The sequence below is a fragment of the Equus asinus genome, chromosome 21, assembly GCF_041296235.1.
Source record: "Equus asinus isolate D_3611 breed Donkey chromosome 21, EquAss-T2T_v2, whole genome shotgun sequence".
In the NCBI taxonomy this organism is placed as follows: Eukaryota; Metazoa; Chordata; class Mammalia; order Perissodactyla; family Equidae; genus Equus; species Equus asinus.
In genome coordinates, this window is record NC_091810.1 from 47,131,980 (window position 1) to 47,259,504 (window position 127,525).

The window sequence follows — 127,525 nt, forward strand, 5'->3', positions numbered from 1 at the left end:
GAGTCTGAGCAGCCTGAGCCCTGCAGGGTCCAGAGGAAAGGCATCCATTCCTTGTGCGGGTGGAGGGTGAGGCATTTGACCCAAGGTTAGAGGGCAGGATTTCCCCCAAAGGGCCTGGACACGGGGCCTCCTAGGCAGAGGGAACAGCACAGAACAGGCACAAGGGTAGGAATGTCTGGCCCAGGAAGCGGGCAGGGTGCAAGGCGAGGCTGGAGAGGGAGGAGGGGCAGAGTGGATGGGCCCTGAGGAATCTAGCCTTATTGGATGGGAATGAGGGAGCACAGGGCAAGCCCCAGGAACTACTGACAAGCGTAATCACTCCACATCTACACCACACCCCTTTCGCCCTCCTCCAGGACCAGAAGACAATTCCCAGTCCCTCTGGAATTCAGTCTCTCCACTGCACAGGGTGGCTGCTCTGGCCCTGAGCATGTAAGTGATCTATAGGGGTTGAACCTACCTAGGACTCAAGGGTGACTCACCACAGGAGGCCTCTGTCACCAGATGAACTTCTCAGCTCCTGGCAGCTGGGCTCGGAGGGGCCAGTCCCCAAGGGGGCAGGGGAGCAGAGGGTGGGCAGGAGGCAGTGGAGGAGAGTCCATGCCAGGCAGGCCTGTCACTGCCCAGCTCAGACTGGAGAAGCTGTGTGTCTCCTCCATTCCACACCTTTCCCTGCTGGGGCCTGGGGTGCCATGTCACTGTGGAAGACCTGCTTACCCTTCAAACCCCTCCACATGCCTCCTCCTGGAAGCCCTCCATCCTGCCAACAGAGGGACACCCTCAGTGCTGGGCGGCACCACTCAGGGGATACTCACTGGGCTCAGCCTGCTTGGTGGCCCTTTCTCTCTGGCTCCCCTGGAGCACAGGCTCTAGTGTTTATCACTGCTTCCCCAACTGAGCCGGGCACAGGGGCTGCTATACTGTGCATAATGACTGACGATCCCAGAGCAGGGTGGGGCACACAGCTGGCATTCCGTAGATGCTTGTGGAATTGAATTGCCTGCTCCCAATTCCATAGAAAGTTCCTCCTTGAGTCTTAGCATCACTGCGGACCTTGGGAGGGATTTCCTGGTGTTACTCAGGCCCAGTGATTCCAGGGATTGAATTGTCAGATAAGTTCGGGTGACCTTTCCCTGTGACCAGCAGCGTGTGGTCACTGCTCTCAAGGAATTCGCAGTCCAGAGGGAGATGGTGAGAAGGCAACAGCAACATAAGCAGTGAGTAGGAGGGAGGCGTAAGAGGGTGGAGATGCCTGGGGTGGGGCTAGAAGAGGTGTCTCTGAGGAGGTGATGTTCAGGCTGAGGCCTGAAAGACTGTGAGTGAGCAGAGTGATGATCTGGGAGACGAGCAGGTCAGACAGAGGGAACAGCCAGTGCAAAGGCCCCCAGGAGGGTCTGAGCTTGGCACGTGGGAGGCCAGTGTGGCATTATGAGGAAGGGGAGACAAAAGAGGCCTGACTAGGCTTGCCTTCAGCCACTTCCTCCAGGAAGTCCGCCTGACCATATCCACCCATTGAGATTAGAAGTGCCCTAGAGGTTATCTATGGATGTTCTTGTTGTACTGACAGGGAAAATGAGGCCTGAGTTGGGATCACAGAGCAAGTTGGGGTCAGAGCTGGGACTTGTTTGGTTTTGAGTCCTAGCCAGGGCATCATAGCTGGCATCATCCTTGAAGGGAGGGTGGGGCTGTCCAGGCCCTCTTTGCCCAGGGATTTTTGGTGAGGTCCCAGGACCACCACATCTGGATCACCAGGGAGCTTATTACAAATGTGGGCTCTCAGCCTCACCCAGACCCATGGAGTCAGACTCTATGACTGGCCTGGGAATTAGCATTTAACCAGCTGCACCCTGGATTCTGGAAACCTTGTGCCTTAGACGTCCTGTGGGGTGGCCTTGGCAGGCTCGCCCCATTTGATGACCAGCAGAGTGACCCTTCTGTGGCCCTGCTTCTCAAACTGATGGATGGCGGAGTGGGGACATGAAACCACAGGATAAACTGGGGCATCTTCCAGAATACCAGCGTGACTTGGAGTTAACTGGTCCATCATTAAAACATTAATTTGATACTAAAAAGCGGAGTAGATGCTAAACTTACTTGACAGTTTAAGATAAAACTCGAGACAACAAAGGACTTTCTAGTATGGAGTTGGCCACTTTGGGACAGTTTTGGCCTCTACCTCTGCTGTTGGGGGTGAAAGTCTTGAGGCTCTCTTAAGTTCTACTGGGGCCTGAACTATTTAAGGTTCTTAGTTATTCTTCTTTCGTGTGTTAGGATTAAGGATTCAGGCTGTGCAGACAGACAGACTTGGGTTCTTCATCTTCTTTCTTTCTTTCTTTTTTTTTTGCTGAGGAAGATTGGCCCTGAGCTAATATCTGTGCCAATTTTCCTCTATTTTATATGTAGGTTACCACCACAGCATGGCTGATGAGTGGTGTAGGTCTGTGCCTGGGATCTGAACCCAAGAATCCAGGCTGCCAAAGTGGAGTGTGCCGAACTTAACCACTAGGCCGTGGGGCCAGCCCCAGACTTGGGTTCTAATCCTGGCTCCCCACTTACTAACTCTGTGCCTCAGTTTCTCCATCAGTAAAATGGGCATAATACTGCACTGCTCCTGGGGTTGTGGCTAAGACTTCCCATGGCATTTGGTGTAGAGTGACTCTGCAGTAAATGAAAGTTGTCAGTTATTTTTTTTGCTAGCACTATTTCACGCCGGTTCACTGCACCACAATTCAAGGTTCCTTGGAGGAGGGAAAACTGATTATCCTCTGGCCTCTTGGGCACCTAACCCTATCTTCCCACCCCAAACACTCTGGGGGCAGTCAGCAAAGTCCTGCTGTGGGGCCCAGGGAGCTGTGGTCTGCATCCTTCTATCTTGCCCCAGGTCCCTGGGGTTGGGCTGGTGTCTCCAAACCCCCCTCAGCTGGGCAGTGGGATGTAGGGACAAAGTAGCCATGGCTACTGTGGACTGGACATTATGCTCCCCATGGCCTCACTATGAGACTGAAGAGGCTCAGTGACTTGCACAAGGCCACAGAGCCAGTCCATAGTCTAGGATGGGGCTGTCCAATATAGTAGCCACTAGTCACTTACGGCTGTTTACATGTAAATTAAAATTAAATAAAATTTAAAATTCAGTTGCTTAGGCACAGTAGCCACATTTCAAATGTTTGATAGTCACATGCGACCATATCATATTGGACAGTGTAGATACAGAACATTTCCATCATCACAGAAAGTTCCCTTGGTCACATGGATCTAGAGCAGTGGTTCTCAGCCTTGGCTGCCCAATGGACTCACCTGGGGATCCTTTAAGAAACACGGGTGCCTGATCCCATCTGCAGAGGTTCTGCAAGGCAGCCAGGGCTGAGAACCGCTGCTCTGAAGCTCTGCCTGCATTATCTACCAGGGAATGTTATCAGCTTTGAGTTCAGACCTTTGGTGCACGTCTGCACCCCGCCTCCAGCCCACATGGGCAGAGCCAGGGGGCGAGGGGCCCGCAGCTGTGTGGGATTTGCTCTCTTATCACAGCTGGGTTGCGCTGGTCCCTTCCCCTCTCCCTGGACAATGTGAAATGGAGGCCCAGCATCTCTCATGGGTTGCTTGGGGCTATGGGAGGGAGGGCATGGGTCATGCTCATGGCACGTGAGTAGGACTCAGCACATAGAAGCTTCCCCATCTGATCTGAGTGGACGTTGTGGAGTGTGGCTACTACCAGCTCTGTGTCTTTACACCTCCTGGGAACTGGTTCCAGGGATCCCTGAGTCCATTGACATCACTGTCCCAGGTATTGCCATGGCAGCTCTAGTCATGCCACCTACTGTTTGCAACATGGAAGTACAGGCTCAAACTGGACACTTACCCGAAGGGACACCCCAGTGTCTCCACCAGTGTGGGTTTCTTACAAGAGTGGCCACTGTTGAATGGAAGAGCAGGGCTAGGTGAGACTGAAGGCCTGTGGTCCCATCGAACCTCTCCCTGCTTTGAGGTGTGACCTGCCTTTAGACAAGGCTGACCTGCAGGGGCATGCCAGTTCCACAGTGGGTACCACTGAGGCTCAGAATTGCAAGGGGACTTCCTGGGGAGGGTCACCCTGCAGGGGTCACTCCCACAACAGGCAGTCCTGGTACCATAGCCCCATCTAGGAGGGGTCTCTTTTGGCTTACCTCAGCCCCCAGGAGGGGACATGTGGCCCCCTAACCCTTTGAGACCAATCCCCATGAGTCTTGTCCACATTTGTGGCCTTACAATCTGGTCTTACTCCTGAGCCCATCTGCTTTGTCCCCGCTCCCCAGACATTCCATGTTCAGTCCTGTTACAAGACCTTTGCCTAGGCTGTTGCCTGCACCGGAACTGTCCTTCCTTTTCTCTCCTGTCTACCTACGCCCAACTTGTGCTGCCAAGGTCAGATATCCTTGCTCCCTCAGAGAAGCTTTTCCCAATTACCCTAACCCCTCCCCATTCTCTCCAGCTGAGAACAAGTCCTGCTTGTCACAGACCCCATTACAGTCTATGAGGAAGCTGTCATGATTCATTTACGTATTGGGCACACATTCACTGTGCCCACACTCTGTCCAGACTCTGTGCTGGGTGCAGGAGTGCAGTCACGTCTGTTCCCCAGAGCTCATGTTCTCAGGGTGTCAGTTGGTCATATTCCTGGAGGGAAATAAAGCAGGGAAAGGGGAGGATGGGTTGGCATTTTAAGTAGGGTGGTCAATGAAGGCTACACGGAGGTGACGTTTGAAAAAATCCTGATGGAAGTGATGGGTTGAGCCAGGTGGACACAGGGACAATAGCCAGTGCAGAAGTCCTGAAATAGGAGCGTGCCTGGCACACTCCTGTTCAAGGAACAGCAAGAAGGCCAATGTGGTTGGAACAGAGAGAGCCAGGGGAGAGAGGTGGGAGCAGAGGCAGAGAGGTGGTAGCTAGATCACTGGAGCAGAGGAGGCACATGACGAGACTGAGGTCGTGGTAAGAAGTCACAAGTGTTCTTATTGTATTAAGTGGCAGCTCAACATCAAGCTCTGACATGAATTAATAGCTCATGGAATCCTCCCTCTCCCCTTGTGGCAGGTATGTTATGATTATTTTACAGTTGATGATATGGAGGCTGGGAGAGGTGGCGTGACTCCTGCTAGATCACCCAGCTTGGAGATGGCAGGGCCTGCACTCACCCCTGGATCTGCCGGCCCCTAGGACAAGCCCTGAGCTGCCCTGCTCAGAGTTTTAGACCCAGGCCACCAGCAGTTGCAGGGCTGACTGATGGCTTTGATGCGGCTTTCCAGGCACAGGTTGCGCTGGGCTATGTGGGTGAGATCCTTGCCTTTCCTCCTCCTTTCTCTGCCCCACCCTGGGGTATCCTTGGCCCTTGGGCAGGGGGCCTGGAAGTGATGACAGAGTGAGAGGCTCTTGCAGAGGGCCTACCTGTGGGCTTTGTATGAGGACAAGAGACAGCCCTGCCACAGAGGTGCTTGAAAAAGAAGCTCTCTTCTAGCCCCCTCAACGTAGAGGTCCCCCCAACATTGAGACTCCTCCAACATTGAGGGTCCCCCCACCAATATGGAGGTCCTACTCAGAAATGGAGTCTAATCTGATGGAGGTGGCTTGGGTTAGGGGCTGCTCCGTCAGAAAGTAGAGGCACCAATCTTGATTTATGCAGGTTGTGCCAGAGGGGGATCCTGAGTTGTCTATGTAGCGTTGGCAGAGTCAACCTTTCTGCATTTTTTGGAGAATAAATGAGCAAGAGGGTGTGGGGTATCCCCAGCTCCTCCTCCCTGATGGGTAAGGATAGAAGACAGTAGGATCTGGAAAGACTAGGGATGAGTAAGATCTTCCAGTGCCTCTCACTTTAAGCAAAGCTGACATTTGAAAACCATTTTATAGAGGGTTTCTCTAAATTCAGTTTAGTAGATTATGAGCTCTTGAAACAGGCAGAGTTAACCATTGATGATTAAGTAGCTAGGAACTAGTTTTGTTTCCTTTTTGCAATTACTGATTATAGCTTTTAGCGGCTTAACCTACCCATCGATAACTGTGCTGCTTAGGCAATATGCTATCTGATTCCCACTAGGCTCCTATAGATAACATCTCCCTGGAGCCTGGGTCACCATGGTAATGTGTGTGTGAGCTGTTTTTCAGGAATTAGAACTCCTTGTCCACTTCAGGCTGGTTGAGACCACCAACTCATCAACTGGGCCTGTGCAGATGTTTGATAGGTGACCTTTTGACGTCAAGAGGCTAAAAACTCCACTCTCAGATCATGCTAATGCCACCATTTTGTGAACAGGGGTCCTATGAAGAGGCATGAAGTCCGACTATTCTTGCGCATATCATCAATGACCTCACCTCTCCTCACCTCCAGTCACCTACCTCCACATTTCAGACCACCTTGCCCCCATCCCATAAATATCCCTGAGTCCCTGTTTTCAGGGAGGCAAATCTGAGACTCATGCTCTCGCTTCCTCGCATGGCTGCCTTGTGAGTAAACTCTCTCTCTGCTGCAATCTTGTCATCTCAGTATTTGGCTTTCTGGGCGGCAGGCAAAAACGAACCTGGTTCGGTAACACTCCTGTAGACCAGGGCTATTCCATAGCTAAAACTGACCAAACACAACAACAAGACAAAAGCAAAAAACACCACTCAACAACAGCAATAAAAGAACCCTAAGTTTAACAGATAGATTTTTCTGTATTTAATTTTTTTTCTTAACTTTTTCACCTTAAGTGTTCAGCCAGCAGGCAAGAGAACAGCTCATTAAGATGCAAATGTTGGTGGGAAGGCTTGAAAACCATCCTTTGAACAGTGTTGATCAATTTTGGGGTGTGTGTGAGTGATACTAGTCGTTTTAAGGAGAATTTCAGTGTCTAAGCTAAATGAACCTGAACATTTCTAATGTGAAGGAACAAATTCTAGGCGAAATCACAGTGAAGATGGGATTAAGTGTATCTCTGCTTCTCGTGTCTGGCCCCTGACTTTCCAAGTCCAAAGGAGAGACCCACTCCACATGCCAGGTACCCACATGTGCCAGTTTCTGAGTTTACTGAACTGGGCTCTGGTTTGCAGGTCCCAGTATACACCATCTTAAGTCTCAGGACATAGTGAGAAACGTCAGAACCTGGCCAGAGCCTAATCAGTGTTGGATTCTGGCCAAACTGGCCCGCATAGGGGAGGTGCTGGAAGGTTCCTGAATCTTGCAAAACATCCGGTGCGGGTCAGTTCCAGGTTGGGAAGACGCCAGGAGTGAGGCAGCGTAGAAGGGTCTAGGCACAGCCTGGGCCTTCTGACAGCAAAAGGTGACGGCCTCTGGTGGCCAGGCCCCTGGATTGTTTCCTTCTCTTTTAAACATGTAATTTGTAACGGCTTCTCAGGCTTCATCACACTCCCTCATATTACAAATAGGGAAACTGACGCCCACAGAGCACAGGTATTTTTCCCCTAAGGTCACACAGGGAAGCAGGGCAAGAACTGAGAATGGAACCTACGTTTCTCCACTCCGCAGGTGATTCTGAGTGACGCGGATGATCACTGAGTGAGTGTTCTTTTAAATCGACGCTCGTTTTAAGCGCGTTCGGAGGAGCGAATCATTTGAAGAATTCCCAAGGAGCGAATAATGGGCTCTTAAGAGGGTACTGAGCGAAAACCTGGCCTCGCGGGCGCTTTAAGAGGAAACATATCAAATGACACATGAGTCCTCCATTTCCGGGATCCTTCACGCCTTCCCTTTGGGTGGTTAATCCCGGCCTCGCCCTCAGGGCATCTTGGGAAATGTAGTTTCACCTTCCTCCTAACACAAGGTGGCGGCCGTCTTGGAACTGCATTTCCCAGAAGGCTGTGCTCGCCATCTCCTCACCCAGGCTACGGGCCGGTGGGGCGACCCCCCTCATCCTGGGCTTTTTCATTTCTCAATGGAAATGAGTGACAGTGGACAAAGGCCTTTGGTGGCGCCGTCCGCAGGCTGCCGAGCCTGGCGGAGGTGGGCGCGGAGACCGTGGAGCCGGCCCTACAGCTCTGCTTCTGGTCTGGGGGCAAAAAGCAGAGGCCCCGCGTCTCCTTTAATGGCAGTGGGCGGGGCGCGGCGACGCGACCCGCGTTGCTATTGGCGGCGGTTGGGGGCGCGGAAACTGAACGGGCCGCAACGGCAGCCGCTACCTCCTCGGGTTCCTCCGGCGCCTGCGGCGCCCTGGGCCCCGCCATGGCCGCGCCTTGCCCGGTAAGTTCCTGCTGGCGGTGGTCGTCCGGGCCTTAGTTTCCCCTCGGGGACAATGGGCGCCTGGCCGGGGCGATGGCTGCGAGGGGGCGGGTGGGGCGCCGGGTTCCGAGCCGGTCCTCTGCGGCCTCAGTTTACCGTCTGTGCAGGTGTCGCTGGAACGGGGAGCTAGTGAGCGCCTCCTGTATGCCAGGCCCTGTGCGGGTTACGGGGACGAACAAACCAGTCCCTGCCCCCAGGATTTGCATCCTAGCGGGGAAGACACTAGTACGGCCCAACTGGAGATGTGACTTGCAGGTGTGGCCAGCGCCGGGCTTCTCTGGCCTCAGTCTGGCCATCCTGAACAGTGGGTGGCTGAATGGGGGCTTGTTGAAGGTACACCCTGCTCCGACGGGCGAGAGAAGCACTCCAAAGCCCCTCTTTTGGAGAAGTTGTTTCGAACCTGCCTGGCCTTCTGGCTAGGTTAACAGTCGGGGATGCTGAGGCTGGCCTATTGGCCCCCTTAGCCGTCTAGGGGTTTGAGCAGAGGGCCCAGACTAGGATCGAGACCTTTTGACCCCTGATCTAATGCCCTTCCCAAAAGGTTCCCAGTCCCCCTCGTAAGCCACCTTTGGGGGAGACCAGGAAGCACAGATCCTGTGGGATGGGGGAGAGGATGTTGGGAGATTTCAGGGCCCTCTGGTCAGAGATGGACCTGAACTTGCTTCTGTCCACTGAACCTAGAGATGGGACTAACTTCCCTTGTTTGTCCAAGAGGCTCAAGTAGTTTCTGCTCTGTTGGGGCCCTCCCTCAGCTGCCACTTTTTCTCTTGTTGAAAGGGGGCCTTAGGCAGATGTGTTGGGAGCGGAGCTGGGCACAGGGCCATGGGGGCCTTTGTTCTTGTTACAGCTCTGTGGGGTGGCACTGGCCTTGCCCTGCTCCAAGCACATCTTTTTTCCCAAGAGTAGGCTTTGCTGGGCTCTCTGGTGCACCCAAAGTGCTTCTTTGAGGTTTCTGATGTTTGGGGTAGGGAGAGATGTTTGCATGGCTAAGATATAACCCTTCAAGTGCTAAGACACTAGCTGCTTTTGGGTGGAGAGAGTCTCTGGAATATTATCTCCATGTCTTCCTAAGCAGTGTCCTGAACTGCCGCTTCTCTGATGTTGGGTGGAGTGGGGATGGTGGTGATGCCACCCAGGGGCCTGTCCAGGCTGACTTTTGAGTTCACTGGCCAGTCTGCAGTGGGATTGAGGGTACAGGATCTGATTCCTGAGATTAGGGGTGCTGAAAAGCCCCCATTTTCTCTCCTTGAGTCCTTAAAGAAAATAACTATTGGGATATTATTCACATATTCTAAAATTCACCATTTTAAAGTGCAAAATTCAGTGGTTTTGAGTACATTGGCAGTGTTGTGCAATCATCATCACTAATTCCAGAACATTTTTGTCACTCTCAAAGAGAAACCCATACCCATTGAGTGGTCACTCCCCTTCCTCCCCATTTCCTCATCTCCCCCCAGCCCCCGGCAACCAGTAATCTATTTTCTGTTTCTATAGCTTTGCCTATTCTGGACATTTCATATAAATGGAATCAGACAAAACATGGCCTTTTGTGTCTGGCTTTCACTGAGCATAATGTTTTCAAGGTTCATCTATGTTGTAGCATGTGTCAGTGCTCCATTCCCTTCTATTGCTGAATAATATTCCATTGTATAGATATACCACCTTTCATTTATCTGTTAATGGACATTTCAGCTTGTCCACTTTTTGGCTAATATGAATAATGCTGCTATGAACACTTGTGTGCAAGTTTTTGTGTGAACATCCTTTCAATTCTCTTGGGTATTTACCTAAAATTGCTGGGTCATTTGATAACTCTGTGTTTAACTTTGTGAGGAACTGCTGAACTATTTTCTACAGTGGCTGTTTTTTTCATGTTTTTAAAAAGATAGTTTGGTTTATTCTAGCTCTCTCACATTTTCATATGAATTTTGGGATTAACTTGCCAATTTCTGTAAAAAAAAAAAAGGCCCCTGAGATTTTGATAGGGACTATGTTGAATCTGTAGATTAATTTGGGGAATATTGCATCTTAACAAAGTACTGTTTTCCAAACTATGAACATGGATGTCTTTCCATTTATCTAGGTCTTTTAAAATTTCTTTCAGTGATGTTCTGTGGTTTTTACTGTGTAAGTCTTGCACTTCTTTTATTAAACTCTTCCTAAGTGTTTATTTTTTATGTATCATAAACGGATTTGTCTTTTTTCAGATTGTTCATTGCTGGTATACAGAAATACAGTCAATTTTTGTATATTGATTTTGTATTCTGCAACCTTACTGAACTCATCTATTCTAATAATTTTTGAGTCAATTCCTTAGGATTTTCTATATGCAAGATCATGCCTTGAGCATTTTTAAACCCTCCTGGCTGTTATAGGAAGAGTCTTGGCCCCGGGGAAGCCCCTGCCTCATCCAGGCTTCACACATTTGACCTTGGCTCTCCCCCAGGAGGACCCCTCATTGGAGAGGCATTTTAAGGGCCACCGAGATGCAGTTACCTGTGTGGACTTCAGTTTCAACACGAAGCAGCTGGGTAAGAGGAGGTGTCCTGTCCTAGGCACTAAGTTATGAGCTGAGTAGGTCAGGTTTCCCATGGGAGGTGTGGTGTGGGGGGAGCAGGGCACAGTGAGGACCCAGATGCTCTGTCTAGACCTGCATCTTGCTTCAGCTGGCCAGTTCTCTGTGCACTGGGCTTCATGAGCTCCATTCTACATGCAGAGTGTGAGACTCAGAGAGGTTGAGGGCCTTGCCAAGGTCACATAGCCTTTGAGGGTGGGACCGGGTTCTGGGCTTTTCCCACTGCTCCTCAGCCACCTCTTGAGTCTAGCCTGAGGAATGGGCCCTAAACAATGGCTCTTTTTCCTTGGGTCTTCATCAGTTCTGTTGTCCACAGTAATGTGGGCACAGCTTCTTGTTGAAGACGCCTAGCAGTGAGAAGGATGTGGAGCAGAGCTGGGTACTCCCCTCTGCCCTCTGCCCTTGTGCTGCAGCTGAGAACCCCTGCTTCTTGGCCACTTAGGGGTTTGTATACAGCTGTCATGGCTATGGCTTCCTTGTTTCTATGGATGAGACTCCCCTTTCATCCTGTGGTCAAGGTCCCCTGCCAGAGGCTGCTGGCCTTGTGCCCACTGTAGATTAAGAGGAAACTGGGGGTCTGCTGCATGGCGGAGTGGTTAAGTTTGTGCTCTCTGCTTTGGTGGCCCAGGGTTTCCCTCATTCAGATCCTGGGCACATACATGGCACTGCTCATCAGGCCATGCTAAGGCGGTGTCCCACATAGCACAACCAGAAGCACCTACAACTAGAATATACAACTATGTACTGGGGGGTTTTGGGGAGGAGAAGAAAAAAAAAAGAAGATTGGCAACAGATGTTAGCTCAGGAGCCAATCTTAAAAAAAAAAAAGAAAGAAACTGAAGTCATTTTTGGTCCAGTTTTGGGACCTCTTATAGGCTTCTGATTGAGTTGAGCCCTCTCAGTGGTAAAAGGCCCATTGGGTTGGGCTGGCTCCGCAGTTTCGGGAGGACGTGCTCTTTAGTGTCCTCCTACGGAGAGATATAGGACCCCATGGGTGACAAGTTTTCCCAGAGGCCCCTTGGGTTGCAGCCCAGGGCTGGTATGTGAAGGGCATCTCTTGGTCTGGTTCCTGTGCAGACCTGCTGCTTGGAGAGCTGACAAGCTGTAGCTCTCCAAACTCCTGGTCTACAGCCACCGGAAGTATGGCCTCTCCCCAGGGGGCCGGTGGAGCTAGGCTGTCAGGCTGCATTTGCCTGCCGTTCCCCAATGTCCTGGTGGAGGTTCAAGGCCCACTAGAGCTGAGGGTCGTAGCATCTCCTCTCTCCTCAGCCAGTGGCTCCATGGACTCATGCCTCATGGTCTGGCACATGAAGCCCCAGTCACGTGCCTACCGCTTTGTGGGCCACAAGGATGCTGTCACCTGTGTGAACTTCTCCCCTTCGGGACACCTGCTTGCCTCCGGCTCCCGTGACAAGACTGTCCGCATCTGGGTACCCAATGTGTGAGTTATAGACTTTGAGGGGCTTGTGTGAGTCTGGGGCCCTGGTGCCAGAGTTGTCCCCACCCAGACCCCCATCCTGGCTCTGGACTGGTCACAGTGGGACATCTACCCCTCTTCCAAGGAGGTGCCATCAGAAGCTGGGGCTTCAGTTGGGGCCTTCCCTTGAGGTGGGGAGAGGGATTCTGGGCTGACCCCGGCCATTCTGGAAGGGATTCCACCTGCTGGTGCTTGCACGTAGGTAGGGAGAGAGGAGGCAGTGCTCTGCTCTCGAGGGGAGGCTCTGGCCTTTCTTATTGGGGACTGAGGCACTCAGGCCTGGATTGACTTTGAGAGGGGCCTCTGAGGGATGGGGAGAGCTGTAGTGTGCCCTTGTGTCGCTGTTATGAGTGTCCTGACTCTGGATGCCTGTCCCCACAGCAAAGGTGAGTCAACTGTGTTTCGTGCACATACGGCCACAGTGAGGAGTGTCCACTTCTGTAGCGATGGCCAGTCCCTCGTGACAGCCTCTGATGACAAAACAGTCAAGGTGTGGTCGACTCATCGCCAGAAATTCCTCTTCTCCCTGAGCCAGCACATCAACTGGGTCCGCTGTGCCAAGTGAGTATCATCCTGCCTGGAGATCCTTGGAGGGACCTGGAGGTTGAGAGGCATAGAGGGGCTGCCAGGTGCCAGCATCTTGACCTTGGGCAAGTTACTTTGCCACTCTTGAGTCTTCCTGAGCCTCAGCTTCCTTGTCTGGGAAATAGGAACAGTGATAGTTTCTATCTTATAAGTTGTTGAGAACCTTCACTGAGCTGACGTGAGACAAGTCAGTTAGTTCATTGCCAGCCACGATGACTCCCTGATGTCTGTGCTGTCGCAGCCCAAGGCAAGTCAGCAGGGGCAACTTATTAGCAATAGCAACACTAACAGTAAGATGATGTCAGTCCTACCACTATACATTTTCTTGTATTCCTCGTAGTAGTCCTGCAAGCTAGGTGATATCACTCCCATTTTATAGATGAGGAAGCTGAGGTTCAGAACAGTGCAGTATCTTGCCCCAGGGCACATGGCAGGTAAAGTGGCAGAGCTGGGATTTGAACCCGAGTCTCTGGTGCTAAGGCTCGCCTACTTTCCTCTGGGGTGTTCTGCTTCTTAGAGGTTGATTTTTCTCCAGAGCTGCCTTATGGGGGCCTGAGCTTCTGAGGGGGGTCGGTCTGGAGACTGGCCCTCTCTTTGGTCTAGGGGGGAATGCTGTGGGGATGGGAGCCAAGAGACCCAGAGCACCTTTCAGGGTCCAAGAATTGCAGACACAGATGTGCCTACTTCCAGCTTATTCTGTTCCTTTCAACATAAATTTCTTGTGTCAAATCTCAATGCTCCAGAGGAAAAGGTTTGGGGGTGTCTGGGGACACTGGGAAACCACGGAGTCAGAGGTTGGGGACTGTTACCATGTTCTGCTGGGGACCCCATTCAAGTTACTTGTTCCCCAGAGCATTCATTCCTTTGTCCTTGGAAGCCCTTGATTGCGCTGAGAGGCCTCACCATCAGACTCCTGAGAACAGGAGGGACCAGGCCAGCAGACAAGTGTTGAGCCCACAGTGGGCCTTTGATGGTGGGTCCCCAGGACCTCCACATCTTTTTGTTGGCAGGCGATGTTTTGCTGACCCATTCTCAGAGTCACATGTAGACTCAGGGGACCTGGGAACAGGATAATGATGTTGATGGTGGGCTTTGGGCTGCCTTAATGCTAACAGCACCAGCAGTCAGCACTCACATTGCCATACACCATGTGCAGTGCCAGGGGCCTCCTGTGCATGGCGCTACTGCCTGCTGACCACGAGGTGGGCACTATTCTTACCCATCTCACAGAGGGGAAACCCTGGCCCAGGATCACTCAGGGTCAGAGCATGGCATATAGCCCCGGCTGGTTCCTGGGGTCGGGTAGAGGGAAAAGCAGGAAGGGTGGCTGTGGAGGACCGTGTGCAGTACCCATGACGATGGTGTGACTCGTGCCCTGCCTGGTTCAGGTTCTCCCCTGATGGGCGGCTCATCGTGTCTGCCAGTGATGACAAGACTGTCAAGCTGTGGGACAAGACCAGCCGGGAGTGTGTCCACTCATACTGTGAGCATGACAGGTGAGTCCCCAGAGCCTGTCCTCCACCTACAGGTGCTCAAGAAAAGCACAGACCTGAGCATGAGAAGGCCCCAGTAGCCTTCTGTGGGCGCCAGCAGCCTCGTCTCTGGTGCTCCCTGCCTTCATGTCTTTTCTTGTTTGAGTGGAATGTTCAGCCTCATCCCCATCCCCACAAATAATGGGAGCACCTAATCTCAAGGCGTGTAATTCTTGGGGCCTCTCTTTTCCCTTCACTTTCTAGTTCTCAGAATTGACATGTCTGTCTGAAAACAGTTGAACCCAGACCCCCCAAAAGCATGTTAGCATGGAACCAGCCCTGGGGGTCTAGCGATTAAGATTCAGTGGTCTCACCTCTGTGGCCCAGGTTCATTTCCTGGTTGTGGAACCACACCACCTGTCTGTTAGTTGTCATACAGTGGTGATGGCTCACATAAAGGACTAAAAACTAACAACTAGGATACACAACCTTGCACTGAAGCTTTAAAGGAAAAAAAAAAAGCATGTTAGTATGTTATCTGTGGTGGTGGCTTTATAAATGAAAGGCTCGTCAGGTTCTTGTAGTGGGTGGCGGCCGTTGTATTGTGCCACATCATCGAGAGAGGGAGGAGCCTGCATTTGTGCAGGGACTCACCTGTTCTGGGTTCCTAAATGAACCCTGGCCCTTCCCCATCAGCAGGGAGCCCCAGGTAAGGGCTCCTCTTGAGAGCTGGCCATGATACCAGCCTGGCTGTCACGTATGGGTTTATTGAGGGCCCTTGGCCTGTCTCCTGGAGATAGGTGAGCCAGTGGCTCTGGGGCCCTGCTGGCTCTTCGTGTGTGGACCTCAGCTAGCAGGGCCTTCCCTGCCTCCAGCTCTGGTGAGGGCACAAGCTCTAACTCTGAGAACCCCCAGCTGCTGCTGACCTTTGGTCTGAAGACCACTTTCTCCACTTGTATTTAGAAGTTGATGCTGGGACTTGCTCCCTGGTAAGTCCACTTCATGTCACTGCTAGCCACTGTTCCCACTCTCTCCTTCTTGCTCTCCCTCAGCCACCTGGTAAAGAAACGGGTCAGAAGGGAGGTATTCTGGTCTGAGGGAACAGCATGAACAGATTTACAGGGATGGGAAAGTGCTGGATGGTTTTGGGTCTGTTCTGAGTCAGGGCAGACCTCCTATAGCACGTGGTGGCCCCTGTCTTTCCAGCTTTGTCACTTATGTGGACTTCCACCCCAGTGGCACATGCATTGCCGCCGCCAGCATGGACAACACGGTGAAGGTGTGGGATGTGCGGACTCACCGACTCTTGCAGCATTATCAGTGTGAGTGTCCATGAGCAGCAACGGTGGGACTGTGTGTTGCCAGGCATCTGGCTCGTTGCTGCGGTGCTTAACTGGGCCTGATGATAGCACTGGCCGGTGGGAAGGAGTCTCGGGTCTGTTGAAATCTCCAGGGGCAGGTAGTCTGTGGCATGGCTGTCCTGGCTTGGAACCTTAGCCAGGAGATGGAGTACGGTGCTACGTGACAACTACCAAGCATTTTGGTGCCCACTTGTGGGATGGCAGAGTCTCATGCACACTGCAGGTCTAGATGGGGAGCCCTTGATGGGACTCTGGCCAGGGCTTCTCTCAAGGGGCACTTCTCAGTGGCTTCTCATGCCACTCGCCTCCCCCTATAATGGAAGCTCTGCCCTTCAGGGCCAAGGTGACAATCCTTGGCCTTGTGGTGAAGGGGGCGTTTCTGTCAAAAGAGGTCAGTGTTGGTGGGACCTTGGCTGCATGAGCCCTGGGGAATCCTAGTCTTTCCATGATGGCCTCCTCCGATGAGGAGCCATAAGCCGTGAGGGTCAATTTAGCTAGGGGCCAGGCTTAAGGGCCAGCCCCAGGGCTGTGTCCCCTGATTTAATTGTAGTCTTTGAAAGGCAGGACAGTGGGCAGTTGACATGGGCTGGTTTCAGGCTCCAGGTGGGAGGTGAAGGTGGGGCAGACTCGGGTTAGGAGGAGATAGCTGAAGGTTTTGGGGTATGGAGCTGGCCTGAGAGCAGGTGTGACTGGGCAGAGCTGTGAGTCACCACAGTTGTGGGGATGGAGCCCAGGAAGGGAGCTGGTGAGGGGCCACGAGAGGAACTGGGAGTTGTGCAGGAGGCAAAACAGGCGGGCAGGGCTGTGGGCTCAGGGCTGAGACCGGGGAGGGACAGAGCTGGAGTTGTTTGAAGAACAGTGGTCATTGACTTGGGACTAAGTTTAAAGTCTGTGGGCTCACTTCCAAAAGTCACACCTGAAAATGGGAAGGACATATCTGGACAAAGGCGTGGGGCTTGGGGTTCGGAGCTCTCCCCCTTATACCTCCCATAAGCCTTGCCTAGCCGATTCTTAGACTTTTGAGGACAACACTTTCTTGGGCTAACCGGGGTGACTGACCTTCCAAGAAGAGGGATCCTGGTCTTGAAAAGCACATGGTGGAGGGTGGGCTCTGCAGCCAGCTTCGGCATTCATAGCTGTGTGACATTGGGCAGGTCACTTTACTCCTCTGGGCCCCACGGGACAATGATATGGCCTGTTTCACAGTGGTGTTGGGAGGGTAAGGAGTTGATCCATGTCAAGAACTTAGAGAGTGCCTGGCACAAAACAGGAGCCAGGTACAGTATTATTGACAATGACAATGGTGCTGATGAGGCTGAGTCTCTGTCCTGGAGTCAGGAATCTGGTCTCTGGGTCTGGCCAGCTCAGGTAGTCAAGACCTGCAGTACCCTACACCACCACCAGGTGGCAGGGAGCAGCCACAAAGCTGGTTCTTTCCTCAACAGGGAGCCCTGGGGTTTTGTCATTGATGCTGTCTGTTTCAGACAGAGACTTCCAGAACAGAACAGCAGTGGGGTCTGCCCTCTATTGGAGACCACACCTTTCCCTCCCTTCCTTCAGACTTAGAGGCCTTTCTTCTGCTCTGGGCCAGGACTGAGTTGGAGATTGGGCACATCAGCCCACTTGACTGGGGGCCTGTGGGAGGGTGGGGTCAGGAGGGAGGTCTTGGACAGGGAGAGATGGGAAGGGAAGGTGACGAGTCAGTGCAGTGGTTAGGAGTAAAGGCTATTTCCTGTCTGTGAAGGGAATGGTAACAGTGCCCTCCTTAGGAAGTTTATGAGGATCTGATGGGAGAATCCACGTGAGTGGTGTAATACAGTGCTGGTGACGTGGTTTGTACCACGTAAGTCTTGACACTGGAGGAGAGGATCTCTGGGTGACCCTGGGAGAGTCCAGGCCCACCTCTGAGGAATAGGGATCCTGGGCTTGGTGGTTGTGGTGTGCAGTAGCAGGTACCCATTGGGGAGGGCCTTGAATGTCATGCTCTGGTTCAGGATCTCATAGATGCAGCCTGGCTAGAAGTGCTGTCACTCGAAGAGTGATGGGATGAGGGGCATCTGAGAGGACAGCAGTGCTGAGAGCCCACTTGGGTAGGAAGCTTGTGTGCCTGCGTAACTGGTAGGTGGGCTGTCTGTGCCCAATGTCTGAGTGAGGGCTGGGCATTAGAGTGGGGCAGAAGTCAGGCCCGGGGGATAGGTTTTGGAGACTGAGAGACAGAAGCTAATGAGAAGGGTGGAGGGGCCAGCTTGGCCCAGGGATCTGGGACATGAGAATGGCTGAGGCCACATCCTGGGTCCCTGTGACTGAGGGGCCATAAAAAAAAAAGATCCATAAAGCAGCCAGAGTGAGGGGTGGGAGCATGGGAGGGCTGAAGACGGCAGAGCCAGGGAATGAAGGAAACTGGGGTCTTGTGAGGAGGGTGGTCAGGAGGTGGAGTAATGCAGAGCAGTCAGGGAGAGTGCAGGGTGCTGGGAAGAGGTCCCTGGGGTTCTTGAGGGAGCAGGTTTGGCAGTGTGTGGGGGTGGCAGGTCAATGACTGGCAGGGTTGGGGAGGTGATGGGTGGACTCAGATGGCATCGGGGCTGAGTCCTGAGGGGACCTGGGGTGCATGAGGCTGGCAGGCTCCACAGAGAGATTTCAGTCTGTTTTTGCTGCTGTCTTTTCCTGTTGTGACAGAGCCACTCAATGAGCCTGCAGTGTCTTATTCCTAAGCCACCCTTAATATAGATCAGAGGTTTCGGGGAGCTTGGAGTACCCCATAAACACCTGGGTTCCCTCTGAGCTCCCTGCCCAGTGCATGGCACACGGTGGGTATTCACAGGGCAGCAAACTTATCTCATCACCTCTAGGCTGACCCTCTGGAGCTCAGAGAGAACCGGGTTGATCATTGGTTGGGGAGGACACACCCCTCACTCTCTTTGCTGCTAGAGGGACCTGGCCATGTCTACTCGGGTCTAGCGGGTCCCCTAGCGAGCTCTGTGGCTGAACCTTCCACCTGAGAGGCTCGCTGTGGCCCCTTAGTGGCAGCTGCTTCCTCACCCCCAGAGGTGCAGGGGGATCTGTTTGGAAGCTGAATCTCTAGGAAGGACCCCGAGCCCTCTGGCAGCAGACTCCTGAGCTGTTTTCTGTCCTTCATCCCTAGGAAATCAGGGGAAAGTTTTTAAGGACACAGTGATGTCCATTGTCTCCCCGGTGACTCTAGATGAGCACCAGCCACTCCTGAGTGGGCTTTGGACGCATGTGGCTGTTGGGCTCTTTTGAGAGAATTTGGTTTATGATACTGCAGCGTGTGGCCAGTGAACCCAGCCTGCCTGTAGCCAGCCGCCCCAGGGCTCTGCTCCATGGAGGGCACTTCCTGTCCTGTGGTGGGTTGCTGGAGTCACTTTGGGCTACAGCAGGCAGCTGGTGCCATTTGTCTCAGGCAAGGAGTTTCTTGGCTCTGGCCTATCACTGCAGGAGCAGTTCTGATTTCCCAATTCAGCACAGAGTTGGTGGGGCTGCTGGAGCCCTGGGAGTGCCAGTCCCCATGGAGGCGGGTCAGGCTCCATATGCTGTGAGCCCACAGAAGGCTGTTCAGACATCTGAGCAGCAGCCCCCGTCCTGGAACCCATAATACGCTTTGCGGTTTATAGGCACGTGCAGGTCCTTTATCTAGTGACAGGCCTGGGTGGTCAGCAGGGCAGGCTACTCCCTATTTCAGGGCTGGGGAGCTTGAGGCTTGCCCACAGTCAGGCAGCTGCGAAGCTGTGAATCTGAGTCTCCAGCTCAGGGCCTCCGAGTCTGGTGTTCTGTCCACCATTCCACACTGGGTTCCTCATACTGTGTTGATTCTAGCCCTTTACTTGCCTGAGGCACCTGAGAGGGCTTGGCTTGGCCCTCTCCAGAAACTCCAGTTAGAGCTCAGAGTCCCAGGTTCTCTGTCCCTGGTCCTTAGCACACCCCTGGACCTCTGCCTTACCCCAGCTGTGTTCATGGAGGGTTTTAAAACAGCTGTGCAGCCAGCAGGGCAGGTCTGCATCCTTTGCTTGGCATTTTGAAACTGAAAGGGTTGAGTAGGAGACAGTGCACTGTCCCACCTGATCTGGCCAACTCACTGGCTCTTTCCTGCCATCCTTAAGTGGGCATTTATGTGACCTTCGCAAACAGGAGTGTTTAGAGTGTGCTTTGCTGCTGGTATTAGAGCACCTTCATTGTGCAAATCCATAGTCCTTTGTAGACCCAAAGCTACCACGTCTCTGGTAATGCTGGTTGTGCATCATGAGAAGCCACCCTCGGTGAAGTGAGCCAAGCTCTTTGTGGTGGGGTGTTGGGGGTGGGGCTTGGCCCTGGCATGGCCTGCTCCAGAAAGGTATCTCCTACTTGGGCACCTTGGCTTTCTCTGGGCTCCGCAGTGAGCCAGGTTTGCTGAGGGCCTCAACATGCAGAGCTGTGGGGCAGAGTGGATTGTCGGTACCCAGGTCTCTCCTTAGGCCACCTGCTGCCCACAAGCTGCGGCCAGTTCCTGATGGTTGGGGGCAGGGTCTGCAGCAGCCTCAGTCCCACCCTCCCTGGGCTTTTGGTGACCTGTAGAATCTTGACATTGGTTTATCTGTGATCCTGAGTTGGAGTCCCTTCTTTGGGTTAGAGGTGGGGTTGGGGGGATAATAGCTAGGAACTCACAGTTGTGCCCAAATGGCACTCTGCCATCAATTATCACTGATGTCTGCCATGGAGCCAAGAAGAGGGCCTGCAGCTTTGGGCCGGATGAAAAGTGGATTGCTTGTGGACATCACTGCTCAGGGCTTTGTGACTGGAGGCTCCCCACCTTGTGGGGCAGCTGAACCTCTGTGGGAGACTGTCATGCAGGGGTGATTCTTATGATGAGGCCCCCCTGGTATGGCTCCGCCACCTCTAGAGAGCCAGAGAGGCTGCCACAGGCTGGCGGGACTGGTGAGCAAGGCAGGAGAGTGAGTGGGGAAAGGCGAGTAGGTGTCTGATACATTCCCCAAATCCTGGAATGCCAGGCTGAGCCCTCTTCTAGTAAATGGTTCTAGATGTTTCCACCCCAGCCAGGAGCCCTTTGATATTCCTGCCATTTATAGTGGAGCAGGGCTTCTGGTGCCTTTCTTCTAGGGGAGATTCTCTCCCTTGGGTGGGCTTGACCATGTGGGAAGCGCTGGTGTGGTATCCACACCCTGACCTGCCACTCTCAGGGTGCTGGGGAAGCCCTGAGCTCACCCTCCCTGCTCCAGCTGCTCGTCTTGTGAGCTTCATCTCAGGTGGGGTGGGGGTGGCGGTTATCCCAGAGCAGGCTGCCAAGGGCTGCAGGAACAAGAATAATGCGCCCTTCTCCAGAGCTCAGGGAGGCAGATGTGCCAGGAGCAGCATATCAAGAGGCCCAAGGGGAGACTGGGGAGTGCTGAGGTAGATGCAGGAGGGCTGCCTCCCAGGGCTGTCCTGTGGGCCTGTGGGGTCAAGGGTGGGCAGGACTCCCCTGGGGCGCTCTCACAGTGCTTCTGCCCCCCTCTGACCCCACTTATCTGCCAGCATGAACCAGTATGCAGATGAGCATAGCCGGCCCCTCCGGAGCGCAGGGCACTGGCTCTCAACCTACAGACACAACCTGAAGTGCCTGCAGGACTGCCGAGCTAGACCTGATCTCCTGCCTCCCTGAACATGACATACTCTTCTGGGGGGAGGGAAGGATTCACTTTTTATTTCACTCAGTTGTGTAATCATAGTGACCGTATTCTGATGGCTAAAAATTTCTGTAAGTACACAGAGTAAATTAGAACCCCCCTATTCCTGTCCTCCCCAGAGATAACCTCTGCTTTCTATCTGGAGCTTCTGTCCACAGCCCTGCTCTGGGTCTGCACATGCGGGTAGTGATGGTCACACTCTGTGCATTACTAATGTTCTTTCTACTACTCCTTGTGGCTGGCACCTGTTCAATTCCTGCTGGAGTTGGCTATGGCTTTATTCCTCTGCTCTCTGTGCCCCCAATTTTGGTAAACACTGAGAGAGCTGGTCCCCCTCCCCCATGGCCTCGAGTGTGGGGAGTGTCGGGCTGTAGGGGCTCCGTACTGTGCCTCTAGGAGCTGGCTGTGCAGACCTCGTGAGCCTCTCTCCAGGCCATCTCTTGGGGTTCTTGGTGCTTAGACAGTGTTCAGACATAAGCATCGTGTTACATAAAGCCCTGGCTGTCTCCCCTAAGTGTGCTTGGGAACATGTATCCACACTCCCCAGCCACGTCAACACATCAGCTGGGCTGGTGTCCTAGGGGCTTCGTGCACCCCCATAGGCTCTACTGAGGACCATTTTGTAGTGAATGTGTTTACTGGTCCAGGAACGGTTCCTGCAGCTTCACAGGGCTGGGCTGAGGGGTTGTTTTTAGAATTTGCCTTTAGGTCTGTGGGAATTCTGACTTGGGAGGATCATGGTTGTCTTAGCCCCACTGGTTTCCCTCACCAGGCCTGTATGATGAGTACGAAGGCACCAAGATCCTCCTTGGCAGCTACTCTAAGAAGCTGTGATGTAGCTGGTCCACACATTGCCATCCCCATGTGGCCTGCCTGGGTCCAACTCACCCACTTACTTACCAGCTACTTTCTGAGTCCCGCTCAGTGTCAGGCTCTGAGTAGGGAGCCAAGGACCTAGCACGGCCCTTGCCTGATGGAGCACATGGTCTCATGGGAGACCCAGCCATGAATCAAATAGCTGCACCAAAATATAAAGCCCCTGCTGTGAAGAGTGCACTGACCAGAGACTCATGGCGCTTCAGGAGGACAAATCAAGGGGGTGGCCCTGATGGGCAGGTCTGGGGAGGCTTTCCTGAGGAGGTGACTCTGAACAGTGAGCTTCAAGGCCAGGGGAGGAGGTGGGCAAGAGACTCCTGGGCCCACAGGGAACAAGGGTGGAAAGTTCCCACTGCTGGGGAGCCAACAGGTGGCTGGATCTTGAGGAGTGACAGACACCAAGATGGATGGTGGGGCTTGGGCTGGGGCAGTGGGGAAAAGAGTCATGCATGGGGTTGAGCTGTTGAGTGTGTAAAATGGCAGGACCTGGAGTTGCATGGGCCACGAGGGGCAGCAGAGAGGGACATCTGAGGGCTCACTCTGTACAGAGGCCTCATAGGCTTAACCTGGTAGCATCCCCACAAGTGCCCCTAACACGTGGGTGCTGTGATGCAGCAGGATAAACAGGCTCAGTGTGTCAGGGTGCTTGCTCAAGGTCACCAGGTGGGCTAGTAGGGAGGCTGGGATCGGAACCCAGGCCCAACTGGCTCCTGAGAGTGTGTCTTAGCTGTCTGCTCGCCTGCCCTCACACACCCCTTCTCCTGTAGAGTTGGGGCATCGTATTGGCATTTCAAGGGTTTGATTTTCCACTTGGTTTTCCTAACGTAGCAGTATGTAAGACAGATTGAGCATTACATTTGAGCCCTCTGCTCTGCTCCAGCTTGACTGCTCAGTGTGGTGGGAGAGGTGGAGGAATTGCTTGATCCCTCTCACCTTGCCATGTGGCTCCTGCCTGCCCTCTGTCTCCTGCCGCTAGCCCTTAGCTCTGGATGAGTCTCCTGTCCATTGATCATGCTGCTCTCCTGGGAAATCCTTGAGGGGTTCCTCTTAGCCCCTCTGAGTGATAGCCACCCCAGGCAGCCCTGTGCCAAGCCTCGGTTGGCCCCAATTGCTCATCTTCAGGCTTCAGCTGTGCTCCCTGGGCCTCCCAGCCAGCGCCTGACTGATATCCTTCCCTCAGTGCACAGCGCGGCAGTGAATGCCCTCTCCTTCCACCCGTCGGGAAACTACCTGGTCACAGCCTCCAGCGACTCGACTCTGAAGATCCTGGACCTCATGGAGGGCCGGCTGCTCTACACGCTCCACGGGCATCAGGTGAGGGCATCGGCCTGGCATGGAGTGGGTGGGAGGCACGGCCTTGAGGCCTGTGCAAGGCTGGGTTCATCTGAGGTGGCCCTTCCCTTGGAGCCCACGGGGGAGTGGTTTCTGTGGTGCCCTCATAGCCTAGGCAATGGAGTGAGATGCAAAAACAGGTTTGCCACCCACAAGACCTGTGACCTCTGGCAGAAGTGCTGGGCCTGGCACTACAGCTGAGAAGGGAGTAGAGGAGTTAAATTGAGTGAGGGGTGGGTGGGTAGGCATCTAAACGCGGTTAGCAGGCTTCCTCTAAGTGGCTGAATGGAATCTGTCCCCTGATGACCTCAGGCGTTCCTTGGTCCAGCAGTTGAGTAGAGCCCAAGAACCCATGCCCTGAGTTGCTACTGGGGTCTCCTTGGGTTCTGCAGACTTTAAAGCCCTTTGGAGACAGAAACAACAGGTGTCTCACAGAGGCAGGTGCAAAGGAGAGAAATCTTGCTGCGTGTTTGTTTGGGAATTCCTGGAATTGAATCAAGTGAGCAGAGGCCTTCTCTCTGAGTGGCTTTCACCAACGCATCTGGTGCTCTGGACTCCCTGGGTGGGCAGTGGCCAGGCACGGGCCCCTGTCTGGGGGCTGTGGTGAGGTGGGCTACTTGGGCATTCTCTAGCAGCTGGCTGGGTGTGGGCCTCTCACCTCCCACCAGGAAGTCATGGTTGAGCTGTTTCCTGCTGAGCAGAGTGGTCATCAGAATGTCTCCTCTTGGGACATAGTTGCCACACCCAAGTCGGGCAGGGGCGGCAGAGACCAGAGCTTTACAGTTCATCCCCTTCTCCACCTGTGAGCAGGATGCAGGCAGGATGTAGAGTAGGGAAGGGCCCTCAGGGCTGAAGGAGGCCTTGGGGTGCTCATATATCTTGGATCAGAAGCCAGGTGGGAGGTGTCTAGCCCAGAGCTCTCTGGATCCCACTGTCATCTGAGTCGGGGCACGTGGGGCCGTTAGCCATGGCTTAAGGGCATGGGCCCTTTCTTCTGCTTTCTTGGGACCTGCAGGCCACTTGCTGCCCTCAGCTCGTGGTGACCCCTTGTCCTCTCTGTCAGAGACACATCTCATGTGAGGACAGCAGGCCTGTTGCCCGGAGCCGGCACATCTAGATGTAATGTACGGCACTGGGCTGGGGTGACAGCTGCTCCTGTTGTAAGCTTGTTGGGGAGCCACCTTTGTTAGCTCTTTGGCAAGTCAATTATTTAGATTAATGTGTAACCAGTTTTGGATCTTACAACCAGGAGAGCATTTAAAAACCATGTGAATGCCACTGCCTCTCCTGCTTCCCATAAAAAGAAAGAAAAGGCAGTACATAGAAACACCATGCAAACAGATGTATACTGAGTGATCACCCAGGGCTTTTTCTTTTTTTCTGAGGGTTCTTTAAACACCCAATTCACTTCTTAGGCTGAGAATCCTTGAATGTGGTATCTGAAATGCCATCCCCATGTGTGGGTGCAGCTTCAAGCACAGAAAGGATCCCTGTTGATGTTGTTCTCCTGGAGAAGTGAAACAGGCCAAGTGGAACTGCATGTTTGCTTGTCTGCTGTTGAACCTAGACATGTTTGGGAACCAGGCTGAGGGACAGCTGGCAGTTTGAGGGTATAGAGAATGGGAATTGGCTCCATGGAATCATTTCTTCTTCAGGGCACCAAGCTTACAGTGTCCAGAGGAAAGGAGAAGAAGGAGAAGTGAGCTCTGTTCATTTTGCCATCTGTTTGTTTGTCATCTGCTCCCCAGCTCATTGAGCTGGGCATCAGGGGTACAAAATGGATGTCATGGCCTGGGAAGCAGGGGCCTCCCTGGGGAGGTCCACAGAGCTGAGATGGCATGAGATGAGTTAGGAAACCAGGAGAGGCAGACTGAGTCTTATGTGGTACTTGGAGGGTTGGGTGAAGGAGGGTTGGGTGAAGGTAGGTTGGTTTCTCCCCAGGGTGCAGCTCAGATGAAAGTGGGAATCGGAGTGTGAGGCTCAAATTTGTTTCTGTTCCCAACCTCTCAAAGTCCATATCAAATACAGAAACTTAGGATTGGTGTGCCATTAGCTCTTCCCATGACACCAGCCCCATGGTGGGCTGCCACGGGCTGGGAGCCCCGGGGCCTGGCTTGCTCAGGGTTCTGCAGACCGAATCGGGGTGGAAGGAGCTAGCCAGGATTGCCCTGACTCTGCTCCATCCCTGCACTTGCTTTAGCCCCTCCTCTTCCTAGAGAGCTGATTCTCTCCTGCCCACCATCTCTTCCTCAATATCCGTGGTGAGACCACTGTGCTCCCCCGATGGTGATGGCAGCTTGCTGCCAGGTTCTGCAGCTGGCCACATGGGCAGACCAGACCCGCTTCCTTGAGAAGACTTTTGGGCTGCTTCCTAATGACGTGGATGATTGAAGAGTCTGGTCTCAGGGCTGATGTGGGCGTGCAAGTGCAAAGTACGTAGTACGTGTGGGGCAGGGCTGCCCAAGGAGAGCCTGTTTGCCCTAAGCAAAGCCCTCCTTGCCCTCCAGGCCCCAGGGTCTGCCAGGGTTTGCTGTGGCTCCTTGTTGGGCCTGGCTCTGCCCCTGGGTTTGGGGCAATTCAAAGTCAGCTAATGGTACTTTCCTAAGGGAGGATAATGTGGCTGAGCAGCCTTAATTTGGGCAGTTGTTTAAAAACAGCCCACCAGCTAGACTGTATACCTAGTATATGTGGAGATCTGTGGCCAGGAGTGGGGGCTGCTTTGCTCAGCCCCAAGGGGAGAAATCCATGGAGGCTGGGCCTGTGTTGTCACCTGGGAGCCAGTGTGCTTCGAGGACGTTCCTGACTTGTGAGGGTTTGTGAGATGCTATCAGGTCAGAGTGGCTCAGCTCCAGGAAGTTCTTTGACACCCTGGTTGACGCCTTTGGGACATGTATTACCTGCACTGATTCCCAGGGAGAGGGCCTGGTAGGGGGGCTGCATCACAAGGCTGCTGAGGAGTGGGCTGAAGCAGTCCTCTTAGGCTTCCCACTCGTTAAGTCCATTCCCTGTCCCGTCCTTCCAGGAAGATGTGCACCTGGGCTCCTGGGTGACTTGAGCTTCCACATTCTGTCCCGGGAGGTGGCTGAGTGCCTTGTAAAGCGCAGCTGCCACCAGCCACTTCCTGAAGGCCCTAGGGCTTCTGAGTGGGTCCCATATGCCCAGGGATTCTGTCCCACAGGTGAGGATGGCAGATATGAAAGCACTTTTGAGTCCAGGTGGGGAAACTGAGGCCCAGAGAGTGGTCTGGACTTGTAGGGACCTCAGGCAGCTTAGGATGGCAGAGCTGGGACAAGTATCCACGTCTCCGCAGTCTCCACCACACTCATCTACGCCCTTTAGAAGTTGAGTTGTGATTGCACACTTGTTTTTAGGTCACTGGTCTGTGTAGGAGGCCCGCAAGCCTTGTGGCTGCTTGTGTCCTGGCCTTGCTGCATATGACCCCATTTCACCAGGATGGAACCCCATGAAACTTTGGTTTGGATTTGGAGGACCTCCTGTGACAGTCCCCAGGCATAGCCCTGAGAGAGCCGTGAGAGGGAGGGCTATTGAGTTTTTCTGCCAAATAGAGCAGGAACTCCCTTGTGCTTCCAGTTTCACACCTGTGAGAAGGGACAGTGCAGGCTGGGGGTCAGAGGCCAGCTGAGAGAAGCCAGCCACAGGGAGCTGATGCTGGGGTGAGACAAACCTTGACCAGGAGTGGGGGCTGTGTGTGTGCCAGCGAAGTGTCCCCATGTCCTGTGTGAGGGCAGGGCCTGAGTGAGCCTCTCTGGGGAAATAGGGAGGGAGGGTCAGGTGAGGCAGTGCCATTGGGCTGGTGCTCTCTTGTCTAGCTTGAGGCCAGAAGTCTCCTGATATGCCATTCAGTGTCTCGTAATGTCACAGGGGTACCAGGATGGAGGTACTTGCTGACTGCCGAGCTAAGATCAGGGTCACCCACTGCAGCCTGGGTCTCCTGGGTGGGACCCACGTGATGGCATTGAGGGCAGCTCATCAGCCCAGGAGTCTGACCATGCTGGCCATTTGGTGGTTCTCTGGTGCATAATTGGCACACTTCCCATTAGCCCATGTGAGGCCGGCTCATTTTGTGGGACTGGGGTAGATGTCAGTTACAAGTTTATGGTGAGCCTGAAGGATTTGGCTTCTCTCCTAAAGTCCTAGCTTTGGAACTCTGAGCTACAAGGGGTCATTCAGGGAGTGTGGCTGGGGACTGAGAGAGGCTCCTGCCCCATGGGAGCTCGACGCTGCCCATGCTGTACTGCAGGAACAGCTCATCAGCTGCAGCTGGGGCCCGTGTGGCTCTTCAGAGGCTTCCACGGAGTGAGTGTCATTGAGTGACTTGGCTGGCGGGCCAGAGAGCGAGGTAGGCCCTTTCCTGGCTCCAACTTGCATGGACTCTAGCCCTTAAACAGCCCTGCTGCTCCAGCTGCACAGAGCCTCAGTGATAAGGCAGCAGTGGCGGCAGGTTTCCAAATGCAACCCGAGCAGACACTGACACCTTTGCCAGGATGGGGGGGTTGGGACAGGCTGGGGTCTGTTGGGGCTGAGAGGTAGGGTACCCTCTTTACCCCCCTACCTCCAGCTGAATTTGCCCACCCTGGGTGGCAAGTAGACAGAGAAGCGAGGTGCTGCCAACCTGGATATGGCACATTGCCTTCCTTCCTCCACCTTTTCAACCCTGGGGACATGGACAGTTTCTCTCTCAGGGCTTGGGCTGGTAAAGAACCTGCACCAGTCACCTTTGCCAGCTTCTTTGAGTGAGGTCAAGTGCCAGGATGCATTTGGTTGGGAAGGGTTCACACAGCCTTGTCTGGTGGGTGTTGATGCCCAGCTTTCTAAGGAAGCACCCCTAATATTTCTAGGAACAAACAGCTTGTACCCACCTGTTTCTAGTTTGGCAAAACGATGGGCACTCTTCCACCTTGTTCGGCTGAAAAAGCCTGAGCTTTGAGAGGCTGCAGGTGGGAGGAAATGGCTTGGGCATTGGGGTCAGACCATTCCAGCCTTGCCTCTTACTCTGTGACATTGGGCAAGACCTTGACTTTGCTGAGCCTTTTCTCATCTGCAATGACTCCCCTGTCTGCCTCGTAATAGGAGAGGATGTGTCTGCATTGCCCAGCACCAGACAGAGTAGGTCCTCACAGATGTCAGTTCATTCCACTTCCGCTCTCAGAAAGTGATCCCATGCTATAGTAGGTGAGAGCTCTTTAAAAGGCCATTTAAGTTTCTGTTATGGGCATGGTCCTGGCACCATGGGTGGGCAGGCAGTGTTTGTTAGGAAAATGAGTCAGTGGTGGGGGTGTCTGATGACTTGGCCCCCATTGATGGGCACAGGGCCTTAGCTGTCAGTCCCTCCCCCTCTGGGGTGGATATTGCTGTTTCCCCTCCTCTCACTCACCCACGGAGTCTCTCCAGGGTTTATCTGGCTTGTCATTTTGTTTAGGGTGGTTCTCATCTCCTCCAGAACATCCCCTTGCTTTGGCTTCTCTTTTGTCACAAAACTCCTGAAAGCCATCCCCTGACGGGTGGGCTGTGGTGGCTCCCCTGACCTAAATGCACTTGTCTCCACCAGCTGCCCTGCGTGGGTTTGCCCTGCCGGCGCCTTGGTCTGCATGTCTCTTTGCCGTGCCCTTTATTAGTCCCATCCATTGAGTCATGTTTTCCAGGCCTGACTCCCAGAGGACAGGCCGGGTGTCTGATGGCACTAGGCTGGCGGGGATGCCAGTGCCCTCTGAGGTTCTGGAAAGTCTTGCTGTGGGATCTGCCATGGCCACGACAGTTAAGCAGGAGGAAGGGGAGTCCCTGCTTCTTGCTGGATCCAGTAGAGACTTAGCAGTGTCAGGGCTGCACAGGAGCCTCCTCGTCCCATCTCGCCCGTCCCTTTGTGGCAGGGAAAACTGGCAGGAGAGGGAAGGGCTTTCCCACCAACTACAGCTATTACTTGAAGCCTTGTACCCCGAGTGAGGCCCTCGTAGCTCTGTGTGGCAACTGTGGGGGCAATGTGCTAGAAATACAGATTTATTTTTCTGTATTTTCTGAAACATAATCTTGAGCCATGCTCATTTGGTTTAAGTCCCCAGAGCTATTTGGGAGAAGATGGTGGGCGGGACGTGGGTGGGGAGTTAAATCTGGTGTTTGTGGCTGTGCAGTTGGTGTTCGTGTCGCTGTGGAGTGACTGAATTGTATGGGGACTGATGGGCTCATGGTTTCATATGCCCCAACCAGCCCGTGGTGCCAGTAAGCAGCCATGGCCAAGGGCCCAGAGCCCTGAAACAGGGCTGGGTGAGGGGCTTTGCTCAGAGGCTTGGTTGTTGTGAAATCACGGACTCAGAGTATAGGATCCCCCAATGTTACTGGGAGCTTGTACCATTCCAGAGCCTAGGCTGGGAAGTGGCAACAAGGGGGACTCACTCTTGAGAAGAGGCAGCAGTGTGACAGAGTGGCCTGGGGCACAAGCTGCCCCTCGTGCTGCTCCAGGTGGAAGGAAGCTCTCCGAATGTACCTCTCCTCTCTGTCTTCCAGCACTCTGCAACTCTTGTGTAGTCATTTCATTTTGGAGAATTACTTCCATGGTTGGGAGGCTCATACCTGGCTTGGATGGTTGGGCACCTTCTGGGAGAAGTGAGGGGACATCAAGAGGGAGGCCAGCTTATTTATTCCACCGTAAGTAACCAAGAAGTCAGCCTGGCCCTCTGTCTCCTGCCAGCAGCCCAGGGTTGAAGACTGGGAGCGGGTGTCCTCGGCCGAGGTCAAGAGAGAGTATGGTGTTCATGAGCAGCAGTTCCTCCCCAGATGCTGCTCCTTGTCCATGGGACCACCACTCGAACACAAGAGCCAGCCTATGGCAGATGCTGGTGGGCGAGGGCGGGTGTCTTCTTGCTGGGGTTTGTGGAGGAAGCAGCACGGAAGGCTAGGTTGCAGTCACCCTACATGAGCTGGTGGTCCAAGACCGCCACCCACACCAGAGGTCTCTCGGGCCTCTGTGGCCTCTGTGTCTCTGTTTGATGGCAACTCTTCTTTTACTTCTGTCTTGGGGCATATGGTGTGACAATCCTTTTTGTCCACTGGCCATCACAAAAAACATTTCAAAACCCTTGTGAGGTGGTGGTGGTTGGGGGTACCTGGCTGGACTTTGCCAGCATAGCTGTCGTGGGCACAGGGGTCAAAGTTTAGGTGTTCAGGCTCCTCAGTGAGTCAGGTGGGGAGGCAGTGAGGAGAGTAGGGAGGTTGGACAGGCTGCAGGGGGCTGCAGAGTGAGTCACCAGGAGCTGTGGGATCTAAACACCATGGGCTCCTTTGTTGTGCTTTTTTTTTTTTTTTCCACTTTCTTCATTGATGCTTTGTGCTTTGAAAGTAAAGAAACCAGGGACTATGGGTCCCTTGGGTCTAGAAGTTGGCAGGGGAGAGGCGGCGTGTGGTGAAATGACTGGGTGTAGGTCCGGCCCAGCTCAAGGGCCAAGTGTGGCTGGGTCAGGAGGGAGAGTCGGGTGGGAGGCTAGGCTGTGTCCAGTGCTCTTGATGATCAGGCAGGATCATCTCACAAAAGATTCTGAGCAGATCCAGAGAGGGAGGAAGGACCTGGTTGAGCCCATGGGACATCCCTGCCAGTGGATCTGGCCTGGAGGCAGATTGAACAAGGGCCTCAGGTGGGTGGGCATCTCCATTGACCAAGGGCAGGTCGGACTCCACACCACTGAAGGCCCAGACAAGAGCTATTGCTCAGAGTCACACTCGGGAGTCACTGCAGAGGCCCTAGGCATTGCCTGTGGGAAGAAACAATTTGGCAACATCCCTGCCCTGAGCCAGTGAACAAATGGATTGAGTGACTAATTAAGTAAAAGGAGTAACCCAGAGCGAAGGCAGAACAGTCTCAAAGAACATGCATCACAGCTGATCACTGTCAGCGATAGAGACTCCCTGCAAGGCCTCAGGGTGGGGAAACTTTAGAATGTACTCCTTAATAACTGCTGGGCTGAAGAGAATCACAGTGGAAACTAGCTGTTTCCAAGTGAATGATGGTGAAAATATTACATATTGGAAACTTTTCGGATCTATCTAAGGTGGTAATCAGAGGCAAATTTGTAGCCTTAAATGAATTTCTTTAAAACCAAGAAAGATTGTAAATAACTGGATGAAGAGCTCAGTGCAGGAGGCTACAGAAAGAACATGGAGGAGGAGAAGACCTTCTCATTCTCAGTGTTTGAGGAGTGTGAGCAGTCTAGTGGGGCTGGAGCACTCCTGAGGGCGGAAGTGGGGCTGGGTTGTCTGGGGCCCCAAAGGCTGACCGAGGGATTAGGGACGATGATTGGCAGCAGTGGAGAGCCCATCTGGGTTCCAGTCCATGGTGGCTTTGGCCCGTAGTGGAGCCCGGGCCAGCCATTCTTGGGCTGTGCTCTGAGTGCCCTGGGCTGCTTGCATGGACCCTGGATAGAAGGGCAGGAGCCTTTGTGGCAGGCCACCCTTTCCAAGAAGACTGAGGTACCTGGTGCGGGAGCCAAGCAGTGCTGTTGGTACACGGGCACTGTTAGGAGGACTGTGGGCCTCACCCCCTTGAGATTCCCCTCCCACCGTACTTGTTGTTCCCGCCATCCCTGGAGTTTGCTGGGACTTGGACTCTGGGGAAAGCTCTTGCAATTTTTGTCAGGAGGGCTCCCAGTACCTACTGTCTGGCTCTGATCCCCCTGCTGAGCCATGGGCTGCTTGGCCTCCAGCATCTTGTCCCCAGCTTAGCATCTGGTGGTTGAGTGACAACAGGAAAGGAGACTGACCCACAAATATTTGTTTGGTTCCTTAGTTGCTGTGACTTCTTGGAAACCTGCCATTCCTCAACGAGCCAGATCTGGGCAGGCAAAGAGCCCGGCTTTTTTGACACACCATGTACTGGTTTTCTTCCCTTTTCTCTCTTCCCTCTTTGTTTTTCCTCAAAATGAACATAGTTTTGTTTTGTTTATATAGTAATGTAGCAATGCCATATACTCATTGTTAAAAAATTCAAAATATGGGAAATTATAAAAATTTCCAAGAATCAAGTAAAAGTACCTGAAATTGCACCCCACCCCCACCCCCGCCATCATAAGTCCTATAAACCTTGTTAACCCTTGGTGACTATCTGCCTGGAAGAGATCTGAGTGACACCCCACCTGCCCTGGTCCTACACTCAGGCACTGCGCACGCAGCCCATAGTGCCTTGCACCTGGGATTTCATACTCACTGATGTAATTGGGCATTGTTCCCCGTCAGTAAGAATGGATCTCCTTTGTCCTGTTGGATGGCTGTGCAGGACTCCCTGTGATTCCCATCCTCTTGGGGCCCCACCTGCGAGAGAAGGCATTGAGGGGCACAGACTGGAGGCTTTGTCTCTGGTCTCTCAGGCTGTGTTCTCCCCCTTGGACATGTTACCCTTAGGAAAGGTAAATGTACAAACTACTCTGTGAGGACTAAGTGGGTCAGTGCAGGCGAAGTGCTCCCAGCCAGCCTGAGGGCTCAGCGTTAGCTGGCCTCGTACTTACTTTCTTCTTCATCACCCCTAGTATGGGCACCTCAGAGAGGAGGAACTGTGGATAGATTCCAGAAGCATGGACAGACATGTTCCCTCCCTCCAGGGTGCTTAGGCCCAGGGGGCAGCTCTCAACCTGCCTATCTCTTCTGGGCGGGAAGAAGCTGGTCTTGCTCCACGACCACGGGTCCCTTTTCCAGCCCACAACTTGTCTGGTCTTTTCTGGCATCTAGTGGAAGGTGCTTCCCAGTGTTCTTCTTGTCCGTGGTTCTGCCGCTTAGATCAGCCCCGGAGATACCTCGTATGGGCAGTTGGGGTTTTTGCTGCTCCTTGTGTTGGTCTGGAGGAACTGAGGTGGCCTTTGTGACAGTGGCCACACTATTGTCATATAGTAGAGAGCCTCTTTTATCTGATTTTGCTTGGGAAGTGTCAAATACTGCCACACTAAAGGTTTGGCTCAGAAGAAGAGATGGTTTGTGGTGTTGTGCTGAACAGATTCTTGCTCTGTGCATCTTTCTGCAGTGGATTTCAGGCATGTGGGGGAAGAGCCCTCCCTCTACTAGGAGATCATGGCCCCCTTCCCCAGGCCTGGACATGCTCACTGGCCTTCAGTGTGCTGGCTGGCACAGGCCTGGCATCACCCTTTGGACAGTCGTGCAGACCTTCAGCACCTGGGAAGCCAGAGTGGGCACATCTCCTCCTAAGGTCCAAACATAAAGAAAGTGACATGCACATTAGAGAGACACATCCTGTTGCTTCTCTGCCCAGGCACCTTCCATAACCCCCTCCCCAGCCTCCTTCTTGCCCTGGTTCTGGCCTCTTGTGTCGCCTGGGCTCCCTGACTGTGCCCTTCCTCTGCTCATTGGCTCCTCCTTGAGGCTCCATACTTCTCTGGTCCATTGCAGGGTGATATAGGGGAGGAGATGGCTTGGGTCAGGAGGACCAAGTTTTGACCCCGTTGCTGGGATAAGTCAGTGCACCTCTCTGACCTCTGGCTCCTCCTTGGGAAGTGGAGACAGTGATGCCAGCCCAGCAGGGCTGCCAGCAGGTACTGTCCTGTTCATTCCTCTTTGCCCACCTGTGGCCCCATGTGGCCTGGCCTTTGACCTGTGAGTGGTGTTTGGGAACAGAGGTCTCAGCAGTGGTGCTCATACCTGGGTACCACAGGTTCCTTGGCCAAAGGCTGAGGAGGAGCATGGGCTGAATGAGGCCCCCAGCCCTTTGCCCTCCGGCTGCCGCTCTCATTCAGGAGCTTCTGGTTTTCTTCCTGTGTGTTTAGAGTCTGGAGTGACCTTTGGTGTTTCTTCTTTTCTGTTTGCTCCCGTAGGGTCCAGCCACCACTGTTGCCTTTTCAAGAACAGGGGAGTATTTTGCTTCTGGAGGTTCTGATGAACAAGTAAGTAAAGCATGGTCTGAGGAATCTCCGCTGATACTGATCAGAACAGAAGAGGGGGCCAGGGCATCTTAGGGGTGGGCTGGGTTTCACCAGCTTCCTTGGTGGCTTTCAGCGACCTTGAAGGCTGGATCTTGGGGTGAGGCACTCAGACCCTTGCCTCCCTAGCGCAGTCTCCTGCAGGAGCTGACCCTGTGGCAGCATCTCAAAACCCCCACTGCTCAAACCAGCATGGATTGGAAGGAGTCTGTACAGTCATTGCCGTGAAAAAGTTAAAACAAAGCTTTTTAGTAACTTCTCTTTCCTGATTATAAATGAGTAATTAGGTAGCAATTATTGGATCCTTGCTGTGGCCTGGTAATGTGGGCAACGTGGCAAGAGCTTCATAACTCCTTTAATCCTCATGGCAACCCTGTGGGCCAGCCCTCTCATCACTTCGTTCTGTAGACAGGGACACTGCGTCTCAGCAGATGCAGAGCTAGTGGCTTCCCCAGAGCCTCCGCTTTGACATTTGTCACCCTTTGCTCCCTGACCTGCTTTGTTATGCTCTTTGAAGTGTCATTTTCAAATTCCATGGCTTCAGGGAGAGGACTTGAGTGAGGAGGTCCTGTCCCACCTTGTCACCGTTTGTGCTGAGGCTTTCCGCCTGTTAGCCTGGCGCACCCTGCCTAGTCTGCTAAGCACCGATGACCTGTCTCCTGGTGGGCACCTTGCCCCCGGGCTCTGCCCCAGAGCCTGGCACCTGGAGCTTCAGGGGCATTGAAGAGTCCACCCGTCGGAAATCTTTCTCCAGGTTCCCCATGCAGTACTGCTTGTCCAGAGAGCTGCACTCCCCTCAGGCAGAGAGGAAAGGGTGGCTGCTCTGAGCTGCTGTTGACCTGGAGTGTTGTCCAGAATGTTCAGACTCTTGATGCCAGCCTCACAGCTCTGACTGCTCAGCCCAGGAAAGCCCTATTGGCCTCTCAGGCAGCCCCAGCCCCAGCCAAATGGAGTGATTTTGGTTGAGTCTCTGTCAGTAAAGCAGAGGGTGGTTAGAGTCTCTTTTAGCACAGTCTGGGGAGGAGGTGGCTGGCATCTTCCCACACCAGCGCCAGTTCCTGTGCTAACCGGCCAAGGAAGGAGCACAGCCAAGGGGACGCCTGAGCCGTCCCTCGGCATGGAGGCCTGGCTCATTGCTTAGAAGACTAGGGAAACTACTACAGGAAATTCACATTGTAAATAAAGTCACAGTAAAAGAAATTCTCACAGTATGAGAGGCAACCTGTAGAAAGTAGGGCTTCTGCCCACTCTAGCCTCTCCTTAGGCAGCCACTGCTGTCAGCTCCCTAGCTGCCTCCTTTTTTTTTTTAAGATTTTTTTCTTTCTTTTTTCTTTTGAGGAAGATTAACCCTGAGTGAACATCTGATGCTAGTCCTCCTCTTTTCGCTGAGGAAGATTGGCCCTGAGCTAACTTCTGTGCCCATCTTCCTCTACTTTATATGCAGGACGTCTGCCACAGCGTGGCTTAATAAGCGGTGTGTAGGTCCATGCCCAGGATAGGAACTGGTGAACCCTGGGCCACCAAAGTGGAGCGTACAAAGTTAACTGCTATGCCATCAGGCCTGCCTCCCTGGCTGCCCTTAAGAAAGTCTTCTCTGACAGCCTTTTTGGAGTGACATTTGACATCATCTCTTCACATTCATGATAGCCATGCCACTCCTAGGAATTTATTCAGCAGTTAGACTTGTAGTTACACAAAGACCCTACAAACAAGGGTGTAAGTGGGTCAGTGTTCTGTTTGTAAAGAGGACTAATGAGCCGTAGGTGCCACCAGTTGGGGGCAGTCATTAGTGGTGCTGCTCTGGGAGTGACAAGGAGCCTCCTAAAGAACCAGGCTCGTGGCTGTGTCCTGACGGGGAAAGCGTCCAGGGCATGCTGAATTTTTGTCTAAGGTGGATATGGTGGTTTTTCTGTGGTCTCAGTTGACCACTAGCCATGCTCCACAATTCCTCCCCTTCTGGAAGTGGCCCTGGAAGAGCACAGCCCCACAGGTTGACACCCTCCAGCAGGGAGCGCTCTCGCTCCCCAGCAGGGCCACTCCTTCAGCCTTTAGGAGGAGCCTAGGACATGAAGATCTGAGTGGGACAGGAGATAATGTCAGTGTCTGTGCAGAGCTGGCTCCTGTGAGCCTTACCAGAGCCCTTTTCACAGAGAAGGAACCTGAGCCGCAGAGAGATTGTATACTTGCCTAGAGCCATACTCTGAGGGTGGAGCCAGGATCTTAACCCCAGTGGTCTGACCTGGTGTCTGTATCTTAACCACTTTGTAACAGGCCAGGCTGCCACCCTCAGGAGCTTCTGTTTCAGTGGGGAAACAGATATGATAAACTAGGAAAAAGGACAAAGAGATTTAAAAAACTACTGACTCTGATGCTATGAAGGAAAGAAATAGAAGACTCTGATAAAAGTACATAGGAGGCCAGGGAAGCCCTCTCTGAGAAGGTGGTATAGAAGGGGACTCTTCAGTCTGAGGAAACAGCTACACCGAGCTTGGGCCTGGGACAGCCCAGACAGAGGGACCAGCAAGTGCAAAGGGCTGGTGGTGGCACACAGTGATTCTTCATCCTGATGGTACGTCCAGGTCATCTTGAGGCCTGTCCAAAAACCCTGCTCTTTGGGAGGTGGAGCAGGTCCCAGAGTTGAACTGGGGTATCAGGAGGGGACTGCTATCCCACCACTGGCCCAGACCTTTGGGGGTGGCTTCCGGGCGCATTTTCTCCATGAAGAAGGACTGGCAAGGGGTTTTTCTCCCCTGATTCTGTGTGCTTCTTGATCTTGGCAGGTGATGGTTTGGAAGAGTAACTTTGATGTTGTCGATTATGGAGAAATCATAAAAGTGCAGAGGCCCCCAACTATGCTAGCCAGCTCCTCTGGGAATCTGGTAAGTGGCTCGGCAGGCACGTCAGAGCCCTGTAACTCTGGTGGACTGTGTCATGGTGAATAACATTGGACTCGGAGACCATCAGGGGCTGGAGGCTTGGGCCAGTCATGGGGAAGGTACCCTAGTAAGATCTTGTCATTTGCCAAATAATACTTTGGCATTTGTGGTGCTTTGTTTCAAATGAAGAATGACCAAACAAGATGTGAAGAGGCTGGTAGAGTAGACCGCTGGGTGCCTAGGTCTCGCACCATTTGGTGTGGGGGTGTTTCCATGGCGTGTGCTGCTGGTTGGTTGGGGCCTGAGGAAAGGAAGGACCTGTCCCATGCCAAGCCCCAGGCCATAGGACCCCATGTAGGGTTCCTCGAGGGTGTGGGGCCTGAAGCCACAGCTGGGACAGATGGGAAAGGCCCCAGCCCTGTTGCTCTCACTTCCTTTTTTTTTAACCATGGAAAGGAAGTTCCTTGGCCACAAACCATTTTTAGTACCTTTGTTGGTAAAGGGGCATTCAGTGTTCCTGAATTAAAATAGTTAACAATACTTTTTGATAAATATTTGTGGAAAGAAATTGATAACTGATATGGTCTCTTTGAATGAGGTCACATTCAGCTTTGGCTGAAATACAGATTATAGCCAAGGATGTGGAGCCCCAACGGTTTTAAACTCTGGTGGCTGCAGGCTGTTTAAATCTCTCCCTCCTGGACCTTAGAGGCAGCATGGCCTCTCCCCACACGGAAACTGGCCTGAACAACAGGAAGCGGCTTGCCCAAGGGCCCCAGTGAGTCAAGGTTGGCCCAGAATAGAACCAGGAAGCCTCTGAGTCTATCTCAGGGCTTTCTTTGGCTCCAGCAGAGGGACACACACACACACACACACACACACACACACACACACACACACACGTCCTGTCCTGTGTGTTGGGGCTACCTCTAGGAATGAGCGAGGTCGAGATTTAAAGCTTTTCTTCTAAGAGTTGCTCTTGGCTGAGAGGTTTTCTCCCTCCGCATTTGCTAATGAGTGGCTGGTTCTCAGCTTTTGGGTTTGTTGGGGCATGACTGGGTTGCACGGTGGTCTGCTTGCTCCCATTTTATCTTCCACCTAGAAGGGCATTTTCCAGGGGCTGGCCTGGTGGCGCAGCGGTTAAGTTTGCATGTTCCGCTTCAGCAGCCCAGGGTTCGCCAGTTCAGATCCTGGGTGCAGACCTACGCACAACTTGTCAAACCATGCTGTGGCAGGCGTCCCACATATAAAGTAGAGGAAGATGGGCACAGATGTTAGCTCAGGGCCAGTCTTCCTCAGCAAAAAGAGGAGGATTGGCATCAGATGTTAGCTCAGGGCTAATCTTCCTCAAAAAAAAAAAAAAAAAAGGCATTTTCCAAACTGCAAGGTTGGGATCCTCTGGGGTCCATGCTCTCTCCCCTACAGCTCCCCGTCTGTTGGGCATTGATGGTGAGCCAGGCCCAGCCAAGATCTTTGGATGTGCTGCCCTGTTTATTCCTTCCCTCATCAAATGAGTGGGTAAAGTCACTGCTCACATTCACAGATGAGACACCTGCCCCGGGCCCACCATGCTGGCCCCTCTGAGCTAGGCCAACCAAGCTAGAAGCTGCAAGTGGAAACTGCAGAGGGCTGCCTGGCAGCTCTTCCCCAACCCAGGGGAGGGCGCTGCTACCTGTCTCTTGGGAATGGTTACTAATCATCAGCAAGGGGAGAATCCCATGCTCCTTGTGGTTATTAGGAAATTAACTTGGACAGGCTACCTCTTGTCTCTTCAGTCCTGCTCAGATATGGGGTGTGGGACACCCTGCTTTCTGAGCTTGGGGCCTCATAATCTAGCATGAGGGCTTGTGGGTAGGGAAGCCAGCAGGACATGGCAGGATAGGGTATAGGTGGGTGAACAGCTCAACAGTGCTCAGGAAAACCCTTTGTTCCCATATTACCTTCAGGCCCACGGTGGAGCTGTTGTCACAGCTCTGCCCAGTGGGCATCACCACGTGGGGCTCAAATAGGGGAGAGGTGTGGGCTCTGGGGTCTGAACCCTGGCTGTGTGGTCCAAGGCGAAGCACCCACTCTTCCTAAGCCTCCGTTTCCACAATGGGCCCTGAATACCCCCAGAAGCAGGCTCTGAGGACCTCGTGTGATGTAGGTGAGCTCTGCTAATTCGTGAAGTGACTTGACTTGCTAATCCTAAAATCAGTCTTTGTTTAGGGCTTTTTCCTTATCTGTCACAAGCCCCTTTGAGAGTCTGAGTTGGTGTATAGGCCCTCTTCCAGACACACACCCACCCGACATGCCCTCCATGTGGTGTACGCTTCTAGGAGCGTCTCTCATTTCAGGACTCCCAGGCCACGAGGAAAGCTAGTGGTATTTTTTGTTAGTTTTATTTTATATACATAACATAAAATTTACCATTTTACCCATTTTTAAGTGTACAGTTGAGTGGCATTAAGTATATTCACATCATTGTGCAGCTATCACCACCATCATACCCAGAATTTTTTCATCTTCCTAAACTGAGGTGAGTTGGTATAACACTGCTCAGTGGTTAGATTTTCCCCTGAGGTGGGAAGGGAAGCTGGTGAATGTGGTCTCGCCCTCCCTGCCCAAGGGCTTCCCTGGTGCTGAGATAGTACCTGGTGACTGATTCTGTGGCTGGCCAGGGTATGTCAGCTCCTCAGGGAGCCCGGGAGCTCTGCAGCCACGTGCCAGAAGCTGGTGAGTCCGATGAGCCCCTGCCCTGCCAGTTCTTGTCTCTATACCATCCTTCCAGTAACCCAGGGGTTCTCAATCTTAGTACTGTTGATCCTTTGGAACTGAGATAAATCCTTGTTATGGGGCGGTCCTCTGCATTGTAGGATGTTACGGAGCATCCTCGGCCTCTACTCCCTGGCTGCCAGTAGCATCCCCCAAGCCCTAGAGGTGACAACCAAAAATGTCTTCAGGCATTGCCAAATGTCTCCTGGGGGGCAGAATTGCCCCCAGTTGAGAAGCACTACAGTCACTCCTGCCTCAAGAGTGAGCCCAGAAAGGAGGCTGATGTAGCAGCGGGAGGAGTGTGAGCAAGTAGGCAGGGCTGTATTAGGGGCAGAGGAGCTTGGGGGTGATGCTAAGGACGGGCTCCCCACAGCAGCTGTGGCCCAGGTCTCTCAGCCTGAGTATCTAACACAAGCGCATTTTTTTTTTTTTAATTAATGTTATGATAGATTACAACCTTGTGAGATTTCAGTTGTACATTTTTGTTAGTCATGTTGTGGGTACACCACTTCCCCCTTTGTGCCCTCCCCCCAGCCCCCTTTTCCCTGGTAACCACCGATCAGATCTCCTTATCAATATACTAACTTCCACCTAAGAGTGGAGTCATATAGAGTTCGTCTTTCTCTGACTGGCTTATTTCGCTTAACATAATACCCTCGAGGTCCATCCACGTTGCTGTGAATGGGCCAATTTTGTCTTTTTTTATGGCTGAGTAGTAGTCCATTGTAACACAAGCGCATTTTGTAGAAATGTTTGGCTTGTCAAACTTTGGAATCTTCCAGAGGTGCTGGTAAACAACAACAAAAAAGACCTTTAGCAACTTGGTTTTCTTCACTTACAATTGGAGTGTGTTCCTACTCCTCCTGCCTGCCTGCTTTCCTGGCTCTGAGATAGTACCTGGTGAGTGGTTTGGTGGCTGGCCCTGGTGGCTTGGCTTCTCAAAGAGCCCATGAGCAGCACTGCCGTGCTCCAGAGCCCTCAAATGTGATGATCCCTCCCCCTCCAGCTCTGTCTACACACTGGGCCTCGGGCCCTAAAGCCACATGAGTCACACCTGGGCATTTGAGGATTTTAGGAAGCACTTCGGGCCAGGTGCTGGGTCTTAAATTCCTGACCATGGCCTGTTGGAGTGTGGCAGTTTAAAGCCAGAGGGACAGACCGTGGCAAGGGCAGTCATGTGAGCCCATGATAGCCCCTCTGCCCTGGAAAACCCCCTGCCCAGGACCCCTGCTCTGACTTTGGCAGTCAACTCTTGCTCTCGCAATGAAGGCTGTCCTTGAGCCCACTCTGAACAAAGCTCTGTTCACTGCCGGAGCTATTTTCAACCCCTGGTTGAAATTCACAGTTTATTTATAGGCACATTTCATGTTGAAAAGCAAAAGCCATTTCCCAGCCCTTCAGAATGAGAATAATGGGCTCCATTTTCCCTCTATTCTTGGCCGAGTTGTGATGAGGAGGGATTTTAGGGCTGTGCTAGGGAGGTTTCTCTGCTTAGAAGGCTCTGGAGTAGGGACTCCAGCCCATGCGCTGGGCTGAGTGGAGGGCAGCTCCACATTCTGCCCTGTGACGCGCTGCAAGGCTGGGGAAGGTTGGAGATTTCCAGCAGATGAGTGCCTCCCAGAGGGGCTTGTGGGGGCCCCCAGGAGCCGTCTGCAGAGGTGCTTGTGCTGGTGCTTTCAAGGATCTAGCATTTAGCTCTGTTCTCTGCTGCAGCGCTAGTCACCTCGCCCACTCTGCACTCATCCTTACAGATTCTCACTCCCTCCTGCTGTCTGTGCTTTGGGGCCTGACCCCGAGGCACGAGGACCACTGTGTCTTGGCCAACCTTGGATTTGACACCTGCCCTCAAAGTCCCAGCCGCCATAGGACTGACTTCTGCCTCAACCACAGAAGCAGTTTAAAACTTCTTTTAATAGCAAAGATGCATTTATTCTGATTTATTCTTGCCCTCCCTCCAAACATCTGAGAGCCCATTATGCAATTGGGAAGGAAGGTTGTGCTGGGCGGAGTGGGAGGGGAAGAATGCAGAATTCTAGGTAATTCAGTAAAACAGAAAAACCACTTCCTGAGTTCTCAGGGCTGGCTGCCCTCCAGTTCAGAGAGTAACCTTGAGTTCCAGGGCTGAGGCTTGTCTACGCTCACCTCAAATGGGGAGATGCCAGGTCCTCCTTCGTGAGATTTCACGAAGTGGTACATGCCAAGCAGGCACTTGGAACCGTGCCTGGCATATAGCAAGTGCTCACCAAGCTTTAGCTATTTTTAAAGTGTTCCTTTTCTTTCCTCTGTCCGACTGAGAGCTAGATGAGCCTCCTGCCCAGTCAGGGTGATTGGGTATTCAAAACCTGCTGGGGTGAGGGACAGCAGGCAAGAGCGGGGCCATTCTGCCTGGGGTAATTTTCGATGTTGACTCTACTCTGCAGGCTGTCTTTGGGAGGTCCAGTGAGGGTTGTAGACCCTTACAGGCATCTGTTGTGCCTCTTGATGAGAGACCCAAGTCCTCTTTGCTTCTAGACGAAAGCAAATCCATGAGGTGGTGGAAACAGGCCTCTTTTTCTTCTCTGTCTCCGTGACTCCTCAGGGCAAGGTGCCTAGGCCTCCCAGAGCCTCAATACTAGAACTGTCCCCAGGAAAAGCAGGCGGGGTTAGCTGAGGGTCTCTTACCTGAGGCCTCAGGCTTCCCTGAGGATGGCCTGTTTCTTCTTCCTAGTCCTTCTGGTTCTGAGGGTGGAGCCCTAGCCACCTCTTGTGCCCTCGCTGCAGCTCCCACATTTCTGTTTTGGGGCGCTGCACAGGCATGGCCTTGACTTAAAGGTTCTTGGGCCCCGATTCCTGGCCCAGAGAGTCTTGGCACTGGATCTTGCCCCACACTGAGGATCTGAGGGTCCCAGGTGGTGGTTGCTCAAGGTCTGCGTTCTTGCCCAGGCACCTAGCCTGAGGAGTCATAAGATTGAGGTCAGGGCTGGGGCCCATTTCCACCTGCCTCATAGATTTGCTTTCTTGCTTGGGAACATGAAAGACTTGAGTCTCTTACTGAGAATACAAATTTCTAGCTGGTGTTTGCTTTCTGTAGTGAAGAGAAGTGTAGGTTTGAGGGGACGCTTGGCAGATGGGGCATTATACTGTTTAGAGAGGAGTAAACCCCAGATTTATGTGTCTGAGAGAGGAGCCTTTCCTTTCTCCACTTGACCCCAATTCTGGCTCCAAATTTTCCAAGGTGGTTAGAGGGGGCTCTTGGCTGCAGATGAGTCAGAAGATGCCCAGGCACTTACTCATCTTGGAAAAGTGTTAGTTTCATGAGGCCCAGACTCCCAGCACAGCGGCTGCTCCTGCCCTTGGGCTCTGGGCTTCTGTAATGGGGGCCTCTCACTCTGCTCGCACCCTCTGGCTGAATAGCCGGCCTTGTCCACAGACTCCTTCATCCATGTGAATGAGAGCCTGATGGGAAACATGGGAAAGCAGACTGTCTCCCAAGGGGTACCTTCCCACCTGGTTTGGCTGTTGTAGGGCCTGGCAGGACCTGGGCTTTGTAGGCTGACTTGGGAAAAGTAGGAATTATGTTTTCACATTTCCTGAGACTTACCAGCTGGCACATCTCTGTGTGGCTCCTGTGGGATAGTTCATTCCTGCCCCCCTATGCTGCACAGAGGAGAAACCTGGGCCCAGAGGTCATCTGCTGGTGAGTGGCCCAGGCCCCAATCAAGCCGGTGCCCCTGGGATTGAGGTGCAGGTCTCGGCCCTTGTGTTAGCAAAACTGAGAGACCTTGACTGGAAAAGAGCAAGAAGGATTCTCCCCATTTCTCAGTGGGAAATAAGAATCCAGCCTCCTCAGTCTTTGGGACAGATACCCAAGCCCAGCACGGGACAGACTCTGGTGACTCAGAAACACGACTGTTTGTCCCCTTTGTGTGTGCGCACGTGTGTAGACCCCTGGCAGCACTGCCTTAGGGCCTCTGGTGTCTGCATACTCATCGCTTGAAATTTACCTCCCCGGTGCTCATCCCTGTTATTCCCCCCACCAAGACCTCTAGGTTCCTGTTCTGTGGGGCATCATCTCCAGATCAGCTGGGGTGGCTGGGGCTGGATATAGTACAGGGGAGCCATAGGAGACCTGGCTGGCCAGGTACCTTCCTGGGATAGGGATGGTAATCTTCCAAGGATGGCTATCCTGGAAAGAATTCTCAGGCAGACCTGCTAGAGAGGTGGATGATACTGGAAACTTCTGGTCCTGGGAGCCCCTTTAAGAACTTGTTTGGCAGTAAGAGCTCTGTTGTCCCTGTGTGCTGGTCCAAGACGAAGCTGGGGCCTGGCCTGATGTGGCACATCTCTTCTGTCACCTCAGGCAGGTCATCTTGATTCTCTGTCCCCTGATTTCTCCCCATCAGCCCCATTACATCCTTTGGGCATTTTCCGTTTTACGGCTCACTCTGCAAAAGACTGTCCTGTGGGGGCTGGGGCAGGGTGGCCGCAGCAGCCTTTGCTACTCTGGGTGGCAGAGGCCCACAGACAAGATGCCTCACTTCACACTCAGGTTGCATTTTCCCCGCCTTTTACCTGAATGGAAGTCATGGAAAGTGCTCTGGGTTTCTTAGTTTCAGTGAAAAACAGAAGAGACTAGAAATAAAGAAGATTCAACATTTATTACCAAACTACAATTTTTAAAGAAAGTTTCCTGCTTGAAACAGCATCCTTGGACAGTGGCTGGTGGGTAAGGTGTCTGTACAAAGTCTAGGAGCTCCAAAGACTGATTCTCCTGGCAGAGTGGCCCCCCAGGCCCAGGGATCAGGATGGGGAGCCGGGCCCTTCCCTCAGGGTCTGACCCGTGTGTCAGCTACTAGGAAGCAGGCAGGAGCCTCTCTCCTTTTCCTTCTGGAGGCCACAATTGACTACTGGGAGGAGGGTGGGGCTAATACCAGACGCATGTAAAATAAGTTCTGTGTTTACCAGAAGGGAGGAGTTGCTTTTGACAGGAATAAGAATGATGTTTGCAGAAATACATCAGGAGGAGTTAACTGGGCTTCCAGGCAGTGTAGTGAGGAGACAGGCCTTTTAACATTTGGCACTTAGCGCAGTAAGCCTCTTGCAGTGGTTCTCAAACTTTAGTGTGCATCAGAATCACACTGAGGGCTTGTTAAGACACAGCTTGCCCCATCCGCAGTGTCTGAGTCAGTAAGGAGTTAGCATTTCTCACATTTCTAGGTGATGCTGATGCTGCCGGTCCAGGGCCCCAGTCACTGGTCTATTGGAAAACAGTCTAGCTCATTATGACCATGGCATTCTGGGCAGGGAGGTGAGGGGAAGGAGAGAGTCTCTGTTCATCTTGGGAAGTTTCTATAGCTCCTGGGGTCTCCAGCTTTGGAGAACTGGTGTCCCTTTCAGCACAATCTGGAGAATTGTATAGTCTGCCTCTTTCCAGGGGACGAAAAGGGGTGTGGCCTTGGTTCTAATCTCAGTGCAGTGTTAAAAGAGATCCCACTGCTGCCCAGTGAGCTCTTTAAACCCAAAGGCACCCAGTGGGCTCTGTTTACAACCAGGAATACAGATGTGTGGTTTTATTACCAGCTAAGGGCATCAATTAGAGGGAAGATGGGACCCAGCGCTGTCTTCCGCTGGCCTGTCATCCTGTCTCGGCTCCTGTCCTGTGTGTTATTGTTGCTGCATTAGTCCAGTCACCTGTTCTTCACATTCTCCAGGCCACCAGCCTCCTGCCTTGTCCTCAGGGTCCCTGCCTCCCACCTCTTGCCCCACACATGTGGGTGCCTAGGTCAGCTCCCATCCTCCTGAGCCTGCTGGGCCTTTAGGGAAGCTGGCAGGTGAGTCTCTTGACAACTGAGCTTGAGATGGCCTGGGTACTTGCGGCTCAACATTTAAACCCTCAAGTGAAGGTCTTCTTTGCAAAGCCTTTTGGGGAAGTGTCTCCAGGTAGAAAGAGCAGGAACAAGCCCCGAAACAGCAATGACAGCAGTGGCAGCAAGAGGATGGGGCTGTGGGATGGGACAGAAGCTGAACTTCCTTCTCTGAGCTGCCCCTTTGAGGGGCTGATGGTAGTTTCTTGCCACTGGAAAACTCCCATCCATTCCACAAGCGGGTAGGTCCCTATCCGGAGTGGAGTGGCATAACTCTTAAGAAGGAAGGAGGTCTATTTAATGACTTAAACCAACAGGAGGTGTAGTCTCAGAAATCCAGGGCAAGGTGTATTAAGACATTCACAGTGTCATGAAGATGAAAGACCCTGACTCTGGGATCCACATGAAGCCTGGAGGCCATTATGTCCAGTTCTACATGCATAGGGACACACCCAGTGCATAAACCTGGGCACACACACACCTTTGAGAGCTCTGTTATCTCTTTCAAGGGTCTTAGAACTATTTTGGGTTTTCCTTTCCCCTTGTGGTCAAAGTGTAAGTTCAAGTTCAGTGGAGAGTCCATAGCTGCACTTGGGAAAATGAGCCCAAATCACAGAATAGTGGGCAGTGGGGTCCTGACATTGCGATGCTTTACTACAAGGCACACATGGCTCGGGCAGGGGCGGGCTGCATGCTTCAGAGCGCCTTTTGTTTCAGGGGCCACTGCTGTGACACTGCCATTTTGCTAACAGTGATGACAAGCAGCTACAGCTCTGTCAGGCCAGGCTGACAAGTCCCCTCTCCACAGGAGAGCCAACAGAGCCCATGTATGTGGTGCAAAGCAGAGGCTGGGCAGGAACGGAGGCCATTGGCATCTGAGGGTCTTTCTTCCTTTTGGTTCCATGCTATTTTTTCAAACTCAGAAACCTGAAAATGAAAGAAATGAGTCACAAGTGGAAATAGACCCAGTTACTCAAGTCTGACATGATTCTTTGGGGTGCATCCTGTTTCCTGGCAGAGCTACACTCATCCTTTTTGTCTCTTTCCAGAGGGCACCTCCTCCATGCAGCCTTCCCTGGCACACTAGCAGGTTGTGAATTCTTGCTCTACCTACCCCAAGCACTGTCCCTGCTGGAGCAGCCCTCTCTCCTATACTCAGTTATTTGCAGGCCTAACTTGTCTCCCTGGAGGGCTGGGGCCTTGGCCTCCCTGTGGCGCTCAGCATGTCTGGAACACAGAATGCTCAGGAAATCAACGTTCAGTGGACACATGCCAGTCTGTGGGCAGCACGGGTTGAGTGTGTGAGGCTAGAGGCAGGCTCTGGCTCTTTCGTTTTGGCATTTTTGATGGTCCCAGGATAAATGAAGGAAACCACTTTCTGGGCTGATTTGTCAGTTTGAGAGCAGGTGGCATGAGGTGGTATAAACAGTGACTAGGCCATGGAGGGTGGTAGAATCTGCATGTCTGGACTAGAAGTTTCAGTTCTTTTCTATTTCAATGGAAAAAAAGCCCTTTGCAGCTTATATTTTCCAGATTGGATGGCAGCATTGCCCATGTGGTGTAAGGGTGTTGGATATGCTTGTGTTTATGTTCTCATTGGTTACCATGGAAAAAATCAGAATAGATGGTTTCCATGGAGATTATCTTAAAATTAGTTTCTTTGGAGGTCCGGACATTGCTGCAGGGTTCACTGCATGCTCTTGGTGCCATCGGGGGCTTTCTCTGTGGCAATGCCAAAGGCTGGTCTGAACATTCATGGATTCAGATGAATCTGCCTTCTATGCTTGAAAATGTCAGGACACCAGAGTGAGGGCGATCCTGTGCGTCATCTTCCTTCTGGGGTCCCACTTGCCTGGTCTCAGTTCCACAGCTCATTCTAGTCACCTGGGAGCTTTTTTTTTCTTAATTAAAACAAAACACCTTTGTATTGTGGTAATTTTCAAGCTAGCACAAAAAGTTGAGAGGTAATAGAATGAACTCCATGTACCCTTCACCTAGCTTCAGCATTTTGCCAATCTTATTTTGTTTATCTACCCTGACATTTTTTTTTAGAAAAGTTGGAGTATTTTTGTTTAATCCCAGATACATTATTTTACCCTAAATAAAGACTTTTCTTGGTTATATAACTGCAGTGCTCTTATCACATCCCACAAAATTAATAATTCCTTAATATCAAATGCCTAGTCCATATTCACATTTTTCCTCATTGTGTCAAGAATGTTGTTTTGTGCTTTTTGTTCAAATAAGGCCGTGGGAGGCTTTGAGAAAACCCACATCTCCCCTCCCCACCATGGTTCTGGTACATGGAGAGATTGAGCAGGCTTGGCTTAGAGCCAGCTGCAGTCAGGCTGGGGGCAGGAGGAGCTTTGGGGTTCCCCCCTCCCACTGTCCTCAGGGATAGTTGTGTAAGGGCCAGGACATCCTTGTTCCAGCCTGAAGCTGTGTCAGCGCAGGTGGGCCAGCTACCGCCAGCTGTCATGGGGCAGGCATCCGCTGGGGGGCGCTGTCCGTCTTTGTAGCCTGCTGGAGGAGGGAGGGTGAGAGGTGATGTAACCTTGGTTCACAGAAGCTGTATGCAACTTTGTTTTCCAGGAAACGGAGGCTGTGAGACCCCGTGGGGTGCAACCTCCCTGGACTCTTCCCTGGGCAGCATGGGGCTGAGGGCTCTGGCCCACTTGAGCCCTGCTGCCTCTGTGCGGGTAGGCAGAACCAGTCTTGGTTATCTGTCTTGGCAGGCTTTGTTCATGTCCTGAGATGCTGCACAAAATATGAATTGCTGAGCTTGGGAGTGATGCCCGGGTGTGGTTGGTGCCTCTAACACTCTCCATTGAACTAAGTGCAAGGAGAGTTTAAAATAGCCAGCCTTTGTTCCCGAGGTTTTAAAAATTCAACTCCAGTAGTTACAATGAGCTGTCTTCAAGTGGATCTATAAATAAACCGCTACTGTTCCTCTTTGTCACCGAGAGCTTCGGCGTCTTCCAGAGACGTCGGCTCTGCCGCTCATCTTCATTAGATGCCTCTCATCTGTGGGGCAGCTGCAGCCATCAGCAAGCTAGGCTGACACACAGAGCTTGTAATGACAGAAACACATTCCCTTTTAAAAAGCCACAGTCCCCCAAGATTAACTACATAGGGAAAGGTGTAACTTTGCATTGGAGAAACATGGCAGAGAGGTCAACATCAGCATTGATCAAGGTCAAACGCCCCTAATAGTAAGTCCTCCTGTCTGCATGAGCTCTGTGATATCATGCACATGGCTTTCTTGATGTTTTTGTCAACAATGCATAACCTCAATCCAATCATGAGAAAACATCAGACAGACCCAAATTGAAGGACATTTGACAACATAACTGATCGGTGCTCTTCAAAAGTGTCAGGGTCCTGAAAGACAGGGAAAACTGAGGGACTGACACAGATTGCAGGAGACTAAGGAGAAATAACTAAGTGCAGCATGAGATCCTGGATAAGATTCTAGAACATCAGGATCCAAGGACATTACTAGAAAAACTTATGAAGCTCAAATGGGGTCCTTAGTTTAGTTGATGAAATTGTCCCGATGTTAATTTCCTGGTCTGATCATGGTACTAATGGTTATGTAAGATGTTAACACTGGGGGAGCCCAGGGGAGTGATATAAGGAAATTCTTTGTACTATTTTTTGCAACTTTTTTCTAAGTCTAAAATTAGTTCAAAGCAGTTTAATTAGAAAAAAAAACTACAGTCAACACGAGCTTTATCAGAAGCCTTGATCTCCCCTCCCAGGGTGCCTGGCGCTCAGGTGTGTGCAGGGTAGGTGTTTCTGCCTCAAGGTAGAGGGTCGTTAACCCTAGGGTGCTCAGCGATCAGCCTGGAGGGGTCCCTTGGTAACGTTTGTGGAAGTGAACTGAGCAAGAGCCAGCCCCAAAGGAAGCAAGTCGTATTTGGAGAGAGTTCTCTTATAAGGGTGTTGATCACCAGCATGGGGACTGCAGGGCAGTTTTGTCTGTTTGTCAGTATTGTTTCTGAGAATGCTCTAGAGGTGCGTCTGCTCCGGGAACTCCAGGGCAGACCCTCTGCAGACGCTCTCCAGCATGAGCGCTGGCCTGCTCCTCCTGAGGCTTCTGTGGGCTGTGTGGAGGACTCCACCACCCTGTCCTGCCTTGTTCCTTCTTGTCCATTTCCCTGACCCCCCCAGCTCTGCCTTGCTGCCTACCAGTGTGTGATGACCCAGAGGGCTTCACCCCCTAAAGGCCTGGGTTGTTTTCCTGGTCCCTCAGAACCCCTCCAGGGAGGAGGGCCAGGGTCTCTTCTGCGCTAAGGAAAGTTCTCACTGCATAGTAGTCCCTTTGCTTTCTCACGCCTCCACCAGTTTGCGTTGCTTAGCCTTCCTCTCCCCATTTCATCCTCATTCCTTTCTCCTCATAGCTTCCCTCACGTGGGTATGTCATTTCAGTAAGACAGACCTTCCAGCTCCACTTCTTTCTCCTGGGGGCAGATTTGGACATTAGAATGACTTTCCATTTCCTGCTTACCAAGGCACTCTTTTCACTCCTTTGAAAAATTTGACTTTATAAATCAGCCATCTTATGTTTGGGGAAATACTTAGAAACCCTTGGAGAGCCTGGCTGGGGAGTCAGTGGGAGATTGCTAGGGGTTGAGCCCAGGAGTGGCTGACATAGGTGTGGGGCCTCAGGCTTACTTTGGGCCCGCATGAGGAGCTGGGGGTTCCTTGGTTTGTGCATTTAGCATCTCCCACATGCCTGGCAGGCCAGCGGCCGACACAAGTGTAATAGAATGATAGAAACCCCTATGGTCCCTGCCTCAAAGGGACTACTCTCTGAGGAGAAGACTGTGAGATGAGAAAATGGGCCAAGCTGCCTGTGGTCCTGGGGTCTGGACGGCACAGGGTCTATGTGAGAAGGCATGGAATTCAGGGACAGGTCGGGCACATGGATCCCTCATCCTCCAGTTTAGACCCATCCTTCGACCCGTTCATAATTCTTGGTTCAAGGGGCACCCTGTCTGCTTCTCATTGGTGGGGGCCTGGGATCAAGGGGTGGCTCTGAAACCTAACTGATCCGTCATCATGGAGTGTCTGATTCAGTTCAGAGGCTGCTCTGCCACCCCAGGCCTGTGACCCTGAGCCTCTTGGTTCATGCACTCTGTGCACATAGATGATCAGCACCCCACCCTCCTTGGCAGCCTGGTGTAGGGAACGCCAAAGGCACCCTGCATACTCATCCTCTAGATAAACGCCAACAGCAGTAACCAAACCCCATCTTCATGCTCAGGCTGGCTTGGAAGAACATTGGCAAGATTGCCGAACAATTAGGTGATTTTAAGAAACCAGAATTCCTCTTGGGTTCAGGGCTATGTTTAGAACCAGAAGTTTCCTCTCTTGTTGACTCCAGGCCGGAACCCTAAATTATAGGGCAAACAAGGCTGTAGTATATCTAGTCCACAAATATGTGTAGGGAATATAGTACCAGGTTTCTTCTGAGCTTTGATTTGAGAAAACAGCCGTGCCTCTTTCCACTTGAGAAGCTGGAGATGAGGGGGAGCCCAAGTGAGCTCTGTCCTGGTCCCTGCTCTCCTCGCCAGGGCCAGATTTAGCAAACAGGGAGTCAGGCACACGTGGACGCCTGTTAACTTTCCATGAGGGCAAATTGTCAAAGAAAAGGCCTGAGGTAAAGACTAAGAAACGTCTGTGTCCTTGAATCTCTGCCTCCTCACTTGGCAGACTATGCAGTGAACAGTTCAATGAAAGATTAAATTGAAAAGATTTAATCATGCTGTGTGTGTCTCTGTGTGTGTGTCTGTTCATTTCTTCCAGTTTTGTACTCAGCTCTGCTTTGGAAGCACAGTGACATGCTTTGGCGTTTTAAGTGGGCAGTGGCCAGACGGGCTGCCCGCCTGGCTCTATACAAGGAGGGTACCAGTGAGACAGCCCAGACCTTGGAGTCAGGTCACCTTCCTCTCCCCTCTGTGGCCCAATCTTAAGCCATGGAGCAGTTCCTGGATGCTTTTGTATTACAGAATTTTGGCTTCCAGAGTAGCTGGGCAGGAGACAAGGTCCAGTATTAGAGATTAAAAGAAAAGGAGAAATTTCCACCTTGAACAGGTGTTAATAATTGACCACCCCACCCACTAGAAGGGGGCGTTCTGTCAAGTCAGCTCACAACATCTTTATGGTAAAATTCCAGCCATTCCTGGCTGCTGGCATGGTGTGTGCCGAGTTCACTCGCTCGTGACTGTCAAGCTGTGTATGGACCCCTAAGCAAATGAGGCCTGATGTTCCACAGGGTGGGCTGCTGCTGCTTAGGAAGCCCTACCTGGGACATCTGCAGACAACCAGGGAGATTGAGGCTTTGGGAATTGAACTGTGCTGAAATGTAACTCTGGCTTTCTGCATTTGGAAACGGTAGTCCCCAGACCAATGGTGGACCTCATGGGTCTTACCTGGGGTTTTCAGCATTAGGTTGTGCCCATTGGTCATGTCCGGTAGAGAGGTGGTGATTTTCACCTTGAGTGCAGAGTCAGAGTAGTCTGTTTTCTTTCACTCAACCTAGTTACTTTGAGATTCACCCATGTTGTTACACGTATCAATAGTTCATGTTCATTCCTTTTTATTGCTGAGTAGTACTCCATTGAATGGATATACCGCAATTTGTTTCTCTGCCTATTGGTGAACATTTGGGTTATTTTCAATTTTTGGCTATTACAAATAAGGCTGCTGTTAACTTTTATGTACATATCTTTCTATGAATATATATTTCCATTTTTCTTGGGTAAATACGTAGGAGTGGAAGGGCTGGGACATATAATAGGTATATGTTTAACCTTTTAAGTAATTGTCAAAGTGTTTTCCAAAGTGGTTGTACCCATCTTACATTCTCTCCAGTAGTGTATGAGAGTTTGAGTTTCTCCACCTCTTTGTCAGTCCTTGGAATGGTCAGTCTTTTTAACTTTAGGCTACTCAAATAGGTGTATAGTGGTATCTCTCTGTAATTTTAACTGGGATTTTTCTAACGGCTAATGATGTAGAGCATCTTTTTGTGTGTTTGTTTGCCATCTTTATATGTTCTTTGGTGAAGTGTCTGTTCAAATCTTTTGCCTATATTTTGTTGTTGTTAGGTTGTTTGTCTTCTCATTGAGTTTTGAAAGTTCTTGTGTATTCTGGATACAAGTCCTTTGCCAGATATGTGACTTGCAAATTGTTTTGTGCTGGTCTCAGCCTATCAATAACCATTGTTGTTATTGGACTGGCCCTGTGGTTCTTATTATGATTGCAAGACACCATTCTGCAATAACCATCAGGAAATTTTGAAAAAATAAAGGTTTATTACTCACAGGACCTGGAAATTACACAGCACACCTGGGGCCATGCAGCGAGTTTGTGGGGAGAGAGAGAGGTGGGGAGTACATGGGCCTGGGGTTCAGCTTTTATTGGGATCAAGGGTGGGGGCCTAGAGTTTTGCAGGCTCATTCTTTACTGGTGAATTTAAAACAGAAAAGCAGGAATTTAAAGTGCAGGAAGAGGGAAAAAAAACAAGTGGCCAAAATGATCAGTTAATCGGCATCAACCAAGATCTCTAAAACAAAGGAGCCTCAGTGGGGGGAGAGGGCCTGGCTCTTTATCTAGTCATGTGGCTGGCAGTGTGTTTATTCGAGATAGCCCTCTTGAAGTGGATGCCTCTTTGAAATGAATGCTTCAGCAATCAAAGCTCAAGTCAGGCACTTGCATTACAAAAAAGAAGAAAAAAACAACTGTCAGTGCTTACACTACACAAGTATTTTCTCCCAGTCTGTAGTTTGTGTATTCATTTTCTTAACAGTGTCTTTTAAAATTTTGAATTTTGATGAAGTTCATGATATCAACTTCTTTTATGGATCATGCTTTGGGTGTCATATCTAAGAAATATTTATCTAACCCAAGGTCACAAAGATTTTCTCCTGTTTTAGAAGAAAAATTTATGCCAATCTTATAGTTTTAGGTTTTACATTTAGGTCTGTGATTCATTTTGAGTTACTTTTTGCATATGGTGCAAGATATGTACCAAAATTCTTTTTTTTGCGTATGGGTATCCAATTATTCCAGCAATTGTTGAAAACGCTATCTTTTCTTTACTAAGTTGTTTACGTACCTTTGTTAAAAATTAATTGACCAGGAGCCGGCCCTGTGGCCGAGTGGTTAAAGTTCTTCACGCTCCACTTCAGTGGCCTGGGTCACAGGTTTGGATCCCCAGTGCAGACCCACTCCACTCATCAGCCATGCTGTGGAGGCATCCCACATACAAAGTAGAGGAAGATTGGCGCAGATGTGAGCTCAGGGCTAATCTTCCTCAAGCAAAAAAAAAAAAAAAAAACCACAGGAGGATTTGCAACAGATGTTAGCTCAGGGTAGTCTTCTTCATATAAATAAGTAAATAAATAAAAATAAATTAATTGACCAGATATCTGTGGTTCTACTTCTGGACTCCATTTGTTCTGCTGATGTATGCATCTGTCCTTTCACAAATACCACTCTGTCTCGATTGGTAGAGCTTGCGACTAAGTCTTCAAATCAGGTAATGTGAGTCCTCTAATTTTTTTCTTTTTTTCAAAATTGTTTTGACTTTTCTAGTTCCTTTGCCTTTCCACATAAATTTTAGATTCAGCTTTTTGATTCCTATACATGACTTTGGAAAGAATTGACATCTTTAACAATGTTGAATCTTCAGTACGTGCACATGATATAGCTCTTTATTGATATTGATCTTCTTTTATTTTTCTCATCAGTGTATTGCAGTTTTTAGCATACAGATTTTTTAGATATGTTGTTAGATTTATATCTAAGCATTTTGTAGTGGGTTGAATGGTGGCCCCCCAAAAGACACATCCATGTCCTAACCCCAAGAACCTGTGAATGTGACCTTACCTGGGAAAAGGGTCTTTGCTGATATAATTAGGTTAAGGATCTCCAGATGAGATTATCCTGGATTATTGAGTTGACACTAAATCCAATGACAAGTGTCCTTATGAGAGACACATAGAGGAGAGACACACAGAGAGAAGAGGAGAAGGCCATGTAAAGCAGAGAGTGGAGTTATGCAGCCATAAGCCAAGGAATCCTGGAGACACCAGAAGCTAGAAGAGGCAAGAAAGTATTCTCTCTTAGTGTCTCCAGAGGGAGTGTGGCCTGTTGACACCTTGACTTCAGACTTCTGGTCTCCAGAACTCTGAGAAAATAAATTTCTGTTGTTTTAAGCCACCAAGTGTGACAATTTTTTGAGAGCAGCCCTAGGAAACTGAAAACGTGTTTTTTTGGTGCTATGGAAAAGATAATGGCCAAGAGTTTTTGAAAAGTAATGAAAAGCATCAAACCACAGATCCAAGAAGCTCAGGCAAATGACAAGCAGACTGATGAAAAAACAAAAACAAAATAAAACCCCACACAAATTATATTCAAGCTTCCAAAAACCAAAGATTAAGAGAAAATCTTGAAGGTAGACAGAGAAAGGAGACACATTATATACAGGGGATCTAAGGTAAGAATTACAGAATTATTCTCATGTGAAACTACACAAGCCAGAAGACATGGAAATAATCTCTAAAGTAGTCAAAGAAAAAAACTATCAATGTAGAATTCTACACTCAGCAAAAATGTCTTTTGGAGATGGAGAAATAAAGACTATTTTTCAGACAAACAGAAGTGAGAGAATTCATTACCAGCAGATTTGTCTCTTCTCTGTGTCTTCTCCTTCTGGGATTCCGGTCACACGTGTTAGACAATTTTACATTGTCCCACAGCTTATGGATGCTCTATTCTGTTTTTTTCCCTTTTGTGTTTCAGTTTGAGGAACTGATCTATCTTTGAAGTCATTGATTTATTTTCCTCAGCTGAGTTGACCCTTCTACTAGTCCATCAAAGCCATTCTTCATATCTGTTACTGGGTTTCTTATTTCTAGCATTTCCATTGACTCTTACAATTTCTACCTCTCTGCTGAAATTCCCCACCTGTTCATGTGTGTCATCCACATTTTCCAGTAGAACCTTTAACATTAATCATAGTTATTTTAAATCCGCTGTCTGATAGTGCCAACATCTAAGTCATCTGAATCTGATTCTGGTGATTGCTTGGTCTCTTGACAGTGGGGTTTTTTCCCCTTGCCTTTTTGTGTGTCTCATAATTTTTGGTTGAATGCCAGACAGCATGTTTAGGAGAAACTAAGGTAAATAGTCTGTCTTATCAGGAGTTGAGCTTAGTTGGGCAACACCCACCCTGCACATAGAGTGAGGTCTGGGTGTTGGAGGGTTTTTCTCAATGTTCCTGCTCCACCCCCAGCTTTCTGCCTTCCTGGGGGTCTCCTCCTTAGAGGGTGTCTGTTTCCATGCTCTGGCCCCTCCTCCAGTGATAGGCTGCTGTTGCTTGTTACGTGGTGCTTGCTAGCTTTGTTGGGGGGATTCTCTGTTGTCCTGGCCCAGCTTCAGTCTTAGTCAGGCCCTATGTCCTGGATCTCAGAAGTAGGGCATTCTCAGCCAAAGTTCTGCCTCTCCCTCAGCCATAGGAGCCCTCAGTGATCTTGGCTCAGGATGGTTTCCTGCCTCTTCTCCAAGGGCAGAGGGGTTTTTATCTTTCTTTGCTCTTCCGCTAGTAGCTTAAGGATTTTGTTCTGTAATGGACTAGGGTCCTGGCAGGACTTCATGCCTTTTCCATGTCCACTCCCCTCCTCCAGGTCTGTACCCTCAACGATGGTTTTCTGCTCTCTACTGCCCTGTCCCCCCTCTTTCTCGTGGACGCCCAGTAGAGGTCTATAGAGAAGAACCTGTGAGTGGGTGCAAACTGCCCTTGTATCTGTGGCTCCCAGAGGTTCTCCACTCTCACCCTGTTCACACTCAGTCTCTAGAAATTTTTGAAACTCATAACTCAGTTCTTCTTACCCACTTGTATGGCACGCAGTGTCCCTTTTTCCTGTGCTTTGCCAGAGGTGAGCTGATGCTCACTTCCTCTTTTCCTTGTAAAAGTCTGTTTTTCCTTAGATTTCAGGCTCGTTGTTTGCTCTGTGACCTCAGCTATCTGATTTAAGAAAAGTTATGATTCTTTTAGATTGTCAATCTTTTTCTTGTTAGGATGGGATTAACGCTTTCTCCAACTTTATATTCCTTGGTGGAAGCTCCTTATCCATACCTGCATCTTGGAAAAGTGAGACCGTAGTCAATCCAGAGACCAGTCAAGAAGTTAACCCCAGATGGGTTGATTTCTTGTCACAAGGAAGACCTGCAAGCTGTTTTGTTTGGTTTTTTAATGAAAATTTATGGGTTAGTTACCCATGTGTTTGAGTGGCTGAGATCCACAGATATTTATGCAATTCCTACTGTGTGTGAAGTGCTGAGCTCTTGGTGGCATATGACAGGCTGGCAGCAACAGAAACTGAGGCAAGCAGAAGGTCAACCCTATTGTGAGCCAGGACCCCACACCATGGTGGGGTGAGAGGGAACACCTATAGACCCCAAATGAGATTTCCACAAAGTTAAATAGATTCATCTAGTGTGAGTTTCACCTTTGTTTTTCTTTTGATGTTAAGGTGTTTATATTTGGCAAAAGTGAAAATTGTAGACTTGGTGCAGCTCTGTAGGTGTGGATGTGTGGGTTAATGATACTGTGGTTTCACTCAGGATATACCGGCTAGGACCACTAGGCAGGCCCCTAGTTCCCTTTGATGCTCAACAGACAAAGCACTGATACGATTTACCCCTTCAACGCTGCTCTCGTTATTCTGCCACTGTGGTCACTCCCAGCCCCAGTGCATGTGTCTCTTCCCACTCTTGCCTGTCATCTTCTTAGCTCTGCTTTATTGCTTACTTGCCAGGCTCTCGGGGAAATGCTACATCTTCAGGGTGCTAGAGTGCAGGTGAGCAGCTGCGATGCTGTGGAGGGCGGAGCTGTTGACCCTTTGCCTTGGGAAGGTTTCATTACACAGGAATGTCACTGTGGTGGGCTTGGCTCTTTGAGGTGTCTAGTGTTTTTGGAGGGCCTGCTCTGTTTTCAGCTCTGTGCCGGGCAGGCATTCCAGGACAGGTGGGGTGAGGGAATGACACAAAAAATGTTAGACTCAGGAGCTGGGGGCCTTCATGGGGATGTAAGAGAGAAGCTGGGCACGTCGAAGCAAAACTGCAGGCCATGTCACCTGTCAGAGCTACCTGGTGTCGGCACTGTCTGTACTTGGGTTCAGATCCCAGCTCTGTCATTTCCTGGGTGACTTAGAGCAAGTTATTTAACCTCCCGGAGCCTGCTTCTCCATCTGAAAAATAAGGTTAATAATGGCTGCTGTGAAGGGACACTATAAGGATTAGATGAAGTGACATATATAAAACATTGGCACACAGTAGGTAGGAGGTAAGCAGCAATTGCCCTCTTTCTATGCTGGGCTGGCAGTTTGTTGAGTGCTATAATGTCTGCTGATGAGAGTGGACAAGGAAGCTGAGAAGGGCTGTGTCTTAGTGAAGGTAAGATGGGGACCAGATGGCGTGCCCAGAGGAATGGCCCAGGGCAGGTAGGACCCTAGACTTGTGAGTGAGGCTTGAGGCTGGCAGTTACTTCGTATCTGAGTCTCAGTTTCCTTTGTTGTAAAGTGGACACAACCCATGAAAGCTTGGAGTAGATGGGAAAACATGGTGTTTCCTGCTGTAGCGCTTTCTCCCAAAGGCTGCCTCCCTGGCTTGGGCATGTGATTGCTGTCCTCAGTACTCCCTTGGAGCTGGCTTTCCTTTGGCTCAAACGGAGAGTTCCTGTTGCTAAAGTGAGTGGTACACACACATACACACACTCCCCATCGTCACTGTGCTTCCAGAGGCTCAGCTCGGCACTGTTGGTTTCTGGGCTGCTCTGCAGAAACACTCAGAATTTCCATTCCCTCCTTCCCAAGCAGCAGGCAGCACCCGTCTGGCCACTCCTTGAGGATGCTGGCTGTTAGGACAGAGGGCTTCCCAGCTCCCACCCTCCCTCTGGTGGCCTTTCCCGAGGGAGCCATAGGGACTCTGTGCACAGGAAGAGTGTGCATGTCTGAAAGGGGGGTCCTTTGGAAGTAGTGGGTACAGGACTACGGTTGCTTCTCAAGAAAGCCTGCTGGTGATTTCAGATAAGTGCTTCTCACAGCCCAGCCCTTTGAAGGGCAGGCCCACTCATCACCCCCATTTTACAGAGGTGGAAATGGAGGCCCAGAGAGGTTAAACCTCTTGCCCAGGGACACCTAACTGGCCAGTGGTGGAGCTCAGATGTTGACCAAGGCCTGCCTGAGTCATTGCTCTTCCTTACTGACTCTGCTGTGTCTGGGGGCTGCTGCTGTGAGGTGAAGGCTGGCTGGTGAAGGTGAGGCTTCTGAAACATTTCCTTTTGGGGTGGACTTCTGGCTGTGCATTGGGATCTGAAGTGCATTGATGCCTAGAGGACTGGAATTGCCCTAGCCCTGGTGGGCCAAGGTCTTACAAAATGGCCACAGCACCACAGCAGACATGCCCACGATGGGCACATGGACATGACTGTTCCTCTTTTCAAGAATACCCCTCTGGCTTGTGTCTCATATTCCAGTTTTTCTTTAACCACCCAGGTCCTGCATTTTTCCCAAGTTCAAATCGATGTGCACTTGAGAGTTTGTTATCTATGAGATTAGAATACTTTCCTAATAAAGGAAAATATGCAGATAGGGTCCATGTGCTGAATTTCCATCGTTTGCTGATTGGGAATCTTCTCTTGGGTTGATTATTTTCAAGGACTCTGATGCCCAGTCATGTGAGCATGTTCAGGGCAGAGCATCTTCCCAGAGATAGGCTGCTGTGGATTCGTCCAGGAGATGGGCAGACTCAGAGGAGATACATGCCAGCTGCTGATGGCAGGTGTGCAGGTAGCCTAGTGTTGTCAGGGCCAGGTGCTGGGTAGGTGTGCAGGCATCCTAGATGAGCCCCATCATAGCATGTATACTCCACTGGCTGTGGAACTGGGGGGTGGAGGGGTGCTGGGTGGAGTAGCCTTGGCTCTGTGGTGCATGGGTAGTTGGCAAGCTTTGAGCCCAGAGATGTCCTGGGTTTAGAGGAGAGAGGAGTGGTGAGTGCAGGCGGGAGACAGGGAGAGGCACACAGACACACGGGTGGGCGGTGGGCCCTGTGGGCAGGCTGGCATCGATTCAGTCCACTCATGTGCCTTGGCCCTAGAGATGCAGTAACCAGAGGAACAGGGCAGGGATGGGGCAGGCCCAGGCACACCAGACCCAGGTGTGCAGGAGCACAGAGGAGCTTCTGATGGGGGGTGCAGGGTTGCAAAGTGAGTGGAGGACAGGATGCTCTGAGCAGGGGGAAGTAAGAGTGGATGAGGGCTTTCCCAACAGAGAGGACTGTGGGAGCTGGGTACAAGGGTGCCGAGGCAGGAGAGTAGCTGCAGAAGGTGGCAGGCTGGAGCAGAGTGCCTTGTCAAAGGGCTTAAATTTTCTCCCAAAGGCAATGGAGAGCCCTGGAGGACTGGCAGAGCTGGGGAGTGACATGGTAACACTGGAGTGTCCATTAGTGAGGTCGTGGTTGAAAACCCTGAGCCCCAAGTGTGGCTTCATTGATAGGTTACTGGGATTTTGGGGCTGGCTGAGAGCGTGAGCCTCACCAAGCGCGTCATTCCCACACAGAACAAATCCATAGAGGAATTGTAGGTTCTAAGACCAAAACCAGGGTGTCTGCCGACTGTGTCCTTGGGAACCGGATAGCTCTGGGAATCCTGCCCTACTGAACATGTGCACCGCGCCTTCTAGGTCAGGAGAAACTTTCATCTTTGAACAGAGCAGTCCCTGACTTGGGGGACATATGTTGGACTAGAACGAGTCCCGTTAGGAAATCGCTTGCCCTCGGTGGTGGTGGTGGTCGGGGAGAGGATGGTTTCTGCATTTGGGGACTGAAGATCTTAGGCAGAAACATGTAGCCCGTCACATTCCTGGAGTCTTGTTTGAAGTAGCCTGGGACCCCTGTCCTGTGGAGTCTGCCTCCCGCTGCCCATCTGGCCAGGACGTTCACGTAGAATCCCACTTTTCCCAGCGGATCTGTGCCAGGGCAGGGTTGGAACATCCACCCACCAGTTCTGGGCTATCCGCATCCTAGGGGTGGGGAACCGGCATTGAGCTAACCAGAAGGAGGAGTGACTTCAGTGTTAGGCCAGGCTTCAGGGTCTCTGGACTCTGAGAGGCCTATGGGGGGATGCAGGCCATATGAAGAGTTGGAAGCTGGCCAGGCCTCCCTGAGGGCCCCCAAGAGCCAGCTGAGGGCACTCACTGGTCCATCTGCACATCCCTCCCAGGCCCCCTCAGCCGGACTGCCAAGTACTCTGATTCTGCTCCCCAGTCATGGTCTCTGCTTGGAAAGGAAGGCCTGGAAGGGGGTGTGCAGGCCCGGATGTGGAAGTGTGTGGCCCCGCCACACTTCATGTCTCACCAACATTTGGAACTCATTTCCTTAAGTTTGCTGGTGGTTTTCCACTTAATCCTTTGGAGGGGCTATTCCTCTCTCAGTGTTTCCTCAGGTACTGACTCAAGACTAAGGGACTCTCTTTCCTTTCATTGTCTTTGACTAGCCAGAAGTGGATTTCCCCATCCCACCAGGCAGAGGCAGGAGTCAGGAGTCAGTGCAGAGCCAGCCCCAGGAGCCCATCAGCATGCCCCAGACACTGACCAGCACACTGGAGCACATTGTGGGCCAGCTGGATGTCCTCACCCAGGTAGGTCGTGACATTAGTTCACCCCATTGTCTGCACTTGGCCTGGCATTTGGACTATTTGAAGTTGGCCAGCAGGTACTGGATTTTTAAAAAACATAATTTTAATGGACCTAGTTTCCAGCCCAAATTAATGAAATAGCGTTGCCTGCCCTGGGGTCCTGCTGACAGAGCCATCTGAGAGCTGGTCAAGCCACTGGACCCCAGAATCACCAACACTGGATCCTGCCACGATGTGCCCACCCAGGGCTGGCCTGGGCCACAACAGAGCTTCAAGAGAAACACTGTCTGTTCGTTCATTCCACTTTTCACTGGGTGGGCACTCCAAGGACATGCTGGGGAGCTGCAAGCCGTGAGTCAAGGCATCCAAGAGCCCAGGCTCTGGCCTAAAGCTGGCACTGCTCCTTATCCTCTGAGTGACTTTGGAGAAATCCCTTCAGCTCTCCATGCCCTGGTGTGTTTATCTGTGATGTGCAGTGGTCCTGGGCTCTGCTTCCCATGTTTGTGGTAAGGATTAAAGGAGATGAATCTGTGGGAAGTGTTTGGCCTATGCCTGGCCCTCGGTAGCTGCTCAGTAAATGTTAGCTGTGGCACTGACCCTCATCAACGAGACAGATGTGGGCCACGCCCTCTGGAGTGTGCTTTCATCCGGCAGCTCATAACACAGACTTGCAGTGCAGCAGTTTGAGTAAGAGCAAAATGCCCTGACAAGAAGTGTCAGCCAGCACTGCAGCCCTGCCCATTGGGGCATCTCATCCTGGAGTGGGAGAGTGGTCCTGGCAGAGGGAGCAGCCTACTTGCAGGTCTGAAGGGCCATGGGCACATCCAGGCAATGAGCGAAGCCCAATGTGGCTGGCATGGGGCATATAGGTGGTGTTGGTAGCAGGGCCAAGGCAGGATTTAAAGATCCTCGGATCCCTTCCCTCCTTGGCTCTGGGTGCAGACCCTCCGGCCCCTACTCCTGTGCCAGCTCCGGGGTAGAGTGAGGGTGTGGTAGGGACGCAAAGGACCCTTGAGTGTGTGATGGAAATGGAGCTGAAGTGGCATGGCATCCTTTCTCTACCTCTGGATCTGAGGCTAAGTAAGGAAAGCTCCTTCACATCGTGTCACAGCGTCCCAGCTGGTACTGCACACCTTGGATGCACTGAAGGATGGATGTTTGAAGGGAAAGGTCAGGCATGGTTGGCTGGGGGATGGTGGGACTCCTTACAGGCACATCATACAGACATTTCTGCAAGCCTGTTAACCCTTGAGAAGGCGGCATGTGGTAAGAGAGAGAGATGAGCAACATGCAAAGACTTAAAAGAAAAATCCCCTACCTCAAACCCGTCAGAAACTGCCAAGCCTGCCTCCTGTTCTTCACAGCCACATCAAGTGAGAGATCAGGGGAGGTGGAATCAATTAGAACTTTATAGGATAAAATTGGAAATTAAGTCTGAGCAGATGATTAAAAATAGTTTCCTTGGATCCAGAGGAGTATAACACTAAGAACACTTCCCGTCACTGAGTTTTAGGGGCGTACATGGGAGGTTTTGTCCTGTATTGGCAGTTAGGAGGATGATAGTAACATTGTAAGGAACCGGTATCACAGAGAATAAGTGAGGCTCTCTTGTGGCCTTGGCCTGTGGCCGGGGGTTTGGATGTCTCTGTGGCACCCTTGTCCTACCTCACACCGTTCAGCCCCTTTGCAAATCCATACAGTGCTCCACCCCCGACCAGATGCCAAGCCCATCAACCAAAGTGCTTTGCCAAGCAGCGTATGTTCCTGAATGCTACAAAGTGCGGCATGTTCCTGATGGACTTGACGTGTCCTGAGGAAACCACAGATGAAGCCCCCAGTTGAGGCCTTAAAGTGCAATCCATTTTCAAAACAGTAGGAGGTGCATTTGCCCCAATCTGCGTGCTCCCCTCCATTTTGGTCACTGGTTGTTTCCAGGCCCGCCTCCTCTCCTGGAGTTGGGGCTCTAGCTGAGGTATTCCATACAGCCAGAGCTGTCCTCACTGGGCTTGGAGGTTCCCTGCCCCCTCCTCTTGGGACCGGCCTAGCTGAGGGCAGCCCCCTTTCTGGAGGTTCCCTTGAGGCCTAGAGCCGAGCGACCACTGCCATCCTTCTCCCTGTGTGAATAGCTCAGCCCGGCTCTGAGCCTCCTTGGTCTGTGGATATTGGCCTCCGATGCTGCCACTTCGGGGAGGCGCTCCTCACCATCCCAATGTGCCTCTGTGCTCTGGAGGGGTAGGAGTGTCTCTGCCACCCCAACACTGACTGCTCCTTCAAAGTTGTCCATCTGAATCATGCTGTTCTCCTCCATCCCACCCCCCTCATTGCCCCTTCCTCCCCAAGGAAGTCTGCTTCAAAGTGGCCTCCGAGAAAGAAACTGCCTTCGGGGCTGTGTCCTGCAGGACATCCTTCCAGGGAAGAACCATGGGGGCTACAGTGGGCAGTGGCTGGGGATGTTTACTGAGTGAGTCACAGAGTCTCCAACCCCTGAGTGACATGAGGAGGGCACCCCATTGCAGAGACTCCCAGTCCTCAGAGCCTGCCTTCCTGCTCAACAGACTGGGTGAGGCCCGGTGATCGAGTGCTCCTCTCTCGATGTTTGTGGCCCATTTGGCACTGGTCAGAAGGCCAGGGACTCAGTCTCAGTCCTCCTCAGTGGCACCTCTGTGCAAAGCAAAGGCCCAGAGGTCAGGCAGCTGAGCGAGCCCTTGGAGAGACGTGACTCAGAGCTTTTCTGAGTGCAAATCCTGGCTTTCCCACTTCATAGTTCAGTGACCTTGGGTTTCAGGGCTCCTCTTCTCAGCCCAGTGGGCCACCTGACTGTCAGCCTGGGCACACCTGCCCTCCTAGATTTGAGGGCCAACTGCACCATTCATCACCTGGGTGATGTTGGGTGGGTGATGTCGCTCCCCAGAGCCTCAGTTTCCTGTCTTGTAAGGTGGGGAGAGTCCAGCCAGCTCGTGTCCTCTGAGCACTGTTGTGAAGCTCTTGGTTGACTGGATAGTCTAGACTTGTGCTGGCTGCTTTGTGAAGCACAATGTGAAGTTGTGTTCTCCACAGGGCAGTGGGGACAGCACCAGGGTGGCCAGGTGACATAGGAGTGGCAGGAGTGGACATTCCACAGGCCTCTAACTGCTGGGCTTGAGTCCCAGGAATGCTTTTGAGCTGCCAGTGAGACTAGTGGTCTGGCTAGGCAGTAGGATGAGAGGGAGAGAAAGAAGAAGTCTTTGCCCAGCTACAGGAAGGAAGAGGGTCCAGGAGGTGACAGGGGCGTTGGGGTGCACTGGGTGCTATTGAAAATCAGGGATGGGTCCTAGGGCCCATTAGATGGGAGCCTCAAACCTGGACCCAGGCTTCAGGGGCCTAGATTGAAGCTCTTTGAAGATGTATACTTCTTATGACAGCCATCCCTGAATCAAGTTATTGTAATGGTTTTTGAGGGAAATATATTTCCTAACAAAGGAATTTAGGTTTTTCTTTGGGAGACTCTTTGCTCCTCAGAACCCCTCATGGGAATTCTCAGGAGCTACGAGGGCTGAAGTCATGGGTATGAGTGCTGTGTACTGTGTGTACCCCCCTCTTCATCTGTTAAGCCTGTCCTGGGCCCCCTCCTGCTCCGGAGAGAGGACACACCTGTCCTGTGGCTGCCCTGGGTCACTGACTTGCTGGGCCTGTCCCAAGTCTTGTCTTCCTGATAAAGTTGGCCCAACCCCAGAGGCCCGCAAGGTCTAGAGAGAAGTACAGACCAGAAATCAGAGGCCCCAGCTGCTCTGGCGCAGCTTTGCCTCTTTCTGTCCCTGTGGACCTGGGTCAGTCTTGGTTTCTTTCTCTATAGAGGGGAGACTTTAAACACTGCCCGTCTGTCTGTCCCATGGAGTGGGCAGCAAAGGTCAGTGTCTCAGGTGGGGCCGAGACTTCCCTTAGGGCCTTCTTTCCATGAGTCACTTCTCATATCCGCCCATGGCCAGGACCCTCCCCTTGTGGCCACACCTAGAGGCAGGACTCCAGGGTGGACCCTGTGGCTGTTGGGTCTGCTTGCTTGGTGATGGGCCTTCAGTGGGTATCCAGACAGAGGCCCAGACTTTTCCCCTCGTGTTTTTGTGAGGGTGCCACTGAGTGATTTGGAGTCCCTTTCACAGATGCTGGAAAACTAACCAGTGAACAGGGAGAGGCTGTTTTCCACAGCTAGCTTTGCTGCATGAGCTCACCTCCTGCATGGCTCCCTTCGCTTCCTTCGCAGGCTCCTGAGTGACAGACATTTGCCTGGTGTCTGGAAGTTGCAGAGGCCCTGGGTCTTTCTCACGTGTGAGGAGGTGGGATGCAGAGATGTGGACAATACCCAGGAGCTGGGGAGGCTACAGTGAGGGGCGCAGGCCCCACAAGCGGCTTGGTGGTTTTGCCTCAGAAGCCCATAGCAAAGTTATTTTTGACTCCAGTTTCACGTCTTGCTGCTTTTTAAAAATACCAAGCCATGAAATTCCTGTTCCAAGTGTGTTTTTTTATGGCACCCGTGCTGATTCAGGCTGGCCACAGCAATGCTATGATGTCACGTTCAAGTTCCTGTGACTCACTGGGGGCTGCTGGCCTCCGGGACTGGAACATGCACGTGGTGGGAAGCAGGCGGGGGCCCCCCATCCCTGCTGGTTTGAGTTGCTGGCATTTAGCTTTGTTAAATGTCCAGGTTGTTGTAACTCTGCTGTCCTAACTCAACAAGGCTGAGGACTTTTGCCTGTTTGCTTTTGGGAGTTGGGTAGAAGGCCCGTTTGCTTTGAGACACCTCGACCCTCCCCTCCATGGTCCCAGCAGTTCCCTGTTGGATTGGCTGCTCAGGTCTGGTTCCTTGCTGGTGGGGAAGGTGGGAACCTGGGCCCGCCGTGGCATGGGCTGAGCTGCCTGACCACTCTCAGGGGCTCTCAGTGTTCCTTTTTCCTGGGCAGACAGTTGTTGCTAACGGAAACAGACTGCAGATTTTAAAGCAGCTACACCATTTTCTCTGGGGGCTGGTCTTCCCAGGTGGGTCCAGACCAAATTTGTTGGGCAGGTACAGAGTGAAAGTCACTCCCATCCCACCCGGTGATCCCTGTCTATAGGGTGTGCACAGCCCTCCTGATATCGTCGCACACAGAGGCGGTGCCGCAGGGGTAGCTCTGGTTTCTCTCCACATCAGCACACCTAACCACTTGGCCTACATTGTCCAGAGTGCGTTTAGCCATCCTCCTCTTTATGGACATTTAAAGGCTGCCCTTGGGCCAAAGGCGAATTCAGGACAGTTGGAGCTCCCACCACTTGGACTTTAGAGACAAGAGACTTGTTTTTCCTGTTCAGACACTGCTTCCTGGGGATGAGGGACTCAAGACTCTCTCTGGTCTGTGTCAGAGACACATTTGGGGTCTGACTCTAGCCAGTGGCAGAGAGGCTGGGCTCTGGCCCACCCCCAGCCCCATTGCTCTTCTTGGCAGTTTACCCACAGGCTCCTTGGCTTTGCAAATACATAGGCACAGGAGAAACCGCATTTTCCCCAGTACCGAGTCAGGGCCAGTGCTGCTGGCAGCACTTGAAGATGGGGCGAGCTTGTGTTTGTCACTGCAGAGGGGGCTGCGTGGCAGCTCCATCTTCTGTCCCATGTGCGGTTGTGTCAGAAAGCACCCCTCCCCCAAAGAAGCTTCAGATTGAAGGCCCCCGCCCACCGGCTGGGCTCAGGATGGCTGTGGTTACCTCTAGGGCCTGGGAATGTTCCTGGTCATCTGAGATTTCTCCTGTGAGGCCCCGAACAGGCTGGAGCTGGGGGAGGGGGAGCAGGGGCTGGAGTGGGAGAGCAAGGCCCATGCAGGGATAGCTCGTCCAGACTGACTCTGGGATTACTCTGAGAGGAGGGAAGAAGGGGACTCCACGTGATTTATTCTTGCTTCCCTGGGGACCCAAGGGCCCTCCAAGGAAGGGTCAAGCACACGCCACAAGAAGGAGCCTATGAGTATTCTGGTTGTGACAAGCAACCCCAAATGAGCCTGCATGGCTCTGAGATTAACCAAGCCACCCTTGACCCTGTGGTCATTTGGCGCTCTCCTGAATGAAGCGCCGCTAGAGCAGGGTCGGGGAAGGCTACAGTCAGGCCTGCCACTGCCCTCTGCCCACTCTGTAGAGGGCCCTATCTAGGCCTGAACTGTTGGTACAGACCCTCACTGTACCCACAGTGGCCATGGCTAAGTGGAGGAGAAAAAGCAGACAGAAGCCTTGAACTCAGTGGGGCATGGCATATGGAGGAGTGGTCCTTTGGGGCAGGGGCCACAGCCCAACTTGCTAAACTATACTGAGGTTTTCCAGGCCTCCAACAAGCTACCAAGCAGTCTCTCTGACTTGGGATGATTGTGTTTTATCAGGCTTTGATAAATTTACTACTTTACATAGATTGTTGGAAAAGTCAGCCTCTGAAGACATGGGATGCAGAAGGTGCCAAGGCCAAGGTTCACGACTGGTGCTCAGCCCTGTTTGCACTCAGCTTGGAGTCAGAGTATAGCAGAGCCTCTGGCCTCACAGTGACTGGCATCCTGCACCTTGGGGCCCATCCCGTCAGACACTTGGCTTCCCTGGTGGCCTGCCCATGGCTGGAGAAGAGATGAGCTTGCACCCAGGCCACTGTTGGTGGGGCGTACAGCTCAGGTCTCCTCTCCTGGTGTGGGTAGTACCCCACAGATCCCAGGAGCATCCAGTTTTGTGGATGGTGGTGAGTGGACCCACTTTTTATAGCTTCTCCTTTGGGGGTAAGCAGTAATAAGGAAAAGCCTGTGTTTATTTAAAAGGAGTTACTATAAAGCCACGAGGAAGGTAAATTAGCCAAAATTCCTTAATCTACTGATATAAAATAGTGTTTCATGTACTTCCTGAACAGAGCTAATCCTCAGTAGGGGTGGGGCTAGGGGTGCAGAAACATCAGAGAAATCCTATATCCCTGAGATAATGGGAGACAGCAACACGGACCTGTGGGCTCAAGGGGCAAAAGCTCATTTTTTGTTATTAGCGGCAAACTGTGGGGTGAAGGGGGTGGTGAAAAAGACAGTTGCTGAGCCCAGAGAGATTGGGAGGAATTTCTTTCTTTCTTTTTTTTTTTTTTTAATGAGGAAGATTAGCCCTGAGCTAACATCCATGCCCATCTTCCTCTACTTTATATGTGGGACACCTACTACAGCATGGCGTGCCAAGCGGTGCCATGTCTGCACCCAGGATCCGAACCGGCGAACCCCCGGCTGCCGAGAAGCGGAACATGTGAACTTAACCACTGCACCACCAGGCCAGCCCCGGGAGGAATTTCTTTAGAAACTCTTTTTTTTGTACATCAGCTGAGCGTGATCCTGGGCAAGTTAGCATGTCAGACATCTGCATGAGAGGGAATCTCTGTTCCTTTGCCTCTGAAATTCAGGCCTCAAAGCTTTCAGTCCTCATCAAATCAAGCCTGAGGTGGGAAGAAGGGGAACCGGCTGCTTCCTGGCCTTCCCCCAACTCTGTGCACCTCTGCTTCCTGCTGAGGCCAGGAAGCCTCCTCCCTCCCAAGGCCAGCTGGCGGGGCCCCTGCAGCCTACCCGCCCTCCTCTCTCTCCCCCGCCGTCCCCTCAAGTCTGCCAGGTCTGAGGCCCTAGCTCGGGGGAGAGTTCCCCACCAGCCAGGTGAATAGGGCAACCATCTGCAGAGTAGGGCTGCCCCTAGGCCCTGGGCACCTGGGCTGGCCTGTGCCAGACCTGAATTCTCTGCATCCTCATGGCACTCACAGCCTGGCATTTGTCGATCCAGCACTCGGTGTTCTCCTATTTGCCAAGAGCTGTGCCTGGGAGGGAGAAGACAGTAGTGAGCGAGAGTAGACAAAAACCTCTATCCTTGTGATGCTGGCATTCAGATTGATGGACGTCAATAGGCCACTCCAGGGCCAGTGTTTGCACCACTAACTTGAAGTCCCCTGTGCCACAGAACACTGGGCTCTGGACAGAGGCTGGCACTGAGAGGCAGAGCCTGGGGTGGTCGGAAGGGCTGGGCAGCAGCCCCTTCCCCAGGGAGCTGAGCTGGCCCCTTTGGCCCCCATTATTAACCCTGACATGTGGCACTGGGTTGGCCAGAGCACCATCAGTCAGTCAGGGCTCTGCATGTACACACACTTGTGTGCTCAGACACACAGACACCAAGAGACAGAGCTGGAGCTGGCAGGAGACAAGGCAGAGCTGGGCAGGCGCTGGCCCAGCGGCCCACTTTGTCTTGATAGCTCACAAGACCCCACAGCAGAGAGATTTCCCTTTTATTGCATCTGTTTTAGATCTTTAGAATCTAAGTGAAGTCAAAACCATGCTACAGGGGAGATTAATTCCACATTTTTCCATCTTTGCAATGAAACCAAAGGAAAGTTAGACATTCTGTGTGGCATAGTCAAGACAGGGGCTCCATACCCCAGGACGTTTCCTGAGGCCTGGAATGAGTGCCCTGAGTGATCTGGCTGAGTGGCTGTGCTTTCACAGATCCAGGGCACCTGGGACCCTCTACTCCCAGTAATCTGGTTCCTATGCTGGGGGGAGGGGACTGGGGCATCCCAGCCCCTCTGGGGAGACCGCCTGGAGGAGTCCCAATCAACAGTAAGTCTGGAAATGATTAAAAGGAACTTTCCGTCACAGGAGAATTTTAAGAAGCAGCCAGACCACCACGTGCCCTGATGACTGAGACCCTACCAGGCCTGACCACAGACCACCTTCTTCGGGGCCCCTTCAAGCTCCATCTGTGCCCCCTCCCCTCCAATAGCCCAGAGCTCAACCATGGCCCCTGTGAGCTGGGGGAACCATGTTGCCCACAGTGTACCCCGTGCCCAGAGCAAGTGCCACACAAATGTTAGCTATTAATATAGTATTACAATGGCTCTATGAGAGATGCATTGTACAGATGAGGAATCTGAAGCCCTGAGACAGATTACTTGCCCAAGGCCACTCAGCATGTTAGTGGTCAAGTTCAGATTTGAACCCAGATTTGAACCCAGGCAATACAGCTGTGGAGCCTGCAGTCTTACCACAGAGACAAAGGTGAGGACCAGGAGTCACTGTGACAGCATTTTCCAAGGGCCCACACCCAGGCTACAGCCATGACACGCTGGCAGAGGAGAGCAGGCACCTGAGTACTGGGCCGGGAATGAGGAGGACTCCCTGGGGTAACAGGGCTACAGTGGGGTTTCAGGTAGGTGGGATTCAGGCAGGGAGAGCAGCAGTAACAGAGAACACAGGCCTTGAGTGCCACATGAATGCCACACCAAGGGGTCTGGCCTTTGTCCGTAAGCTCTTGGATGGGAAAAGCAGGGACAGAGCCACAGCAGTGTGGAGGGCAGAGGGGTGAAGGGTGACCCAGAAGACACCAGGAAGCCAAGGCTAAAGGATGGGGACTGAGAGGAGCAGTCACTGAGAGGGAAGGGCCTGGGCCTACAGCCCTGACTGTATGTTGGGCGTCCTGGGGCAGGGGTGGCCTGCCTCAGTCTGGGGAGGACATTCCTCAGGCAGAGCCCTGACGTGACTGCCCCACCCAGCCAAACGCAGCATCCAGAGGGGTGTTGGACAGCGCGGGTCCATCAGCTCTTCCTGCGCTGTGTACCCCCACACCCCAGCCAGCTCTAGTGCCCTGCTGTGCTCCCCATGCCCACTGCCCTCTCCTGGCCTTCACCCCGGGGGGTGCTGCCTCTGCCGCACATACTTCATTTCCCTCTGCCTGAGTTTCTCCCCACGCTGTAGCCCTCGCAGGCTCCTGCTAGTATGGCACCCTCACATCGTTTCAGCCCTCCTGCCCCCCTCCCATCTTGCCCAGTCAGACACCAATGCCCCAGTCTCCTGGATTCCTGCTAGACGGCCATCCTAGGGCAGTTTTACTTCCCTCCACCACTGCTCCAAGCCAAGGCAGAGTGCTTGAGGGGTGTGTGGCTGGATGTCAGCTCTCTGCCTCCATCTTCTGGCCCAGCCACCCTGTCCACCTCCATGCTACCTGTCTTCCCTGTTCCAAGGAAGCCTAGGAGGGAATTTTGACCATAGAAACCAATACCACTCACCTTAGAGGGGACCTGTGTACCACCTAGGGCTCTGCTTAGAGCAAGAGGTGGACATGGAAGAGTGCCCTGACTAAGGTGAGAGCAGGGGCTACTGGGAAGAAGGGCTGCCCCAGAGCTAGATGGGATTGAGGAGTGCAGGGGGGGAGCCTAGAGTGAGGCCTGCACATGTGGAAGCATTTCTTAAGGACCTAGCCAAATATCTGAGAAATGCAGATAGAATGGCTGGCTGGCTGATCACCCTTGTTCTCTTTCTCTTCCTCCCAAATGTTATTCACTGTCAGTCATGGTGGAGCAGCTTTGCCAAAAGCCAGCCCAGACAGGACTGGTACTGCAGCCGCATCAGTGCCTGGAAGCCCTAAGAGCCAGAGTCTCTTGTTTGTTGCGTGTGGCGGGCACCTGACAAATGTATGGGAGTGGATGATATTGTCAGGAGGGCCCGTGGGTATACTGTGGCCCCTTGGGGCTTTGTATAAGATGAGGCTCCCGTTTTCCCACTACATTTGCATGTGGGGTCTATGCAAGAGGCCTTCAGCAAAGGTGGCAGCAGCTGTGGCTCTGGGAGAAGGAACAGCTACTGGAAGGGACCTGGCTCAGAGGGTGCTCCCTTGGTCTGTGTTCTGAAGTGTCGGTTCACTCCCTTCTGTTTCATTGCCTGTTGTGGCACCAGACAGCCATGGTCAGTTCCTAGGCCAAGCTTCTCCTAGAGCTCACTCTGGAGCCAGCACTCTAAAAACTGGCTATAGGCATTCAGGAGCACCGTCCTCCCTGTCTGTACCTGCTCAGACCTGTGAGTCTGGTGACGCAGTGCCAGAGAGCAGATGCTTCCCTGTCCCTCTCCCTTTTTGGCTAAGGGCCCTGAAATCCCTCCTCTACCTTCCTTGTGACCACCACACTCTCTTCCCTGCTCAACCACTCCAAACCAACCACACTGGCCTCCGACAGTTCCAAGTATGTGCCATGTTGTCTGCCTCAGGGCCTTTGCATCTGCTGTACCTTGTGGTTGGAACGTACTTCCTTCGGCCCTTCTTGTGTTGTCTCCTCACAGAGGCCTCCTGGACCCCCCTGTCAGAGTTGGAGCTCTCCTTCCCGGGTCTGACAGCCCAGGCATCCTCCCCAGAGGAGGTGAGCCATGTCAGGGGACTGGACTCCACTTGGAGTTCAGCCCCTGTGGGCCAGACCAACAAATCCTGCTTCTTTTCTTGTTGCTTTCTCTCCAAATACAAAGTGAAAATGGGATGAAAAAGAGGCCTAATGAGGAAGCAGAAATGAAAAGTGGGGGGAAAGAGCTGAGAAAAAATGCAAGACAAGCCTACCTCAAGAGGAAACCAGCAGGGCCGGCCCTGTGGCCTAGTGGTTAAGTTTGGCATGCTCCGCTTTGGTGGCCCAGGTTCAGCTCCCGAGCACAGACCTACATCACTCGGCAGCAGCCATGCTATGGCAGCAAGCCACATACAAAATAGAAGAAGGATAGGTACAGTTGTTAGCTCAGGGCCGATCTTCTTCAGCAAAAATAAGTTAAATTAAAAAAAAGAGAAAACCAGGCCAGGAGAAAAAGAGGTGAGGAGGGGGGCGGTGAAAGAAGGGGAGGGAGGGGCTGGGAAGTAGGTGGCCAAAGGAGAAAGGAGTGACAAGGAAAGGCGCACAAAGCCCAGGGAGAGTGCCACAGCATAACGGGAGGGGGAGAGTGTGGGCAAGTAGGGACTGCACAGTGGCTCACGAGGCATGCGGGGCACAGAGGCAAGGCCAGTCGTAGATGCCCCTGTTCTGCTTTGTTCCACCACTTTCGAGGGTGTGAGGAGTTCTTCTCTCAGGGAGCACGGACCCTCACCTCCTCCATGTGATGCCTGCTGAAGAGCCCCCAGCCCATGCCGCCCAGGCCCTCACGGCTGTGAGCCTGGCAGAGACCCTGCACACGTGCTTTGGCCTCTCGCAGCACCACAGAGGCTTGAGTCCCCTTCACATGGTCAGGAGTGAAGGCTCTCCCCTCGGCCACCTCGGAGGCCATACCCAGACTCTGTCCCACGCAGGGCGCCCAGACTGGGCAGTTTGGGCCATTAGTGGTTTGGGCAACAATGTGGGAGGTGGGCTCAACTGTTCCAGGTCTGGGGGCCCCTCGGGGCCCGTAGCTGACCTTTGGCAGACACCTGATAATTTGATGCCCAAAGAGAAAAGACATCTGAGGCTGTGAGGTACGGAATGGGAGCATCTGACAAAATGGCCCCCATGTTGTGTTCTCTCCCACTTGGAGTTGGGGGCCCTGGGTGCCAGATATGTCGCTGGGCACTGGCATTTTGGTGCAAGTTCTTTGAGCATCACTACAATTCTTAGGAAACTAAAAATAAAAGCCTATCACTTTAACATCGGTTAATTTTATACCACACTCAGAAGGTCCTTCAGGGTGTTACATAAAATGTCTTACACATCTTGAACTGTGAGCGAGAGAAGTCACTGCCCTACTAATGCTGCCCCCGTAGGAGACAGATCACAATGTCTTCTCTCCATTAAACAGGAAAATTAGGATTTGAGCCAGATGCCGTTGTTCTTCCTCTCCTGGGAAGATTTTCCTTGGAGAGCCCAGGCAGTGGAGTCATGCTGGAAACCCCACTTCCTGGCCTGAGCTGGCCCCTCCCATGCTCTGGAGGCCAATCCTTCCAGCACCCTCCTTGCGTTGGGCAGTCCCTTATGTTGCCCCCTGAGGGGGCCAGGCTGCCTTCCAGTGGGTTCCAGGGACATCACTGACATGGACCTGTGCCCTGGCCTGGGCCCTCAGCTCACGTTTGCTGGGTTCTCTTCAGCAATCAGGACTGTGGATTCACTGCCCTGTCCTCCTCCTCTTCTTCCCTCCTCCTCCTGCTCCCCGCCCCCAGCAGTGGGGATGCTCTCAGAAATGCAGGATAACCCTGCTGCTCACCCAGGCTTCCCCAGCCGCCTCATGCTTGCCTGACCCTCAGTCCTCTCAGAGGGGCCTCGCACTCAACCTGTCCTGTCTGGAGCCCATCCTCTGCCTCTCGCACAGGGCCTGTCCTCAGGCTTGTCCTGTGTTCTTGGCTTCAGGGAGCATCTCCTCCTCTCTTGTCCCCCATCTGGCTCACCCACCTCAACCTAGGACCACCAGCACCTTCCTGCTGCTCTGAGGCTAAACATGGGGCTACCTAGCACGGCCCAGCCCCTCTGCCTCCTCTGAGGCCCTCTCCTCACTCCTGCACACGAGCCTCCTTTGAGCCATCCCTCCTGCTCATTACATTCCCTGCCACCTCAGGGCCCTCCTGCACACTGATCCTTTGGCCCAGTGCCCTCCCTGTCCCTCTTGCCTGGTGAACTCCTCCTCGACCTTTGCTTACTCCTCACTTCCTAGGGCCATTCCCTTGGCCCTGACCAGGCCAAACCCCTCCCTTCTTCCCAGTACACCCGGCTCCTCCGTGCTACTGCTTAGTACTTGCCTCTTCAAACCATTGTGCACCACACGGGTCCAGCTGGGTCTCTTGCGCCATTGTCATGGACCAGCACAGGGAGGGGCTCAGTGAGGATTTGAGTGAGTGAAAAGAGAGTCAAGGGCAAGGATCAGCAAACCTTTTTTTTTTTTTTTGTGAGGAGATTGGTCCTGTTGCCAATCTTCCTTTTTTTTTTTTTCTCCCCAAGCCCCAGTACATAGTTGCATATCTTAATCATAGGTCATTCTAGAATGTTCCTCTATGTGGGATGCTGCCACTCCATGGCTTGATGAGCAGTGCTAGGCCCGCACCCAGGATCCAAACTAGTGAACCCCGGGCTGCAGAAGCGGAGCATGTGAACTTAACTACTTGGCCACAGGGCCAGTCCCAGCAAACCTTTTCTTAATGGGAAATATTCTAGGCTTTGTGGGCCGTAGCGTGTCTGTCACAACTACTTGACCTGCCGTTGTAGCCAGAAAGCAGCCATAGACAGTACGTAAACAAATGGGCATGGCAAGAAGACCTTATTTATAAAAGTAGGAAGCAGGCCGAGTGTGCCAACCCTTGGTCCAGAGAAACAACAGAACATCCTCAACAGGAGTGAACAGCAGTGTTTCTGAGGGAACAATTTTCCATGAAGAGGGCTATGGCTTCCTGGAGATTGCTGGTAACAGCAGGAGAAGGTAGTTCAGAAACAAGCTCCCAAGTGACCCTCTGACAGATGCGACTTTGAAGATGAAACTTCTGGATCCCCTATGACCTTGCCCCATGAGGCTCCCCCACAGCTCGCAGGTGAAGGCTATGACCCTGGGATGCAGACAGTGTCCAGAGTGGGGTCCGAATTCTGATTCCTGTCACTCTGATTCAGGAAAGGAGGTGCCTTGGTTCAAGTTGAGCCCAGTCTGGTGAGGGCAGGGCGCCCAGCAGCGACCTGAATGAGTTCCATGGTGTGTTAGGGGGCTGACCACTTATGCCGTAGTGACACAAGTGCCCCAGTGGAAAGGCGTCTCAAGTGAAGGCGTTAGGGTAGTTTCTCACTGCATATCTACTTAAAGGTTCTTGTCAGTATGTCGTTGTTTAGCCAGGTAAGAGACTCTGCTTTCTGGGGCTGGGGCATCTGAGCCTGGGAACTGCCTCTGAGAGTGGCCTGATGGTGTGAGGGGGCTGCTGGCTGACCCTGAGGGATGTCCCTTTCCACTGCTTCTGCTCTTTTAGTCTGGAGCCACCAGGCCAGGTGGCCTAAACAGGACAGAAGGCGGCTGCCCCTGGGTGAGAACAGAGATCCATGAGTTCCTCCCCGTCTGCTTGAGTTTGGGGATAGGGTGGGGGGACAAGCAAGTCTCCTGGGGTCAAATGGCCAGTAGCCCTCAGGTGTGGTTGGAGCAAGTCGGCAGAAGGGAGTAAGGCCAGGCCTCTCCTTCTATGTGCTCAATGGGGACAAAGCGAAGGTACACAGTTCCCAATGCCCAAGCCCACATTCTGAAGCCAGGCCGCTGGGGCTTATGGCCCAGGTTTATCATTTATAAACTGTGTGACTTGAGGCAAGTTGCTTAATATCACTGTGCCACAGTTTCCTCATGTGAAAAATGGGCGTGATAAAGGCTCCTACCCTGAAGGTTTGTTGAAGTGTGCTTGGCACATTGTGAGTGCTCCGGGAACGTCGGCTGCCAAGAGCAGCCCTGGAGCAGTGTGTGTCAAGGATCATCAGGATGACCCCCCAGTCCTGCCACTGGTCCCCTCGAGTCTGGGCTCCACACTCTAGTTACAGAGGGGACTTGGGAGTAAGCTGCCTGATGGCAAAAGGGTCAAGGAGAGGGCGTGAGCTGTCTGGTTTCTCCAAGGTCAGCAGACAGGAGAGGCCTCTCTGTGGAAGAGTTTGGACCCCAGAATGAAGGAGTCCCGGGAGATGGGCCATCTTTCCTGGCCACCTTGCCCAGACAGGTCTGCCCAGCAGCCAGCACCCTGGACTCAAGCCCTTTCTCCAGTTTCCCTTCACCCTGCTTAAAAGTCAGAGGTCCACGGACACCATGTCGGGCAGAGCCATTTCCCTCATTGGCACCTGCCACCAGACCCGGCATGCACCTCCTTGGGGACTTTCTGAGTGGCTGGGGCCAGACTTCTGGTCCCCGTTCCTCTGGAAAGAGTAAGGTGAGAGGCCTGTGCGTAATGGGGCTGCTTGGAAGGTCAGTTCTTGTTTGCCCTGGAATAAAAGAAAGGCAAGACCGTTGGGTTGGGAGTGTGGCCTCAGAACGACCGTGGAGGTGTTTGCCTACACGCTGCTCCTCCTCGCTCTAGGGTAGGGATGGCCTTGTCTTCGGCCTGCAGAGGATGAGGAGAATCCCCAGAGCACGAGGTTGGGCGAGCAGAGAGCAGCTGACTTGGCGTGGCCCTGGGCAGCAGGAGAGAAGGCCGCGGCCTCTGCTCTCTGGACGCTGAGGCAGCACATACTTAGTGAGGCTGCTGTGCGCCTGACACTTGCTGTGCGGAGGTTACTACCAACCGGCAGGTAAAGGTCACACTGTAAACAAAGCCACATGATAAGGCCCAGAACCAGTCCTTGCTAGAGATGCCCCCCACAGCCCACATGCTGTTCCTGATGCTGTTCCCTCCCCCTGGAGGCCCCAGCAGCGGGGGAGGCATGTTGGTGCCGTGGTGCTGCCCTCCTGCTATACTGCCAGCCCTGAGCATGTCTGACCTCTGCTGCTTGGATGCACAGACGGGAGCCCTTCCATCACTGAGGAAACCCTTTCCCTGGGGGCAGAGAGACACACGAGCAAAATTAGAGATCTACGTTGCACTTTGTCATGAGGGATAACTGTTTTCCATGGGAGTGAGGTCCCATGCTTTCTTGGAGTAGGTTTAAGAAAAATATGTGAAGGAGAGAATGCCAGATAGCTTTCTAACATACAACAATCCAAAAGCATCCTCCTCTCCCTGGCCCATCCTTGCGGCTCAGAGTGGGTTTGGGTGGGATCACATGTGACTGGGAAGAGCCTGGTGGACTTATCCCTGGATGGTGGCTACACCCAGCATCTTGGCAGAGTAGGCTGGAGGCAGAGGGGGTAGGGGAAGTCGAACCAAACACAGAGATGACGTGACTCTTCCAGAAGCTCGAGTGGGAAAGGGGAGAAGCCAGAGAGCGGCAGGGAGACGAGCTGCAGGCTTGAGGGGTGGTGAATTTTTTTTAAGCCTGTTTGTCTATAACATGCTGTGAAGTACCCCCTCAAAGCTCCCAAAGGAAAGGCCCACAGGCGGCCCGGCACCCTCCATCAGGGGGCTGGATGTGAAATAGGTGATGCTTTTCTGTTCAAAGAAATTTAATATTGACGAACTTAAGGGCCAGATTTTTCCCGAGCTCAAGTACGGGCCCCCCGTGGAACTAAGAGGAGGCCTCGTGAAATGCGTGGCTCTCCTGGTGTTGACATTGGCCCAGTACCCACTGCCTCCTGCCTCCACATTTGGAAATTCGGTCCCTGTGAAAAGTTAAAAAAAAAAAAAGCAGAAGAGGAAAAGCAGGCTGGCTCCCCCACCGTGGCCTGGAGTCCGGGGCCATCGGAAAAAGTCTGGATGAAGAATGATTTTGGCGCTTGGCTCAGTGTGAGTTTCACAGCAGCCAGTGGAAACTTCCAGGAATGCTGCTCTGGGCCAGCCGGGGGCTGTTTCCGCCGCCACTTTTACAAGATGCAGACCCCTCCACGGCTGGCTGGCCAGCACAGGGGCAAGGTGACTGTCTCTTTCTGCTCAGCTCTGCCTCTCAGGGTACAGTTCATATTCCACAGGCAGCAACTTTTCACGCTCTGTCCTGTACCAGGGGATTCAGAGCCTTCACAGGCCCGGCCAGCTCATTTAGAAGGGGCCAGCCACCAGGCGGAGCAGCCTCCATGAGCAGCTGATATCCATGCTGGATGCTGCGAGAATTTATAGTAGCCTTAGAGGGGGATCTCCCTCTCAAAATGTTTCAATGTTTTATTAAATGTACGAAAGGAAAGTTTCCTTTCCACTGCACCAAGGTCCAGAGCCTCCATGGAGCCTCAGGGAAGGTGGCAAAACCTCTTGGGAAAGCCCACTGACAAATGGGTAAAGTTAATAGAAAGTTTTGTTTCTTAATCTGACCCCTGTCTGATGCCTGTAGACTGCACAGCACAGGAACCAAAACTGCCTCGTGCACAGCGGACTCGCCCAGTGCCCACTGTGGGCCTGCCATGCATAGGCGCTCAGCAACCCTCAATAAGGGGATTGAATGATGAGCCCAGCCGTAATGGCCAGCGTGGGTCAGGCTGAGCAAGTGCTGGAGTGGACGTGTGACCAGTGGGGCAGGCCCATGGCGGGCAGTACTTAAGGCCAGTAGGCCAGCCCCTCCACATAGGCTCCTAGACACCACTGCCCCTCTGCCAATACTCTGTCCAAAGTCAGAGGAGGTGGACAGGTTTTCGCAGCCTTGTCTGGTAGGCACGTCTGTAAGACTGGCCTTGAGCATCTGCAACCCCAGCGGCTGGGGGCATTTGGCAGGCCAGACAGACAGCCAGGTCCACAGGCCAGCCATCATGCTGGGTGTGTGGGAGAGGCCAGGGAGCAAGGGCTCAGCCTCCGGAAGCCAACACGATGACAAACATTGTCACAGTGGTCAACATGGGTCAAGCTAACAAGTGCTGGGCACCATGCTGAGTCACCTTGCAGTCTCCAGGACTGCCATGAACTTGGCGTTATCCTTCCCATTGCAGAGGAGGAAGTGGGCTCCAAGACAGGGAGTTAGGGCCTGACCCCCAGATGGCAGACTCTGGAAATAGTCCTCACTGGACTTGGACAGGCAGAGGCCCTCCTGGGCTCAGGGGACTCACCTCCCAGCCTAGGAAGCCCCTCCAGTGTAGAAGTGAAGGGCCCGAGGCATGGACACAACCCAGGTGGGATGCCTTCATTGTGGGTCACTGCTCCACATATATTGACTAGCGCCTGGTGGCTTCCTCCTCTGTCATACATGAAGGCAAAGGAATCTGAAAATTAAAATGGACTTTATTGAGTTTTCTCCCCTCTGGAATGGAGATGGTTGATGGTCTCCAGTTTATGGACAGAGCCGGGCCCCAGTGAGGAAGTGCTTCTACTGGGGATTCCTGATCCTTGATTGTCTTGGGGAATGGCCAAGGGCTATGGGACCTGCCGCCTACTTTCTGTCACTGTGTCCTCCCCCGGCCCACGAACATCAGAGAACAACCATCCAGAGCCAGAAGTGGACATGAAGGTGAGAGCTGTCCCAACAGCCACCAGAGCCAAGAGGCCAGGCAGGACCCCTGAGTGGGAAGAGCTGACATTTGGACAGCGGGCTGAGGCAGCTGAGCAGGACTGACTGAGGGGATCCCCAGGGCAGCCCAGAGGGCCCTCCATCCTCTGAGCCTGACTACCATTTATTTTCCAGACGGTCTCCATCCTGGAACAGCGGTTGACGCTGACGGAAGACAAGCTGAAGCAGTGTCTGGAGAACCAGCAGCTAATCATGCAGAGAACGACACCATGATCAGGGGAGCAAGAATCAAGAGCTCAGTCAATTTGGGGGGTGGCAGGCCACGTGTTTGTACTGTGGGACTTGGGTAAATAAATAAAGGGGATTCCACTCTGTGGGAACCACATCCATCCCAAGCCCCAGGAGCTGCATACTTTTCCCTCCGCCCTGCTGTCTGCCCCTCTCCACCTGGCAGGGGAGGCCCTGGTAGGCAGGGCCACCCCTGCAGAATGGACCATGTTTAGTTTCATATGAAGGAGCCGCTTGAAAATCTTTGCTGCCTAAGAGTCCTAAGGAGCCTCAAGATCAGAGCTCCTCCTCCGGAGAGGGCAACCCCAAGCCACCTTGCTTTTCACTCCTTGCTGGGGTTTGTTCACCTTTCTGCCATATGACTGGCTTTTCCCACCTGCCACAACTTAGAATGGTCTGCTCGTTGCATGGATAAGCCAAGAGTAATCTCTAAATCTGACAAAAGGCCCAACATGGGCCCATCTGAGTCAGGCTTAGCCAGGAACAGGCACTCTGGACAGGGGGTGGCTTTGCAGTGGCCTTGATTTCAGCTCCACACATGTTCACTCGGGCCTGGTGCCTTCCTCCTCTGCATACACGAGGGCAAAGGAATCTGAAAATTAAAATGAACTTTATTGAGCTTGTCGTAGAAATGGCTTGTCCTGAGTGAGAGCTAATTGGTCCCCCATCCCAGGGCCCACAAAGTGAGAACGAAAGTGGCAACTTGGGAGGGCCCTGCCAGGATCACCTCTGAAGCCCAGGACACTTGTTTGCTACCATTCAGGATGTTGGAGGAGCAGGGACAGCCAGAGCCCCTGCCTACCACCCACCTCCCTCTGGCTAGCCCCAGCTGGCTTCTTCAGTCGGAACCTAGAGGCCTCAGGCACTTGCATTTCCATTTGCTCATGAGGGTTTCCATAGTCTCCTTCTGCATCCGTCGGGGAAAGAGTGTTTTCCATATGTCTGGTTGGTGTTGTTGCCTTCAGCATTTGGCTTCTTGGGGCTCAGCCAGCTGGGGAGGTATTTATCCCCAACACCCCTGCCCTGCCCTGCCGTGGGGTCTAGGGGGACAGTGTTAGACCTTGGGAGCTGTCAATACCATGCAGCTAATGAGGTTCCCAGCTTCTGTGGCTTCCAGGTAGGAGCAAAGCCTGAATGCCTAAGAGCTTGGCCTGACAAGGACACAGACTATGTTGAGTCCTGATAAACAACAAGAATAGGGAAGCTGCCTCCTCCAGCTGAGGGGAGAGAGAGCTGCAGTCCAGGGTCAGGCCTCCAACTCTGCCTTTGGCCAGCTGTGTGACCTTAGCATGGTGACCCTCTCTGAGCCTCAGGTTCTTGTGTTAAGTAGTGATAACCACCCCTCCAGGTGGTTATGAGGTAGATGCTGCAGGAGCCTGGCACAGCAGGTACTCAACGGACCCCCTGCCCCAGGCCACCCTCCTGGGGGGTTTCCTGCACACTCACCTGCCTTGACAGAGCCACCAGCCAAACCTGGAATTTGGGGGAAGGATGGTTATTGGAGAGCTGCACTTGTTTTAAAACAACAGAGAGCCCCGCCTCCTGCAAGCCTGGGGGTCAGTGTGTATCACCATGCGGAGGGCAGTGCTGGGGGGGTGCTCAGGTTCTCACCTGAGACCTCTCTGATTCTCCGAGTGAGAATCCAGGGGCTCAGGTTGCTCCTGGGAGAAGGGACAGGGGACTCTAGGGCACTCTGACCATTCTGGTGACTGTCTAGCCTCAGTTCCAACAACTCCCCCGCTGAAGGTGCTGTAGGACCCTGAGCTGGGCAACACTGGGCTGGTGGCAGGCAGGACTGGCTCTGGGGCCCTTAGGAGCAAGGGAGGAGTGTGGGGTCTGAGTGGGCTTGAGGTGGCTTGGTGAGGTTGGGGGCCATGTGACAGGGCCTATCTTGTGGTGTCTCTCCCTGCCAGCTGTCCCCGATGGCTCCCCTGTGGTGGGGGCTCTTACCAGTCCCCTGCTCATGCCGCCAAGCTCAAAAGCAGGCCTCCAGAAATGTAGGTGCCTCAGTTCAGCCATCATCTCTCCTAATTTTGGGTTTTGGTAACTGAGCTCCCAGAAAACCAAATTGCAGCCATCTCTTTTTTTTTTGGCTAGGAAGATAGGTTAGGTTTGGGGTTTTTGTTAGGAAGTGCATCTCAGTGGCAATTCCCAACCCTGCCCCCTTCATGCGCTAATTTTCCTAATGTGAAATAAAAGAACAAGTGATTCTTAAATTGCAGTCCCCCACCTACCCTTTGCCAGATTCTTGGGGTTCCAGGGATGAACCTACACTTCCTGCCAGAGACACCAAGGAAGGCAGTTCAAGTAGGCTGGACGACCAAGCCAGAAAGCAGCAGCAGCTGAGTCTAACCTTGACATCATGGTGAGCCTGCTGCCCTTCACTCCGAGTCACCACTCCCCAGAAGCAGCTGATGGGTCCCTTCAGGCCTGTGTCCCTCCAGAGACTCAGGTGGCACAAGCCAGCCTGTCCTGAAAACTCTCTGCCATCCTCCCACCCAGCACCATCCTTTTCCCTCTGTCCCATGATCCACTTGCCACAGCTTCATGATTTCTCCATGGTAGCGGGCTGCCAAGAGGGCAGAGCAATGGAGTCAGGGGCCCCTGACCCACTGCCAGAGTCCAAATCCCAGCTCTGCCCCCTGCTAGCTCCATGACCTTGAACAAGTTCCCTAACCTTGTAGAGACTCCGTTTATGGCAGAGTGCCTGTCTCACTGGGTACACAAGGCGCTCAGAGCAGTGACTGGCACAGGGGGAGAGTGCAGTCAATGTGTGGCTGTTGAGGTTACCCTCCACCAGCCTGGGGGGAGACTTCTGGCTGTTCTGGCCCCTTCCTGCAACTTGGCCCATGTGTCAATGAGGCTGATGGTTCAGGGTGCCCTGGCTCTGAAATTCTAAGTGGCCAGAGTTAATTAAGTTCTCTTGATCCTGTGGCCCCTGCCGTGGGCATCCCAGTGAGGAAGGTGTTGGGCTGGCAGGCAGAGGGGCTCAGGCAGCTCTTCGCCACTTGGGGTGGCAAGTGGCCACCTCTCTGCTTGGAGTGGCCACTCCAAGGCCACCTCTTCTGCTATCATGGAGGCAGCCACTAGGGCCAGCACAGGCTTGGGGGTGGGTGTTTGTGATTGCCTGGAATCCCGGAAGCCCAGCCCGCTGAGCAAGCGAGAGCGTGGTGAGTCACACTGGCCCTGTTGTCCCTGCTCCCTCTCATTAGCCCCATCTAAACGATTTACTCAAGATGGGCCCCTGATGGCTCCAGCCTTAATTGGTGTGTGGCCATTAAAGGGGGACACAAATCCACTGGTGTTTCTTGCCAAGCACCCTTGTTCTACCCCACCCTGCCCTGAGGCTGCTGAGGAGGGACCCACTTTGCCAAGGCAGCAGTGGCAGGCTGGTGGCTGCCTGGCACCCTGGGGCATCGTTCTACTTCCTGTGAGCATCTCCACCCTGGCACAGGGCCTTGTCCTATTGCCTGGTGGGCTCCAGCCCACCACAGCTGAGCTGCTCTGGCACCCTGGACTCACTCACTCGGCCACTCAGGGGAAGTCTCTCTGAGGCTTCACCCTGCCTCTCGACCCATGAGGGCCCAGGATGCAGGGCCCTCACAGCCATGCTCAAGATGAGGCTGGAGCGAGGCCAGAGAGCCTGGGGCAAAGCCATTAGGAAGCTTTCCATGCCAGCCCCTCCTTTGGCTGGGAGATGCCATGTGGAAACACTCTCCCAAGAACCTATTTATAGAGCAAGGCCAGGGAGTGCTTTCACTTTAGGGGAGACCACCTCAAGCCCCGTCTGCCTGGGAGTGCTTCTTGTGGCAGGAACCCTGGCCGCCACCCACTCTCTCCTACCGCTCATGAAAATGTGAGTGCTGGGACGAGGAACCTGGGCAGGAAAGGAAGCCACGTTCTCCTACAGCTTCCCTTTCTCGGCCCTAAGCTCCTCTTTTAGGCACAAGTGTGTGTTCCTGAAAGTGGGACTTCAGCATCTTTTGTGGGCAGAGTGGGCAGAGGCCTGGCCTGCAGGAGCTGGGGCCATGCCAGCAGTGTCACACAGTCACATCAGCCCCTGTCCATCTCCATCCTTTCCTAGCTGGGCACCTGGACTCAGCCTTGGAATCAAGACTGACTTCGGAGCCCTGAACGTCCCTGAACACCTCAGGCCCACATCTTTCCAGTCCATGATCCCCTGGTCTGAGGCCTGGCTGAGGGCACATGTGCCCAGCAGATGTTCTGCTCAACTGGCCTCTTCTTCCAGACCTCTGCCCTGCACCCTGCCCTCCCCTGACTAGGCTCAGCCCAGGGCCATGCCTTGACCTGGCAGGTCTCTAGAACCATCCACCCCCTCCAAAGCTCCTATGGTGCTGCACCCCACGTCTGCACTGAGCCCCTCAAACTCTGACCCCAGCCAGAGCCACCCCAAAGACATGCCCTCATGCCCAAGGTTGAGATGAGAGCACTGGACATGCTCCCCAGGGCCAGCACATCCCGCACCCCCAGCTTAGCTCCCAGGATCTTCATGACAACTGCTCCTGGGTTGGCTCCTCAGAAGCCTCTGAAACTTGGAGCAAGAGAAGCAATGTAATTAGTCTGTCCAGATCCTTGAGGCAGCGGCTCCCACGGGCCTGCTAACTGGAAACAGAAGGTGCTTTCTGTTGCAGAGGCCTGGGCCGCCCTTGTCTGGGCTGCTGCTGTGGACTTCTTGGCTGGAACTATAAAGCCCTGACCTTGGGGTTGGGTCTAGCTCCCCTGGCAGTTGGGGTGTGCTTGGGAAAAGGGGCCATTTGTGAGGCCTCACAAGGGTGCCCACGCCCTTTGAGAGGTGTCCTGAAGTCTCCTGTTGGGGATGAGTGCCTCTGGTTTGGGGGAGCCTCAGCTCTGGAGGCCCCTGGTGAGAGATGGGAGCCTCAGGCTGGGGCAGGTCTGGTGAGGGCCCTTCCAAGTCTCCCAGAAGCTCAGGACCACCCACCACTCAGCCCATCTCAGAACCAGCCCCTCAAGGACCAGGACCTGCTGAGATGTCGCCCACTCATTTCCCGCCCAGTCTCCTGCTTCTGCCCTTGGCCTACCCCATTGTTCTCAACATAGCAGCCAGAGTCCACTAAGCTATAAGATTAAAAAATAATAAAAAGGAAACTTGTGACATAGTTTATGCCATCCCTGCTCAACCCCTTCTAGTGGTTTCCCAGCCTCCTCCAAGTACAGGCCACAGCGCTCACCACAGCCAAGAGGCCCTGCTCAATCCCGCCCAACCCACACCCCCATCTCCTACCATCCACTCTCCCTCTTTGCCCCTCCAGCCTCCTCACTGTTCCTTGGCACATCAGGCACATTCGAGTCCCAGGGCCTTTGCACCCGCTATTCTTACTGGCAGGAATGCTCTGACTTTGCCTCTCTGTGCCTCAGCCTCCTCATCCATAACATGGGGTAAGAGCAGGAGTGGCCTCATAGGGCTGCTGGAAAGACTTGCTGAGACAATTCACACAAAATTCTAAGAGCAGGCTGTTTCCCTGCTGGGCTCCAATCCATGGCCTGGGGAGGTGGCTGGAGATGGGGGCTGAAGGGCTGGGCCCCCACCCTCAGAGTCTTACAGCCCAGCCAGCTGGCTAGAAGGCCCACTCCAGGCTCAGCCACAGTCAGCTGGCTGGAAACCTGGGGCCCAACCAGTGGTACTGGGAGGGGGATCCATTGTACCCTGTGAGGCCCTCAGACTCCGCTCCCTACCCACCCCAGGTCTCTCTCACTGGACACCCCCACCCCACATGCCAACATGGCTCCTGCACAGCCTTTTCCTAATGAGGCTTCCAACCACCAGGTCAACCTGGGTGCCTATGCATGGCCCCACTGGACAGGGAGGGAGGGTGGAGCAGCAACCCCATGTGAGGCCTCCCTGCCTACCTGCTAGCTGAGAGGGATGAAGGTGGTGGTCAGGTCTGACCGGTCAGTGGCCTCGCTGCCCCCAGGGCTCTCTGGTTGGGTAGGGTAAGCCAGGCTGGATCTGAATGAGCATCTTGCTGCTGGCCGGCTAGCTGGCTGTGGAGGAGCTTCCTCCTGCCCCACGGACCCTCCCACTCACCTGGTTCTATCCTGCCCCTAATGGCTCAGAGCCCCAGACAAGCAGTGCCAGGGATTTTTTTCCTTGGGGGCTTTTTCCACCTGCGGGAGAGGAGTGGGCCCTCTAAGCGGTCTCCCCCACCACTCTCCCAGCAGATCACTGGCCTGGGGGCCTCTTGCAGGGACCTGGGAGACTGGCAGCCAACCTGGTGGGGGTGAGCACCAGGACTTTTGGGCATACTCTTCCTCTCCTCTGCCCCTCCTCCCCTCCCTTCTGCCTCCAAAACACATGTTTCCAATCCCATCTCAGGCCCCTCTCCCCCTCCGCAGCCTCTTCCCATTTCCTCTTGGAGGCATCCACTCGCATGTGGAACTCGTTAGGAGACCCTCAGGGCTCGTAACCCAACTCTGGCCTGGGCTTGGGGAGGGGGCCTTGTCCGCAGCCTCCAATCTGAGATGCAGTGGCCTCCCCATCTGGCCACTGTCTGGCCCTGTGCAGCCTTGAGCTAGAGACCATAGGAGCTGGTCATGGCCAAGAACGGGCTGATGCTGGTCAGGGGAAGCATGGCCAGGCGTCCGGCTCATCTCATTTCTCTCCAGCCTGCTCTCCAGTGCCCATTTAATCATCCTAGCCTCCCCAGGAGCCAGGCCAGGATAGCTTCTGATCCCACTGGGGCAGCCCGACCAGCTTGTGGAAAGCAGACCTCAGGGCCCCTAGAGTGGGCCAGAGGAAGGGTGTGGGATTATGAGGGACTACCTTGATGACCCTCAGCTCTCCATTTGAAAATGAAAAGGGAAGCCCAAGGAAGAAAATGTGGTATGAACAGCCACTGAGCAACATAAGCCCACTTTCTCCCCTGAAGGACACAGTCCCAGGGACTAGTAGTGGAGGTTATGCAAAAAACTGATGCTGTGGTCACCAGAGTTTGGGGAATGCCAGATGAACAAAACAAAGCCAGCTACATCCCTGCAGGGCTTGTCAGAGCCTTTGACACACTTCTGTGCTATACAGCTGGGGTCACAGAGTTCACAGTGTTTCCCAGACATTGACCACATGGCTTTTTATTGAGGTATACCTGGCAGACCTGGTGTTCTGTGGACAATGCTGCAAGAAGAGCCCTGAGGAGGCAGGAGGCATGGGCCAAAGTCCCCTGGTGGGAAAGGCTCCCTGAGGGTCAGGATAAGGGTGTTGTCTTCTGGGTCTGAGCAAAGGGTGGGAATCGAATGTGGGTGACAGCTAAGGAAGGGTAAGCAGAAGGCAGCAGGGTGCTGATGTGGCCAAGACTTGGAGGTAGGACCATGCTTGAGCTGTGCCAGGGCCCTGGTGACTCTGATGCCCTCCCTACCCTTCCTTATGGGAGGGCAGGAGGTGGGTGGGCAGGCGTGGGCACAGAGTCAGAGGCATGAGGCTGGTGGGCAGGGCCTTGGCCCATGCGATGGGATCTGCACAGGCACGCTTCAGGTGTTGGGAATGCCCATGCTACCACCCCCACCACCACATCAGGCTCAGGACGGGGCAGCCACCAGCTTGAGGTTCAGAAGAGTTGCTCTGTCCCTGTTTCCCTCCCTGTTGGGTCCAGCCTCTCTGCTTAGAACCCATTCTGTCCATACACGCTGGCACAGCTGCTTACAGGCCCCGTTCCCATTCCTCCCCCCAGGAGGCCTTCCCACAGGGGGTCATTGCTTCCCCCCAGGGCCCTCTCCCCACTCTCTAGGAACAAGGGGCCTGAGCAGGGGGACTTGTGCTCAGCCCTGGTCTGGGCCCTTCACACGATGTGTTTCCCCCTGCCTCATAGCAGTCCTGCACAGTAAACTGCACCCCCATTTTATAGAGGAGGGAACTGAGGCCCAGAGAGGGGAGGCTGGCGGTGAAGTCAGGATTAGAACCAAGTCTCTTGGTCAGCCTCCCCAATCCCCTGCCCCCCTCTCACCCATGCCCTGTCCCAGCACACGTGGCACATTCACACCTTGGTTGTCTGAGGGCCACATAGGGCTGTCCCGCCATGTCCAGAGCAGGGCCTAGCAGGTGGTCAGCACTTGACCTTGTCTACTCCAGGTGCCATGCCAAGCCCACTCTTGCTCCTGCAGTGCAGGGGTAGTTGGAGTCTGTGCTCAGCCCCTTTGGCTAAAGAGGCCCCTCCCTCTGACAGATCCAATGGAGAACCTGCCTGGCTGCCCCACACCCCTGGGAGTTAGGGTAGGCAGAAGGTATTGCCCCGCTTCATAGATGGAGAGGCTGGGGCATATCCAGGGGCCACCCAGTCCACAGCAGCTCCTCAGCTTTGCAGGCTCCAGCTCCCTCCTGCCTGGGGGCTCCATGTCCCAATAATGCCCATGGCCTGCGGAACCTAGCTACTCCCCAGCCTGAGTTCTTTGGGCCAGGCTTGGTGGTTGTGGGGAGGTTTCTGTGGAGGGTTCCAGCTCTAGTCCCAGCCAAAGCGCCCTCTCAGTACCTCACTCCTACCAACCCTAGTCTCTGAGCTGCCCCTAGAGCTCAGGCCAGAAGGTTGTCCCATCTGAAGGTGAGGGTCAAGGCAATCCTGTCTTCTGATGGGAGACTGCATAAGCCATGGCTGTGGGCAGGGGCTTCAGGCAGAGCTGGCCCCTGGTCTACCCTGTCCCTGCCTAGGGCCCCCTAGGAGCCCTGAGAGTCAGAGTTCATTGGACCCCTTCTCTCTCCCAGTGGACCCTAGTCTTTGGAGGGAGGGAGGCTCCCAGGTCTTGGGGCATGTGCCCTTGTGGCAGGAGTTGGGCTGGGTGGGGCCAGGCCAGGAAAGGGAGTCCCCCAGACTGTTTCCTGGTCCTGCCACCAGTGCCTACCTATGTGGGAACACTGTACATCCAGTCCCAGGCAGGCAGCTGGGATGTGGGATGGCGCTGGGTGTGAAATCTCGGATGTGACTGGGTGGTGAGGCCTCAACCCAGCAACCTCACGCCTGGACCAGGCCAGCTGGCTCCCAGGCCATTTCCCCAGCCTCATCATGGTCACTGTCACTGTCACCATCAATGCCTCATAGGAGGGATTCCTGAAAAACAGGGCTGTGTGGGCTGACGGGGAGGGGACCAGACAGGCCCAGGCTGGCAGCAGGCAGATGCTAATGATACAATTAAGCCTGGCAGCTACAGAGAGACCTACCGGCCCCGCCCCTTGGCCCACCTGAAGCAGACCCAGCCCAGGCCCCTGGCACATCCGCCTGCCAGGTGCCCTGGGAATTCCCAGCTTCCTCCACCCTCTCAGCTTCAAAGCTTGGTCTAGCTTTACTGTCAGGAGCCTGCCACTGCTGGCTCTCCTAATCAAAAAACCATAGGCTGGTTTGGCAAAGACAGCACCAGGGCACCACACCTGACTCTATCACAGCTCTTTGCCTTTGCTCTGTCTGGGAATGCCTGCCAGAGATGCCTTCCTGCCTCCTACCCCTGCTCAAACCATCAGGGCTCCAGGCCCTTCCTGGCAGAGGTGGCCTCAGAAGGATCAGAAGGACCCCTGCTCCCCCAAATCCCTGGTTTCTATCCCTCAGAGCTCCAGGTGGACTCATGAGGTGCTGCCCACAAGCCCTGGAGTGTTGTAAGAGGGAGGGGGATCAGCCCAGGGCAAAGATTCTGGGGAGGGGGATGCAAGAGGAAAGGGCTCTGGCCTTCACTGGCCTTGGGGCAAGGAACTGGCCCAGCTAGTCTTCCCTGAATCCTTTCCCTCTCTCCTCTGCCTTCCTCTGAGCCCCAGGGAAATCAGACCCAGCCTGCCTGGTTTCCCAGGGCTGGTGAGCTGCTTCTCCTGACTCTCTAGGGATGATCTCAGTGTCAGCAGATGGGGCTCCCTCACCAGCCCAGCCCCTCCTCCACGCTCACCGCTGGTGGGTTGCAGGACTGGAACCCAGGCTTGGGACCCCAGAGTCCCCTAGAAGTGAGTGTTTTGGCTCAATCTGCAGAGGAAGGATGAGCTGCACCTGGCTGGGAGAGGGAGCACCCTCTCTGAAAGAGGGAAATTGAGGCCTATAGCCTGAGGCCATGGACGAGGCCGGTGAGAGCAGGGATCCATCCCTTCATGACCAGGAGCCTCCTGGCTCCAGGGAATCTCACTGAGTGACTCTGGGCAGGTCATGCAGGACGGGCTAAGGCCCAAGTGGGGAATGGAAGTGAGAGGCTTCTGGAATCCTCCAGTGTGGCAAGGGAAAGCCAAAAGCATTTTAAATCCCAGGACCATGTGCTCATGGCTGACAACACAGAGTCTAAAAGGAGGCTAGGGTTCCAGTTCTGGCTCAGCCACTTCCCAGGTGCCCTCTCTGGCTCTGGAGGACAAGTGGGTTTGGGGAGAAGGATAAGAAACTAGTCAAAGGAAAGAGCTGGGGAGGAAGTTTCCAGCAGAGGGGCCAATGAGAGCAAAGGCCCTGAAGAAAGAACAGGCAGGAGGATGTGGGGCCTGGGCTAGGCGAGTGAGAGAGAGGAGAAGGGACCCAGAGAATCCTGGACCCTGAGGGACTTGAGGAGGTGGGGGGGAGGGGCAGGGCCGGATCACCAAGGGCCACGTGGCCACCCAGTGGAGTTCTCTGCAACAATGGGAGGCTTCAGAGCAGGGGAGGGCCGGGTATGATTCCATTCTCAAAAGATTTCTCTGGCTGCTGTGTGGGAAATAGACTGTGGGGATGGAGCAGGGGCTGGAAGCCTAGTGAGATGGTCTAGGGGAGAAGTCAGAGGTCTGGACTGTGTAGAGACAGTGGAGGGCAGAGGTTCTGAAGCTGGGTCCTGGGCAGGATCAGCCATGTATGCCATGGAAGTGGAGAGAGCATTTGATAGCACACATACTACATGCAGGAAGGATACAGCCCCTTCTCCTTATGGGGTGAGTGGCTGCCCGTGCCCCCAGTCTGTCCCCTACTCTGCCAGCGTTGGCCTCCTGCCACCCCAGAGATAGGAAAGAGCTGCTAGTGCAAGGGGCTTCCTGTGGCCTATGCTTGGGTCTCTTCCTGCAGGAGCCTGGAACCATAGTAAGAGCCAGTTGGGAACCCCAGGCTGGGGGGAAGGAGCTCTGGGTTCTTAGTCTGGGGCACAGTCCCCTGCCACAGCTTGATTTCTAACCATGGGCCTCAGTTTCCCCATCTGTCATGTGGGTTGACAGCCCTCCCAAGGCTGATGCCAAGCCGAGACATAGGGCCAGATGGGAACACAATTTGAGACAGTCAGGGTTTCACCTGACCAGTAAGCCCATAGGTGCCTGTGTGGGGGAGTTCAGAGCTGAGAGCCCCATGCAGGCACATCTGCCCAGCTCCTGGAGTGCCCTTCCCACTGCTCGTGTTTATATGTTTCCTTCCCATCACCTGGCCACCATGACTCACCTAGGACCACTGGGTGAGTAACTGGCTGGGGCTGGAGCCAGGCCCTTGGGCAAGACACTTCCCTTCCTAGCCTCAGCTTTCCCATCTGTAGAATGGACAGACAAGCCCTGCTCTGCTCCCCTCACTGGGGAATCTGGGGTGAATGCAGGGCCAAGAAGGTGAAAGCCGCAATGGGATGAGAGTAACTCAGGGTGTGGCCTTCATGCCGGGACAGATGCCAGGGCTGCTTGATACCAATCCCAAGTCAGCCCTGAGCAGAGCTTGAAGTGCTCACTTGCCGAGGCCAACAAGCCCCGCAAACCCCCTCCTCTTAGGGGAACCCCATTTGCCGAGGGGAGCTTGGAATGGAGGGCAGGTGGGGACATGAGGAAGGCCTGACCGGGCCCCAGGACTCTAGGTGACCTTGTGGGGGATTCCAATGATGAAAGGGGGGCTTACATAGGTGAAGTCACAGGGGTGAGATCCCGACCTGCTCCACTCCAGACTCCTGGAGGCTGAACTGCCCCTAACTGGGTAGATGGTGAAAAACACTGGGCCCCATAGGGGAGGATTAGGAAAAGGAGCAGATTCTGTTGAGGTCAGGAGGGCAGGCTTCCTGAGGCCATGGTGGCCCCTCAGAAGCTAGAGATGGATTCAGAGGATGGAATGAGGAAGTATGTGGAGGCAGGGGCACTGTGTCTGGGGCACACAGTAGGGAGCAGGAGGAGGTCAGGTGAAGTGAGGAGGGTGGGGACAGAGAGGCCATAACTGGTCTGGCTATGAATTGGGGCCTTAGCAAATAGGTTTTATGTCCCTTGTCTACCACAATCAATCAACTGGTCGTGACTGCTTGGAAGGCTTTTGAGGCCAGGGAATGGCTCAGCAAGAGAAAGTGCTATGATTGACTAGTAATATCTGCCAGGGACAAAGCATGGAGAGTGATGAACATTTGTCCTCTATTTTCCATCCTCAGGCTGGCCCCAGTTGGCTGGGTTTGTGGCTGGGAGAGGCACACTCTCAAGCAAGTGGCCATGGGGAATCCACAAGGGGAGGTTGGCCAGGGTCTGCTCTGTCACCACTAGGGAGAGAGCTGGGAGAGGAAGGAATTATGTTAGTCTCCTCCCATCCACCTTAGAAGTCCTACTTCGCTGCCCTGCACACTCCCTGGCTCAGAGCAGGTGCGCAGAAAATATTTGAGCACGAACGGCAGGGGCTTCCACAACAGCCTGGCTCCGTTCACTCCTTCCCCTTTGCCTTGCCAGGCAGCTTCGGGGAGTTCCCAGATCTCCCAGGCCCTGGCTTCCATCCTGCCAGGTCTTGTTCTTGATTTTCCTGGGCGTGACCCTCTTTCCCACCTGCTCCCCAGGGTCCTGTCCTCCTACCCTCTCTGCCCCACACACCTGGGCAGGACAAGTGGAGGATGAACAACAGGCATGTGGCTCCCCAGCACCAGAGCTGTTCCAGGTAACAACTTCCCCATGGGGTACTGCCATCACCCAGGCCCTGGCAGCCCCCAGCTGGGAAGAAGGCAGTGGTGGGCTTCCTCCCATCCAGAACTTGTCACCATGGAGATCCTAGCAACAGCCAACAGAGTAGGGTGAGCTCAGGGGACTGGAGGGCTGGGGGAGGGGAGCATGGATTCCAACAGCCTGTAACAACCCCTCTGGGGTACCTGTCTGTGGGCACTCTTCAACAAGAGTGGCAAGTGCCCAGACATACACAGTCTGTATATGTGTGTGCATATAACCGTGGGTGTGTGTGCACACATGTATTAGGTATTTTTGCACCCATGCATAGGTCTTATTTATGTATTTCTGCACACACACATATGTGCCTGTGAGCATATGTGGATATATAGGTAAGTCTATGTGTGTTTGTGTGTCCTTATGTGTGTGTATGTGTAGGGTTGGAGAGGTACCAGGCCTTTCACAGTCCACCCCCGGCCTCACTTAGACTTTATCTGTTCCGACTGCAACCAGGCAGGCACCTCACCAAGGGATGAGAAGGAAGCTGTCCCAAGGTTCAGGGGCAAGCAGAGTGACCCCCATTCTGGGTCTCAGGCAGGGCTCTGATGGCACACCTCCTGCAGCCTGGTGGAGCTGCACTGGGGAGAGGCTGGCTTGTCACCAGTAGCAAGCATCATGAGTTGGGGTTCCTGGCCCCTGCTCAGCTCTCATAGAGGGATGTGAAGTAGACCCATGTTAGAAAGCTGCCCTCCTGGAAGCAAGCAGGAGCTCACCCTAAATCTGTGCTAGCCTCCTTAGGATAGGAGAGCAAGGAACTGACCTTCTTCCCCTCTTCCCTCGCTGGCACATGTCATTCGAAACACGGTGGCCCATCTCTAAGAAATCCATGGGCACCAGTGGGAAAAGGAAGTCTGCTTCCAAGATGCTTAAAGTATTCTTGGTGACCCAGTTCCTGAGTCACCAACTATGTGGATGTGTATATGGGTGTGCACACCAGTTCATATCTGCTCAGTTCGTATCAAATGTCCCTCTATCATGGCCAAGCCTTGCCCTGCTAGAAAACCCCCTTCACTCTGTGGTTCTGGGGCGTGATATGTGCGGAGAGGGAAGGCAGCTCCAAACATGCCTCTTGGGTTTGGGCCTGGCACCTGGGTGAACAGGGATGAGACAGACACAGGAGGAGGAACGGGTTTGAGGGGAGGTAGACATGCCATTGGGCATCCGAATGGAGACAGTCTGGTAGGGGGTGTTGAACAGTGACTGTGATAGATTCTCGAGCAAAGATGAGGGACAAGGGTCCTGGGAGCACAGAGCAGGGAGCTACTCTAGCCTGGAGGATCAGAGGAGGCCTCCCTGAGGGTGACACCTGAGCTGGGATCTTCTAAAAGGCAGGCAAAGGGTAAGGACAAAAACAGTCCAGGCTGAGGGGATAGCATGTGCAAAGGCCTGGAGGTGTGTGGGAGGGCATAACCCTCAGAGAGCTCAAGCATACCCCACCTGCAGTTCCCCTCCTGAGACCAGCTCACCCCCAGGGACCCAGATCTGTTCTGGCGGCCCCCACTCTGCCCCTCAGGAGACCCTGGTGAGCGGTGGGGGGGGGGGCACCCCTCCTTGGGGCTGCAGGTGAAGGAGGGTCTGAACCCTGAAGGGCAGGAAAGGCCACATTCCTGAAGAGGAATGTCTTTGATCCCAAGGCCTCGCCCAGGGCACCAGGTTCCCTCTCCCAGCACCATCAGGGAGGCTCACAGTTACTGGGCAAGGTCCTGGGCAGGGGCCGCTCTGACCTCTGGCTGTCTGACCACTGGCAAGTTCCTGCTGTGCTCTAGCCTTATAAGTCAGAGGGTTCTGTGTTGTCCTCCCACCCCGCCCCGCAAGGGCAGCCCTGCTATGATCCATGTTATGCATTGTATCTAACTGTTCAAGACTGGAGGCAGGGCTTCCACTCAGAAACCAAGGCTTTGGGCCTCTCATCCAACCATGGTGATGGAGGCCCAGGGCCCGGCTGCCACCTCACATGGCCAGGCTAATTCTCCTCCACCCCTTTGCTTCCACTGTCACCCTTCCCCATGAGCTCTCCCTTCTGAACTCATCCAAACCCTGCCTTTCTTTACATCCCTGCTGGAGGATGCCCTCCACCACCCAGGGTTTTTTTCCCAATTCCACACATCCTCACCAGTCTCTCCCCCAGGGTGTGTGTCCCCCCAGAGGAGTGCAGATTGAGAGAGACAAGGGGGACATCGTGAGCTAATTTGAGGGGTGGCAGGGCCTCCTTTCCTCTCTCTAGGAAGGCTCTTTCCTCATGCATGGGGGACGGGACTGTGGGGCACAGTGGAGTTTCCCACTTCAGCTGTACTCCTAGTGAGAGCAGCAGCCAATTCCTCATGAGGCACTGCTGTTGCTGAAGCTAAGCCGCCTGATACATGAGTCAGTGGCCAGCAGGTCCCCTCCCCTGTGGGTCTGCTCCCGTCTCTTTTTTGAGTGCTGCTTCCATCCCTGACAACCAGCTCCTGGACTGCCAGCCAGGGGTCTGACCCCAGAGAAACACCCTCCCAGCTGGACAGATTTGTGATGGGCTGGCTAGGCACTATTGAGAGCAGCACACTCCCACAGCGGGAAAACTGAGGCCCAGAGAGGTGAGAACCACACTCCAGTTACAAAACACGACAGCAAGTAATAGGGCAGAATCTGGGTCTAGGCCCTGGAAGCTCTTTCCATAGGTCCTAGGACCCCAGGGAAGGAGGCTCTCCGAGCAACCCAAAGACAGCCCTGGGGGAGGCCAGAGATGTGATTCTCCTATCACTTCTCGGGGGATTGAATCCTGAGGGATAAAACCATCTCTGGCTGCAATGCTGTGGCCCTTCTGGAAGTGTGACTGTGGGAGCGACCCTTGCTCCTACAGGGGTAGACCCTTCGCATGGAAGACTGGGGGGAGCGGGACTGCTCCACGGTCTCCCCTCTTGGTGCCTTCCCGTCAGCGGCAAGCTCAAATCCTCCGGGTAGTCTCGAACACCACCGCCTCCTTCCTCTCACCCCACTCTCTCCAGCTGGGGGTAAAGGCAAGGTGGCTCACAGCCGACCAGCCTCGGGCAGAGGCGGGGCGGGCGAGCCCCAAGGAGGCGGGGGCACTCCGCCCGACAGGAAATGGACCAGGCGGACGGCAGGGCCCAGCCGCGAGCTCCCACTCCGGGGCAGACAGGCCTGGTTCCGTAGGGAAAGCGCGGCAGGCCCTGCGCACGCGCGCCGCTCGCGCCGAGCCGCTTTGTTCCAACGCTACCTGCGAATTCATTCACCTCCTCCGCCCCGCCCGCCAGCGAGCTGACACAGAGCACTCGCGGAGACCCCGCCCACTTCCCGCGCTGGGTGGAGCCGGCTGCGGGCCCCGCCTCCCCATCACTGTCTCCTTCGGTAGCGATTGGCCATTTGCGCGGCTCACTCCCGCCTACCGCAAGGTTTTGTTGGTGCCTTGGGAAGGAGGTAGGAGAAGAGCCGCTTATAAAGGAGCGCTTACCCCCTCCCACCCGCCCCTTGGAGAAGTCACGTGGCACTTCACTCGGCGCCTGTCACCACCCTGCTTGTAAAGCTTTCTTAAAGGGCTCGCTCTCTCTTCCCAGGGCTAGTCCTTTCTAGGATCTGTCCACCCCTGCCCGCGGAGAGTGGCACCGCCCTGGGCCGTCCTACTTCTCCAGGCTCTTAAGTGCTTATTCCCAACCAGGCCTACTGGGATGAGACTCAACCCCAGGTCCCAGAGCCTGTGGCCATCATAGGGACTAGGCAGTCGCCTAAAGCGGTTACTGCCTAAGCACGGTGTCTGGCACGTAGTAGGCGTTCAATTTCCATTTGTTGAATGAACTAGCTGAGAGAATGAATGAATGGGGTTGACAGACAGGAGGAGGGGAGGTTGGGCCAGCGTGACCGCCCCTCCCTCCGCCCCGTCCCTGGAGAAACTCTGCTTCTGTGAATGTAGAGAGAAGATGCTAGGAACAGGACGTCCCCAGGGGAGCCCTTCACGGTGGGGCACAGATGAGCTGGGAGCACAGGCATAAAGGACTCCGGAGGGCGTCTTGGCCGGGTCCCCTAGGCGGGTCATAGCCAGTTCCGGGCAAGGCGAGACGGCGGCGCCGCTGAGGCGGGGAGAAGGCCGGGGCGCAGATCTCCAGGCGCACGGGTCCGCGAGCGCGTCCGCGTACCCCGTGGGGAGGGGTGGCGGAGGCGCGGCGCCTTTAAGCCCGGGTGCCGGCCCCGCGGCCCCGCCCCCCGGAGGACGCCTCGGCGCGCGGCCGCCGGAGCCGCCGTTTAATTGGGGCTGTCAGGCCGCGGCGCGCGCGGAGGGCCGGGCGGGACGGAGGCCGGGAGGCCGGGAGGCCGGGGCGGCGGGCGCGCAGCTCGGCGGGAGGCGGGCGCCCGGAGACGCGGCTGTGGCCCGCGCGGCCGGGGCGCCGTCCCAGGGCAGAGCTGCCCGGCCCCGGCCCCGGGCCGCCCGCGCTCCCCATGAAAAACCAGCTCCGCGGCCCCCCAGCGCGGGCGCACATGTCGGCCTCGGGGGCGTCGGCGGCTGGGGGCACCGGGGCGGGGTCGGAGCCCGGTGCAGGGTCCGGGTCTGGCGCCGGCACTGGGGCGGGCGCGGCGACGGGTGCGGGGGCCATGCCCTGCAAGAGCGCCGAGTGGCTGCAGGAGGAGCTGGAGGCGCGCGGCGGCGCGTCCCTGCTGCTGCTCGACTGCCGGCCGCACGAGCTGTTCGAGTCGTCGCATATCGAGACGGCCATCAACCTGGCCATCCCGGGTCTCATGCTGCGCCGCCTGCGCAAGGGCAACCTGCCCATCCGCTCCATCATCCCCAACCACGCCGACAAGGAGCGCTTCGCCACGCGCTGCAAGGCGGCCACCGTGCTGCTCTACGACGAGGCCACGGCCGAGTGGCAGCCAGAGCCAGGCGCTCCCGCCTCGGTGCTTGGTCTGCTTCTGCAAAAGCTGCGCGACGACGGCTGCCAGGCCTACTACCTCCAAGGTGAGGGCAGTACCGAGACCCCTGGCTGGGATTGAGCCTCTCCCGCGATTCGCTGACGCCTCTGCCGGAGGCTGCTTTCTCTGCACGCGCTGAGCCTGCCCGGCCCGGCGCCACGTCGCCCCCCGGCCCGCGTCTGCCCCTCCCGGGAGCCCGGTCCCCGCGATGCGGCTTTAGGCTAGCGCGGGGGCCCCCTCTGCACCCCTTTATTGGGACGATTCTAGTGGGCTGAGCAAACTTTTCCCCGCCTAGGCTTTCCTTTTTCCCTGTTGCTGGAGCCATGGCAGCGCCCAAGTTCCAGCTGAGCCCCTTAAAGGAGTGAGGGACCCCACCTGGCACCCCGAAGGCAACAGGGTACTCAAGTCTAGCTCCTCCAGCCTGGAATGTGTGTCCCTGGAAGGCCAGGGTCAGGACAGGAGCCTTTCACAGCATCATCCCGGCTCCCAGGGCAGAGGGACCGTTTGGGTTGGGGGACTCCGGGCATCCTAGTATGGGTCTCACCACTTGGGGATCACGGCCTCTGGGAGGCGCTTGGGGCGGGGCTGTAGGCAGTGTCCCTTGCCCCAGCCCTGGTTTTCCCGGTCCCTCAAATCCTGCCTCCCCAGAGCTTGTAGAAGAGGGAGGCAGCGCCGGTTGGTGGGGGGGGGAGTGCCTAGTGGCTGCAGCCGGTGTTTCCAATTAACATTCCAAAATGGCCTCTCGCTGGCAGCGGGGCGGGCAGGCGGGGAGGGGAGGGGAGGCCTGCGGCACCCTCGGGTGCAGGGCTCATGCCTAGTTGCAAGGCGCTCCCCATTTCTTGTCTCCGTAAAGCCCCCAGCGGTCCTCCCCGCCTTTGGGTCCAAGGCTGGGGGGTCTTGTGTTCTAAGGGGAGTTCTGGAGAGGTGGAGTTGGGACCCTTTTTATGAACCTGTCTCTGTTGGCAGAAGGGGCCAGCCAATACTTTCACACTACCCTGACTGTGGTTGGGGGTGGTGGCCAAGCACTGGACTCCCAGTCAGGAGGCCCAGGCCCCTCGGCCTCAAACTGACCCAGGTGCAGCTCTGGCCTCTATCTATGAGGCCTTATCTATAAGAGGGGTTTGCAAACCCACCGGTGCTGGCCTATGATGGGGTTGTCTGCTTTCCTTTATCGCTTAGCAGTTATTGAGCACCCTTGGGTGCCCAGGTGTGCATGGGAGCTGTGGAAGAGGAATAAGCTGGGGCTTGTCCTCAAGTACCCCTAAAACTGGTAGTATGGCTGGGGCCCTGAAGCCTAAGGGTGAGGATATGGAGCTCAGGCATGTTCCTTCACCTCCTGGGGCCTCAGTTTCCTCATCTGTGAAGAGGGTCGTAGAATAGATATGGAGAAAACAGAAGACAGTACATGTGTAACATGCTTGGCACAGCCCATGTTAGCCGTTGGTGTTATGGCGCTTTACATGGGGAGCCCTGGCCATGGTTGGTCTTGTGCAGACTGTTTGGGCTGGTGGCATCAGCAGTCTCTCACCCAGGCCCTGTCTCACCCTGGCTACAGGTGGTTTCAACAAGTTCCAGACAGAGTACTCGGAGCACTGCGAGACCAATGTGGACAGCTCGTCCTCCCCAAGTGGCTCGCCACCCACCTCAGTGCTAGGCCTGGGGGGCCTGCGCATCAGCTCTGACTGCTCGGACGGTGAGTCAGACCGAGAGTTGCCCAGCAGTGCCACCGAGTCGGACGGCAGTCCTGTGCCATCCAGCCAACCGGCCTTCCCCGTCCAGATCCTGCCCTACCTCTACCTCGGCTGCGCCAAGGACTCCACCAACCTGGACGTGCTCGGCAAGTACGGCATCAAGTATATCCTCAACGTCACGCCCAACCTGCCCAATGCCTTCGAGCACGGTGGCGAGTTCACCTACAAGCAGATCCCCATCTCTGACCACTGGAGCCAGAACCTCTCCCAGTTCTTCCCTGAGGCCATCAGCTTCATTGGTAGGTGTTGCTGTGCTCTGGGCAGGGTGGGTGAGCAGGCGCGTCAAGGTGTGTACAGAACTCTGGGTGTTGCCCGCGCCTGACTGAGTATCTCTGGGCCTGTTGAGACCTGTGTGTGCCCTGCATGTGCCAGCGTGTGCCCATGGGTGTACCTGGGCCTGCTGTGAATCACTGAGGCCCTCAGGGCCTGAGCAGTCCCCTGAGTCCTGGGCTCCCTGCAGCTGTCAGTACCTTGTGGACTCTACTGTCTGGTTTGTGTTTTTCTGGCCCCGCTGTTTCAGGCTTAGCAAGCTGAAACGTCACAGCTCACAGAGCCCCTGCAGGTCTTGCTGTCTGCATCACACCTCAGCACATGTGTCTCTCCAGGCTGGGGCCGTCACGGTGCCTCTTTGGGCTCTACTGTGTACCTGAGGGAGCTGAAGGATAGCCATAGAGCCAAAGGCCTACCCCCAACAGGCACCTATTGGAATGGGGTTACCCAGAGTGCCTTGGTGGTGTCCCAGATGCCCCTGGCAGCCTGTGGGGCTTGCCTGGAGTCTAGGGGGTGTACAGAGAATGTTGGGGGAGGCAGAGGAAGGCCTCCCCCAGAGCACTGTGTTCTGCTGCCTGGCTTGGAGCCCTCTGAGCCTCCTACATCCCCAGCCTCAGCTGACTTGGGCCTTATCTCTGACCTCCCCACCCTGGTTCCTCCTTGGCCAGCTGGAGGCTGTTAAACTGCAGGTCATCTTCCCTGGCCCCTGCTCTCACCCAGGGTGTGGGGAAGGGACACAAGATCAGGGTGATTGTAAACCCTGGATTCTCTGAGCCTGGTGGCCCAGTGTTTCTGCCCAGCCTCTAGTGGCAGGGAGGGGATGGCCTGGGCAATCCTCTCCCGCTGGCGGCCGTGTCCAGTGGAGGGCGTTTTAGTGTCAGCTGGGCTGGGCTCGCTTTAATAACAGGAAGTGGGAGGCTTCCCCGCCTCATCCGCTTACTGGGAACCAAAACTAGGTGCCTGGCTGGGAGGAAGGAAGGAAGCTGAGGCCTGGGGGAGGGGCTGTCACTGGGGCTGTCCGGAGTGTCCCAGCTCTGCCCTGGAGGACATGGCCGAGAGGGCTGGGGGTGCTGTTTCAGCATTCCTGCTGTCCCTCAAGGAGAGAGGAGAGGGGACCCCAGATTCCCCAGGGCTGAGCCTGGCTTGTGGGGGCCTTTATCCTTCTTGAAGTCCTCTCTACATCTGGGGAGGGGGATGGAAAAGGATGCAGGGGTTGGGGGGCACCTTGTTCCCCATTTGACAAGTGAAGGAATTGAGGCCCAGGCATCCCGTAGGATTCAGTGGGACAGGATCAAGCTTCAGGCCCCCCACACGCTCCCCTTCCTGCCCCCCCACCAGCCAGCCACACCCTGAGAGGGCTAAAAATAAAGCCAGCAGAATTGGGTTCACTTTGGATCACCCATGAGTGGGTTTGGGGGCCAGACGTTCCCCATATCCTGGTGTGTCACCACTGGAGTCTCCTCTCCACCACCCCCTTCTCCTGCCTCAAATCTCAAGGTCAGACTACACGGCTCCACACGAAGCCACAACATCTGTCTCTTTCCCTGCTAGTCTTGCCCCTAGTCAGTCCCCAGCCCTGGATTAAACACCTACTGCATGCTTAGCCCTGGGTTCCCTCTGTGGGGGCAGGGAAGGGAAGCCCTGCCAGGCCAGAGGCGATGAGCACCAGATGAGGAACAATTTATGAACCTGTGCGTCATCTTGTGGGAGTGCGCTGATTGAGTGCTGACTGTGTGCCTGGCTCACAGTAGACTCAGAAGCAGGGAGATGGGGACCTTGAGGGCTCAGGGCTGCCTCTTGTTAGTCTCTGTCCCTGGCACAGCTATGGCACTGAGGCAGCTGCCCTAGGGTCCAGCAGAGGAGAGATTACAAGACTGAGTTGTTTAGTGGCTCAACCAGTATTTATTGAGCTCCTCCTGTGTGTTAGGCAGAGGAGTCTGAGGGAAGCTGGGGGAAGCTGGGAGGGTGAAGGGTGGAGGGGAGGGTTGGCAGAATCTAGTTGGCTGTGGTGGGAGATGGCACTGACACATGGGCCTCTTGGGGGAAGTCTAGTAAGTGGGGTGGGCCCCACTTAAGCAAACTCCACTTGTGAAATCTCAGGCATGGCCCTGGTCCCAGACCCTGCCTATTCAGGAACAGGGCTAAGGCCCTGGGGACTAGCTGAGCCCCTTATTCCCTTGAGGAGGGGCCTCCCTCGGGCCTATTTTCCAGGAGGCTCTTGGGGGTGCCTATGGGAACTGCACCATGAGAACAAGTGCAACCCCCACCTCTGCCCCCGCATCATGGGCTGACACTGGCAGGTGCCACGAGTTAGGAGGAGCCTGTGTGGCCTTGGGCTCATCACTTTGTTTCCTCATTTATAAAATTCGCTTCCTAGCCGTGGTACGGAAGACCTGAGAGGATGAGGTGACACTCGGTGCAGACGTAGCACACAGTTGTAGCCACAGTAGGACTGGCAATGATTATAATTGTCACAGTCGCTCATGTTTGTGGAGCCCTCACTTGGCTCAGGTCCTTATGAGAGCACTGTGAGTATGGGGCCCATTGTATAGACGAGAAAACTGAGGCGCAGGGATCCCAGTGACTTGGAGTTAACATGCGGTAGAGCCCGCTCCACAGTCGTGCTCTTGACCTCTGCCCCAAGTTGCTGTCCTCCCTGCATAGGACTTCAAGAGTCAGGCAACACCAACCAGGGACCAAGTCACCATCTGTGCTCCAGCCCCACCTGCTGTGGCTTCTTGGAGGAGGGCCTCCCTGACCCATTCCTGTGTGTTTCAGACGAGGCCCGCTCCAAGAAGTGTGGTGTCCTGGTGCACTGCCTGGCAGGCATCAGCCGCTCAGTGACGGTCACTGTGGCCTACCTGATGCAGAAGATGAACCTGTCACTCAATGACGCCTACGACTTTGTCAAGAGGAAAAAGTCCAACATCTCGCCCAACTTCAACTTTATGGGTCAGCTGCTGGACTTCGAGCGGACGCTGGGGCTGAGCAGCCCATGCGACAACCACACGCCCAGCGAGCAGCTCTACTTCTCCACGCCCACCAACCACAACCTGTTCCCACTCAACACGCTGGAGTCCACGTGAGGCCGGGGGCACAGGCGGGCCGGGTGCCAGCCCCTCCCTGATCCTCCACAGGGCCAGGTGGGAGGGCCCATGCCTGCTGCATCTGGCCTGAGGAACCTGGACATCGCCTGTGCCCAGAGGCCCAGGCTGATGGCTGGCCAAACTTCCCTCACCATCCTGGGGAGGGCGGAGCCCACAGCAAGCCCGCTCTCTGCAGAACTTTCTGGAGAGTCCACTCGAAGTCTGAGGCCCTTGGCTCTCAGACACATGGCTTTGGGAGTCCAACAGGGCCTCATCCTTGGCCTAGGGCACTCCTTTCTGTTGATGGCCCAGCCAGTCTGGCTGTTTTTTAAAGACACATCCACGGACCTGAGTTTACTTTTTACTTTTGGCAGGTAAATCCGAGCTCCTTGGAGCACAGAGAGTGTTCAAGCTCTTCTTGATTTTTCTTTTTTTAATGAAAAGTGTTATTTTCAGGCTACATGCAACGGTGGATTGTATAAACCAGTATTTCATCCCTTTCTTGATCCTGCGAGAGAGAAGTGTTCTCCGTTTTGTTTTTCTTTCTATTTCAAAAAGCAATTATTGGTTTTTTGGTTTTTATTTTTTAACGGAAAAGACAAACCCCGTGTTGATCTTGACCAAATGCGTTTTGCACATGTGTGAAGCCTCCGTTTCTGCAGCGGGCCCTTCTTGAAGGGGTGGCTTGCAGCTCTTTCAGCGTCGTACCCCCAGTTGTGCCCACATCTCCCACCTTGGCACAGCCCGACTTAGCTCTGCATTTGCCGGCAATGACTGCTGCAAGTTGTGGTTGGTGGGCTGGACGGGTGGCCTTTTCATTCTCTGCCGTCCCACCTGCCCCTCCAGTGGGGCCACGGGAGACTGCCAGGCAGTAGCATTAGCCCTCTGGGCTCGGCCCTTCACAGGGCCTGGGCCCCGGGCCCTTTTCTGTATGTACCCACTACTTCTGTCTCTTTCTCTCTCTCTCTGTCTGTAACTGAGAGTGGAGGCCCAGTGGCTGGGGAAGCTTAGGCCCAGCACTGCCTCCCAGGTTTCTGTCCCTCACCCTGGCTGTTGCTTTGGTTCAGCTGCCGCTCCCAGCCCCTCTGTCCCCTGGAAGCCTGCCCTGTGCTCATCTTGCCCATCTACTACCAGGAAACTCGCATTCATTTCAGTTCCAGGGCAGGGGTAGCGGGGAGGTGATGGGGGTTGGCAGCAAGGCTGGGCAAGTGAAGGGATATGAGACTCTGTCCACTCCTACCCCACCCCACCCCTAGTATCCACAGAACAAAGCCACGGATTCCGTTATCCTCCTCCTGTTTTGTTCCTTCTCCAACCTCAGTTCTGCCAGGTGTCAGGACTGCATGGGGGCCGGGGAGGGGTGAGCGGTCGGGCAGGGGTCCCTGAGCGAGCCAGCACTCGGCATGCAAGCAAGGCCACGGAAACTCTGCCCCCACTGCATCTTACCTCACAGGGGTTGTTTTCAGGGATTCTTTAAGGCAGCAGATTAAAATCTTGCCACAGTTGAGAAATTGACAAAAAGCTTCCATGCTGTACGTGGTTCTTTCTCTTTTTTACTTTTAAAAAGAAAAACCCAGAAAGATGCATCAGATTTGTGTAAATGAGGGTATGCCAAGAGGGTGGCCAGTTTTGCTTTATGATCTTATGAAGGAAAATTTGTGACCCTACATATATATATATATATATACACACACACATACATATATATATCCCGAACCAACAGCGGGACTTTGTTTATATTGCAAATAAATATTATTTTTTCTTTAAAGTGAGTTGTGGTGTCCAATAAGGGCCTGGGGCCGGTGGGGAGGGGTGTGCAAGGAGAGGCATTGTGGCTGCCATCGCAGCACCTGCTCTGCGTAAGGTGGTGGCCTGGTCTGGTCCAGGGCCTGCTGGGCACTTGCTTTGACCAGTCAAAGGGGCCCACAGCCGGGAGAAGCAGCCAGGCCTCTGGGTGCAGCTGGAGTCTGGGCATTTCCCCAGCCCTGCAGGCACTGGCAGGCAGGGGCATCAGGGCTTTCTCTGTGGCTTTTGCTGATTGGTTGACAGGAGATGGGGACCTAGAGGAGGTTTCATGGACCAAGGCCACACAACTGAGCCCCTGCTCACCCAGAATCACCCCAGGCTACCTGCTTAGACCTTGCCCAGACTGCCCCAGGGCTCTGGGCTCCTGGACCTTTCTCTTGCTCCTCTTGTGGGTGGGACAGGGAGAGTGCATTTATCACCCTCCCTGCTCCCACAGTCCCTGGGGCACCAGTGGGATGTGAAACCTGGTCAAAGATAGGTCAGCCCCGTTCTTCTCCCCAGGAGCTAGGTGGCCTCAGTTTCCATCTCTGTAAAGTGGGGCCAAGCACACCCAGATACCCAGTGCTTTGGGGGCATGCTGAGCACAGTATGTTCACTTCCCTGTCTGGGTCTGGGCCTGCGGGAGGAATCGGCCATGCCGCCTTCTCAGGAGCAGGTGAGTATTGGCCCTGCACACAGGCCCCTCTTTGGGGTCAAGGCCAGGTCCTGGGTGGGAGCAGGAAGCAGGAAGGGGGTCTAGAGAAGGATGGTGGCCATGGCCTGAGGCTTTGAGGCACCCAGTGAGTGACGGCCCCTGTTACAGATGGGAATGGAAGCTTCAGAGGGGCTTATGGCTCCTTCGCATCTGGCTGGATGGAGTAAACCTCAGTCAGGAACTAGGAGGCCTGAGTGCTGACTCAGTTTCCTCATCTCTGCCTCTCACCTGACTTTATCCCTTCCACTGTGACCGGCACTGGACTGGCCCCGGGTGGATAGGTGGGCAGGGCCGGCAGGATGAGGGCAACTCATCTCCTTTCCCAGGCCTCTCCCCTTTGGGCTGTCCAGGCTCTACCTTCTATGTCCCTGCCCCTTCTCTGCTCCTGTGTTATGTTTGACCAGAGCATGTCATACCTTCATGCATATGATGAGGGGCAGAGAGCAAATTCTGCAAGCAGAGGGACCTGGGTCCAAATCCTAGCTGTGTGGCTCCCACCTCCTCAGCCCTCTCACTCAGCTTTCCCATCTTTAGAATGGGAACACTGCTGTGCAGTCAGCAGCCCTGGAGAGGGGAAGGTTCTCGCAGTGTTGGCAAAGGGGCAGTGCTGCCTTTGCTCTTGGGCTCCCTCAGGGCCCTGGTCCTTCTGTGCCAGGGGCGGGCAAGGGGGTGGGGGCCTGAACAGGCAGAGACTGGGCCTTTGTTCCCTCTTGCTGCCCTTGGCCAGGGCTGGGGAAGCCCGCGGGTGCTGGGCTGGGGGCTGGGCCCTCGATAGGCCGAGTAAGTGCCTGGCAGTGCCAGTGTGCCCAAGCACAGGATGGGGGGTGGGAGTAGCAGTTGCCTCCTGAGCCAGCTCCTCAAACCAAGGACTGGGGGGCTTTACCTCCTGTGCAACGTCAGGCCAGGTGGCCTCCTTGACCCTCAGTGTCCTCATCTGCAGAAATTCACACCTTGGCACCGTGCCTAGCTGTGGTTCCCTTCAGCTTCCCTCTGGTAGGGGTAGAGGGCCAGGTCATCGCTGGGTGACTGGGGCCCTGGGTCCTTGCTTTGTGACCTTGGGCTATGCCATGCTTACTTTCGACTGCTGTCTCCACTCTGGGTCCTAGGTTGCCCCCTCATGGTCCACTCTGAGCTCCTGTTATTCTACCCTGTTTCTGCTATGCTCTCCTCACACGGGCCCTGTCCGTCTCAGGTCATCTTTGGCTGAGGCCCTTGATGCTGGTGTCCCCTGAGCTCCTGGACACTGGCTTTCTGGAGCTGTATCTGCTCTGTCTCTGTGCCCTCATCTCTTTCCTGCTGACCTTCTCTGCCTCCCTTTAGGTTCCTGTTTCTGTTTCCATCTCAGCCCAGGCCCCAGGACCCCCTCATCTGCTTCTTAGTCACTTAGCGTTCTCATGAGAGGAGGATCTGAGCCACTTGCTCACTCACTCAGTCACTCAGTCACTCACTGGCACATTCATCCCGCAGCCATTTCCTGTGCCGGCTGGGCTGTCCCAGGAGTGGGAACATGCCTGGGGAAACTTCAGTGATGTCAGGCTGGGTGGCAGGATAATGGGGCCTTCAACTTAATGAATCAGGTACAAGAGCAGGAGTGACTAATGCTGGACACGAGAAAGAACTTGTAACACTGTGGAGCAGTCACCTTGCAGGGGGTCTGAAGGAGACCACAAGAGATGAACATTTCCCTGGGGTGGTCCTGCTCTGAGCCTGGGAGAGGGCCAGCAGCCCTCTGGAGAGGAGCAAGCTCCCTAGGACCCCGCCCTGAGTTTACAGAGCGTGCTCATCCTTGTGAGTGGGGCAGAGAGGGGGCGGGCAGCAAGCTCATGCTGGAACCTGCCCCCTCTTCTGCTGCTGCCGCTGCCTGGCACATGCAGGTCTGCCCCTGGATGCTGCGTCTGTGTTGGGCCTGCCCTCTGCGTCAGTATGGACGTGGCCAGAAACACCAGCACCTACACCCAAACCCTGACAGAAGCCAGGGAACCTGATCCAGGAGCCAGGTGTCTCTAGAGGGAGCACGCTCAAATGTTAACCTGTGGGTGCCCCTGGAGCCTGGGTTGCATGGGGGGTGTCTGGGTCCTGATCTTTGACACATTTCCCCTTCTTGTTCTGGGCCCCACCTGGGCACAGCCCTCTTGTCTCCTTCCTGAGGTCTCCTGGGCTAGGTCCCATCTGACTCCTGATACCCAGCAGACCTGAGAGCCTGGGGAGGGTTCAGAATTGTCCTGTTCCCCCAAGCCCATGCAGATGGGGACGGTGAGGCTCAGATGGGGCATTGTAGAGTGAGTCAGAGTTGAAGTGAAGCCTCCCTATCCTGCTGCCCTGAGTCTTTTCCCCAGGTCCTGCCTCCCACTTCAGGCTGGGAGCCTTTGCCCTCTGGCCTTGTGAAGGAGCAGGCACACATGCATGTGTGCACACACACGGCCCCCTCATTTCTCAGACAAGACAAGCCCGAGCAGCTCCCATAGTCAATGAACAGCCACCTGCCTCTGACTCCAGCCTCCTCTCATCAGGGCGTGGCCTGGGTGAGGTCATCCCTTCCCAGTCTTGGCCATTAAAGAACCTCATTAGCAACTCTCCAGAGGTAAGATGAGGCCTCAGCCCCTTTGTCTCTGGCTGGGTCAGATGAGTCCTGACAGGTGACCTGCCGGAACCCCATTGCTCAGTCAGCCAGCCCCCTTCCCAGGGCTGCCCCGTGGCACACCTCAGGGGATCCTCATCTCCTTGTGGCTTCTGTGCATCTGTAGGATTTCTTTCTAGCCCTCTCCACATCCACACCTCCTCCTCTGGCCCCAGGGCCTTTCCACCCCTGCTGCAGGCAAAGGAGAAGCTGCAGCCCCTTCTCCAGGGCTGACAGGGTCTGGTTGTCACTAGAAAGATCCCCTGGTTGCTAAGTGGAAAATAGCCTGAGGGGCAAGTGTACAGGACAGGGGACAGTGGGGAGGCTGGCACGGTCATTCAGGGTGGGTGATGGGGGCTGGACCACTGTGGCAAGGGAGGGGGTATGAGAAGGACACTGCTGCAGGATCAGCACGACTTGATCCTCGTGGGAAGCAGGATCCATGGTGTGAACAGAGGGTCCCAGCCTGTCTGACTCCCTGTCCATGGCCTGAATGCCAGCTGTCATGCCATGTAGAAGGATGGGTCTTAGCCTGGGCATGCGTGGGTTTGTGGTGGAACCTTGGTCGCTGGAGTTTGAGTCCCCACTCACCTGCCCCCACCCCTCACTGTGCACATGCCAAACACCCAGAGAGAAGAGGGGTCGCCAAGATCCTCCCTCATACTGGAGACTGTTTCCCAGGACAACACAGCCCTGACGGCCCCTCGTGGAGCCTTGGTTTCCTCATCTGTACAGTGGGGATAAGAATTGTGGATCTAAGAGGAGAAAGCAGGGCCTTGGGATTGTGAATTGTGGTGATGTTAATTTAACTGTGACCACCCCCTGCAGAGGGGCACGTCCCAGGGCTGGCCGTGGCTGATTTGCTGATTGGTGTGATCTTGGACAAGCCTCCTCCCCATGCAGTTCCTCCTCCTCTATTCAGGTTCCCTGTTTCTACAGGCGAGAAATGAGAATAATGACCCTGAGGGACCGGGCCCTCAGATTTAGGACTCAGAAATTATGGCCCAGGCCCTCATCTCTGTCCCAGGGGCTCGACAGCCTGGCATCAGGAATAGCCTAGGAGCCAGTGCCCAGCCTGAGAGGAGAAGGCTGGAGTCCAGGGCTGGGGGCCCTTGGCTGGGATGGGGGGCTTGGGCAGGGTGCCTGGCTGGGGAGGAGTGGACCAGGCCAGGACTCTCTCTGCCCCAGCAGACCTGTTTGCTGTAGCCCCTTGAGAGCACTTGGTCCTTCCATCTACCTGCTCCTCCTCCTTGCCCAGGGGGCTACCCCACAGTGTCCCCTGGTCTTGAGGCCCATAGAAATTTAAAGTGCTGCTAAGCAAGGGGGTCCCCAGGTGAGCCCTGGTCCCTCGTCACAGCTTCACGGTCCACCCCTCCCTGCTCCCAGCCTATGTCTGGGGATGGTTTGATGATGGATTCTAGGTCTCTTCCTGGGGCTGTCAGAAAGGGCCTTGATCTCAATCCACTCCCTCTTATTCCGTTTCTTTGCTTGACCTCTTTCCTACATTGCTTGCCCAAAGACCCTCTTCACCAACTCCCTGAATTCCCCAGTCCTGCCCATCCTTGACACTGCACCCATGTGAGCCTGCCTCCGGCCCCCGACGCACACGTCTGAAACCTAGGCTCACCTGGAGCTGCTTCTCTTCTCTCCCCCAAGAGCCTAACATGGGGCCTTGGGATGGTGCTCCTGGTGGGGGAACGGCAGAAGCAAAGGCCTGGCTCACACTTTTCCTCATCCCTGGAGCCAGGCCCCTGCAGCCCTTTCCCCTGCCCCTGGGAAAGAGGAAAGCTGGACACCACTGCCCCTCCCTGGCCGCTAGGCTCTCAGGTTATCTCAGTTCTTTATTGTCCCATCAGTACCTCTGGGCTGGGACTTTGAGTATAGTGCTTTCAGCATTTCAGGCTCTTTCCCTGGGCCTCGTGCCCAGAAGTGGCATTTCCGGGGCAAACACCTGTGTTCCATTTTTCCAATTGGTTTCCGAAAGGAAAGCAAGATCATTTGTCTTTTGCGTTCGGCTATTGTAGCTGATTTAGAGAAGCCGTGTGTCGGCAGTGCCAGGCACCCAGCAGGGGCCCAGCAAAGCACCGGGGCCTGAATCGTTCCTCAGCTGGAACCCCTGCCTGGGGCCAGGGGCTCCAGCTGCCCCTCAAGGCTGCCTTGCCTGGGAGTTCTGCTGACATATCTGACCCTCTGACAACTCTAATTGCAGTAAGAGTAATAATAATAACACAATTGTATGTCTCTTGCTCTGGACCGGCGGGTCCTGCTAGCTTTACCTGATGAACTCATTTAATCCTCAGAGGGATGTGCTGCGTTAGCCCCGATGGGCAAAGCTGGGAAGGGGCTGCGCTGGGGTCTGGGTGCAGGTTTGGCTGACTCAGGAGTGACTGCTCTTATCTATCCCAGGCCTGAGAGGTCGAGGGTGGCCTTGGGCCTTTGACCTCTCCCAGTCCTAACACCAACTAGGCTCCCACCCATGCCAACTCCAGGGAAGCAGCGTCTCGAGGGAGGAGTCTGCAGCCCCCTTTCTGAAGGGATTGGGATGCATCTGTGGGTTCCCTGGGACCAGCCAGGGGAGGTAGAGAAGGAGAGCTGGCAACGGCTTGGGAGGGAGTGCTGAGTCTGGGCTGTCCTGAAGGGAGCAGGCTGGAGGGGCAGAGCCTCAGGGATACCCAGCTCCAACAGGCAGTGGGGTCTGGGAGGCTTCCCAGAGAAGGGACAGCTTGTGGTGTAGAACCTCCTACTGTTCCTGCCTCCAGACCTTTGCACATGCTATTTCCTTCCCTAGAAAACGCTGCATCACCCAGCACCCCCTTCAGTTGGCTACCTCTATCTACTCTTACCCTGAGCTTAGCTCAAATGCCTTCTCCTCCAAGAAGGCTTCCTAACCTCCTCACCCAGCTGAGGTTCTGGTCCCTCTTCTGGCTCCCATGGCCCCTGTGCAGCCCCATCTCCTGGAGGTCTTTCTGGCCAGGTGCTGGGCATCATCGGCCCTCTGGCCACTGTCTGGGGCACCTCTGGGAACTTGACCAGCTCTGGCTGTCAGGCCTGTGTGACCTGTGCTCATGGAGTTGTTACGTGTGTCCTCGGAGGACACGTCCCACTGTGTATCCTCACATGTCCAGGTGTTGCTGATTCTATGCCTGTTCAGGCCTTTGGTGGTGTCCAGGAGGTGGGACTGGGCACCTCTGCCTGACGGCCTGGCTCTCCTGCCTCTGCAGCCCCTATCCTCACTGCCTCTGTGCCCACCGGGATCGGCCGCCTTCCCTTTTGTTTCCAGCCAGAGAAGGGTCTGGCAGCTCCTGTTTATAAATATCTGCCACTGCCACAGCTAAGTGGAGGGGTCTGGAGGCCACGCTAATTGATTAATTAAACCCTCTCGGTTAATTAGCTCCATCCCTCCAGGGAAAAAAGTCTAAGCTGGAGCCAGAGCCTCCTCTGGGCTGGGGGAGGGTTTAATTAGCCCGAGTCAGGCTGCGCCTCCTGCCAGCTGCTGGGGGGCAGTGGAGTGCCCGCGAGGAGAGTCGTTCTGGGTACTGGAGCCAGCCAGGCCACCTGGGGTGGGGAGAAGGGGCCTCCAGCTTCAGCCTGGACCAGCCACTCCTGATCACCTCTGCCTGGCCTCCTGGCTCTTCAGCTGAGCTCCAGGGCCCAGAGGCAGTTGGACCTCGCAGGGGAGGAAGAGGGGACAGGACCTGTGGGAGCAGAGGAATGGAGGCTGGACCTGGAATGATAAAACAGTTTTTGCTGTGGTCGGCATTCCCGCACACAGGTGGAGGGGGCCTCCAGACTCTAGACAAGGCCTCTCACCCCTGGCTGCTACAGTGCAGTGAGGACCTTGAATGCCTGCACAAGAACTGGAACTTTCTCTGGGTTTGGGAGGGTGCGGCAAGTTTGAAGGCGAGGAAGGACCTGATCAGGTTTGGGTTTTGGAAAGATCTCAGGGGGCAGCTTCTCAGGGAAGAATGGATTGGAGGGGCAGGAGAGGGGTGGGAGCTGGGAAGGAGGGGTCTTCAGGCGTCCAGAGACAATGGAGGTCCTCAGGTATGGGGACTTGAGGGGAAGGAGGTCTAGCCTGAGTGTCAGCAGACCAGCTAGTGCTCTGTGGCCTGGGGCCACCCAATTCCCTTCTCTGGGCCTCTCTCTTCTCATCTGCAAGATGGCGGGAGGGGTTCCCTGAAGCCACAGCCTCGGGATGTGAATATCACTGGCATATTTCCTTGCCCCAGGATGAAGCACCTTCTTTACTCCCCAAACATCCTGCCTCATATGGTTCACATGTAGCTAAAGAGCAGAGCCCAGCCTCCAACACTGGGGGCACCCCACTCATGGTCTGTGTGAGACATCATGATTCCAGACTGGAAAGCTCAGGGGAGAGCGGGAGACACCAGGCTGGGCGGGTACCTGTGCTCAGGCCGGCTCCAGGGGAAGCTGGCCATGGGTAGGAGGCCAAGAGCCCAAGACACTCTGACTGCCGCAGGCAGCAGGCAGGGCTCAGCCTTGGCATGAAGCCTGCTCTGGGTCGGTCCTCCAGCTCCCTGAGTGGCTGCCCAAGTGGGAACAATGACCCTTTCACGTCACGCCTCCTCCAGTCACAGCAACTTTGGCGCCACAGGACAAAGGGGCTGTTTCATCATTGTTGGGCTGGATCAACAGCCCGCCCGCCTGAGCCCTGCTGCCCCTACCCAGCCCAGGCCAGGGCAGGGAGGCCGACTGCCCAGCCTGGCCAGAGCCCCGCACCTTCTCCCCATCTGGCCCAGCCACGTCCCTCCCGGAGACCCTCCTTGCCCTCCTTACCTTTCCCTTGGGCTGAGTCAGACCTGGGTCAGAACCGCTATGAGGACACCAGGCTCTGCCCCTGGTCCTTCCCCTCAGTGAGCCTGGGTCTCCTATCTGCGGGAAGCAGGCTAGGTAAGATCCTGCCAGGGGTCTCCATCCTGGTCTGCTACTCTGGGGGGTAAAGCTTTCCAGGTATGCTCCTGCCCCCAGCTGGCGCTGGCCCCAGTGAGAGCACTGACGTGAGAAGGGCAATACTCTAAGGGAGGGGCCCCTGGCCCATGCGGTGGGGAAAGCAGAGGAGGCCTCTCAGTCCAAGTCCTCACCAGGCCCCTGCCTAGCACGTGCTCCCAGTATGAGCTAGCTCAAGGCCGCCTTTGCTCATCCTTGGGCTAGCCTCAGTCGTCTGTGAACACCTGGCTGTATAGAGTTCAAGAAGGCCAGGACTCTACCCAGGGCAGACTCTGCACACACAGCCCCACCTCCTGCCTCCTTTTGTTAGGGGCTGAGGGTTGGAGCCCTGAACCCCCACACTTCCTCCTTTCTCCATTTGGCCAGGGTTTGCGGGGGCATCCCAAGACCTCTTGGGGAAGACGTCTCAGTCTGGGGACCAAGACAAAAACTGTGCCTCCTACCCACTGTGGTCAGAGCTGGATCAGAGAGAAGCCTAAGAATCCAGACATCAGGGCCCAAGGCACACCCTCAGAAGCAGGGACTGTGGGACAGAGTGGTGGTCTTGTGGCAGATGCCCACAGCCTGGGGCCTGCAGACAGCCATGGTGTTGACAACTCACCACCCAGTGGAGGCAGAGAGGCTCCATCTGCTGGGTCTCACAAGAGGGTGGAGATGCAGATAGCTCAGCAAGGCCAAGGGGCTGGGGGCTACCACTGGGCAATCTGCACGACTTAAACCATTCAAGCAGTCATCTCTTTAGAGGGCCCCCACTCTGGGCCTGGATTGCCTCCTCTGTGAGAGGAGGGCATAGACTCTGCCCTGGTGAGCTCTATCCCCAGCACCCTGAGAGTGGGCTAAACTGGGAGGGTGAGCTCCTGATGTTGGGGCAAGAGAAAGCAAGGGGTACGTGGGTTCCAGTTTCTCCCACTCACAGATGAGAACCTTGAGGCTCAGGAGGTGAAGTGACCAGTCTAAGCCACAGCAGGTGAGTGGCAGAGCAGAGGCCCAGCAACTGGGTCAGGAGGGAGCCGAAGTCTCTGGGCTGCTTACCACTAGGGCCTGGTCTGGGAGTGATGCCTCTGGGTGCTGGGCAATAGCCTGGCTGCTGAGAGCAGACCCGGTGTGCATGGCTGCGAGGACCTGCAGGGCCAGGGCCGCTCCCTGGTTCCTACGGCTGCCCGCCTCCCCACCCTGCCCCACCAGGCCCTGTGGCACTGCACATGCCTTGCACATTTGCCCAGCATCACTTCCTCTGACTAAGACTCCAGGGAACTGGAGACTGGCACCCATCCGCAGGAAATGCCGGCCCATCCCTCCCCAGAAGCTGCCTGCCCCGGCACCCCCGTCATCAGGGCTCCCAGAAGCACATGGTGGGGGTGGGGCCGCTGCCCGGTTGGAGGGAGCTGGGTTCAGCCTGGGCCAACGTCAGGCAGTCTGGAGTAGATGTGGGTGCTTTCCCACCCAAACCTGGCCGAGGGCCCCTTCTGTCCTGGCTGCCAGTCTTACTGACCACCAGTCTCAGAATGTTTGGTGCCTGGGCCTCACCCAGCCATTACCCTAGGAGAAGGGCTGAGCCCCTGCTATAACTCCAGCTGCGGAAGGCCAAGAGCTGGGCCCTGAGCACAGTTTTGACCTTCCATTCCAAGGCAGCTCCTCGACTGTGTCCCTCCAGGGAACAGAGAAGATGAGGCTGCCTCAAGATGCCTCGGGAGAGCCTGGCCTGCTGACACTGGGTCTTCAGGATGATCTGCTGCAGCAGCCGTCAGGGTGAGGTAGGGGTCAGAGGGATGGGGCTTCAGGCAACTTCCCGATCCAGGTGGGGCCACAACTCCAACACAGCCCCCAGTCTCCAGGCTCTGCCCCAGGCTCAGGCCCCAGCAGCAATCAGCACCTGCTGAGCTGGGCTTGTACTAAGCAGAGGAGCCTACTGGGGCCGGAGGGGGAGGTGCAGCTGCCCAAGTGTTCCTCAGCAGGGCCAGGAGCTGAGGCTCTGGATTCTGGCTCCAGCTCTGCCCTTGAAGGGCTGTGGGTCTGCAGCTAGGTCCTTGCCCGCTCTGGACCTCGATCTCCCCAACTGCACCCTGGCTGGACTCATGAAGGGCTGCTCCCAGTTCAGACACTCCAAGTTCTTGTAGAATACTGCTAGGCCAAACACACTAGAGTCTGTCTATTAGCCAACGGGTCCCAAATGGTCACCCCATCTGTCTTGAGGGTTCTGAAGGGGACCCCACTCTGCCCTCAGCCCATGTCCTTCCATGAAGGGTCTCTCTGAGGAAGACACAACGACGCTCTCATGGCCCCTTCCCTCAGCCCTGAGACCCTAAGAGCCTTCGCTGTGTAGGTGTGCACCCCACTGGGCCCTGGGCTTGGCAAGCAGCTCCAGGCTGTGTGAGCCAGGGCCAGCCCTGTCCTCTCTGGGCCTCAGCTGCCACCTCTATGCAGTAAGTCCATGCCCTCCTCTGGGGCTGTGGTCAGGATCAGAGATCTCTGGTGAACAGAAGCTCTGGAAACAGCTGAGCCAAGTGAGTATCCTATACGGCCGTGTCCCAGTGGGTGAGCTCGGTGGCACAGCTGAGAGTCTGGCTTTGCAGTCAGACTGGTTTGCAGTCCCACCTTCAGAAGGTATCAGCTGTGTGACCCTTCACTTCTCTGAGCCTCACTCAATGGGGATAATAAAGATACCTGTCTCATCAGGTGTGGGAGTGACTTGTCTGAGCCACCAGGCCTCGGGAGGAAAGGAGCAGCTGTTATTGGGTGTGGCTGCTGTGGGGCCGGGGGCAGGAGCTCCCAGACACCCCTCAGTGCCTGCTGGCCCTGGGCTGGAGGTGGATTCCAGGAGCCTCACCTCACTGGGGAAGGGCCTGGGAGGCACCTTCAGGCACGTCCAAGCAGCCACACAGTGGAGTGTGTCCCAGCTAGAGGACTGAGGGGGTGGAAACACTGCCTTGAAGGTGGGGGACACAGTCTGGTGTCCCTGCAGGAGGCTGGGAGGGGAGGAGCAGGGTGCTGGGCCACTCTGCCCTGGGAACAGGTCTCAGGGGACAGAGGGCAGAGAGAGGAGAAGCGGTCCAGTCCTTGAGGAAGGTGGTCTCAGCATCGCCTCGACAGCAGGACTCTGAGTGCTTATCTGAGGCTGACCTCTCAGTTGGGGGAATCCTGGGGCCTCAGTCATGCCCACTTTCCCAGGAGAATTCTGCCTGCCACGTATCTGGGGCCAGCAGCGACCTTTTCTCAAAGCTGGACTTCACACAAGCTCCCCACACTCCTCGCCTGGACCTTGACCCATTTTACTATATGAGTGTGGAAACTGAGGCCCAGAGAAGTTCAGCAACTTGGGGTGTGTGGGAGGGGCTGCCCAAACCCCAGCCCTTGGCTGGGCAGGAGGATGGACAGGCGTGCTTCGTCCTGGAGTCAGGCCCAGCCCCAGAGAGGTGTAGGGACAAGGCTGCCCCACAGCCTGGCTACGCTGACTCTCCCTTCTGTCCCCAGCCAGCTGCCTCCTACTTGAGCTGGCACTGCCTCTTCCGGGAAGCTTCCCCGGCCTCCGACTGAGTGCCTTTGTTGTGCCCACTGCCCAGCCCACCCTGTGAGGGCTTGTCTACCTGTGGGGCCCCCGTGAGACTCCAGGAGGGCAGGGCTGGCTTACACACTGCTGTGTCCCCCTCCAGGGAAGGGCCCAGTGAGGCCATGGGCCTTGGTGTCTGTGTAGGTGAGTCCCTCTACCACGGGGGAGCCCAGCCTATCCCAGGCCTGCGGGTCTAAGGGAGCTTCCAGAGTGGGGATGGTGGGGCTTCTCCCCCTCATAACTGCCTCACAACCCACCAAGGGCGCTGCACCAGGAGATGCTTTCTCAAGGCCATTTGGCAACTTGAGTCAAAAGGCTTAACAACACGCATACCCTTTAACCCAGCAGTCCTGAGAATCTGCCCTAAGGAAATCACCACTTGAAGGAAAGGAGAAGCATTAGTCTCTAACTTGCTCTGTGATCTTAAGAAAGTTACTCTTTGGACCTCAGTTTCCCTATCTGTACAATGAAGGGCTGCAATCATATAGCCATCACACCTCATCTGTCCTATGTTCCACCCATGGCAGACATGGCTAATTGATCACAGAATCTTTCAGTGGTCTGAATCCAGGATTCACTTCCAATGTGCTGCAGATGACCTCTACCAATGGAACAGAATCCTCCCTTTATTCAGGATGGTCCCTCTAGTGCCCTCCAGCTGGGGGACCTGATGGGGTCTACAAGCCTTTGTGGGGGCTCAGCAGACCAGGCCCTCTCTGGGGCTAGAGGTGGGTGGGGCACAGCAGCTCTGCAAGCTGTGAGAAGAAAACTGTTTTTCCAGAAGCTGCCCCTCTCATGCTTAGGGTAGGGGGTGTCAGAGTTGCCATGTCTAAAGGCAGGACTTGGGTCACATCAGTCAAGCAGGACCCTAAAGCCACCCGCCCCTGGCTCACATCAGTCCCAGAAGCTGGTGTTCAGCCTCCTCCAATGGTGTTGTCCCCTCCCACAGGAAGCAAGGCTCTTGTCATGCCCACCATCCTCCCACAAAGGACTCTGCCCCCTGAGCCCAGGCCACTGCTCAGACCTGTGTCCCACATCCATATCCCTTCCCTGTCCTCCCTCTCTCCTCTCTAGGACTCATGCCTTCTCTCTCCTCAACCATGGGGCTCTCAGAGCCCCCTTCTCCAGGAAGTCTGCTTAGATTTCACCCCTGGGAGTCCTACGCCATGTTGTCCTCCTAAGTCGAGGTCATTGGAGGCTCTACCCTCTCTGTGGATCTTGATTAGGGCTGGGGCTGGGGTTGGCTCTCCTCTCCATAGTTTTGTTTTTCTACTCCCTGCTAAATTCCAAGAGTCTCTGGGAAGATGTGAAGCTGATGTCCTTCTCCAGGACGGGCTAAGGGGTACCTTGACAGTACACCCCACTGGGACCATGTAACGAGGTCATCCTCATGTTCCCCCTCTTTGGCCATTCCCCAGCCTCAACATGGCATTAGACTGGGGCTGCCTGGACACAGGGAGGCCCACCTCTTCCCCTACCTGTCTTGGCCTTAGGGAGCTTAGGGCTGGACAGGCCCTCAGGGGGTCATTTGTCCCTCCCCTGTCTCAAGGACCTGCTGCCCACAAACCCTTTTGTTTTTCCAATAGGAAGCAAGTGGAACTTCTGGCCTGTGTGCTCCATGGGAGTCCAAGAGACAGAGACACAAGCTGCTGGGCAAGGAGCACAACACAGTGATTGGTAATTAATTCATCAGCACCATAGGCCGCAGCAGGAAGTTTAAGACACAATACTGCTTCCCAGGAGCTCACAGGCCAACGGAGCAAAGGAACAGGATTCACCCTCCTGTGTGCCAGGTTCTCTTCTAGGCACATATCACCTTATTTCATCCTCATGGGAAGGGCTTCTTCTCCCCATCTTTTGGGCAACAGAATGGAGGCTTATGAGGAGGCTAAGGCACCAAGCCAAGGAACTGAGCTATGATCCTGCAGGCAGTGGGGAGGGAGCCCTCAGAGGCGTGACAGCAGGGAGGGTATGTGGGCCAGCGGGGGTCTGTTAGGCACCCCCAGTGCTGCTCTCCTGATGGTGCTGTGGCAAGTGCTGGGGAAGTGTCTGCTCTGGCCTCTCCTAGCCGCGCAGCCTAGGCCCTGGCTTCACCCCTGCAGCCTCTGCTGCAGCCTCAGGATGTGCCTGGAATTCCAAAGTGGAGCTGCAGAGTCTACTTGCCCAGTGCCCGCCCGGCTCCAGGCCAGGCCGGTTGTGCCTCTCAGCCCAGCACGTGCTGCCGCAGCATCTGCTCCAACCTCAGGAATCCCCACGTGGAGAGAAGAGGAATGAATTCAGCTGCGGCCATCTGCTCCTACCCCACCTGAGAGAGAGGTGCTGGGGGCAGAGGGGCTCCTGCAGAGCCCAGCTCACCCACCTGGGCTCACTCACTCTGGAGGGCTACACAGAGCCACACAGATGTGCTTGGTGTCCCGTGCACTCAGACGTCCTGAGATGCAGCGCAGAAAACCTTGTGCAAAATAGGCTGCCCTCTGCTGAGGGCCATGGATGCTCTCTGTGTGCAGGCTGAGCAGGTCATTGTAACGGAGTTGTGCTTGCAGGACAACTCTCCTTTGAGCCCTAGTTCTGCCACCCACAGCTCTGTGTGTCCTTGGGCACATCGCTAACCCTGAGAAGCCCCAGATTCCTCGTCGGGAAAACGGGGAATGTCAGAGCAGGGCCCAGCGTGATCCGAACACTCCCACCGAATGCAGCCTTGCTCCCTACACTCCTGCCCCAGGGATTGTGTATGCACGGTCTCATTGCATCTTCACAAAAATCTCACGAAATAGGAGTTATTCTCCCCATCTTACAGATGAAGAAACTGAGCCTCAGCGAGGCTGAGGCACACCCTGTTTTCAGGAAGGAGTGGTGGCAGTGGGGAATGTGAGGCAGTGCTGTCTTGAGGGCACAGCCAGTTACAATTACAGGCTGGGGGCAGGAATGAGGTGGGAGTAAGGGGCACGGGGCCTGTCCAGGTTATGGGAGCAGGAAGGAGACAGACCAAGCAGGGGCAGGTGCTGGACTAGCTTGTTGAGAGCCCAGAGTGGGGCTGGTTCTTGACAACCTCCCAACTAGTAGGAAGGGAAGTCGTGCAGGCAAGAGCTGAGGTCCCAGGTCTTTTCTTAGCAGATGCTTCTCCTAAGGCCTCCTGCCCCTACTGTCGAGACCCTGATCCTCACTGCTTATTAGTGCAGCTCAGCCTGGCCAGGCACAAGACAGACACTATCAGAGCACAGGAGGAGGCAGGCAGACCCCAGGAGGTCAGGGATGGGGCCTTTTCCAGACCCAGGCTGCCCCTGGGGCACCATTGCAGCCCCTGCCTCACCCCCGAGTCTCAGCCCAGGAGGAACAGCAACTTCTCTCCAACCTGCACAGCAGAGCTGGCCAGGCTCCCATGGAAGTCATGAAGCATGAATGGACTCCTTGCCCCACCCCCCAGCAAGCAGAGAAAGAGCCAACACTGGGGACCTCCTCCTGGGTGGCACCGTGATTAACCCAGCAGCTGCCACAGAACAAGCACCAATTCCAGCCTGGAGATTCCAGGCCAAGGGCCAGCCTTGCTTTTTCTTCCCCAAACCCTGCCGGGCAAGTGTCCTGAGTTAAGACTCAGAGGACGCCCACAGTGGTCTCCTGCCTCTAGCCCTTCTGCTCTTCTCACTGGGTGATGTCCTCTTTGGTCCCTCAGCCAACTGCAGTCTGGAGCTGTACCAGGCCTGGCGCCAGGCACCTGCGAGGCCCCTGTATGCCAGGTGGTGGAATTCTGGGCGTGAGAACAAAGTCTAGACCTCCTGCAGAGTAGGGAGTCACGGAGAGCTTCTAGGAGGAGAGCCTGGAAGGAGGTAACCAGCTTCAATTAGAGAAGAGAGGCAGGAGGGCAGCACAGCCTGTGAAAGGCAAAGAGAGGGACATGCCTGGGGGATTGGGCCTCAAGCTTTGGGGCTTGATGCTGGGACAGTGAGGTGACTGGACTCTTAGCCAGTTCTCAGCAGGCTCCGTGAGAGGTTGATTTCTCCACACATCGTCAAGCTGAGATTCACAGAACAGCTCAGAGTAGGGTGGGCTGAGTGAATATGCAGGTTGGACACATGGGGCCCCTCTGGTCAGCACAGGGTTTAGGCAGCCCCGATCCTGGGCCAGTGTCTGTCAGGCCCTTGCTCCACTCAGATGATAGGTTGCCTGAGAGAGGCAACTGGTTCAAATCCTGGCACCAGCATTCTCTAGCTGTGTGGCCTTGGGCAAGTCAGTTTCCACGTCTGTCAGCCAAGGAGAGCAATAGTCCTTAAGTGGAGGGATGACTCTGCGCGCTGGAGACAGCCATGAGAAGGGCCTGGCAGCGGATGAACCTGCAGTCATTGGTAGCTGTCTCTCTGGTTCCTGGGGGGCATCCCCAGGGCCTGCACCTTCCCCTCAGTCTGCCACCACTTTGCCCCATTTAACAGATGGGGAAACTGAGCCCGACACGATGCCCTGGCTGGCCCAAGACCACAGAAAGTCTGCACCAGAAGCTGCCTAGCTTCCTGCCCCTCTGTGTCCTGAGGCCACAGGGAACAGCCAAGCAGTCATGGGGCTAGGGGCAGAGATGGGGAAGCACAGAGGACCATGACCTGCCCCAAGGAGGCCTGTCTGTGAGGGTGCAGCCCTGCCCCTGCTTCACCCCATCCTCCATTTCACCCCTCCATTGTCACACCCCTTCTGTTCTCTGGCACCACCCTGGGCACTATCACTGCTCTGGAAGCCTCTATCCTCCCACAACTCCACTGGGCCCAGGGCTGCTGCAGGGGCATGGGGACATCAAGACCAGCAGCTCCTTTATTCCATCCAGCTCAAGTTCAGCCCAAACCAGGCTTGGAGCATGTCTTGAGTGAGGCTATAGTCACCGCAGGTCAGCCTGACTTCAGACGGATGCCCAGAGGCAGCATGGGACTCCGGGGCAGGAGGGAGGGTACTGTATGTGACTGAGGCAATATGACACATCACCTGGGTGTCTGGACTCCTCAGAACCTCTCAGAGGTGAGAGGGAGGTGGGAGCAAGTCAGAGAAAGGAGAACAGAACAGAGGGAGGAGTGGGACTGCTGAGGAGAGGCAAAGCCATGGCTCCCCACCCTCCACTGTCTGAGCTAGCTCTGGAGGCCCAGCCCCGACTCTGCACCCTGGACCTGGGCCCAGCCCACCTCTGGCCCCTTCATCCCCAGCCAGGTGGGCAGAGAGGCCCAGGTAGACAGAGAGAGAGAGTGCAAGAGAGATTTGGCAGGTCCCCTGTGAGCGGGCCAGTGTGTGTGCAGGTGTGCCGAAGCAGGGGGAGCTGCGGTCCTTGGGCTGTCTAGGTGACCTCCAGCATGTGTGTACAAGGTATTCCATCTGCCCCAGAGCCACCCGGGTTTCATATCTATAACACATGTGTGACACAAATAGGATCCATCTGTACAGCTGCAACTACCTCCCCACCACAATAGACTTGGACCACTTTCTGTGCCAGCTTCCATGTCTGCCTCGCTGGGGTCTTGCGCATGGACCTAATTGGTGGGCATTTCAGGTCACTCCCACGCCCCCATTAAGGATTCTGCTGTCACAGTTGCACTTGCAAGGAGTGTGCTTGTGAGCAGTGGGACCTGCCGTGGGAGAGCCTCTCGGCCCCTCTGTGAGTGCGTGCACAAGTGCCAGGAGGATTTTTGATGCTCTGTGACTCTCCTCTGGGCCTTGGCTCCTCAGCTGTAAAACAGGGATGACTGACTGTGCAAACCTCACAGGGTCATGAGAATTCAATGAAACGGGAGAGCAGCTGGGTCGAGCTCGGCCGTGTTTGGAGCACAGAAAGAGCTCGGTGGTGCTACTCCCTGGCTTGCTTTATTGTCGATATTATTGTTATATGCCTGGCCTGTCCCCTGAGGGGATGGACCAGCTCCATGTGGGGTCCCACTGCTGGCAATACTGACTGCCTCCCCCACAACCACCAGGGCCACTTCCTGAGGGGGGTAATTTCTCTGGAGAAGCCTGCCCAGAGCTGGGCTCTGTTGGTTCAGGAGGCAGCCAGGTGCTTATCTCCCGAGGACTGGTGGTCTGTATCTCCTCTTGGGTTGACATGACTTGACTTAATCAGTGTTGTGGGATTAAAAATCTTCCACATCTGAGGTTCCGATGAATCCAGCCTTGAGCAGATGCCCCCAGCCAGATTTAAGGAAGGGCCCTCTGGGTGTGGGGGACTCCCAGGGGACTGGGAGGGTAGGGCTGGCTGGCTTGCCTCTCTGTCCTCCCTTTCCCGACACGGCCCCTGTGGGCTCCTTTCTACATGACTGTCATGGTCACCAGCTCCCTCCCCAGGCCCTGGACACTTCCCTGCACAATCTGATCCCTCCCCCTGCGTGGCCTGGCTTAGGCTAGAGCACCCGGAGCCCTGGAAGGAGATCCTGGGCAGAAAGGCCCCGCATGCCTGCCAGATGAATTCCAAGTCTCCCCAGGGTTCCCCCTCTAACCTTCATGTAAAAATACTTTCCAGAAAAGCCTCTGGATGGTTCTGGGTCAAATCCACTGCCCTGGACATTGGGGCAGAGAAAGGAGAGCCAGAGTTCATCCCCAAGACCAGCCCCTGGTCCCTCCAACACGCTGAACACAGCAGCCCTTACAGCCCCCGACGGTGAGGGCTGCAGGGCTGCAAAAGTCTCCAGCACGGGCACTGATGAGTCTGGCTCTCAGTCCAGGAGGACAGTCTCCTCGCTCCTTCCTCCTCCTCTTCCCCATCTCTGCAATCCAAGACCTGGGCTTCTTGGCCCCCAAAAGTGGCACCATCTTTTCTGATGGGATCACCATGAGGACCCAGCAGGTGGTGGACAGATGTGTCCAACCAGGGAGATGAGACCAGTGTGTACAGCCCCAAGTAAGGGCCTGGCCAACTCCAGGGGCTCCTAAAGGTGAAACATCATCAGTTATGCTCATGTGTTGGCTCATTATTGACTGGCTCATTTGTTTATAAATGTTTATTGAGCCCTATTGAGTGCAATCATAGGGAGGTGGGGCAAGCAGAGCAGCCTGAGGGTATTCTGACAGTTTTGCGGTGTCAGCTTTAGCTGGGCAGAGGGATCCCAGAGCTGTTCTCTCCCCAGGTTTGTTCTGGCCTCTGCTGGGCTCCCAAGGCCCCTCTGGGCAGACAGTGCTGGTCAATGGTCAGCTCAGGCTCTGGGCGCAACTGAGAGCCCCGAGTTCAAACCCTAGTTGAGCCACTTCCCAGTGGTTCAGCCTTGGGCTGGTGGCCTCACCTCGCTGGGAATTGCCTCCATCTGGAAAAGGAAGACAAGCAATGCCTGATCCAAAGGGAAGAGGGGACAGGATGGAGGCCACACACACAGGCCCCTGAGACATAGTAAGTGCCCAGTGCCCATTGCTGCAGTGCTGTGTGGCTTCCTCTCCTCCCCGTGCAGGAGGGCTGAGGGCAGGTCAGGATGCTGTGCTCCCTCCCTCTGACAAGAGCAGACCAAAGCCAGTACCTTGGGCCTCAGTTTCCCCATCTGTAAATAGATGTGGCAGAATCACAATGGCACTGCCATGGCCCAGAACATGAAGAGGAAATGCACTCCATGCCCCACCAAAGTATAAGCTCCTTGTTCTCAGAGAGCATGGGTTTCCATGAGGTAAGATAGCCAGAAGTCTGAAGTCAGCAGGTGTAGGGGCAGGGGGTCTGAGCAGAGTCTGAAACACGGCCTGGGTGGCTCAAGGTGGGGGACAAGAGGCCTTCTGTGCCCTCTGAGTGACCCCAGGTTATCTCCTCCAGACAGCTCCTTCCGCCAGCTCTGCCCTCTGGCTACTGCTTATCTCCCTGATAAATGGCCCCACTGTCCTGACAGAGGAAGAGCTGTCTGTGTCCTTCAGAACCCTCACTGCCTGGGCGGGGGCCCAGCTGGGTGAGGACTTGGGCCTCAGCACGTCAGCACAATGGTGGCTGAAGATGCCAGGCCATGGACCTAAGAGTCTTGCCAGGTGGGGACCGGGGCTCTGGCCCCAGGGAGGCTGGCTGTCTCATTGCTGGTCATCTGCCTAGTGAAGGCCGTTGGGGACTCCGGTCTGAGACAAAAGGAGACAAGGCCCTGTCTTGGGGAGTCTGAGGGGAATGCAAGGCTTTGTTCTCCCAGAGCCCCCATCTCCTGCACACCCCCAACCTGGAAACATGCACACAGCAGGACACACTAAATTGTGACCTGGCAGCAGGGAGGGGCTTCTTTGAGTGTGACATGTGCATGGCACTTATGTGACCCTGGGCAGAAGCTGGTTAGGGGCTGGATCCCATGTGCAGGCCGTGGAGTGGCATCCTGTGGAAAGGAAAGGCATGAGCCGGGAAGGTGGTGAGCCTGTGTCTGTGGGGTCCTTTGGCCCATCCCAGGTCTAACAACTCTAACAGGTGCTTGAACACTGGCCCCAGAGAGTGAGGGTGACCTGCCCCAGGCCCCAGCAGGACGTGAGTCTCCAGAGCCCCAGGCTGTCCTGGGCCTTTCAGGGCCCCACAGGACAGGGAGAGTCTGTGCCTCTTTGCAGACAGCAGCTGTGGTCAGAGATCACACATCCCACAGGAGGAAACAGCTACCCTCCCGTTTGGTCAAAGGGCCGAGGGTCAGATCCATTGATCTTGCTTTTCCTCCCGGCTTCAGCCTGACGCTGATACAGGCAAAGGCAGGTCTATCTGTCCACAGCCAAATCCTCAGTGCTCAGCCAACCCCTGGCACGTAGTTGGTGCTGAAGAAATACCTGTTGTTGAATGAATCTTGGCTCCACATGAATCTCTGATACCCTAGGTTCTTGCATCGAAATATGTTTCATTGAAAAAAATATTCTGCACTTATTTGGTGCCGAAGTGGCTGCCAACACACAACCAGTGTCACTGCTGTTGCTGTTAACTTCAAGGCTGCCCCGAACCAGCCACTGCCAGTGACACTGCGGCAAGCTCGGAGCTGGTTACATCTTAGGAGCCAGTGTAACCATCTTTGCAACGCCTTTGGGATGTGGGTTTGAATGTGTATTTTCAATCTTACCAGCCCAATGTGCCTGAACTTAAATTTCTATTAAAAGAGACACTGTGGTTTTTACATTCATTTACTCTTTACTCAGCATACATTGATTAAGCACTCACTTCTGGGAGTGAGACAATGGGATACAGCAGTGACCAAGAGAAACCCGGCCCACTCTCTGCTCTCCATAGTGGGGGCGGATGTCAACCGAATAAGCCCACAGCTAAAGAACTAAGTACAGGCTCCACGAATGCTCTGAGGAGCAGTGTAAGGGGCTCCGGGCACAGGTACCAGGGGCCGTCACGGTCTGGAGGCCGGGAAAGCCGCCCAGGGAGAGGACTGGGAAGCTGACTCTGAAGAGTGAGTAGAAATTAGCAAGCGAAAAGGAAGAGGACATTTTCCAGGCAGAGAGAACAACCTGGGCAAAAACGCCCTATGGCCGGAGGGATCATGAAAACCTGAGTGTTCAGTGCACTTGAGTGGTGGAGGGAGTTAAGCTCCACGGAGAGGCCGGAGGGTGGGCGGGACGAGAGAGGACACAGGGCCTTGTGGGCCCAGCAATTGGGAGCCATGGCAGGTCAAACAGAAGGAGCTGGAGGCCAGAGGTGACTCCGAGAGGCCCCTCTCTAGCTGCCGGGTGGAAGGCGGATTATGTAGGATTTTGTTCCCAAAAGTCTGGAGCTGATTTTGCTGGTATAGTCAGGGATGCAGATTTTTTTATTGTTCTCTCTTGTCTCCCTCATGCCCATCCAGACTGTGGGCTCACAAGGGCAGGGATCAGGTCTGTGTCTAATTCCTTTCTGAGGACCCAGTGGCCATCACAGGGCCAGACACATGGCAGGGGCAAATGTAAGCCTGCTGAGTGAGAGAGCACAGTAAGCTGGTGCCACACCCATCTGTTCCTCCGTGCCCATGGAACTGGCTTTCAGGCCCCGCCTTTACCCACTGGCTCATGTCCCCAGCTGAGCTGGGCTCGGCCATGCAGGACATGCTGGACAACAGGCCAGGTATCCCGGAAGCAGACCGTGTGCCTCTCCTCACGCTCCCACGCTGGCCCCCAGCTGGGAAGCTCTGGCCTGGAAACCCTCCCTGGCATCAGGCCCAGAATTGCAGGTACCATCCACTCAGGACAGATCAGATCCTGTGCCACTAAGCCTGCAGAAGCACAGGGCCCTGCCCACAGAGTCCACCCTGGCCCCAGCCTCACCTCAGGCAAAGGAGGTGAAGAAAGAGGTCAAGGGTGGGATAGACGTTAGGATGCAGAGAACCTTGGTGGGAGGTGGAGAGGAGCAGCCCCTCCTCCTACTCAGGAAGAACCACCCAA

General features: G+C 54.5%; 2 protein-coding genes across 7 annotated transcripts; both read left to right on the forward strand.

The window, feature by feature from the left end:
• Positions 1 to 362: 362 nt before the first annotated feature.
• On the forward strand, positions 363 to 81,337 carry POC1A (POC1 centriolar protein A). Of its 6 annotated transcripts, none has more exons than XM_070493000.1 (11): positions 363 to 432; positions 10,692 to 10,776; positions 12,090 to 12,261; positions 12,679 to 12,858; positions 14,271 to 14,378; positions 15,561 to 15,676; positions 23,450 to 23,583; positions 34,422 to 34,490; positions 37,307 to 37,405; positions 61,562 to 61,705; positions 80,595 to 81,335. In XM_070493000.1, the coding sequence occupies exons 3-11, from the start codon at positions 12,101 to 12,103 to the stop codon at positions 80,691 to 80,693; spliced, it is 1,110 nt and encodes a 369-aa protein (XP_070349101.1). In that variant the 5' UTR covers positions 363 to 432; positions 10,692 to 10,776; positions 12,090 to 12,100; the 3' UTR covers positions 80,694 to 81,335. The 6 variants fall into 6 exon arrangements, with proteins under 6 accessions (XP_070349101.1, XP_014682088.2, XP_070349100.1 ...); XM_014826602.3 differs by lacking the exon at positions 363 to 432 and adding an exon at positions 7,896 to 8,206; XM_070492999.1 differs by lacking the exon at positions 363 to 432 and adding an exon at positions 7,917 to 8,206 and having other exon boundaries at positions 10,621 to 10,776; positions 80,595 to 81,337.
• Positions 81,338 to 97,818: 16,481 nt separating this feature from the next.
• On the forward strand, positions 97,819 to 105,360 carry DUSP7 (dual specificity phosphatase 7). Its single transcript, XM_014826595.3, has 3 exons — positions 97,819 to 98,533; positions 100,043 to 100,477; positions 103,287 to 105,360. The coding sequence occupies exons 1-3, from the start codon at positions 98,017 to 98,019 to the stop codon at positions 103,592 to 103,594; spliced, it is 1,260 nt and encodes a 419-aa protein (XP_014682081.2). The 5' UTR covers positions 97,819 to 98,016; the 3' UTR covers positions 103,595 to 105,360.
• The last annotated feature ends 22,165 nt before the right edge of the window (positions 105,361 to 127,525 follow it).

Coding starts and splice junctions, on each gene's coding strand:
- DUSP7 (XM_014826595.3), top strand. CDS start 98,017: ATGAAAAACCAGCTCCGCGGCCCCCCAGCGCGGGCGCACATGTCGGCC. Junction 98,534..100,042: donor CCAGGCCTACTACCTCCAAG/GTGAGGGCAGTA, acceptor CCCTGGCTACAG/GTGGTTTCAACAAGTTCCAG. Junction 100,478..103,286: donor TGAGGCCATCAGCTTCATTG/GTAGGTGTTGCT, acceptor TGTGTGTTTCAG/ACGAGGCCCGCTCCAAGAAG.
- POC1A (XM_014826602.3), top strand. Junction 34,491..37,306: donor CTGGAGGTTCTGATGAACAA/GTAAGTAAAGCA, acceptor TGATCTTGGCAG/GTGATGGTTTGGAAGAGTAA. Junction 61,706..80,594: donor AGCTGGATGTCCTCACCCAG/GTAGGTCGTGAC, acceptor TTTATTTTCCAG/ACGGTCTCCATCCTGGAACA.